General features: G+C 45.6%; 4 protein-coding genes across 5 annotated transcripts; 3 read left to right on the top strand and 1 right to left on the bottom strand.

Annotated features, from left to right (window-relative positions):
• Positions 1-33,140: 33,140 nt before the first annotated feature.
• On the top strand, positions 33,141-41,978 carry DLK2 (delta like non-canonical Notch ligand 2). The gene is made up of 6 exons (XM_074169108.1): positions 33,141-33,189; positions 35,702-35,803; positions 37,272-37,335; positions 39,729-39,859; positions 40,530-40,674; positions 41,201-41,978. The coding sequence occupies exons 2-6, from the start codon at positions 35,731-35,733 to the stop codon at positions 41,976-41,978; spliced, it is 1,191 nt and encodes a 396-aa protein (XP_074025209.1). The 5' UTR covers positions 33,141-33,189; positions 35,702-35,730.
• Positions 41,979-44,173: 2,195 nt separating this feature from the next.
• ABCC10 (ATP binding cassette subfamily C member 10) lies at positions 44,174-60,919 on the bottom strand. 2 transcript variants are annotated; one of them, XM_074169106.1, is made up of 22 exons: positions 60,825-60,919; positions 60,083-60,279; positions 57,759-59,127; positions 56,269-56,496; positions 55,902-56,058; positions 55,061-55,200; positions 54,497-54,576; positions 54,177-54,348; positions 53,151-53,249; positions 52,728-52,917; positions 52,263-52,340; positions 51,686-51,877; positions 51,145-51,280; positions 50,567-50,762; positions 49,440-49,783; positions 49,112-49,281; positions 48,664-48,824; positions 47,998-48,251; positions 47,541-47,686; positions 46,964-47,061; positions 46,652-46,764; positions 44,174-44,670 (listed from the first exon to the last, which is right to left on the bottom strand). In XM_074169106.1, exons 2-22 carry the CDS (start codon positions 60,241-60,243, stop codon positions 44,535-44,537), a joined length of 4,620 nt encoding a protein of 1,539 aa, XP_074025207.1. In that variant the 5' UTR covers positions 60,244-60,279; positions 60,825-60,919; the 3' UTR covers positions 44,174-44,534. The 2 variants fall into 2 exon arrangements, with proteins under 2 accessions (XP_074025207.1, XP_074025208.1); XM_074169107.1 differs by lacking the exon at positions 60,825-60,919 and adding an exon at positions 60,663-60,692.
• A 7,128-nt stretch (positions 60,920-68,047) lies between these two features.
• On the top strand, positions 68,048-96,994 carry ZNF318 (zinc finger protein 318). Its single transcript, XM_074164838.1, has 13 exons — positions 68,048-68,410; positions 74,341-74,486; positions 80,013-80,646; positions 81,761-83,185; positions 86,134-86,233; positions 87,005-87,291; positions 90,180-90,383; positions 90,863-90,962; positions 91,983-92,101; positions 92,537-93,750; positions 93,922-94,408; positions 94,580-95,005; positions 95,267-96,994. The coding sequence occupies exons 1-13, from the start codon at positions 68,048-68,050 to the stop codon at positions 95,954-95,956; spliced, it is 6,195 nt and encodes a 2,064-aa protein (XP_074020939.1). The 3' UTR covers positions 95,957-96,994.
• Positions 96,995-105,990: 8,996 nt separating this feature from the next.
• Positions 105,991-124,166, top strand: FAM98A (family with sequence similarity 98 member A). The gene is made up of 9 exons (XM_074168525.1): positions 105,991-106,016; positions 106,207-106,285; positions 109,191-109,339; positions 110,948-111,082; positions 113,743-113,927; positions 116,305-116,385; positions 117,742-117,858; positions 120,589-120,756; positions 122,266-124,166. The coding sequence occupies exons 2-9, from the start codon at positions 106,233-106,235 to the stop codon at positions 123,022-123,024; spliced, it is 1,647 nt and encodes a 548-aa protein (XP_074024626.1). The 5' UTR covers positions 105,991-106,016; positions 106,207-106,232; the 3' UTR covers positions 123,025-124,166.
• Positions 124,167-126,339: the final 2,173 nt, after the last annotated feature.

Genomic DNA, 126,339 nt, shown 5'->3' with positions numbered 1-126,339 from the left:
TATAAAATAGATGGCTTTACCAGCGTTCAGGCTCAGCAGTCTCCCCTCTCCAACAGAAATATGGTGATTATGTTACAGAGAAAGTTTCTTACTTCAGCTGTTGTGTCATCTTTCCAGCCTTTTCCTTTTAAAAGCAGCATTTCTTTAAGCTCTTTATTCCAAAAGATAAACTTGTATGACAGAGAAAATACATTCTGTAACAGCCACAGCCACACTTGTTTATAATGTAACACTGCAGAAACATTCATGAGCTCTCCAAAACTCCCAACCCAATGCTCACGTGTGAAAAAATTGCTGCTGCTGTCCCGTGTCACGTATCTGATATGGCACCACAGCTAATAGAGAATTTTCACTCTGTCTGGGCCAACCTATACTCCAAATGCATATCCAATAAAAGACATTGGCACATCCTGCTTTAGGAGGCAACAATATCTTTTCACTAGCATCCTAAGAGGCAAAAGCAAGAGAGACTTATCCGGCTGCCTTCCTGTGCTTATGGATAGAGGCAACCTTAGCCTCCACATATCTCAAGCCAGACTACATGAGAAGCCACTGCAGTAAGCCCGATCAAGACAACTAATCAACGACATGCAATAACTGCACCCAGAGGTCTTGTCTAGGACAGAGGAGCAAGCTGTGTGAAGTTAAAAGCAGCACTTCTAGACTGCTGGTGCCAAGTACAATGAAAAAGGACTGCAAGGTTATTTATTAAAGGATGCTTTAACATTTAATGAGAGAGATCTTTTCATTCAGAGAAGGCATCTCAATTAAAAATACATTCAGATCCATTCTGCTGCTGGGTACTTTAAGGCCCATTTTAAAATAAAAGGATGACAGCTCACAATGCAGAAACTTGCATCTCAGTTCTGCTTGTACACTAATGGTCACGATTCAGATCTGAGTAATGGCATTATAGTGACTCTTGGATTAAAATCGAGTTTCAGGAGGATTATTGCTCATTCCTGCTTTTCCATACCAATTAACCTTGACTGTTAGGCAGAAACCTCTGTTCTTTGCATGGGAACAATTCCAAGAGCTATCAAGAAAAAGGGATCAGGCTAGCTGTTGAACAACAGGCCATGTAACAAGCCCTACTTAACACCTAACGTATTTCCAAAGAAAATGAAATCCCTAGACTCTACAGTCTTACATAGTTCTTGTTGAATGTAAATACCACCGGACATATCATGTGTCTGTCATACCCACTGCAACCCGTGGAAGCCTCTTAAAAGTAATCAGAATTGCACTTTCCTTACAGTCCCGCTGCCTTCTTCCACAATGCAAAGATCCCAGTCCCTCTAATTCAGTTGTGCTCCATATCCTTAAGTATGCATTTTATTATCTACTCGCTTTGCTGTATTAAGAGTAGCTTAGCTTCCTTAACCCTTTCATAAAAGCCAGGACAGATCAGTACTGCCCTGGAAACACTAACAGTGCTAACACGTAACTGGAATAGAACGCAACAGCTGATTAACATCTGAACAGGAACAGGACAGGAAGCAAAGGACCCGAATCCAATCCCCAGAAGGAATGTTAATGGAGAATAAAAATACCCAGGGGAGATTTTGACCAGGAAATGAATGCTAGCTTTCTAAAGCATATAGAAGCATAGAACCACCTTTAATGGCTACATCTGAAATTGCACAAGAACCACCTCGGCAAAAGGTCATCTGCCAAGTTACCTTAAGCACTGACAGCTACACCAGGGACTAATGACAGCTTCTCAAGCAGAAACGCTGACACACCAGAAGCCTGTTTCGTTTGTTCAGCAATTCCCTTAGCTTCATCTCTTCAGTTTGTTCAGTGATCCTTTCAACTGTCACAAGGTGGTTTAGGTTGCAAACTTCCAGAGCCTCTTCATCTTTGTACCTTGGGTTTCATATCCTTCCCCGCTTCTTACCTGTGTTTTTTTTAAGATCTTCCATGGGAAGGCTTTTGGAGCAAGTTTCTCAGGTATTTAGAGAGATGTATACCAGGCCATTAGAAAACAACACATGAAGATTAGGAGAACTCTCAAAAGTTCCTGAAAATAACTGTCTGGGCCCTGCTAGAAAAAGCAAATCTTGATACTTTAACAACATGTATCTGGCAAAAAGCTGGTAGATAACATGAGGGAAATGTGGGAACCACAGCCTTAAACTGTCTCAAACACAAACTAGGGAATGGCTACAGCAAGGAAACATTTGAAGAGAAGAAGGAGAAGGTGAAAATTTCTGTAGAAAATCAACATATAGGATTTCTCTTCTGACCTCTGTCAGCTCCTGTGCTGTGTAGGAGGGGAAGAAAAGTGAAAAAAATAAAAATCATACATTACCTTCCCAGAGCATAAAATCAAAAGGCATTTAATTAGGACAACCTAGGAACAAATTCTTCAACCACTAAGAAGCAGACTCTCAGCCCCTGCAAGTATTCGCTAAACCTCACACAACCCCCAGCAATTAATATCAGCAGTCCTCTTGTTTCAGCTTTTGGTTTCAGAAGTTCTGGGGAAACTACAGTCTACAGGTCCTCAGTGCCAGGGGCTGAATGTGCCAGGGACCGAGCCATCCCTCCAACAGAGAATACAGCAATGCTAGAGAATGTTCCATTACTGCAACCTATATACTTGCCTCAATATGCTCTCCAAAATATCCCCTCTATGAGTCGCAGTGATGCACAGATGGCTAACACACCATGCAGTATCTACATAGCCAGACAATGGAGCAGAGCACATTATTTGCATTATTTACAGAGGACAGATGGACAAGTTGTTGCAGTGACCCAGCCCACAGAGCATCTGCAATGCTGAGGAGGTGTTAAGTCCAGCCTTGATGCTTGCAGGTGCTGGCAAAAGCAAATTTCAACAACTGAAACGGCTGTTTACAGCACCCAGCTTTATTCTGAAATGCTATCACTACAACTGCGCTTGTGGAGTAATTTATGTGCCAGTTTTGTTCCCATAGAGCCTTCACCCACAAGCAGAAAACACAAAATATATTGACTACAGTTACCTTTTTCAATAAGAAAGGGAACCTGCACTTCTTCCTTGGCTATGAGTTTTGTATGTGCAGAAGTCACCATACATACCGAGGCACATACTGGGGAGACAGCGACTGGGAAACAGCATCAAAATCGGGTGAAATTTCTCTCAAGCTCTGCCTAACTGTAGAAAAGTCCAGCTCAAACCTGCTCAGCCATCTGAATCTTTTGAAACATTAAACATTTGCAAAGGTTTTGAGATGCTGCTTTTGCTGCATACGCAGCATGTTAACCGGGTCTGCAGGCACTTTTATTGGCAGGCTGAGGAGGAAGCTCAAGATAACGTTCCAGGGGTCTCACACCTGTATTAGACAAGAAAAGGCCTGATTTATAAGGAGAACTAATCTACTTTAATTGAATACTATGGCTACGAATGACCAAGTTGTACAAAGGCTTGCAATGATCACTTTGCCCATCCCCCACCAACATGCACCACAACAGCCTCTTTCATTCCACCATCAGATGGCTACAGCCAAACATGACACACTGTTCAGCAAGTAATAAAAAGGTTCAGCTTTTTCCCCAAGGTCTTGTCTACATATACACTGTACTAAATTAAATTGACTTAGAAAATAATGTAAAGCGGTATAACCCTCCTGGGTAAGTGTTCTTAATTCAGTTTAAGAGCACTTTGCGTTGAATCAACTAAAGTTAAATAGATAGATACAAGACACAAGCTAAATTAAGGGTGCCTATACAAGAATGCTGCACTAATATAATCACAGCTGTTTCTAATCTGATTAAGTTAATTCAGTACAACTTCCCTGCAATGGCAAAATCCTTACCAATATTGAAGTTAACCCCTTTTTTGCCCTTTTCTTCTTCCAAAGGTGGTTTTGCTGGGTTTTGTGTTTGATTTTTTTCTTCCAAAAAACCCAGAGTGGTGCATCTCTTTTCAAATCAATATCAGCTAACCACACTACACAAGATATGTTAAGGTATTAAAGGTACTGACATTTATATGTCTTGAAAGTTTCAGTACTCCTATGCCAACTAAGCATCATAATAATGCTCAGACCGGCATGGCATAACATTTTTTCTACTCTCACCAGCCAAGAGGGGAAGGGTGATCACAAATATTTGCACTGTACCCTGCTTTCTATACACCCACTCAGCTTTTGCTTGCTGATGTCCAACATATCTGGAGCAGTTCAGACACCGGGAAGGCAATGTTCCCCACTCTCTCATTCCTAAGGGTATGGCTCACCAACTGCTTATCTGACCTAACCGGAGTGTGGAGTTAGAGCACGTTATCTAACTGCCCCCAGGCATGGTCTTACTACTGCCCCTCTTCCACCAAAATATGAAGTTCTCTTGCTAACTGTGGGGTAAGCACATACACAAAACAAGTCTGAGGTCAAAGACCTAATGTGATACAAATCCACACTCTAAAAATCACCTCTCATTTCTCCAGTTCCCACAGCATTTTCCCTTTGAAACATATTCATCAAAATTAAATTCCAGCAAATCCAAAATTACTGTGTTTTTTTTTCCCCATTCCTCATTCAAAACTATTTGAACTGTCCCTCCTGACTACCAAGATTTAACTTATTTTAATTCTTTTGGTACTCTCATCTCTACCTGCTTCTTCAACTGTGTCTCTTCAAGCTCATTCCAACCTTCATCACACGTACTCCAGCAATACAACCATCACCCTCTCATCACCGCCAACTTCTATTGCCATCTCTGAGCTACCAGTATACAGAACTAACTTCCTCTCCAGTGCAACAAGTTTTGCACGTTCAGTACAGAAAGACAATAGTGAGAATACTCTTAGAGCCCCTTGCAGAGAACTAAATCCCTCACTGGCCTTCAGAAACTAAGTTGTGCCACAAGTCTGAACAACGTGGTCAGCTGTCACTTCTGCTGAATACCAGGAGCAGCCCCTAGATCAACCAGAGTTGTAAGTTAATTTGATTTTTTTTTTTTTGGAAAGACCTATTTTGAAGCCCTGATCACATGGCAACATGGACTGTAAGTACACACAATAGTTCAGTTGCTAAGGGAACCACACTTACACATTTTCTATTTGACAAGATTCAAATTTCAACTCTCAAAGAGCTGCGGGCAAATTTTCGCAATAAACTGTTTCGTCTCGAGTCTCGGATTCACACTGGTAACTTCTAGCAATTAAAAGGTCATGTGGCCCAACACCAACTCTAGGATTCATGCTCACCATACATACACACAAAGATGAAGGCAGGAATGATCTCCATTCCCTATGTAAAGAAACTGAGGCACTAGGAGAAAAAAGAGCTCTGTGCACTGGTTTTGCGTGAAATTCCATGCAAAAGAAAAATAGCCTCAGCTGTTATAAGAAAGGAACTGTAGGAAAATTCAGTAAGACACAGCCTTAGGAGTGATCTGGGATAGAAGAGAGAAGGAAAATGTGCATGAGCTAAACACCTACCTGACAGCAATTGGGCTGAACAGCCTGCAATTCTTTATAAGTACAAATAAAGCAGCAACTCTTATGCAGTAGTACGAGAACAATATTTGTACTATACTCAATTATCTCTGCTGCTGGGGTTTAATCTCAGAAAGAATCGTTTTGGTTTAATTAGCTTTTCTCTAGCAGATGGTCAGATGTGAGAGGCAGAGAATGGTACAGGCTTAACTGTTGGGCGATTGTGCAGCTGCATCTGTAGCTGAACAGTTAAACATGTCCAGGAGTCCAGCTGTAGTTTGCACGACAAAGTCCCTCTCTGCCATTAGCCAAATGTCAGCTTCGTCTTTCTCCAGATTATATATCAGAGGCACTACCCAAAGGCAGGCAAACAACTAACATGCAGTCTTACCATCATCCCCTTTCTTAGACAAAACCCTCAAACCTTAATCAACTGAAAGTCCCTCTTTCTTTGGTGACAGAAGCACATTCAGAAGCATTGCCATGGAAACTTGAGCCATCCTCTGTGCTATTCATCAGAGATCTAGCACAGAAAATATTTTATGATCTCTACAGTACTGAAAACAGAGAGCAGACAGTAAAATGAAGTAAAATGACAGACTCTGGTATTGTGCAAGGATAGCAGTGGGTCATTCTTCAACCAAGCCACCTGATTCTCACTTCACCTACAACGAGCAATAGCTCCTTATAAGATGGCACAGGAATAAACCTATGTAGCCAACAGGAGAAAAAAGGAAAAAGGGGTTCACAGCCTCTTCCCAAACCTGATCACATCCTGCCACTTTTCCTTCCCAGAGGTTATAAGTGATGCTGCTACTGACTCCTTTGCAAAGCAGGATTGCTACCAGGCATAAATGCCTCCCACTTAACCCAAGACACATCCATTGCCTACTCCAGAGACCACATTGAGTATTCCACATCAACTTCCACTCAGCTTCTGCACTCAGGCATGATGTGGAGTGTTAGAGCACCCACACCTACACACTGGCAGCAGTCGTCTCAACAGGCCACAAAGGCAGAACAAGGAAAGGAGACCGCTTTCAAAAACACGCTTTGGGCCTAGCAGATTCAGAGCCTGAGCCAAGGGCAGGAACAGACACAAAACTTGTCTCAACTCTGTAAACAATAGAGCAGCATGGCTCCTGAAGCAGAATGTAACCCTGGAGCATCTTCTCTCTTTTTTGTGGTGTGTCCCTGTAGTTAATCTGCCTCAGTTTGCCTCATTTAAGGTTTTTTTGGTTGTTTTTTTTTAAGCTTTTTTTTTTTTTATGATTCTCTTAGTCTTTAGCATCACTGAACTGCTGAGAGATTTTATTCTGAGTTCAGTCATAGAAATACAATACAGTTTAATCCAGCTTAGGAAAAACAAACAGATCCACCCGCCTGTCTTTCACTGGTGACCTCTATAAAGCACGCAACTGGCTATGGCTCTTCTCTCCCCATTCACCTGGGTTCCAGTCAGTCCTTTTAACAGCAGGATCCTAACTAAAGTAGAAGGAACCCACACCTCCACCCCTGCCCTACAGGTTGTATATGAGGAAGCTGCCTGTCAGCAGCAGTCACAGGCTGCACTGCTTGTCCTTGTGCATATGCTGTATTGTACCTTCTAGGTCCACCTTCCTCCCTTGGTGGGGATAACTACAGATGCCCCACCTGAAACCAAGGAGGGCTGCTTCAGCTCTTGCCTCAGACAGAACCCCTACTCACAGCAGAATCAGAACTCTAATCAACACTCCTTCCACTTTTGTCATCATTGCTAGCACCACTGTTGTTCTTCAGCTGAAGCTAATAATGACCATAAATTGTCCCAAGGGGCAAATGCAGCAAAGGCCCAGCACTTCAGTTTTACCACAAGGTCAGCTTGTCCAGACTAGCACTGCCCGGCATTGCTCTTGTAAAACTGAAATGCCGTTATCCTTTGGGATAGCGTAAGCCCATTAATTATTCTGAGGTTAGGGAAAAACATCTCCCTTTTAGCAGTGAAGACAAGCTCTTCACCTCCACAGGACTTCTCCCTGTAGACCCCTGTATAAGCAAGCTTGTGCAGCTCTTCAGAGAGCAATCTGGGAATGATAGTGAAGCTGCAAGTGAAAACACCTATCCTCAAAGGGGCTCTATTGAGAACAGAGGATGAGCAGCCCCAGATATCCTAAAGAAAGCAAGTCATCATGATCCAGGTACCTTTTTTTTTTTTTTTGGCCAAGTGTCAGACTAAACGGGTCAAAGAGTTAGCAGCTCACTGCTCATCTAAGGGCAAAGACCATGGACAAATGCCAGTGTATTGCCAAGCAGATGTTACAAAGATAAGATGTTTGTCCAGTGCCGACAGCAAGCTGTTCGCTCACACCTTCAGCTTCATGCAGCTGCATGAGCTCTGCTCTGCAGAGTCTGTGACTCCGGACTAAGGAATGTCTCAACTGGAGAAACACCACATCTGCTGCCGCCTCAAGGTGCCCTAGGATCAGACCAATTCCCAATTTAACTGGCCACCCGTAGCACTGCTTTCTGCTCCCTGTCCCACCAGGGGGAGATCTAGCTACTTGGTGAGAGTTACTGCTCTAGCCAGAGGAGCACATCTCCCAGGTAGAGGTCTTTGAGACTGGACGCTGAAGCACAGAGATCTGGATTCCTACATAGTCCTGAAGGTCAGCAGGGAAGCCGAAACAAGGAACTAGTCACTTTATCTCCACAACATATTAAAACTCACTGAGAGGAAAGAAAATGGCCAAGAATCAGCCCTCCTTCCTCCTTAGCCAATGTCACATCTGTTTCATTCCGACTCCCTTCCTGGCAATCAGAAAGTGACAGCAGCAGCAGTATTTAATCCTAAACAAGACCTGCATTTTTGCAGCCATAGCCTATATAGCATGACAAACCTGAAACACCCAATGATTATACACACTTAAATGTTCTATCAATAACATTCCACATAACCCACTTTTAGACTTACCTATATTTTGCTACACCTCATGCTGCCACAGGGCATATTGTTCAGTTTGGCACTGCAGAAAAGAGGAAGGAAAATGAAGATTCAGGCAACACACTTTCCTGTCAACACCCAAGCCCTAAAAGTCAGGTATGGAGTCAGCGGCAACTACTTTGAAATAAAATGTACAGTTTACATGCAATTAAGAGAAGAAAGCCCGATGTGAATAGTTTCCAACCATTCCACCATTTTAAGAGTCTTTTGCAACAGGTAACATTCCCCTAATGACCTATCATGGAGATCCTACTTTGAAAAGTGATACATCCTTCTCATGAGAGGGTGGCATGGACCAGTCTGGTAACAGTAGCTCTGCAACAACCCTCCCAGAGACTGGCAAAGCAGAAACTCTGCTATAATGCCTGAGCACTTCTGAGAGCTCTTTCATGCCTGCTACTCTCTAAGGATGGCAGTAGGGAGGTCTTCTGCAGAAGACTAACTTTAATATGGAAATGACTGGCAGGTCACAGAATTTCAGGCAAGTAGAAATTGCCAGAAAGGAAGCTGCAAGTCCCAAAGATTAAAGCAAACTGGGTAATGAAGTGAACAGCCCAGGACTTACCCAGGACACAGAAGATGCTCTGCTGTTCTTTCCACAAGCCTTGCCCATGAGCTGCCCATACGGACACCGCCAAAAGGGGCCACAGTTCCCTGTGCCAGGCAAATGAAAGACTTACATAAGAGGACAAGGATGGCCTGGCATGACAGGGGCACAGAAAACTAGTGACTATTTCTCACAGACATCATGTCAAGGATCCCAAAATAATGCACCTACATCCTCATCTGCCATCCCTCACCAAACTTTCAGTCCTCATCTCTTGAGGCACCAGCCGGAGAAAGGAAGCTTTTCCAGAAGCTGGAGCAGTTCAGCAGCAGTGCATACGTGTAAGAACATTTACCAACTGACTTGGGGAAGTACTCCTGCACAGGTTAAATCCCGGAGCCATTCCATCTCCAGGCAGACATCTCATTCACAGTTTGTACTGAGCAGAGCTTGATAGCATGAGCCACTCAATCATCTACTGATTGCCAAGAGCACACAGGCTGCAGGGGAGATGAGCCAACCTTAATTGGCCTTATCAGTGTAAATTAAACCCTACAACACACCCAAGCAAACAGCCAGTTCCTTTGGAGGAGCAGGCATGAGTTATTTTGCTGCAGCTATGAAGGAAACATTGCTGCTAGGACATGCCCCTGGAGTGACTGTGCTGCTCAGCTCTCCCGCTGCATTCCTGGGGTTGTTTAGCATGGACTCAGCTCCAGCCACAAGCAAGAAGTCTGAACCCTGAATGCCATCTGCAAACACAGCCAGACTCCACCTCCTGCATGCCTGCAGGCCACCAGGTGTGGCCAGGAATGGCACAAGCTACAAGCTAAACACACCTTTGATGTGGAGCTGAAAGCATGTAGCCAGGGGGCATGAACAGCACGCCGCCCGCCGTCGTGCTGACTCCCAGTGCAGGAATGTGGCTGCAACCACAGGCCAAGGAAGGCAAACACATTGCATTCCTCACCAGGCAGGGAAGGAAAACAAGCAGCAAGCCCACACACCCACCATGCTGACACCCGCCACGCTCCCCACGCATGCCAGCCCTGCCACTGCCAGGACCCCAACAACAGCTTCAGCCTCACACTCATCTGTGGGAGAGTTCCTGAGTTCTCCAGGCAACTTCTCGAGCCATGGGGCAAGAGAAACAGAGCAAGGCCAGAGAGTTATCAACTGGGCACACAAGCCACAGGGAGGAGAAGAGTCACCACCAGGGCTGGAAAGTAACCATGTTCCAGGGCAGGAACAGAGAGGTCTGCACAGTAGCGCAGGAAGGGAATTTCCCTGTTTCTTTCCTGTAAGACAAGGGGTGAAACGTAACACTGAGCCTTGATGAGCTAAGGGGGCAGACCTGAATAGGAAGCTGACTTTGGGCATCAAGGGTGCTTAGAAGGATCCAGCTCTTTTTCCACCCTCAAGAAACCACTCTAAGTCAAGCAGCTTCTCTGAGATGCAGGTACTTCCTCATGACCCAAAAATACTTTTGTAAACGCTGTCCCCACTGCCCACAGAAACAGATTTGATCTTCATTGTATATTATTCTCTCCCTATGGCACTTACACCTGGTCATTTACATGATCAAGACAAGAGACAATGTAAAAAACCCCAAGATATCAGATAACCTCTTGTCTCAGGACCTCACTATTTTAAAGTCACAAGTAGGCCCTATGTTCTAGTCAGAAAAAACACTACTCCTCCTTCATGCGACACTGGTACAAATCCCAAAGGCTTCCAAAGAAGTCATGGTTCCCAAATACGAAGTTACTCTAAAGGGAAAAAGATGAGGATGCATCATGAGGTGAAGCTGTCAGCAGCATTTGCAAGTCCACAAAAGGAAGGCTGTATTTTGAGCCCTATGTTCTGAATATGCGCTTACTTTGTGTAATACAATTAAACATCAACCCACTCCTAAAAACCCATTGCCCAGTGCTAAGGGCCAACTGTGAGACTTAATAGCCGGTGTTCACTCAGTGCCAAGCAGGAAAGCCAACACTCTTATGAGCACTGTAGCAAGAATATATTTCACTCGAATTTACACCAATATCCCAAAGGCTGCCAAAAAGAGCTTCTATCTGCTGTGCTTCACAGGATAGGTTCTGAACTTCAGCAAAGCACAGGGACGTCAGAAAGGAGCAGGATTTCATAAAGCAATAACAACAGAAACTATTTAACACAAGTGGATATGGCAGAATACATACTCGCTTCTAATTTCCAAGAAGCAAAGGAAGGAACCCTGTGCTGTCACTCCACAAAACACTGTCAGCAAATTCAAAGAACACCAATGAAGAGCTGAAACATTGTAATCTCTGGGGAACCGGGAAGGGGAAAGGTCAATGTAGCCACAAGCTCCAGGAACATGTCCATGCATCTAGGAAGCTGCCAGAGCAGGGACAGTTTATAAGGCTGTGGCCCCATTGCTCCACACCCCACATGTGCGTTTCAAGGCCCTTACCGAGGGGAATGGTCTGGTATTAGGTAACAGGAAGAGACCAGATAAAGTCCAGTAGACTTTCCCATGTCCATTAAAATTCAGGGCCTCAAGCTACCTATTCTCTTCCAAGCCAGTAAGATAGGCTGCTGCAGTAGCTCCACTACTTGGAAGAAAGAGGCATGAAAGGCCAGATTTACCAATAGATTTATATCCAAAGATATAAATAGAATCCTGGCAGGATTTACAAAAGCATCCAACAGATTAGGTGTCTAAATCACCGCATGCAGGAGAAAGGGCTTCTCCACTTCTAACCACTCCATACCTCTCCAACCCCAGCCACCACAAGAAAACCCATTTCAGAGAGGACGGAAGCCCCTGATGCTCTGCAGGTTGCCAAGGGCCATCCCTGTGCAATCACTTCGATGGTGATGGCACCCAAGCTCCCACAAGTCTCAACAGTGCAACCTGCAATGGCTGCAGCTCTTGCAGAATGTAGGTCTGCCTGTTTCCCAGAATAGGAGCTGCCTCTTCAGCCTCTCCCCTCCCTTCCCCCACTACATCTTTATTTTTCATAGACTTAATACTGTTTCAAGGTAAAACCCTCATCCTGCCACCGGTGGGCGGGTGAGTGGGGGAAAGGGGCCCTTTATAATTGTAGTGTTGCAATCTGCCAGCCTGGCCAGGCGGCCTGTTCCCGCCTGCACTGTATTAAATACCTTATAACTGATTACACCCCCATGGGGCATGATTAGCAGTCTTCAGAGAACAAAGTCTACTTTCATAAGAATAAGAACAGACACGTACTGCTAACCTACTACACAGCTGGGCAGGTGAGGAAACAGGGGGAAAAAAGTTGGGGGGGAGGAAGAGAGTTAACTGTACTGCTAACTCTATTCTTTCCTTCCCTCCCCTATCCCAGTGTCTCCAAGTTGAGATTTCCACTGCGCTGAATTGTTCCCTTCAGACATACCTGAAAAGATTCAGGTAACATAAGCTCATAAACAAACTGCTGTTTGTGGAAGTCGGGCAAAGTCCTAACCTGGAGAGGTAAGGCCTTGAGGCAAGCAGATTGAGCTTTGCCCTGGGTGACAGCAATTCCTTCACACCAGTTCCTAGGAAAAGGGAAGGGTGAATTCCAACAGCAGCATCAAAAACAAGGAAAAGGAGGGAAAGCTAGAAATATGATCATATACATACAGAGGTTAGAGAGGGGCGTGGGTATCTGGAAAGTCTATATAAGTAAGAGCAAAGCATCTAGTTCCATCTGGAGGTTAAAAGCTCTCCAGAATCAGGTGATTTTTTTTTTCCCTTGCGGGAAAGAGGAGGCAGCAAACAGGAGGAAAACCCTCTCCATCTGAGATAGATAATAGGGATCCCCAAACATACACAGTCCATATGCATTGCCGCAACAAAGCAGCAGCCTGATGGAAACTTAGCCAATCTGACATGAAATGACCTACAACTCATTAGCAGGTGCCTTCCAAATCTCAAGTGCCCACACAAACAGCCACAAACATTATTTGGTATTATCTGGCCTCCATCTCACCAAAGCACAAAGAATCAAACAGACTGTACAGCTTTTCACCAAAAGGAGTAAGAAAAATGGATGCAACTCCTAGGCTCAAACAAGCCTAGGATGAGCCCTTCTCCCTACTCTCCACAAAACTAACAAAGAGGAGAGCAGAGCTGGAAGCTCCAGGAAAATGGTCTTATTTCAGATGGATGCCTTTGCAGCAGCTTCAGCAAAATAGTAAGAACCCTTCTAACTGTGTCATTTTGGAAACAAATCACCTGCTTTACTTAGAGCCCACTGGCTTTGCCCATGGCCCCATGGATGCTCATGGTACCCCTGTGTTCAGCACCTGTGTTCAGCTGATGCATCTAGAAGGGGGCATCTTGCTGACACATTCCACCCAGATTCTTACCCAACCCACCCAAGAAAGGATTTGCTGATGGAGATTCCAACCCAGCTAAAAATTATCTACTTGTATCTGCTTTACTCAGCAGCTGATCCTTCAGCCAGCACATAGGAGGTATTTGAACTGTATTGTCTAGTCTATTTTGTACAGCAAAATATGCATATTCTCTTTATTACAGACAGACCTGAAAGCACCGACTTTAGGCTCTGATGTACTCAGCACTGATGTGAAAGCATCAATACATTTAGCATTACATTAGCATCAATACATCAAATAGATAGCGCTTTCAGGGTTTGGACAAATGGAAGGTTTCACCATAAAAACAAGTTATTCATTAGAAGCTCCTAGAGGTAATTCAAATTATCGCAGCCAGCACAAAAATAGTTTTACTTTGGGATTTGAAGTTGTAAAGCTGTAATAAATCCAAGTGACACGGTAAAACTCTTTATAAAAGCTGAAAATTAGTTGTGAAGCCCCAGATGGTCTTGTATATAATTTGATTCTGCTTCCATGGGCTAGCAAAAGGGAAGCCACTCTTCACACTGTAAAAAAAAGACCCCAAAACTTAATAATCCTTCAGCTCCTAGGAGACAGAAGTAGTCTGCTGACATTTTGTGTGTGTATATATATGTAAAATATATAGAAATAATAAATATATAAATAAAATTTTTAAAAAGCCCACACAACTAACAATGAATTGTTCAATCCCCCACCATGCTGGGCAGCTATCAATCAGGCACCTGAGCTCAAAGTAAAGCACTGCAATCCAACGCTCTCCCCTGGCTGCTCTACCCTCACAGCTACCCTGCACCCATTCTCAGAGTAAATTGCCTTCCACTGCAGAGAAGCACTCCCGCTATTCTGATACCGGTATTCATCACCAAGGCAAGAGACCCTAATTTAGCCCCGCACGGGCCTTCTGCAAACTGCTAATCCCCAATACACAGCTGTTTTTCAAATGTATGGGCATGAGCAAACCATAAACGATTTATGGCGCGTGGCAGGAAGACTCCTGGCTCCCTGTGTAGGCGGGGTTTTGGGACAAGATCATGCTTGGACTAATGTTTATATTGCAAGTTGTCAGTCGGGTAGTAAATCATCTCTGGAGCTACATAGTAATACAGCTCTCCCCATCCAGCCAGAGCCTTCACGACACTGAATCGTTATAGCCGTTTCAGATATACTGGCGACCTATTTACGAAGGCATCATCTAATCAGGGAAAAATGGATACACTTACAAGTAGACTCTACAGAAAATCTGCAGCCCTGCAAGGGTGACTTGATTTCAGGAATAAACCCAAGCTGGTGCAAGAATCTTCCCAAAAATGACACTGTGTACTGGTACTAGAAGAAATTGTATTGAGTGCTTACACAGGCATCTACTAACAGAGTGTATTGCTAGCAAAATGGAGTTACCTGAGAAAATCCTTCTAAGCAAAGTTTTTATTTCCTAGTATTTACATAAACATAGTGCAAGCAATGCTTAGAAATTCAATTCTAAAAATTCAAGAAATATATTTCGCATACTTTAGTGCATGAGACACTTTCTGCTCAGAAAAATAAAACCACTTACAGATAGGATGTGAACTAGATGTCCATTTTCAGGAAAGGTTACTTAAAACAACTCTAATTTAAAACAAATATCCTGACATTTTCCATTATTTTCTTTTCCCCCACTTGAAAGGGCTGTGCACACAATACACCGGGTACAGATCTCCCACAGGAAAAGGAAGGGGGAAGAGTTCTCAATAAGGAAAAAAACAATAAATAAAAACACACAAGAAAAAACAGAACAGTAGAATTAACTGCAATCACTTTTCGGTTGTGTGAGATAGACCAGATTTCAAGTCATCTCCCTAGAACATTTTTAATCTTCCCATTGGGCAGCAGCGGAGTCCTCACTAATGAGCAGCAAAGGATAACATCTGATTTAGGAGACAATGAAGCAAGGCATCTTTGGGACTTGTGCAGAGCTTGTGCAGCAAGATGTACCCAGGTCTAAATGCAGTTACCCTGAGTGGCATATGCTAAAGTAATGGTCAAAAACCTTACTGCCCCAATGATTATCTAATTATTGTCTTGAGAAAATAACATATTCTTTTGAAACAAATGCTATAAAGTAAAACTTGCCTACGGCTTTTTATGAGCCCAAGTATAATTTCCCAATAGTTAGAAAAACTATCTCATCTGTCCCTTTTGATTTCAGAGCCATTCATGCACAAGTGTTACAGTAATGCAGCTGGACAACTGAGGCTTTAAACACAAGATAAGAAAATCCAGTTATGACTACTACAACATTGCCAAAGCCATTTATCACAGAGCTAAAATATAAGTATAGAAGTCAATCAAAGACACAGCAGTCACTGTGGGACTCTTAGTTTTGAATTTCCTGACCCCTACAAATCAGAAATTTAAACCAGTTCTCTCTTGCCACTAGCAGCAGGTCAGATCTGCTGTGCCTAAAAACCAGCCTAACCCTTGCCGGAAAACTTACTTTCCAGTCCTGACTCATTTCGGTTTCTCAGCATCACAAAACTTCTGTGAAAGTCAATAACCCTTTACTCACAGCCGTTACACCTGCCACAAAAGGGCTGCGTTGTGCCCTAAAGCTCATATTGTTCCCAAAACAGCACACAGGGAGGATAATCCATACAGGGATCTCAAGGTTTGCATGACCGACTCCTAGCTCTGAAAATCCCTCCACACTCTTTCCTTCAGGAGTTCCCCTTGTGTTTAGGCAGATACTACAAACACCTTTTTACACGTATCTCCATACCACTGCCACTTACCTTATTAACCTATCCATCAAACCGAATCTATGCCTACTTGACCAAGCAGCACTGCTGATTCTCTTCATCCTCAACACAGATTGGACATGAGCACAGGACACAGACCGTGTCTTCCCAGATGCTAGTACACTGAGGCTCATGCTACAACATACCGGATCTCACTTGAACAGCCTTAAAGCCCTTCCTTTCAGCCACCTTCCAGAGCAAAGTCCGCTACAAGACTGCAGTGTGGAGAGGCCAAACTCCACACATTCTTTTCCCTCTTACAAGCAAAGACAAGAAGCCCAAAGCACTTTGCCCGACCACTCGGCATGAAGAGACAATACTTCCATGTCTTCTTGAATAACAGTCATCATCTATGGGCTGTACTACCTGTCCAAGAACCCTGCTCTCCACCAGTTTAAAATCCCCAACTACCAGGCTAATCAGAGCAACTGAAGTGCTTTGCGGGCTTGTTTTTTGGTTGTTGGTGGTTTTTTTTTTCCTTATGTAGTTAGCACAAAAAAAGGAAAGACTAGTGGGCAACCTAACATAGTAAATAAGTGTGATTCAATACCTTGCCTCTAACACGAAGCCCCAGTGGACAGTTATAGAACAAACTGCCCTTTCTTCAAACCTTTACCTGTTAGAGATTGGGTTATGCCTGAAAAACAGACCTTCTAAAACAAGTTCTTTTGCTAAAGCAAGTCTGAACACTTCCACTCATAAGTGCTTGATCTTTTCTGAATCCTGCTCAGCTCTTAGCCTCAGTGCTATTATGTGGTAGTGAATTTCCACAGATTAGACATCATGTGAAAATACTTTAAAATCATTATTCAGTTTGATGCCTATCAGTTTCACTGAATTACGTTCACCTCAACTGAAGAATACATTCCAGCTCCTTCACCTCTGCACAGCAGTCTTCCTCAGACTTGGCACTCAGCGTTGTTGAAAAGCAGAGGAAAACTGAGCCCACCCAAGTGATGCTTATCCTGCATTCCAACCATTGCAATGCTATTCTCACACTCCTACAGGGCCTTCCACGCCATTTCCTTCCTAAGCACAGCTCCCAGAAGGACACTCTGGAGAGGGTGGCTCATGTCATTCCAAATATGAGACAGCCTACAAGCTGCTGCTCTTGGTCCTCTCCGTCTGAGCATATTAGCAGTAAGACCATACATGAACATCCTGACAAGGAAGAGAGAAATTTCCGAGTCTGGAACAAACAACGGGGCAAAAAAGAGAAAGGATTAATTTAAGTCAAAAAGATGCAGCCAGATAAAGCTTTACAAGCCACAGAAACAAGCAAACACCTCCTGAGAAAGGAGGAAAGGGGGGGTCTCAGAGTGCCCACTTGCCTTAAGCAAGACAGGGCCTGACTTGCACTGTGTAGCAATTTCACCACGCTACAGAATACACAGGACAGTGGATCAACACAGGGGTCCGCTTCATTTTGAAGTCATGGCTTGGAATATCCTTTTCATCTCTCCTCCACAAGCTTTACTAAAGCATTCAACACCACGGTATCCAAGCTTCTTATAGACACTTAAGGACTCTTCCTCAAATCCCCAGTAAGATGGGCATTAATCTTATTTTGCAACCAAAGAATGAAGAGCAAGAAACACTAATGATCTGAACACATTCACACAATAAATCTGTGGCAGAAATTAGGTACCCTACATTGCAGTTCAGAATTCTGACTGCAGGGTCATCCTTCCCCTCTAAACAGCTGTAAAACAAATTTTAAAACATTCTTCCTACTACATTTACAGACCCAGCTAATCTAGATCTAAGGGAAAAGCCTTCAGGTAGGGAACTGGCAGGGAAACAGGATGGACGATTTCATGCCCTAAGGCATTTAGCCCTGTTTGCACAGATTACCCACACAGTTCCTTTGCAGTCCCGTATAAAATGAATTTCAGAGAGGAACATATTTACCCAGTTACTAGTGACTTGAAATACACACAGCTAGCACAAATGCTCCAAGCACTCACTCTCTCCATAGCTCAAGGTGTCATACAAAAAGGGAATATTTTCCTAACCAAAACCTTCAAGCAAGGAGACGAACATACCCAGCTTCAGGACCTTAAATTTACTTACAAAGCATCAACCAAGTTGAACAGCCAAGAAAATCTGCGCTATTGTGGCAATTCCAGTTCCTGACAACCCCAGTCAGAAAAGCAGAGACAAGTCAAAAAGGTGCCAAGCCAGATCCTCATTTCTCAGTGGAGGAATCCTGCCCTCAAGCTCTATCACATGCAGGCTCATTCGAGACCCCTACGTGTTGTATTTCTCCCAGCAACATGAAAGACAGAGGTTTATTAGCCACTACTACATTATTCTTGTCACACTGTGCTATAAAAGCAAGGTCCTTGCTAACAAGGACACAACATGGTTAATTTGTTATGATCTAACCTCCAGAATTACTTCTCAGGACTACAACGTAGATGTGGTGACACATGGAAATCTTACAGAGTCCAGTTTTTGGTGGAACCTCCACCAAAACATAGCAGACATTTTAACAGGTTAGGGAGCTCACCTTCAGAAAAATCATCAACTCCAGGATGCACAAGCATCAGTGCTTATTTTGCTATTGCTCAGACAGCTTGGCTTTCTTCATCTTTTTAATAAAAAAGCATTTTATATGCCACACCAGCTGCCACAAATCTTTTCTCCAAGCCAGCTCTGGTACATTCACACCAACACATTGACCAAAAATCACTTGTTGTCCTATCTGCCTTTATTTATCCTGGTCTGGGAAAAAAAAGGGGGCAGACCTGCAAAGGACTATACCTCTTTCAAAGCTATAGTCTATTTCCCCTACATACTATGTCACATGCTTGTACTTAGAGTGGATGGCAGAGATAAGAATTCAGGGTTTGAAAGCTTTAATACAAGTGACTCAGCAGCAGCTAACAAACTACTTGATCCAGACTGGAAAAGAATGCAAGGTCATCTTTGGTTTAGAAAGCTGTTTTGAGGAGGCAACAGGTCTTGGCACAAAACTCATCCCTCCTGACCCAGTGCCTTGTTAATATTAAAGATGAAGATAGCCATGGGCTGTACTTTGGAACATTGCTGGCCCTGCTGAAATGCATTCCCATGATTTCAAGAGCACTGGGTGCCTGGGAAGGAATGAAAAGCCAAAAGCTTCTGACACCACAGCTAAGACCTGCGAGCTTAAATGCTGATTTAGCATCCAGAAGCTGAAACACATTGTGTGCAAAGCACTGTTGGGATACATATGCTTTCTACGTGATTCACTGAGAAGTGAAGAAAAGAGAAAGGAATTGTACTAAAAGTGATTTGAGAAGTAACTGAAAGGTATGAACAACTCAAAGGACCCAGTTGCTGGGTACCAAATAGCCGTGCCTCTAAACTGGATCTCAAGAGTGAGGTCAGGAGAGGACAGAAAGGCCAGCAGTACACCTGCACCACCCATCAGGGGATCATTTAAAATACAGGTGGAAAAAACAGTGTGGTGGAAGAAACGATCTAACGGAACAGAGGATCACTAGAATTACCTAACTTTGGCATCACAATTATTGTAGGAGCAGGATCATCAGAAAGGATTTCATTGGGATACTGACCAGGTAGACCTCTTGTGATTACACAGATAACACAGCTACTTCAGCACTGACAGAACAGACTTTAGACTGCTTCTCTGGATGGCGTGTTAAGAGCACTGGCTTACATCTTTAACTGAGCTTTTCTTCCCAGCGGCTCTTATGGAGTTTTTCAGGGTTATTCCCATTTCATCGACAACCCTGGCATCTCAATTCAGGCAACACAGGCCTACTGTGATGCAGAGACCACCACAGAGAAGGACAGTTTTTCAGGTATGTTGTTCACATAGTCTCAAAAAATTCAAGTAGCGGGATCAACAGAACACAGTCTGACTCAGCATCAGCTCATTCCTGGCTTTCTTACCTGCTGTCTGATGCTTCAACAATTCATTGTTTCCTCTTACGTAGGCCCTTTATCCCAGTTCCTTCTCTGAATCTGTAAAATAGAGATGCAAACCTCTGAAAAGCTTTCTCTGGCACAGAACTACCTACATTTGATGGATGATTCTTTTCAGTGGACAATCTCCACCTGGCATCTCTCAGATCTAGGTCATTCTCAGCCTTGCCAGACTTGCATATCATTTGCACACCCTGATGCCTACCAATGCAATCTCCTGCCCATCTAAAAATCCATTTATTAGCACTTAATCTTTTACTCTGCTCCATGCTGTGTGTCCAAGCCCACAGCCAGATGCAGTTCAGTATTTATTGTTCACCTCTTTTTCTTTCAAGCCTTCCCATGTTCCCAGGGGCTGCTCACTAATTCCATAGTAGGAAACATCCTTTGTACTAGAGAGGGTGTCCAGGCTGGTATAGACTTTCCCATTCCCTGCTGCCACGTTTGGCACCAGGGAAGTGTTGCTCCCTCCCTTCCAACTATAACTGTCAGTCATACTCATTCTTTAACACACATGCTGGCCCAGACTTGTTCCACTTTGCAGCTCCTACTCCAGCAATGCTCCTTGCACAGATGCTGCTTTCTCATCCCCCACACCATCTACCTCTCCATCACCCAGACAAGGCTACACTATGCTTCATGGACCCAGTTCAGCCTGCAGCTTTTATGCCTGCTCTGCTCCCTGCCACAGGTCTCCCCCGGGCAGGAAGAGCTCCCTAATGCCCCAATGGTGGAGGCGGTGGCACTACCACCCTCCCCCATGGGAATGGCCCCTTCCCCGGGACAGAGGCTGCGGCCCTACCACCCTCCCGCACCCAGTCCCCAACTGCCGCCCACCCCGCCCGGCTGACTTCCGCGGTGCGACCCGCCAGGACCCGCTGTCCTCGGTGGACTTCGACACCTCCCCCCGGTCCCAGGCCACACACGGGGACAGGGAGAGCCCCCCGTCCCGCAGGGCGCCGGCCCGAAGCCCGCCCGGGAGGACCGGCGAGGCCCGGGGGCACGGGGGGCCCCGCCCGGGCCCGGGCTCTGTCACCGGCCGGTCGCGTTCCCCGCTCCCCGCCCCCGGGCCCCCAGCCCGGCTCTGACCCGGTCGGGCTCGGCTCCGCCCGGGGTCCCAGTGACTTTGCAGCCGGTTCTGCCCCGGTTCGGCCCCGCCTCGGGCCCGCCCCAAACTTTGCCCCCGCTCGGCCCGGCCCCACGCTCTCGGTTCAGGCCGCCATTTTGCCGCGGGGCACGCCGGGTAATCCGGCGGAATCCCCACGCCGCAGCGCAGCTGCGTCATCGGGCAGCACGGGAGGGGGCGGGGCCAGGCGCGGCGGCGGGCGGTGCGTCTCCCCCATCACCGCGGCAACGCGAGGGGCGGGGCAGGGGAGAGGGGCGGTGGGACGAAACCAAGGGGGCGAGGCGGGGGGGGGGGGAGGGGAGGGGACAGTACGAGCGGACCCAAGTGCCAGCGCGGGGGGACGAGGATGGGGACGGCGCCCTCCACTGAGAGGGGGCGAGGCGGGCCCCTTTGCCTTCTCTGCACCCAGAGAGTTGGAGGGAGGTGATTCTGCCCCTCCACTCAGCTCTGGTGAAACCCCATCTGAAGTACTGCGTCCAGCTCTGGGGTCCCCAACATAAGAAGGACATGGAGCTGCTGGAGGAAGTGCAGAGGAGGCCACAAAGATGATCCGTGGGGTTGGAGCACTTCTCCTGTGGGGAGAGGCTGAGAGACGTTCCTCAGCCTGGAGAAGGCTCCGGAGAGACCTCACAGCAGCCTTCCACAGTACCTGAAGGGGGCCTACAGGAAAGATGGGGACAGATTTTTTAATGGGGCCTGTAGCAGTAGGACAAGGGGTAACAGTTTTAAACTGCAAGAGGGTGGATTTAGACTAGGTATAAGGAAGACATTTTTTACAATAAGGGTGGTGAGGCACTGGAACAGGTTGCCCAGAGAGGTGATAGATGCCCCATCCCTGGACACATTCAAGGCCAGGGTGGACGGGCCTCTGAGCGACTTGATCTAGTTGAAGATGTCCCTGCTTATTGCAGGGGGTTGGACTAGGTGACCTTTAAAGGTCCCTTCCAACCTGCCATGGTTTAACCCCAGCCAGCAGCTAGGACCATGCAGCCGCTCTCTCACTCCCCCCTTGTTGGGATGGGTCAGAGAATCGGAAGAGTAAAAGTGAGAAAAAACTCATGGGTTGAGATAAAGACAGTTTAATAGGTAGAGCAAAAGCCACACATGCAAACAAAGCAAAACAAGGAATTAATTCACTGCTTCCCATGGGCAGGCAGGTGTTCAGCCATCCCCAGGAAAGCAGGGCTCCATCACACGTAACAATTACTTGGGAAGACAAATGGCATAACTCCGAATGTCCCCCTCTTCCTTCTTCTTCACCCAGCTTTATATACTGAGCATGACGTCACATGGTATGGAATGTCCCTTTGGTCAGTTGGGGTTAGCTGTCCCAGCTGCGTCTCCGCCAAACTTCTTGTGCCCCCCCAGCCTGCTTGCTGGCAGGGCAATATGAGGAGCAGAAAAGGCCTTGATTGCTTAGCAACAACCTAAAACATCAGTGTTTTACCAACGCTATTTTCATTCCGAATCCAAAATATAGCATGATACCAGCTGCTAGTAAGAAAGTCAACTTCATCCCAGCCAAACCCATGACAAAACCCAAACTATTCTGTGATTCTGTGATATGTGTGTAGGGACACAGGATGGGCTGGCAGGCTGTTAGCTGCCTTTCGCTGCATGGCTCTTGGCAGAGGCCTCTCGCCCGGCTGGGGAAGGATGCGGAACCTGCCCCTGCAGGGTTTGCTTCTGGAGCGTTTGCTTCTGGAGACAGAGCAGCCAGGCTGAAGCCCTTGGTCACCTCACAGGCTACTTCCAAGGTTACACAGTTGTCCTGTATCAGAGCAGACCCTGAAAACAGGCAGCTCAACCTCTGAGCTGATGAAGATAACAGGAAAACAATAGTGTAGACTGGTTACAGCAATTAGAGCCTGTGGGTGCACTCAGGACCCCAAAGTGGGCTTACGGTAACTGCAGGTGATCTGCACTCTTCAGGTCTTTGCCACCCAGGACAGTTCACCAGGAGGCAGTGTCCAGGATCAGCTCCTTCCCCTTGTTATATTCCTCAGTTCCTGAGAAACACCCTGACACTCTGAGGCATATTACAGCCTGTCACTAGGGAAGTATTACCCCTTCTGTGAGGCCAGGTGAAGAAGAAGGAAGAGGGAGACAGCAGTGAATGGAAATATCCAATAAACCCTCCAAGGACAACTCCTCACTTCTTAAAGGAGAGGGGCTGAGGACTGTGTATACCAGTCAAAGGTGGACCAGTCAAACTTGAATACAACTTAGGTAATGCACTTTGGTCTTTAATTGCAAAATAATCCACTCTATTGTTCTAGCCTTGGGAATTAAAGAAGTTAATATATTTTAATGTTGAACCAAATCACCCCATTTATTCTGCTCTGAGCTCACACAGGCACTTTGTCCATTGGCTGTCATGCCTGGTGCATAGCCTTACTCACCTTCCACTCCCCCTCCCCTTTCCTATTACAGTTTCTTTGATAAACATCTCCTGAGTTGATATTCACATGGTAAATAATGGAGGAAATTTGCACAGTCAAGAAAAGTCCTGATAATATTTGGAAGATGTTGCCCAGTGTGCTACATTTACGAAGCCTTCAGATTTGCATTCAGGTAGTACCAGGCTCACAGCACTGCAAACTCTGCCCAAATGGTCCCTTCTCTTACACAATAAAAGACAGGTGCTCAGCAGGATCCTGCTTCCATGACCTTGGGAATATTGTGCAAAAACGTCTGCTGTGCACCCAGCAAGTGCCGTCTGCACCATGCCACGCGTCAACCAGGGATATTTCAAGAAAGCCTTCGGTACTTGTGCCCCCATAAATTCTCCAAATCCTCCCTGCGCAGGAGTCAGATAACAAGCAGAAGGACAATGGCTCCAAGAATCCAAGCTGCCCATCTGCTCTGCACTTCCAGATTCTTGCTTCCACAGCGCCAGCTGATGAAATTTTCATAGCTGATGAGGTTTCTCATTTCCACCGGGCCTTGCTGCCTTGGAGCCTTCACAGTTGTGGTCTGTTCAGGTTTCTGTGGGTGCACACTGATGCAGCAATGCCTGCTTTCTGTTGGTGATCTTTCAGAGTAAGATCTCCAAGCTTTTTGCAAGTCTAGGTGAAATAAGCCCTGCAGGAAGGAGAGAGCTTGATTTTCAGATGGTGCCAGCATTTACTGCTTCCATTAAACTTAACTCTTCTCAAAATCAGATCCCAAGGTCAGACAGCCACAGGGAGACAGGAACTGAGCTTGGGATGCCTGAACACCAGTCACCTGCTCTCAACACTGGAAAACACTCTTTCCTCAGATCCTGAGGGCCTTGATTCTCAATCCCTCTCCCTCTCTCTCCACACACATCCACCCTGCCTTTTCCTGTATCCAGTATGCTTGTGAGCTGGACTTACCACTGCCCTGAGCCCAGAGATGTGACAGGATGCGGAAGCATGACGTTAGGTTACATTATATTCATTTATATAACACCATTAATACCAAAGTGCTGCTCCCTGCTAGAGCCAGTTGCTTGCTAAAGCCTCTGAAGTTCAATTAACAAGCACCAGGTAATCTAACACTTGACTCCCAATAATCCTTTTATTTTAAGGGGCCTCTGGCGGATGTAAAGCCCTCAGCAAACAGTCCTGGAAGTACATTTGAGATTCTCTCAAATACCAGCTGAATTTATGACCCTTAGTGAAGAGCAGGGAGGAATCTCTTCAACATACTTTCCAGCTGGCAGCACTTTATATAGACCCCTGTAACTGTATAAAAGGAACCCCTGGAGGGGCAGGTGCCACCCTGCAGAGGGACAAATCCCTCTGAATCGCCTACAGTCTTGGCTGGTGAAGAAGTAGATGGCAGAAGTAATGTCTCCCCACCAGAAGAAGGCAATGCAGGCTTGGTTCTCTTAAGTTCCCTTCCAACACAGGTCAAGCTGGGAAAACAGTGGGTGCTGGACCACCCTTTGGTGGCTTTTTCATAGGCTATCACCTGCCTGAGAGTTGCATGAAGTCACATTTCCTCCTGCTTGGATGCTGCAGTCCTGAAGGGAATCTTAGAAACACTCACCACCTCTGCTACTTCTCTGACTCCAGCTGTCTGAAGGGGCTGCACAAAGGATTCCCTGCTAGACCTCTGATGGGAAGCCCTCAGAGGCAGAAGAGGTTTCATAGACAGATTGAGCTGACCAAAACAAACAAAAAAAAAAGACATATTTTGAGCTTGCACTCTGGGATATGCCAGTAGAAGAGGAGCCCAGCACACAAAACCAGCAGCATCTCGGGAACAGTAAGAACATCAAAGCACAGCCAGCCTGGGACAGCCAAACAAGAATGTGGATACAGAATTGGACAGCCAAACACATCCTGCCAGTATACTTGGAGCACACACCTATCAGAAAAATACAACCCACCAGTAAAACAGTTGCTAACAACAGCCCACAACAATGTGTATAATTCAGTCCAACTCGCTCTATAAGAGTAAGGATTTGGTCTCAATTTTAACATGAAGATACAACCCTCAAAAAACTCATGGAGTTTTTTCACAGGCAAACACTTTGCTGTCAGGATCTCAAGCAACAGCAGCTGAAGAACAGAACTGTGCTGACCCATCCCAACCCAAAGTGCTATTTGTCTTATGGGACTGTCTAAACGCACCCATCACACTTGGGATATAATTGTGCTGGGCACTGCACAGAAAGACAAGCAGACAATACTGCCCTTGAGGCTTGAATCTCTGAATCTCTTAAATGTCTTTCAAATCGTCTTTGCCAACACAAGATCGAGGATGAAGGCAGAACTGGAGAATAGTGACAGAAAATCACCATCGCAGTACTCTGGCACTCAGCACGGCTCAGTGGTTTCATGCCATCATGGAGTCTGAGCAGAGGGAGATGCGCAGCTCACACTGGTATTTCAAACATATGTAGGGGCACTTTCCCCTGACCTGTATACCCGATGAATACATTGCACATCGACACCTCCCCATTGCAATTGCTGCCTATGCATGTTTCGTATATTTATAAATGCGTATGTGTAAAAATAAAATAAATAAAATAGATATCAGTGACCCCTACTGGCCATTTCTAACTAGCCATAAAGTAGTGCAGCAACAGCTGGCTCTCACCTCTTGCCCTGTCCCTAGTGCAGTCGTTCATCGTGGGGCAGGGAGCGCAGAGCCTGGCAGCGGTGGATTTGTACTCTCTGCACTCGCCTTGCGCCAGTTATATCACTCCCAGAGGGAGGCAGCAGAAATCAGGGTCTTCTGCTCTCAAGTAGTTGGTTGTGGCATCCCCCTCATCTTTCTGCTCACCACCAGCTCCATGCCATGTTCACATGCTGAACCAGTCCTGGCTCTTGCACTGAGCCCTGCACAGGTGCCTCTAACTTTTATCCAGGGCTCTGCAAGGGACCAGGTACTGGGGTGTGACCGTATACAGGGTATTCTACCAGAAAAAGCCTGTTCCCAGCTGGGATCCATGCTATTGTTACCACTGCTCCCTGGGGTGAGCAGTGAGCTCCCTGCAGGAAGAGCTGCCCCAACGCTGCACAGTTTCTCCTCCCTCAGCCTTGCCTGAGCCCCGCCAACACTCCCTGCAAAGCCTTTGCCCCAACGGGTGCTAAATCCAGCATGGGTGCTGCTGTGTAGCAGAGACTGAAGGGCAGTCATTCTCCCACGCCAGCAATTTCACCTGGTGAAGGAGTGGAGGGAAACGGCACGTGTGGCCGAGGGGCAGGACGGCAGCAAGGCAAAACCCCACAGGAAGAAAGACTGGAGTCACGGTGTCAGCCTCAGACCAAGACTTGAGATTCGAGGGGCTCTGCCTCCCTTCCCCTTTGTCAAAACTTGTTTAGCTTGTCATGCTAATAAAGTGTTTGAAATGAACCGAGTTAAAAGTATGTGGAGAGGAAGGAGGGGGGCCGTCTCTCTCACTGAAGCACAAGGGGAGGTGGCGGAGGGGTTAGGAGTGATGATGTCTTCTCCCCAGCATGCACAAGCAGATGGGGCTTTGTCCGGGTGTGGGGCTGAGCAAGGGGAGGTGAGCACACTGGGTGTTGGGGATGGCACTTCACCAAGGTGCACAAACTGGGGGGGAGGAGCTGATCCCCCAAGCTCTCTGGGAGCAGAGCAAGGACTCACAGGCTCTTTCAGGCAGAGGCACATGGCTGTGTGTCATCTCTCGAGGAGCCCTTCTGTGTGCCTAGCGTGCGTCTCCAGATCACAGAGACCCTTTTTTTTTTTTGTGAAATCTGCAGCACTGCTCTCCCCACGCAGCTCTTGTTGTTTATAGGGACGGGTCCAGGCAGGCCAGGGAGGAATTACCTTTCCCTAGGACACACTTGGTGCTTGGCTGAGCACACTGCTTCCCTGCTTCACGGGAGCTGCTGAAGGCCAAGGAGCCAGCCAGTCTGCAATTAGTCTCCCCCCCAACACTCGTCCACATCCCCTGGGGCTGCTAATTATGGACTCCCCTCCTCTGCACCCGGGGTTCAAGCCTTTCTAAGCATGGGCCAAAGTTTCGTGAAATGACCTTGAAATTCACTGCAATGGGCTCTCCTCCCAGGTTTTGCTGCAAATGCCAAGATATGCCAACCTCTGTAAATACCCAGGAGCAAGCTCAGAGGCAAGCACCGAGGAAGCTCAAAACATTTGCTTCAAGAGACTCCTGTTAAATACTTGCATGGTCCTGGTGAGATTAAGAGGTTTCATTGCTAGAGCTGCCAGCTGGAAAGGGAACAGGAGAGGGCTGGGCTGGAGGTGGGCTTCGAGGCACCCACGGGTATGTGCCAGCAAAGGAAAAGCCTGGCAGACATCTTCCCACTCTGGTCCTTCCAGACTCCTCCTGGCAGCGGAGGAACGGGTACACCCCCTGCAGTCTGTGCCCTTGGGAGAGCCCTGACATTAGCTGTCACACACACATGCAGAGGGAAGCCAGATATCACAGGGCAAAACAAGATCTTCCACCTTCTTAATGAACTCATGGGGGCTTTTTGAAGGGGGATGACTCAGTCTTTTGAGCTGCGGGGGCTCAAGATATCACATCTTTTCTCTAGCCGCCCTCCATATATACCTCCATCTCTTTCCCTCCCTCTTCAACTCAAACTCCTTTTGCCTTTTTTCTTTTTTTTTTTTTTTTTCCTGATGGCTCTGTCCTGTCTTGGATAGAAGTATTGAGGGTGAACGCAGGGAATCTCAAAATAACATATGACTTACATAAGCTTACTTTTCCAGGTCCTCACAGCAGGTTTTAGAGGCTGCCGGGTAACAAGCTCAAGTCCATTACAACGTCACATAGGCTCTCCTAGACTCAAAGGATCTGTTTTAGTGGAGCAGCCCGGCAGACAGTCGGATACCAGCTAGTCCCAATGGAGCAGCTGCCTGGACGCCAGAGCAGCCTTCAGATCCCCCTCAGGAAGCAGCAGCCCTGATGATGAGGGACTCCCCACAGCTGGCTTGGAGCAGAGGAGAGGCGAGATGGCAGTCAGAGGCCTGGAGGGAGGCTGACACTTGGCTCTAAACACCTGGGAATCACCTCTACAGGACATCTTAGAGGCACCACCAGAGCATCCGTAAAGTCCATTCTCCCTTGGCCTTGGTGTTAGGAAACATATGCTGGGCCACACCTCTCCAGTGGGTATATATGGATGGTGCCTCCTCATGCCCAGCATCCTTCCTCTCCCAGGGCCAGGTCCACACAGCTCAGGGGAAGGTATGAGCATTGCTCAGCACAAACTTACTCAAGAACCTGCCCTTGTGGAGAGCCACTCCTTACTCCATGGACTAGAGCTCATCTTCAGTGCCCTGGAGCAAAAGGCTTTACAGCTCTTTGGAGTTCATTCCTTCTTGTCCTATCTGTAGAAATGTCTAGTCATTTTTTAAATTAATGCCTTTTCTTGCTACCCAGTGGCAATGAGTTCCCTGGATCATCAGCGTTTAGGATAAAGGCCATCATTCCTGTCATTCATTTTGACTGCACTTATTTCTGATTTTGCCTTATGTCCTGTCAGGTCACAAAGGACACAAATAAAAGAGGCTTGTGCTGAGCTTAGGCAGTGTTCTTAGGGACTCCAGTGTCACAGGGAATGTGACACTGGGCTTGGGCAACATTCTCAGAGTCTTTGGGAAAACACAAAATACATCCCAGGGTGGCTACCCTTAATGCAGTACTGAAACAGAGGAGGGTGAATCCGAGGGCAGCTCCCATACGCTGAGGCACCCCTCGCAGAGCCACCAGGCGAAGGGAATTAGATACTTCCCTCCCCTGTGCCATTTCTGGTGGCCTCAGCCACCAGACCTAGGAAGGTTTGAAGTGCTTCTGAAGGCTGAACTGCACTTCTTCCACCAGAGAGCAAAACTTAGGGCAGGACAACACAGGACGGATTCACTAAGACCACAGCTTGGCGGCTTCTCCATCGTTCCCCAGATCTGCCGCCAGCCCTGCTGTTGAGTATATGAGTTGCTGTCTGTCAACAGCCACGCTCTGCAGGGCGGCAGATCATTGAGATGGTGCAATTGGGAGGGAAGAGTCAGTAGGTTTTCCACCTTCGACCTTCACCCTCTCCCTGCTTCTCTTTCGCCCGCCCCCTCCACTTCCCTGCTGCAGGCACCAACACCTACTGCCCATGGAAGCTATTTCTAAGCAATCCCGAGCATCTGGGGAATGAGGCTCTGAACAAATATCGGAGCGTGCGTGTGCAGTGAGTGCACACACACACACACATACGCACAGCCACGGTGCTGCCACAGAGTCAAATATAGACCTTGAGAAAGGGGGAACAATGGCTGGGGTTGGATTACATGGCTGCAGGGCCAGCAAGCTGCTGATGTTTGTTGTGGGCTGGGGTGGAATGGGAAAAGCAAGGGGGGTGAGATGGGGGAGAACATTTGTTTTAACCCAGAGACCCTGGGCTGGTGCCGTGCGTAAGGCGGAGAGGGTGACCCGGAGCAAGAGCTGTGGGAGAGGATGGTCATTTGAGTTGGCAGCTCAGAAGTGTTTGCGGTCTTTCTCCAGCTGGTTTGCGCCACTCCTCTGCCTCCCTCGAGGGACTAGAGTGGGCAAGAAGAGCTGAGTTTCTCTGGGTTTCTCCACAGGGAAGAATTTCTTTCTCTCCTTGCTCCGGGGAAGGTTCCTTAGTGGACGAGAAGAGGCAACATCACCTGTTCCCTCAGCCCAGCATCTGCTCTTCACCCCTGATGTCCAGCTGCCTCCAAGGCGCAGGTTCCAGACGCCAGAAGAAAGGGAAGAAGCTCCAGCTGGTTTTGACAGGTAATTCCTCCCTCTGGCTGGGAGCAATGATGATGTGTTGGAAGGCAGGCAGGGGAGGGAGCATGCAGCTGCCGCACATTGGGGGGAGATCATGGCAACAGGTCATTCCTGTTCTGACTCCAGGTCCCTGCTTTGTGGGATTTCCTTCACCGGAGGGAAAAGCAGTGGAGGGACTCTTATGGTTAGGAAAAAATCCTTCCTAATTCTGACCCAGCAGCTGTTCCATCTGAGACGCCTCTAGGGATGGCATGGCAGGGATCAGAGCCCAGTAGAGCAGAGTCTAAGCCAAGTGCAGGAATCCCCTCCTCAACGCTTATTTCTTGGGTTTGCAAATAGAGCTGTTCTGCTTGAATCACCCTGGGCAGTCCAGGGAGTGCCAGAGAAAGCCTGGGACTAAGGACTGTGCCCAGGGATGGGACAGGAGCCCTTCAGTACTGAGGAAGGAGGCACCCAAGGTCCACGGTGCTTGGGGTTCCCTTCTGGTCCCTTCCACTTCCTCTGTACACACTTTTTTTTACTCCCACCCATTGCTGCCTGCTTCTGTCTGTGATACTCACACAGAAAACCAAACCTCAAACCCCAAACCCTATTTCCTCAAATATGCCCATTTCACCCCCTGTGAAATCCCACCCTGGTTTCTGTTCCCTGTTCCCCTGCCTCAGCGTTCAGGTCTCCCACAACCAACTTTACCTCCTCAGCCCAGACGGCCCTCACTCCACGCCACAGCTCTCACCTCCAAGAGATGCAGCACAGGGAGAGCCACGTGTCCCCCTCCACTGACTGCAACCTAATCCCATCTCCCTCTCCTGCAGCGCAGGATGATGTGGATGTGGATGTAGATACTTATGGATATCAACGTGTGCAGGGACCCCTCCGCAAGCACCCTCCTACCTGCCCGTTCAAATGCATGTACAGCATCCAGGGGGTTTTCTTTGCCTCCTTTAACCGAGTGAGGTTTAAGAGCACCCAGGCATGGTTGTGCAATGGCGTTGTAGTGCAGCACTGTCAGGACTGGGGCAGATCCCAGCAGAGGAGTGCGAGAGCAGGTGAGGATGTTACGGGAGGTGGTGTTTTATCTGAGACAGTTGGTGTAGGCAATAGGATTTCAAGGAGGAGGTGAGGGTGAGGCTGAGCAGCCTACACTCAACGTTGGAGGTGCCGCCAGTAAAAACTTGGCCTCCAACCATGACTGGCAGAGCAAAGAGTGCAAGGCAGGGTGTTGTGGGGGTCAGAGGAGAAAGGTGGATCCTCCCAGGTCCTAGAGCAGCAGTGGCTGAAGGAGAGACTGTCTGGTTTTTAACCGAGTACCAGGAGCTGTGCTTTGCCCCCAGCCTCCCTCTCTCCATTTTGCTGTAAGCACCAGGTACAGTGTGAACCAGGACTCGGAAGCAGGCAGGCAGAGCTGGGTGGGAAGGATGGGGGGATGAGAATGGATGGAGAACCACAGGAAGCATCTCAGAACAGAGCTAGTGCACACCTGTCCCATAAATACCCAAGGAGCTGATGGAGCAGCCTGAGTAGCAGGAGGTTTGGACCTCTCTGGCACTTAGGGGACCTTGAAGCAGTTAGGTGGGGTGACGGAGATAGGAGGAGGGAGGCAAGGAAAGCATCAGTGCTCCTGGCCGACAGGAGATTTGGAGAGAGACAGGAAGGAGGCAGCTTCTGCGGCGGTGGGCAGGGTGGGAGGCTCCCATGTTCTTGCTCAGTAGGGTTGTGTTGTCCAGACCTGCAAAGGATGGAGCAAGCAGGGGTCTGCAGTCAGAGCAGGAGAGAGAGCTGGGCCTTGATGGGACTGCTGGCTGTTGGGCTGTCCCAGGGTGCTGGGGCCTGCAATGCCACCCATGGCTGCTGCAGGGTGTGTGGTGTGCTGACGGGGCTGCAGACAACCGGGGGCACTGGGGTAGGTGAGAGCAGGGATGGGGTGAGCTTTGCCTGGTGAGGTGAGGAGATGGGATGAGGAAGCACCCACCTAAGTGCCAGGAGCATGTGATTCTTCTTCCTTCCTGGTGGAAAACAGCAAACCTTGTGGGGCGCAGGGGCAGAAGACGGCTGGCTGAGGTGAATTTGTAATCTAATTAAGGATTGCTAGGACCTTTGAAGGTGACAGATATGATCTTGTCAAGTAGCAGAAAGGCCATGCAAGGTGAGGAGGAGAGCAGGCAGCTGTTCCTCCTGAAAATGTGACGGCCCAGCCCCTCTCCCAGGATTGTCGCATTGTTCACTGGGGCGCTGGTGTCCACGGCTTGTGAGCGGCAGCAAGAGAAGTGCTGGGGGCTACAGCTTTGTCAGATGGCTACTTTCTTGTGCGGTGACCACTCCATGTTGCAACTCTACTTTAAGGATGGGGCTTCTTAACCCTACGGTTTGCCAGTAGAGGTGTGTTAGTGGCCCTCGAAGCTGGAAGCGAGAGGCTGCAGGAGGCGTTTTCGCTTATGTCAGATAATCTAACTGAAATTAGGGCTCGGATCATCCAGCACCGATTTCTGAGACAGGGACCAGGCTGCGAGGCGCCGGTGCCCGGCGGGAGGCTGGCAGCAGTGGGCTGCAGCCCCTAACCAAGCGTGTGTGTGCAACGGGGAGGGGGGCGAGCGCTGCAGCCCCCCCGAACTCCGGATGGGTTCTCCCTGGCAAAGCCGCGCCCCGGGGGGGGCACCCCCAGCCCGGGCCACCCCTCCATCCTCTGCGGGCCTGTCCTGGGAGACGGGACCGGTGACCCCTCGCAGACACAGCCCCCCCCGCGGCGGGCGGGCCCGCGTGGGGCCGTGCCCCGCTCCCCCCCCCCCCCCGCCCCCGGCGGCGGGAGCAGGGCAGGGGTGAGCGGGCAGGGCGGGCCGGGCCGGGGGCTGCCTGCGGTTTGGGGCGGCGGGAGGCGGGATGTCCCGGGGAGGGAGCGGGGATGTGCAGGCACACGCAGCCGCTGGCAGGCGGCCGGGGCTGCACGGCGGCGGCGGCGGCGGGCGGAGCGGGGCGGCGCGGCGCGGCACACGCGGCGGCAGCTCCCTCCGCAGCCCCGCGCCTCCCCAGCCCCGCCGCCGCCGCCGCCGCGCCGGGCATGGCCGCCCCCCGCCGCCGCGCCCCGCGATAGCCCCACGACCCGCCGCGTCGCCGAGGTGAGCAGGGGGGCGGAGGGACGGGGGGCAAAGCGCGGCGGGGACCGGCAGACACCCCCCCCCCTCCCTGGGTCCCCCACCGCCGCCGCCGCCGCCCCGGCCGCAGGGGGACCGGTGGGGCCGCCGCGGTGCGGAGTGCGGAGCTCGGCGGAGCGTCCCCTCCGGCTGGACCGGGAGTGGGGTGGCGGGGGAGGCGGCCACCCCGGTGGCTGTGCCCCTCCGGGGGGCACTGGGGGCTCGAGGTGGTCCCTAAGTCGCGGGGGGGAAGGAGGGGGAAACGGGCAGGAGGAGTGAGCCGCAGCGGCACAGCATCCTCTGGGTTCCTACCCGTGCCCCCGGACCTCCAGCCCGGAGGGGTCCCTGATAGCCCCCCTGTCTAGGGGGAAGTGCCTGCTAGCTCCCCTCCTGGGGTTGTCCATGGTAGCCCCCAAAGGTCCCTAATACCCCCGAGGGGCACGTTAATAGCTCCCGGGGGCATCCCTAATAACCCACAGCCCCTGGGGGGGCTGGTTACTCCTAACCCGGCAGGGCCGGAAGGGAGGAGTGGGACAGAGGGAGCTCCCTCCCCTGTGTGCTTGTGACCCAAAGCCGGGCCTGCCCTGGTGCTGCTCACACCACCCTTGGGCACTGGCTGCCCACCAGGATGCCCCCAGCGCCTTGCCGGCATCCAGGGCAGCCCTTGGGTGGGTGCTGGGAGCAGCATCCATGGGGTGGCTGCATAAGGAGGTCTGAGAGGCTGTGCCTCGAGTGAAGAGACTGTAGGGAGTTGTGGGGGAAACAACCTTTGCGATGACATGGTCGGAGGGTGCGCTTCTCACAGCCTTGAAGGAACAGGATACCAACCATTCAGCCCTAAATTGTTTTGTAAGTTCTGTAGGAATTGCTTTGCCCTCCCCTGAAATGCAGCAGCTGTTTGCCACTGCCCAGTGTTTTGGGGCAGGAGGTGAAGGAGGGTCCTGCGAGCATGGTGAGAGCGGACCGTGGGGAAGGAGGATGCAGTGATCCATGCTAGGATTTGGCTGGGACAGTGATGATGACATCCTGAAGCCCCTCTGAAAATGCTGCATCCCTTATAGGTGATGGTTTGTTTGCTGGAGAGATTCTTCGAGCAACATCATTGCGTTTTGTGGGCTATTTTGTCTGGTCCAGGCAGGTGAAGCCCTTAGCAGGGACCCCAAAACCTCTTCCTGCAATGCATGTATACATGTGGGTGGGTGGGAGGACTCCTCTCCCCATCTGAGAAGTCTTTCATGGAACTCTCGACCCAACACAACCTTCCTGAGCTAAAGAGTCGAGCTGAAATTGGAGTGGTCCCTGTCCATCACACCCACGCAGCTGGATGGAGTCTGCTCCATACCTTCACCACTCTCCTAGCAGAACTGTTTAACCCCTCCCATCTCATTATAGTAATACACTTATGATATCACCCTCGAATTTCCTGCCCTTAACAACCCCAGAAGGCTGGGAGGGAATGAAGCATTTTTGGAAAGTATTTAATGTTACTTCAAGAGGGCAGGAGGCAGCTGGAAAATAGATGGGTGCAGGAACCCTGGGCGGACAGGGCTCTCTGCAGGACAGTGGAGGAAAAGGACCGCACCTAGCGAGAGGTGCGTGTTTGCCTTTCCTACCTGGGGCTGCAGCCCAGGTCTAGCGCCTATCGCTTCACTCCCTCACTTGGAAAATTAAATAGGGCTGTCGATTACTGCCTGCTCGTCTGCTAGATCTACTCGCCTCCTTGCCCTCCTGAAGGGCTTGAAAAGCAGCCTGGGTGTTGTAAAAAGACTATTCATTTGAACATGCACTGCAGGGACCTTGCGTAGCATGAAGCTGAAACCCCCCAGACCTCGGGAGGAAAGACGAACGTCTCCACAGCTGGGCTGGTATTTCTGGAGGCTTCTGGTCTCTTGACAGCAGCTAGCAGGGGCAGGTGCTCCAAGGTGCAAAGTAACAGCCTGAGCTATTACATGGTCAGGATTGAGTGCGTGTGCTCAGTTCTCCCGTACATGCATTTTAAAATGCTTTTTGATTCTTGGTGCTCCAACATTGCCTTAGAGGAAGGAGCCTGGAAGGACAGAGAGGAGTGTGGTGACAAGTCTGTACAAAACTGGATGTTTCCACTCAAAACTGCCAGGTAACAGAGAGGAAGGGATGCGTGAAGTGAAGCTGTGGTATCAGCCAGGGGATTTTTCTGAGCTTGGTCTTTTTCTCTCTGTAGGTATTCATCTCGGTGGGGCCACGCTGACCATGCTCAGGAGCTTCTGTCTCCAGCTCATGTCCTTGGTTTGGATCCTCTTGGCCCATCACCAGCTTGCCCAAGGTGAGTCTCTGTAGGGACCTTCTTTCTTACATCCATCTTTCCAAACCTGTCCTTGGCAATGCTGAAGTCTCCTCAATTCTCTGTGCAAAATAGAGTTGGCCTGACCTGGAAGACCAGAAAATGCTGCTCAGTCATCCTGAGGCACCTGGGGCACATCAGGCACTTGGGGGGTGACCGGTGGCAACTGTAGAGACCCCTGCTCTGGTGCCTATGGAGCTGGCAGTGCCTGAGCAGACCAGCAGTGAGAGGTCCTGCTGCCCTGTCCATCACAGTTAGGGTGAATGGGTCCCTGAACCGATGAGCCTGTTCAGAGAGGCAGGGCGACTGGGAAAGAAGATCCCAAAACTGATTGGCTAATCCTGGATTCCATGAGACAAAATCCCTTCCCAAAAATTAGTTTGCTCTCCCCTTGTTCCAGATAAGCGATATGAATTCCCAAAGCCATCGGCTGGGAGAGATGGTTACAAACAGGAAAGGCGATGATACCCAGGCTTGGGCTGAGCAGCCCCAGGATGCTGCACCAGCTCTGTGGTGGCTTGTTTTGGGAGGCTCTTACCCTGAGCAGTGGGACCTCCTGACTCACTGCAGCAAGAATGTGTGCATGTAGATGGGGGATTTCTTCCCCTGCTTGCTTCTTAGGCAGCACATCGCATGGCTTGAGGAAAGCCTGGGTGTGCCTCTTGATGTGGGGCTTTAACCTGCTGCAATACAGGATGGAGGGGCTCAGTCAGGTGAAGGCATTCATCTCCTGGGCCTGGTCTGGAGTCACTCAGGGCTCCAGGAGAAACCCCCTGCCTCCTGTCATTCAGCCCATGCAGCCAGAGTGAGCCAGCTCCCTGTGGAGCTAAGATACAAGCAGGTGATGGGGGAGAGCGGAAGGTGGAGATGAAAGGGAACACCTGGCTGGAGAAAGCAGGCCAGCACTGAGCAGGGGATGAGAAGTGGCACAGCGAGGCCATGGCTCAGTTACAACTTCTGTGGCCTTTAAATAAATAAACAGAACTGGATACCTGCGCCCTTGTGATGCCCAGTCCTGCCTCCCCGTGACAGAGGGGGAGTGCTAGCAGCTGTGTCCCGGTGGAGGGCAGGAGCCCTGAGCAGACTGCTCCATGCCAATAGGTGTCCCAGGGGATGGGGACATCCTGGGAGACAGAGGATCCATTCTCAGGGTCAGAAGTCTAAGGGAGGCAGCAGAGAGAGGGTGGGGGGATGATTAGAGATGAGATAGTTTTGAAGTAGCGTTCCATTTCTCAATAAAGGCAGTGTTATTGATGCTTGGATGACTGCAAAATCCACATCTCTTATGTGGCATCCAGCCATCAAAAGGAAGGTCCCCCATGTTACAGTTCTGAGAAGGGACAAGCTCAGTACTTAGAAAAAAAATCTATGAGCCAGCAGGGCCACTGGCAGATTTGGAGTCATCTACAGTCTCTGCTTAATCTAACTCCCCCTGTCTTCTGCCTTGTAGGTGATGACTGCAGCGAGCGCTGTAATCTTGCCCATGGCTGCTGTGACCAGGATGGGAAGTGCAGGTACAGCTTGTCCTTGGCTCCCCACTCCTGCTGCCCCTGACCATAACTGCTCTCCCTCCCTCCCTCAATGCTGCATCCCCAGTGCCTGCACCCCTACCACAAGCTGAGGCATCTGGAATCAGCAAATCTGCTCTCTTTTTACCCAACATCCTCTGGAGTGGGAGATTTTGATCCCTCATCCCATTGCTGGTTTCCTCCAGCCTTTGCTCCAGTGCTTCCAGGGTCCCCCCCACCACACACTGACCAATGTTGTTCTGTTGAGTCTAGATGGGAGCATGGGACAGCCCGGCCATGCCTGAGTGATGAGAGGGAGCCATCAGGCTCAGATATGATGAGGGAAGTCATCAGGCAGCAGTGCAGGCTAGGGGGGAAACCAGTTTGCTTGGCCTTCTTGCTGTTTGAGATGGGGATGCTCTCCCTTGGGGCATGGAAAAGAAGAACTGCAGATGTGCATGTAGATGTCTGAGGGCTTCAGGGGTCCCCCCCTCTGAAGCCTGGGCTATGGTGGGGATCTCTGGGTGTTTTCATAAAGGGCTCTCCAGCAAGTTGGGGCCACCTCTGTCTCACAGCAGAAGTGTGTGTGTGACCCCTGGCATCCTGGCTCCAGCTGGAGGCCAGATCCTGCAGGGGCAAAGCTCAGAGCCTGACCCTGCTTTTCAGCCTGAGAAGCAGCCGCATGGCTGCCCTGGGCTGCTGCAGCCCTGGACACTGCGTCTTGTCCCACTATAGGGCCACCCAGAGCCCCCATCCCACAGGGCAGCCCCAGGAGGAGCAGGCTGCTACGGGCTGCCTGGATGCCACAAGGGGACAAATTGCCCACTCTTCTCACTGTGGCACGCTCAGCCCCCTTTTGCAGCGTGGCCCCCAGCATCACACCATGCCTAGGCCATTCCTTCTTGCCTAACAGAGCAGACATGGCGCAGTGGTGACCATAACCACATTGACTGCTGCATCAGGGAGTTCATCTCTGATTTTGCTGGGTCCCTGGTTGCAGCTGCATAGAGCTCGCTCCTCCCTGAGCCCTTTCGGTGGCTGTGGCTGGTCGGGGGAGCTTGGTGCTGCAAAGTCCCAGCCAGAGATGCTGTGTTTCTCCATGCAGCAGGCGGCCCAGCTGCAGATTTTTCTGGTGGTGGCATGCGTGAGTTGCTTCTCCAGATTTCAGGCCTTCATCGGCTTGGTGGTACCCCATTAAAATCACCTACCCCCAACTCAGGGAGACTTGGCTAATTACCCGGGCCCCTCCCTGCAACTGTTGTCCATCTCCCTTTCAGAGAGGCCTGAAGGGTACTGGGGGTAGGGGTGCACTCAGCCCTCTGTCAGCTTGCGGCTGTCCAGGTATGAATGCATTTCCCCAGACTCTATCAGGTACATGGTATTGCTTCCACTCCCATCAAAAAGCCTCTAATTAATATATATTTTGGTTTTTTTAACTATTTTCCTCATCTCTTTGGAACAACCTGCAGTGGCAATAATCAGGTCCATTGTGTGAAAGTGCGGCCTTGAACCGGCCTGGCAAAGCTGCAGTCACTGTACATCATGCTGGAATGAGCCCCAGCCATGATAATGAACCCCTTTGCTTACTCTAGAGACTGCGTTGTTTTTGTTAGGTTTAATTTTGTGCTATTTTGAGTACAGCTTTTGTTGTGGCTGGTGCCACCTCCACGCAGCTCTCATCTTGTTATCGCTTGCTCTCCCCCTCGGAGCTGGCAGGCCTGAGGGAAGCCACAGGAGCAACACGGCTTGGCTTTACTTAGCCATCAGCATTGCCCCACTCTTCTGGGGCCAGAAGGCTGGATGTGTGCTGTGGGTTTTCTCATCACACTGCCCTTGTGAGCTGGTTGATAAGTCTATTCCGTGTGCCAGCCATGGCAAGCAAAGTTTTGCAGCTGGATTATGGTGCACGTCAGACCAGAAATCACACATCTTATAATGCAAAGGGGTGCAATGAAACATGCAGGCCTCAGGGGCTTCTCGTCCCCTTCCCTCAGGGAGTTCAGGGTTAGGGATGAGGCTTTTCTCTGCCCATCAGAGTGGCTGTGCGTGGGGGAGGCGCAGGAATCGCTGAGCTAAGGCAGTGGTGGGTACAGAGCGGTTGGCTGGAGGAGAGCAGTGGGACATGGGCTGTAAAAGGGAAGCTGCTGAGCTGTTTCTGCCCCCTCACCCTTCCTGGCTGCAGAGGGTGAGTCTGCTCCCACTCTCTCTATTCACTTCCTTGGAAAGATGAGATGCCAGTACTGACCTCCTCTGGAGGAGGGAGTCAGCAGCTTTCTGGGGGGCTTTGGGAGGCTTTCCCAGTGCCGCCATATCTGCAGCAAGCCTGCACAGCAAGCAGCGAGCTTTTCTGCAGCCCCTGCTTGGTTTTTATCACACTGCCGTGCCCTGTCCTTCTGCAGGTGTGATCCAGGCTGGGAGGGCGAGTACTGCGAGGAGTGCGTGCGTATGCCAGGGTGTCTTCACGGGACATGCCACCAGCCTTGGCAATGTATCTGTCACACCGGCTGGGCTGGCAAGTTCTGTGACAAAGGTGAGTCATGGACTGGACATCCCAGCCTCTGGTGCTGAGGGCAGAAGCCCAGCACACCCTGCATGGCTGAGTGAGCTGGCATAGTCAGAAGCCACCCAGGTGGTGCTGCCTGGGCTCAGGAGATGGGATGTTGCCTGGCTGCCACCAGTGGGATCATCTCCTTCCTGCAGAAGAAGTCAGGCTGCTGGCACCCACTCCCTGGCTGCACAGCAAGAGCTGCTGTGATACTGGCTGGCCTCAGGACATGGAGCAGATGAACTCATTGCCTTTCTCACACCGTCCCTGCGCTCCAGGCAGCACCTACTGCTTCCCCTGGGAGTTCCTGCCTTCGGCAGGTGGCCAGTGGACTCCCCTCCTCTGGCCTTGGGGGGCTCCATAGAGAGGTCTGCACTGGCCAGCCAGATGGCTTGCACAGTGTCTTCATGTCATGCCAATTTGTGGGACGATTTGCTTTCCCTGCACCCCCAAGTCTGTGCATTTTGCAGACTGTAGCTGGGAGGCACCATGTAGGCACTGCATTTTTATTGCTGCAGGTGCCTGTTGGAGGAGAGGTAGGAGAAGCTTCTGCCATTTCTCCGTCCCCCCTGGGTTTGACAGGCCGTGTTGGAACTGAATTGGCCACGTGCCCCCCTCTTTTCTTGCTAATTCCCACCTTTTTCTTTCCCCTCAGACATCCACATCTGCGAACACCAGTCCCCATGCCAAAACGGGGCTCAGTGCATCTATGACCGAGACGGGGAATATTCCTGCTTGTGTTCAGAAGGCTTCCATGGGAAGGACTGTGAAATGAAGACAGGGCCATGTGAGAAGGCAGGGTGAGACATGGCAGTGGGGGCAGCAAGGCTACAGACAGCATGAGCTTCAGGTCACGCAGTGCCAAGCTGTGGCCCAGCTTGGCTCATTACCTGTGGATTTCCATGCACTAACAGAGTTAAGCCAAAAACGTCTTTGGCTTTGGTTTAGCTGCGTGCGCTGCACGGTCCCGCTGTGTTGCGATCTGAACAGATTCCTGTCCCTCACCACTGTGGGTGTGATGAGCTGACGTGCGTCATGCCTTTGGGGAGCATCAGGAGGGCATGTTTCCCCTTCAGATTGTTTGGCTGAAGACCATCCCTGGTGGGTGGTGGGCCCATGCATAGCCACAGCCTTTGGGGAGGTCCCACCACCTCTCGCTTGGGGAGGTAGAAACTCCTGCTTGGTCTTCTTGAGAGTGGCTGCCCCCAGGGAGAGCCAGCACTGGACCCACTGGCCATGTGAGCGGCTGTTTGTGTTTTCCTCCCTGGGGTGGGGGAAGCTGCTTGCTTTCCGTGGCTGTGACCCATCCTTGCTCTCTCCACACAGGTCTCCATGCAAGAATGGGGGGCAGTGTCAAGACGATAATGGCTTTGCCAGCAACTTCACCTGCCGGTGCCTCGCTGGCTTCGTGGGGGATCTCTGTGAGAATGATGTGGACGATTGCCTGATGCGTCCCTGTGCCAATGGTGCCACCTGCCATGATGGGATCAACCGCTTCTCCTGCCAGTGCCAGGTGGGCTTCGAAGGGCGTTTTTGCACCATCAACATCAACGACTGCGCCAGCCAGCCGTGCAAAAATGGGGCAAAGTGCTACGACCGAATCAACGACTATGACTGCTTGTGTCCTGACCATTTCACTGGCAAAACCTGCGAGATCTCTGTCCCTGAGCCCACCTGGCCTCCCCCCTACCGCCCTATGAACCGTGAGAATGACGGGGGTGTGAAAAGCACCACCAGCGAGATGCTGGGGGTGACACAGCCAGAACCTGTCAGGACCGTGGTCACAGGGCGGCGTGTCGCCAACCACAGCGAGAAGGAGCCAGGGGGAGGGTTGTTGAAAATCTCTGTGAAGGAAGTGGTGACCCAAAGGGACTCGGGGCTGAGTGAAGCCCAGCTGGTGACAGTGCTGGTGTTTGGGGTGCTGACGGCTGTGCTGGTCCTCGTCACCGTCCTGCTAATGCTGAGGAACTGGCAGAGGGGCCGTCAGAGGTCAAACTGGTGCCAAAGCCCTTCGCAGGCCGCAAGGAAGCTCCAAGACCAGGAGTGTCAGGTGGGCATGCTCAACACCATCCTGATCGAGCCCAGGAAGACGACAGAGCTGTGAGCTGCGAGGACTCTGAGCCGGGCCCTGGCAGGTCATCGTGCTGGCAAGCCCCTCGAACTGCACCCTGGGGAGCCGCAGCCACACAAGCCAGGCAGCGGGGAAGGCCTCCCAGGGCAGCAAATGCGTCAATGAAACCCCTGGGCGTCAAGCATTGGTGTGATGGCCCTGCCTGGGTCTGAGCTGTCTCGCAGCCGGCGCCCACAGGCACCTGAAAGCAGGGCTGTGTCGGGCCAGCCCTGCAGGGCAGTGGTGACATGCCGCTCGTGGCAGCTCACACCATGCAGTGCCGGTATCATCCAACGTGAGCTCTCAGAAACGGGACGGGTAGCGCTGAGGCACAGCCTTCTTGCAAGCCCAAATTCTGCCAGGCCCTTTGTAACTCCTCTCTGTAACTAGTGGAAGGGGCTTTGTCCTCCTTTGCACTGGTGTTGGGATGTTTCTTCTGGGGCTTTCGGGACAGTCGTGGCTGCATGGGCCTTCCTGCCCCAGTACTGGATAAGGTGGCTCCTGGCTGTTTCTGTAGGCTTGTCATTCCATATGCCATGTCCCTAGGGAGTGAGCAAACACCCTTGCTCCGTGGCCTTGTGGTTCTGTGAGCCAGTTCAAAGAGACTCTGGAGATCATTTGGGGTCTCCTTGTGCCCTTCTTCTGCCCTGAGTGATGCCCCCTCCTCTTGCTGTCAGACTTGGGGTTACAAACATGTTCTGTACTTTCCTCCTGATGATCCAGGGGTCTTCTCCCCTCACTTACCAAGCCGTCCTTTCTGGTCTGGCCACAAACGACCAAGCTCCTTCCCCTCTCCAGTGTGTACTTCAGCCTCACCGTTTGATGACAAGGAGGAGCACGGCCTCCTCCCCTCTGGGCCTGAGCTGGTCCTTCTCATATGCCCTCACAGGTGAAACTGGAGATGGACAAGGCTGGAGATCTGCTGTGGCTGGTTCAGGAGCAATACAAGATCCAGATTCTCCTTTCCTCTTCTCCCAGTCACCCCGAGGCAGGCAGCTGGCACTAACCTCAAATCAGCCATTGTAGCATTTCTTGACACAACAAAGGCTGAGCTCCCCACAGCGGAGGTGAGGGCAGGCTACCAAGCCTGGGATGACCATAGGAAGCAGATATGGTACTGCCTTCTCCGCCATTGCTAAAGCATGGCTAAGAGGCAGTAGATGGCCAGGTCACTGAGCCTTTGTACTAGGTCTGCTCCTGCCTGTGCTGGTCTGGTGTGCAGCAATCAGCATCTGTCCATCTACTGGGGCCAGGGCTTTCTATGCCTTTCCTTCCATGGAGGGCTAAGCAGTGGGGTAAAAAAACCCACAACCCAAACCCCACGACTGGCCTGTAGGGTTACAGAGCTGGGTTCAAGATGCTATGAAGAGAGCAGATGGAGGAGTGAGCACTCAGCCAGGACAAAGACCTGGAAGAGGGGACTGGGGCTTCATCAGAAAGATTATTTTTTTAATACATGGATGGATGATGTACCTTTATCAAATAAAACAAATACAAGCCCAGAAACAGTGTATCAGAGAATAATAAAATAATTTAGGTTGGAAGGGACCTCTGGACACCAACCTCCTGCTTTCAGCAGATCCAATTAGATCAGGTTGCTCACTATTTGTTCAGGATGAATATCCCCATTGCTTCCCTCAAGAATGCAAATCCAGGTTGTGGCATGTCTTGCCCCATGCTGTTCTCACCCATGCTGCAGGGGTAGAGATGGCTCCCGCAGCCTCAGGGGAAAGAAAGGGACCTGTGTCAGGACAGTGTAGCAAAGGTGTGTATCTGTTAGGTGTTGCCTCAGTGCTGGGAAGAAGGGGAAAACCCAAGGCCGAGTCTGAGGGTGCCCACGAAAAGAGCAAGCTGATCCTAAAACTGAAAGCAGCTGGGGGTTTGTGCAGCTGGGAGCATGGCAGGAGGGACAGGGAGTTTCCTTTGGAAAAGCTATCTTGAAATAAACTTGTCTTAGAGGCCTTTTATGTATTCTGGCCCTTCAGAAGAAGGCCTTCTCCAGTGTAAGCTGGAGGAAGAGCAGTAAGGTCCCTGGGTGCAACCTTCTGGGCTGTTTGGAGAGGTCAGTGTCCCCTGAGGAAAGCAGGGAGCAGGCACGGTTGTCTTTGTGCAGAGAGCACACCGCTCCTGTATCTCACAAGGAAGTCTGTGTCTGAAGGGGAAAGGGGGGACCTGAATAACAAGAGCTTCACAAGGATGTTTCCACTTTATTTTAAATTGTACACGAGAGTCTCAGACTAGGAGTCACTGATTCTTCAGTGAGCAGAAAATCCCTCTGTAATCTCAAAGGGGACCCTTAGAAGGGAGCAGCATCCCACCAGCTAGGCTTGTATGGCTGTAAACACCAGTTCCCATCTTCCCTACTAAAGGAAATGCTGCAGTGCCATTCCCCCATCCCTCAGGACATACAATTGCTGTCTGCAAGCAGGAATAACCCCTTCCCTCACCTCAGCAGCTCCTGGCCCTGCAGGGACATGGCTAGGGGCTGAGACGAGAGGAACACCAGGCACAGAGCCAGGAGGGCTGCCTGGGCTCAGCCCAGGAGGGAGGTCACTGCTGCCCACTCTGCAGGAGGCGCTGGAACAAGGAGCCATCCTTCTTACTTAGGTGGGCGGGTGAATCCAGCTCTGCCACTCTCCCGGCTTGCATCACCAGCACGCGGTCTGAATCCAAGATTGTGTTCAGCCTGTGGACAGTAAATGCCAGAACACATGTTGGTGGATCCAAGGAGATCTGCAGAGCTTCTCCCCGTGCGCTCAGGGACACACTGCAGTCCAACTCCCCAGAGAGCCTCTGCACACCACTGAAATGCACCACCTCTTAGGATAACACAGTGATGCCTTCTAGTCATGGCAGGGTACCAGAAGGCAGAGGGAAGCTCTGAAGGGAAAGCTCAGGGCATGCCTGATTCTGGAGTTGCACAAAATGTCTCCATTCCCACAAGAGAGTTATTGAGTTGCTTCTGTTCACACCCACATTTCCTCACCTGCCACCTCCTGAGGGCAGCAGAAATGGACTTGTGCATCAGCTGCCATTCCCCAGCAGTCTGGCATCTGTGCTTATGCTGCCACCACCTGTGGCTTTGTAGCTGCCAGACTGCCAACCACAGCACCCACAGCACACGTATGTGCCCAGTTCTGCCCAGATTGCTAGCAAGGCAGGAACCTCTGGCCCTGGGGAGGTAAGACAGGGCAGCAGGAATGCCTTTGCACAGTCGTGCACTGTTCAGTGCAAAACTAGAGCCCTCCAAAGCTGCAAGACACAGGGAAGGCACTGCACAGGATTTGAGCAGGTAAATAGTGTTATGGAGTTCAGGACTCTGGTTACACATTCATCCCTGAAAGACTGCCAGACTGTAGCACTGGAAGTGACCTGGAGGGGCAAGGGACAAGTACTAAGTCACTTCTGGTCCTAGATGTCATCCATCCAATTAATGGTTCACCCAGAGCTGAATGGCATGGAAGAACCGTGGGTACAAACCAACCCCATCACCACCTCTCCCTTCTTACTGCTCTTCCCCATCTCTCTTCGTCACAGTGGAAGAGGGGCTGGGGCCATCTTCAACACAGTCTTGCTGCCTTGCCTAATGCCACTCCTCTGCTGGTTCTCCTCTCTAATTACTCCTCCATCAGAGGTGGCCTGCCCCCACCCAACCCAAACACACACCTCAACCCACAGCGCCTTTACCTTTCCACTGTTTATGCATAATATCCCTAGTGTAGGAACCACATTCCCTTGAAAATCCTCCTGCCTCCCTCTTATCTGATGTATTTAACAAGACCCACTCAATTCACTTGCCAGGCCCAGCCCACCCTGCCTGTCATCCATCACTCCCACTTCTGTGCAGCAGGACACCAGCTCCTGCCACCTGCTCATTTGATTTTTATTTTTGTGGTAACCTCTGTGTTTTGAAAACACCCTTCATACAACTGCACAACCCTCTTCCAAATTACCCTCCGCTTGGCAAGTGTGGGAGCACTGCCTAATGCTAATCCATCCATTCTCAGTATCCACAGTATTCCTGTTTTGCCCGCCTCCCCCAACCTGAAACCATCTACTGCCCCTACTCTTACACTAAATCTCTCCACTGTGGGACAGGCACCGCTGCCCCGTGCTGCCTGGGCAGTGCCTGGCCTGCTGGCAGCAGATGTAGGCTGGAACCAAAACTCAGAGGTTTGGAAAACAGAACTAGCCAGCATTCTGCCTCCCCGGCCAGGAGCTGGCTTCAGCCCTTCACCACCAGCTGTCCTGCAGTGCCCTCTACTGAGCCAGAGGCAACTGCTCCTCCCTGGTCTCCGTGCTGCTCCTTCCTGTAGGATGGTTCTTCATTGCTCCTTGCCCTAATTTGGCAGAACCACAAGGCCTGATTCACTCCCCCAGTACCAGTAGGCAGTGCCCAGAAAGAGCCACCTGCCATATGATGCAGCATTTTGCTCTTTGCTGTCCTCCCAATTTCTGGGTACAACATTTTCACATCTAGTTGTTCCCAGCACCCATGGGCTAATAAAGCAGAAAAGGCAAATAGGCAAGGTCCAGCTTTTTGCACTTGAAAAGCCTCATCCTGGAGACCTCCCTGCTCAGCTCAAGGCCCAGACATGGCAGGTGCAGCCACCATTCCCTGCGAGTGACAGGATGAATTTAGGCTCAGAGTGTTGCTTCCTCCATACCTGTGAGCAATTGTCAAAACGGTTTTGTCAGCGAAGCGCTGGCGGATGGTCTGCTGCAGCAGCTGGTCTGTCTTCTGATCCACGCTGGCTGTGGCCTCATCGATGCACAGCACCTGCCAGGGACAGAGAATGAAGGGAGTTCCCAAGCACCCCAGGAGAGACCCCAATCCCTGCCTACGGACAGCCTGACAAGGTAGCACAGGACATCTGTTCCCATCACACCCCCAACTCTGGAGCGCCCTGCTCTGCTGTCCTCACACAGCCATCAGCTGCTCGCCTTCCCCCTTGCTCCGATGGAAGCAGGGCACTCACCTTGGCCTGCGTCAGGAGGGCTCTTGCCAGACACACCAGCTGCCTCTGTCCCACGGACAGACTCTTTCCCCTCTCTCCCAGCTCGCTGTCCAATCCACCTGCAGGGGTCAAGCTCAGCAGTCATCCCACCAGGCTCTGCACCAGGCCCCAGATGACTCCCCAAGTCTGGGGTTTTCCCAGTAGCACTCAAAACCCAGATCCTGCTTAGGCCCAGGCCTTGGGAACCCAAGCCTTTACGCATGGATGTAAGCAACACCTGGCACAGAGATGCCATGGTCCACTAGAACTAGGGGCTGGCTTATGTCAAGCTCTGCTCTGACATCCACTGGGGCCTGGTCTCATCAGTAAGATCCAACCACCCAATCCATCACCTGCCACTCCCTTGGCACTAAATCTCAGGAAATGCCACCGGGTCATACAGACCTGTTCCCATGCTGGTCCTGGTGTGTCCTCATCTAACCAATTTCTTACTGCATCCACCTGGCCCCTTTTCCTCAGCTCCCTGACTGAGCTGGGGCCTTCTCCCCTCTCCCAGTACCAAGGTTCACCAGCTGCTTCTTGCTGGGTTCAGACTCACCCATCTGAGTAACGGCATCCTGCAGGTGGCACTGCTCTAGCACCTCGTGGAGCTCAGCATCTGTCCATTTTCCTTGGGGGTCCAGGTTCTCTCGGATTGAGCCACTGAACAAAAACGGATCCTGGGGGATGATGGCGAGCCTAGATCTGCAAGCAAACGAGACCTGAGAACTCGTGGGGTAGGTTCGGCAGAAAAGCAAAGGCTTTTTTTTTTTTTTTCTCCTGGGGTGGAGTATCTTGGCTTGCTGTGCATCTTAGAGGCTCAGAGACATGGGTCACATATTCAGCCTGGTTTCCTTAGCACAACTGTTCAGAAACAATGGAGCAACTCGTAAGAAGCTGCCACAATCAGACAAAAGGGTGACACAACAGAAATCCTTTGCTCCTTTCTCTGCTCTTTGGCATCCAACCACTGACAGCTCCCCCAACTGCCCTGCACTCTGCTCAGCCCTCCGTACCTCAGGTCCTCCAAGCCCACCAGCTGGCTGTCAACACCATCCAGGAGAATCCGGCCTGATTTCAGCTCCAGCATGCGGAAAAGGGCCAAGAAAAGGGTGGATTTTCCAGATCCTGTCCGACCCACAATCCCCACCTTCTCTCCGGGGTAAACAGTGAAGCTCACACCATCAAGTGCATTAGGCAAGCCTGCTCGGTAGGCCAGGACCACTTGCTGGAACTCCACAAGCCCCTGGCTTGGCCAGTCAACAGCAACCTAAGAGGGATATGCAGGTGAGACAGAGTATGACTGTAACATGCTGTCATCTTCGGCCTCACGTCCCCACAGGCTAAACCCCATCCATCCCTTTGGATGTTTGCTTGGCTTCTGATCAGACGTAACGCACAGCCTGACTCCAACTCCAGCCCCCTCATAGACTTGTTTTTCTATCTTGGACCTAGCACCCATTCTGCTCTCCTACCCCTTCCCATCATTCCAGCCTTCACCAACTCCTGCCAGAGATTCATCCCCCAGGGGATATACTGGTAAAGGATGAGTGATCAGGGTGGTTTCTGTGAGTGAAGACCCTCCACCCATTCACTGGAACCCTGTGATCTTCCCAGGAGGCAAGTGCAGGGCACAGAGCCAGACGATGGGCCAGTTCCTGAGAATATATTTGAGCTTTTACCTGGACCAGTTTATCCTGGGGCTCCGTGGGGATATCTGTGGTGTATTCCTCTGTCCGCTCCACACTCACCATCATGGTCTCTGTCATAGTGAAGCTGGAAATGAGCCCTGAGAGCAGGTTTGTGACAGAGAGGGCATATGAGAGCGCCAGGCCCACAAGTCCTGAGAGGACAAAAGCATAAGCAAGAACGTTACTGGCAAGGAAGGAGCTGGGATCTTAGTGTCAGGACAAAGAAACAAGGGAGTCTAGGATCTCACTCAAGGATGGGGGGACACAGTAGGAGGAACGGGATCTGAAGCACTACACTGTGGGTCACTTGTAGAGCAAAAGAGAGCAGGAGCTCTGGATCTTACTCCAGCATAGGAAGATGTGCAGCTCTGGGCTAGGAAAGGAGGAACCCCTGGGCCACAGCCTAGGGGTAGGCATAGAACAATCCCTGGCAACCTACCTGGATTTCCCAGTTGCTTCTGGTGCTGGATGATGGCAATTCCTGCAATAGCAGTAACCACAGCGACCCCAGTCATCTGCAAGCGGATGTCCAGCCATTGCGTTGCTGTGTTGCTGACGAAGAGGCAGCGCTGGTTCTGTTCCAGGTGCAGCTGATTCTCCAACTCAAACCTGGCAGGTGCACAACAGAGTTTTGCACCACTCAACCTCCATTCCTGTTGCCTGGACCAGGGGCATTCCCACCACCCTATAACCAGCCCCACATCAGGAAGGCCCTGGTCTATAAAGCCAAAGCTCCGGCTCTTTGGGTGCTCTTTCTTTCCACTCACCTCTGTGTTGCCCGCATGGCTCTGATGCTGCTCAGTCCTGAGAGGGTCTCTGAGAAGTGAGTGTAAATGGGAGACAGGGTGACACTGTAAAGGCGTTTGAGCTCCCGGGACGTGCGCCGGTAATAGCGCTGGATGGAGAAGTAGAGGGCAGCCAGGGGGAGTAAGACCAGAGCAATCCAAGGGAGGCCATAGGTGATTATCACCAGCATGCCCAGGAGCCCGTACATGTTGGCCAGGAAGATGTTGAGGATAAATGGCAGGCTGTCATCCACGCTGTACAGGTCTGAGGAGAAGCGGTTCAAGATCCGGCCTGTTGGTGTGGTGTCAAAGAAGGTGACTGTGGCCTGGCAACAAGGGAACCAGAAAGTAAGAGTCAGTCAGCTGCAGTGAGATCCAGCCACAGAACAAGGCCCAAGAGACCAGCACCAAGGGGAGCAGATAAGGCCACAAAGGAGTGGCCACCACAGCCCTCTTTCTTTCCTTGGCTGGAGAAGAAATCTCAGACCCCAAAGCCACCATCCACTCACAGAAAAACAACTCATGCTGTTCACATAGGAAAAGGAAAAACCCCTTCTGTGGTGAATGGCAGACAGCTACCAAGATAGCAGTCACTCGGCTCCCATATTGACCCACCAGTAGCCAGTGAGACAATCCTCTAATCCTGTCTTCCAATCCTGTAATCCTAACTCTAGCCCGAGGACCCAAAGAAGCCCAAATCCTAAAGAAATTTAACTGGCATGTGCCAGCATCAGTCCTAAATCTTGCTTAATGACTCCTTTGAATCTCATCCAAATCTGAGCATCCTGCAAAAGTTACTTTGATTCAGTTGGCCATCATCCGGGCTATATAACTAAGACTAATGAGTGAATAGATGCAGGTAGCAGCCACGAAACACCCCTCCATGCAATCGAACAAGTCTTATAGGACACATTCTGAACTCTAGCTCATTGGCCCCTTGTGCTGGCTGTGGTGCAGCCCATTTTGGATCTAATCCTGTGGGGAGCTCATCAGCTAATAGAAGCAGAAACTCTAATCCACCACCCAAACCCTTACTCCCAACCATGAGAAGAATGTCAAGGCAGAGTGACCTCCAGGGGCCCCAGTCTGCCCTGGACTTTGACTATTACCTTTAAAACCCTCTGGAGCAGTCGGCTGTGAATGACAGTGGCAGCACGGATAGTGCCATAAGCAAAGAGGAAGGCCCGAAGAATGGTGAAGAGAGAGTTGGCCCCTGCAATGCTCCCATAAACTATCAGGTAGAAATTCACATCCAGTGAACTATTGGAAGGAACTGGGGTGGTGTCCAGAGCTTGAATGGGAGAGCTGGAACACAGAAGGAGGAAGATTATGAATCTGCCGAGGTCCCCATGACAGTAAACTCACAGACAGGGCATGAGTACCCAGGAGCATACTCAAAGGGAAACCAGGATACTTCAACCTGATACTCCTGTGAGAGACCACCCCTTTGGTACGATTACTATGCAGCGAGGGGTCTTCCATCAGCCCCAGGCAGAAGCCCTTTGAGCTCCCCATCAGGTCAGAGATCTTGATTCTCTTTCTTTGTCAAAGCAGTCACACAGATCCCCTGCAGTGGGGTGGTCAGTTTACCCCTGCTCTCAACAAGGATCTTCAAAGGAAATCCACTTAAGGGCAATATGAGAGCGTTCTAGTTTCCTTTGGCATCTCCTGACCAGCATCCACTTACACAAGCCCAACAACAGAGAAGAGAAGCAGCTCTGGGGAAGGTGAGGTAGCTGAGCAGTCCATCACAGAGGTATTTGCTGTCTGGGATATGCTGGAGATCCAGTGTGACAGCCACCAATCTGAGATATTTCTGGATGCTACAGAGAAAGACAGACTGCTTAAACAGAGTTTCAACCTTCAAATCAGCAAAAAAGCAGAAAAGCTGAAGGGGAAGCTGATGGACAACTTTTGTTACTGTCTCACTGCCCAGTCTAGTCTTTCCCTGCCTTCTTTCTCCACTGGGAAAAGACTTGTCACTCCTGGAGCAGCAACAGGGCACTGCTAGAGAAGCAGACATGCAGCTGCAGCAGTGAGATGCAAGATCCTGTTCCCACATGTGCCCCCTCCCAACTGTACTACTTTAGTTTGGGGAAAAGGGGTCTTCCTGCTGCAGGGAGAGCAATTAAACCCCTGGTCTCTCTTCTTCCCTGGACTCCACACAACCAGGGAAGGAGAGGAAAAGAATGTCTAAACAGACATGTGCTGCTGCTCCACTGCCTCACCTTGCATCAGGAGCAGTGAGAAGAGGATGGACAACGCCAAGCAGCTGCCCACTGCCAGCCAATATGCCTTGTACACCTGAAAAGCCACTGCCCCTTCTTTCTTCTCTTCCTCCTTGTGTATAACATGATTGTTTTGGGTTGATTCTTCTGCCTCTGTCTCTATGGCTTCTTCTTGGCTCTGTTCATCAAGGGCTGTGGGAATGGAGGCAAAAACAAAGGTCAGTGCAATGTAAGTTCCTCCTGCAGTTGCTCCTTGCTGTGAACAGGGCAAGTCTAGGCTATGAGGGATCCTCTTCTTCCCTTCTCTCTCCCCTTTCAAGACAGGTGCACCGATCCTGGCAGCCCTTCATCCAAAGACTACAAGTGGAAAAACAGATTCAAATACTGCTCCAGACCAACAATATGTGGGCTTCCTCTCCCTCTGTGCACACACTACCCCACAGATCAGCACTGCCACAGTAGAGCAAGGTGGTGGGAGTTCTGCTCTAAGGCCAGCAGCCATGAGGTACAGGTTCTGTCTGCATGCTCAGCTGAACTCTGCTGCCCCAGCCACCCTCAAAGCTCACCAGGTACAGACCTTTATCATTCTGCCTCTTGCCCATATCCTTGAACTTGGGGAAGGCCTCCATGAGTGGCAGAATATCAGCTGGTGCGCCTGAGAAGAGAAACATGCAAATACTTCAGAGGCTCTGAGGAACAGATGCCAGCTACTCACTGCCTCTTGCTATGAAATGGCCCAGTTTTGTTCTCTCATAACATTCCCTATTTTCTCTCACAGCACCTGCACCCTTGACGGCCCTGCTCCACACAACCCCCTATGGCCTTCTGCCTTATGAGCTCCCCACCTCTAGGACTGTCCTGTTTTATCTGTGCATCTGCGCATTTCCTTCCATCCCATCTTTGCTCACATGCAGTGTCCTCAAGCTCTTTATCATTGGGTTCCCCACTAGTTAGTCCTACTCGCTTATGTCTGTCTTTCCTCAAGCCATCCCAAGACTGGCACACAAGCACAAATGAATGCCTGAGAAGACAGCCAGTGGACCTGTCTTAACTATCCTGCCATTGTCTATCAACAGCAAGGCATCGGCTTTCTCCAAAAACTCCATCCTGTGGGTGCAAAGGATCCTGGTCTTGTGTTTGAGGACTCCGAGAATGCATTTCCGCATAAGATGGTTGGCTACGTCTGCATCAACAGCAGCCAGGGGATCATCAAGGAGGTAAAGCTCTTTATCCTAAGAGGGAGACAAAAGACAAGGATAGAGCTGCTGGCCCTGCCAGAGCAGGCCGTGCTGTAGAGAAAAGCGCAAGTACCTCTGTGTGGCACACCTCAAGCACCTTTAGGCCAGCACGATGTGGTTTAAGATGTGCTGCCAGATCACATTGTACAGCTGGGTGCTTCCAGCTTCTTTATAGCTGACATGGCATGGGGCACAATCTGCCACAGCATGACTGCTTTGCTATTTACCTGGTAAACAGCTCTGGCAAGGGCTATTCGAGCCTTCTGTCCCCCACTGAGTGTCACACCATTTTCACCAACTTCTGTCTGGTCACCTGCTGGTAAAATCTGAAACATGCAAGAAAAAACTTTTAGAAGGGACAGGAAACTACTGGGAATCCAAAACCAGAACACTGGGATCCCTCTTCTGCCTCTGGCAGTAATTTCTTAGGGTAACACCTTACCAAAAATGATACAATGCAATGGTCTATACTGCAGACAAGTGGCAAGTTTGGCATTTATGCAACTAAACTCTCCTACACTCCAGAATAGGGTGGCCACATCTGAACTACCTGTTGTGAGCGACTTCTGGTCTGAGATAATCTGAGATAACTCTGGAATTGCGCCTGGGAATTTTCTGGAAGACCAAGAGCTGTGCCTGCACCAAAATCACGCCAGGGCGCATCCAAATAGTTTAGCAGTAAAAACTACAGAGTTTCAGTAGCTGGAAACAGTTTCCTCTTGATTTGGTAGCATACACATAGTCTATTACTTCTCAAATAGAAATCTTGCTTTACAGAGTATTCATAGCTCCTGCCAAAGCAAACAGGAGCTCCTAATGCTTGGCACTTCAGAAAATCAGGCATCAGGTTATCAACCGGAAGGAGAAGACTAGTACATGTGTACTACTGACAGAAGGACCACAGACTCAGCCCTTCCAGATCCATGGGAAGTTTCCTCTGATCCAAAAAAGCATCAGCTGCTGATAGGTTCTGCCTGAAAAACCCAGCAGTCATCAGAACTGCAAGAACATCTCCTTTTTCCAGGATCAGGAGCTTTTGGCTCAGCAGCAGAAGAAACCAAAGTGCTAACGAGAATGACTTCACACCTTAAAGAACTGTGGGGCTGAGTAAGGTCTGGGATTGGTAAGTGTGATTGGGACATTGAAAAAGCAGTCTATAGCCTGAAAGAATGAGAACTGCTCCCAGTGAGACTCAGGGTGGATGCAAAAGCTGGCCAAGAAGGCTCAGGCAGGTTTACAGCTTAGGTACTCACGTTCAGGTCCTTGGAGAGGGCACAGGCCTCCACCACCTCCTCGTACAGCCTGGCATCATATTCCCGCCCAAAAAGAATGTTCTCACGGACAGTGGTAAACTGTATCCAAGGCTCCTGTGTGGCCAGACCAAATCCTTGCTCCAGGTCACAAACATACACTTGTCCACCTCGTCTGCAAGCACAGCAGAAGTGGGTGAAAAGGGAAACAAAGGAGAACTGTTGGTAGATCAAAATGGCCAACAAATAGGGATAGCACTAGATAGTCTCTGCCTGCTGTGACATGGAAGGACCAGACAAGGAAGAGTCTCTAGGCTACTTACTTAATGAGCTCTCCAGCGATGGCTGCAAGCAAAGAGCTTTTGCCAGCGCCGACCTTCCCAACAACCCCCAGGAGCATCCCCTGCAAAGGGAAATTAAAAGGAACAACCTGAGATGCCAATACAGGGTGTCTTGGTTCAGATTTCTTGAGCCACGTGGAGCCTGTAAGTAAGCTGACTGCTGTCTTCAACTAGGACTATCTCACAGGTTCAGAAGCAGAGCTGGGTACAGTTGTTGGGTAAACTACAATCCTGATATGGCAGGACACAAGCCTGCAAGGAGCATTAACTCCAGAACCTATCTGTGTTCCCTGCCCAGTCTTCTCCTGCAGCAGTTGTGGAAAGTAGAGGGAGCTGGTTCATCTCTTGTCTGGAAGCCATGCCTGGATCTCCTCCAGCACCCTTCAGCTCTGAGAGATGTGGTATGTGTCCCGTGCCTCTTGACCAAGAACAGATTCTGATACATGGCTCATAAGACCAGGAAAACATAAAAACATGCCACCCCTTCTCCATTATTTGGCTTCTCCAGTGCCATTCTTTTTTGTTACCTCCTGCACCCTTGCTCACCTTTCTTACTGACAGGTTCTCAATGTGCAGTTGCAGAGTGCCTGTGGATAAGGGCTGTCTGGTGCTTTCCCCCTCAACTGGAGCCCATGAGAAGGCTGCACATCGCATCTCCACGGCAGTAGCAGTACCTGAAGGGCTATCTGCAAGAGAAAAGCAGAACAGCATTGCACTACTATGAGAAGGCCAGAAAATTAAAGGCACCTGGCATAAAAAATACTATCAGCTTTGTTCCCAAATGGATGAGACCACAGACAGGGCACCACCATGATATCCTTGACCCAGCCATGGAATGAGATGCATGGCTACTGACTTGCCCTTAAACTTGTACCTCCCTTCCTCCAACCCTCCCATCTACCACATGTACATGGTTACCTTCTGGCTGTCAGAGAGATACTGTAATGACAACCTAGTTTTATTATTGTTGGAGGTAAAAGAATGGCAGGGAACTGGCAAATGGCAAGGAAGGAAAGAAGGGGAGCTGAGACAGCTCAGGAGAGGGGCACCTACTCAAGTCCGTCTTTTAGGCAAAGCCAAGATTGTTGATGGCATCAGAGGAGCTTTGGACAGAGGAGGGAGCAGCTTCTTCTAAAGGGACACTAATGGCAGGGCTCCATGGACACAAGCAATGGCCTATCGTTGGTAAAGATAAATGTTATAGCCTTGTCTCCCATTTTTCACAGAAATGAAGTGCCTTCACTTTGCTTCTGACAATCAAGCATCTTAAATCAGGGAGTGACAGCCAGCTGCCCTCCAGTACAGACCCTGGGCCTCACACCTCAGCTCTCTGTTCCAAATGCACCCTCCCTAGGGTCCCAAGCTCAGCAGCATCCTTCACCATTACCCAGGGCATAATAAGCTTCCAGGTCCTGGTCCATGAGTTCAAGGAAACACTGGATTCGATCCAGGGAAACTTTGGCTTCCAAGATCCCATTCAACACCCACGGGAAGCTGTTGAGGGGGAGAATGAGCATCCCGACAAGGGCCAATGCTGTGAACACCTACATGGATAAGGAAACAGCCATGAGTTGGAGGCAGTACCTCCCTTTCCTCTTGTATTCTCCAAACAGTTTCACCAGCGAGAGCCTGAGGAGCTGTGGGGAGACACAGGCTGGGTTTATTTCCCAGAAAAGATGCCTCAGGACTGCAGCCCCACCGTAGATTGTCCTCTGCATAAGACAAGGTTGGAGTTCTCCCTACTATCTACTCACCTTTGTGGCAGTGAGCTGGTGACCCAACAGGACATAGGTGATGAAGATGGCAATGGAGACAACAACAGGCAGCGCTGCCCACAGATACACGCATACAGCATCCAAGTACTTGATGGCTCGTAACTTTTGAAGCTCTTTAGCCCGGCAGGCATTTATCCTAGTGCTGAAGTGATTCTCCCAGGTGTAAAACTTGATCACCCGAATGCCACGTAGAAACTCTGTCATTAGCTGCAGGCAAAAAGGAAAAGCACACAGAGTAACCAGTGCCTGCCTAATGCGCCAAATGCCAGATAGGCACCTGGGCTGGCGCCAGGTTTGCAGTTGCCTCCTGCTAAGGGCCAGGCTAAAGATACTGGGATTTATTGCTAACCAAGACAAACTCAAGCAGCAGTTACTGAGAACTTTGCTCTCACTGCCTGGCTCCCTCAGCCACCTGTGTTGTGTATGGCTGAGGAAAAGGTAAAATATTACACTAATTCCCAACTGAAGCATGTGCAACACAGGTGAAGGGATGAGAGGAATCACTAGCTCTGGTGTAGATGCTATTTACCTACTTTGGCCTGACTGCACTCTGAGGTAGTAACACCTGACTCTCAGGCCTGGTGCTGCCACCACACAGCTAGTCTGTATCCAGAGCCTGACTGACCCACATCCAACAGCTCAGGTGTCCTGGCAGCATGCTGTCCTCTCATTCCTGCTCTCAGGTCAGCACATGCTGAGCAAGCTGACATGTGTCTGTTTACTTGACATTAAAGAAAACTAAAAAGTCAGAACTCACTCAGCAAACCAATCTTACAATAGTTGGAGGAGTTGTATGTACCCCATACAACTAGATGCATCTTCTGTTGGGAAAAGAAAGATTTTTAAAGCTCCCAACAGTTTTGACACGGAGCTGACTTACGTTTCATGCTTCCAAAGCACAATGGAAATGGCAAGTGAAAGTGCTGTCCCCTCAGTTTAGAAATATAAGGCTAAAAGGTGGGAATCAAATGCTTGATATGTGGTGAGAAGAGAGACGGCGCTGCAAATATGCAGAAAACAGTGGAAAAGATGACCAAGCGTGCTAAGCTGGAGCGATATAAAACCACTACATCTGTGATCATTGCCTTTGTCCAGACTGTAAGCCACCTCACCGCTGACAGTGTTACTGGAGTAATAGGATGGAAACAACTCTAGAGGAAGCAATCAGGAGTCCTACCTTAACTTGTACACACAGAAAAGAAATCTGCAAGGGAACCTGAATTAGCACAGGGGCAAGACAAGCCTTAGAGGTTCACTACCTTGTGGGTGGCGAAACTGCATCATCTTGAAACACTTTTGAACCAAGTGTGTGTTTGGGGGGGTGGTGTGCCCCCTTTAGAATTTTTCCCAGCAGTTGTGATTCAATTAATCTGCTTGGGATCATGGCAAGTGGCCAAAAAGCCAATGTTCCAGGGACAAACAGGAAGAAAACAGAGTAACAAACTCAGAGAGCACCAGCTGTCCCTCACCTTGACCCGTGTGTCCTTGTGTTTCAGCATCTCCTTGTTGTTCATCATGATACGGTTGGCTATGACCTTGTTGATGGGCACAAGCAGCAGTGCCAAGGCCAGGCCTGTCAGAAAGGCGACTCCCACTTGCTGGTAGAGGAGGTAGAGGGTAATTGCAAACTGGAATGGCAGGCTCCACACCTCGTGGAAGCTGAGGCAGAAGTTGACCAACCTACTGGTGTCCGTGCTCATGAAATTGACAATTTCCCCCACAGTGAAGCGGGTAAGGCTAGCGCTGCTGACATGCAGAGCCTTGCGATAGATGGCAGAGATGATGGCAGCCCGTACCATCAGCGTCACCTTGTTCACCTCATAGCTGAACTGGTTCCGCAAAAGTGCACCCAGGAAGGACCCAGCAAAGAGCCCAAGGGCATAGAGCACCCCATGGCTCAGGGGCTCCTGCCGTGACTCCATGAAGTTCACCAGCAGGTTCAGAAGCAGAGGACCAGAGAAACCCAGCAGGTTGCCGGCCAGCTTGAGAAGTCCGAGGGAATAGAAACGAAGCCCAAAGGCTGCATGAAGAACTGAGAGGAGTCGCATGTCCACCTGGGCATGGTGTGACTTGTCCAGGGCATCGCTACTCCCATCGCTTCCAGCAATGATTGGGCTAGTAAGAGACACAGTCTCTTCCTCTACTTGACGCAGAGCTGCCCTCTTCTGCCAGCAGGAGTAGAACCGATCACAGACCCTGGCAGCCTGTAGCTGGCAAGGAAGCACATAGACATCCTGTGGCTGGTTCAGCTTCCACTGATAGCCACGTTTCATAAGAGGGTTCATCCAAACATAAAAGAAGCGTGAGAGCCAGCTCTCACCATCTTCTGCCACTCTCTGCTGATCAGGCACTGGGATCCCTGGCTCTGTGATGAGCTGGTCTTGCTGCCAGGAGCGATTGATGGAGAGCAAGTCTTGCCTGCCAGTGGTGGGTAAGAGGTAGCCAATCACATACACAAGCAAAGAGGCCAGCTGCAGACAGAGAATGGCAAACCTGGAGGAGGCAGCAGGATGGGCAGGGGACCAAGCAGTCCCGTTTTGGTAGTACCACACCAGTGTGATGACTAAGGAAGGTAGGGGTAAGAGAGTGAGGAGAGCCAGGGCCATAGGGCCTCTGGTAGAGCCATGAATGGACCTGCAGAGCATGAGAAGTGCAAGGCTGTGGGTGAGCCATGTCAGAGCAGCAGTGCCGTTGGCCAGCACTTCCAGGTACACAGGGCCCAGCTCTTGCTGAGAAAGGGTGGCTGGGATGGTATCAGCAAGGAATAGGCCAGCAAGTACAAAGGAAGTGGCAATTCTGCATCCCCAGCCTGGCCTGCAAGGCACCCCAAAGCCAGATCTAGAGGAGGAAAGAGCAGAAAAAAAATTTACAGTTGAAATTCCATCACCTCTCAGTCAGTACTCTCCTTTCTTCTTCTCCTCTTCCCCCCTTTATTTGTCCACTTTTATTTAACGTCCTGGATTCACCTCCCTAGATGTGTAACTTTTTCAGACTGTAGGCACTGCTAAACTACAACAGTTCAATATGGTCCAGTATCTGATCAATACCAGAGATTCAGATGCTACCAAAGAATAGCATTTCTCCACAGAAATTTCTGTGCAAACTATGATATTCTGTGGTCAAATCAGACTCCAGTCCTTGAGGATTAACAAAACAAACCCCCACGATATTTAACCTCTTTAACACAAATTCTGGATGATCAAATTCTGTGTGACATCTCTGATCCTTGATTTTTCTTGTCTTTGTGATATTTTCACTAGGAACATTATTTTTATCGCTATTGTTTTCAGTGATGCTGTGTATGTAAAGTCTATAATCTATAGCCCAACAAAATATTTCATTATCACTTGATTCATTATCATCTGTGGCCTTTCAATATCAGTGAACATTGCCATCCTTACAGGTTTCAGAAGAGTGTAAACAGAAAAATAATTGTTGGTTTCTGTGAACCCCTTATTAGCTTAAATACATCTTCCATGTTGCCTTGGAATTATATCCTCTCCCAGAAGACTCCCAGTTTTCCCAGTCCTCATTCACTGAAATTCTTTTGAATTATTTTCTGTGACTTTATGCTCACTACCCTCTCTATTCTTTCTGGATTTCTTCTGCAATGGAGGGACCAAGGCTGTACTCTGAATTAGGACAAATTCCTGACAAATATAACAGCATTATAATATTGTGTCCTTCTCTAATTACACATTCAGCACATTATAGGGAGATCTAATTTCCAGCCTTTCCACCCCACCTCCAGTCCTGCATAATAATCAAGAACTAGGCAAGTAAGTTGTCATACCTTGGAGTGCCAATGAAGCAGGCACTGACCACTGCAAGGATCACATGAGGAATCACGTTTAACGTCAGCTGATTAAAGCAATGCCCAATGCTGCCATGAACCCACACAGGGAGTGGATCTTCTGGGCTGGTCCCACACAAACCAGCAAGGACGTTCTCCATCCTTTACTGGGAATTGAACGTGAGAGACAGGAGCTCCTAGGGTAGAAAAGAAAAATTCAGCATAAGGTATAAAATGAAAAAAGTACAGCCCCTGTCCGAGGCGGACTGTGATAATAAATAAGCACAGGATGAGAAGCAACTTCCTGGGTCACACAGTCCAGGCTCTGCTACTGCGTGCTTGCTATGTTATCATCTACTTTACAATATGACTGAGCACCAGCATAAAATAAATTATGTTATTTGTCTTTACCCCAGGACCTCAGTGCTCCAGGAACGTGAAGCTTTCTGCTTATTTCCAGGGTGACTTTTTTCCCATGGCCAGTTTATCCTTTGAAACTAACCTCAGGAAGCATCTGCCTGTCTATTGATTACTCTGAAAAAAATATTTTCAGCTACTTAAACAATAACCTATAAATTATATTTCCATCATCAAAACAATTCCCACAATTCCTCAAGACCGCACGTAACATTAAACATCCTCCAGAGGGCAGGGGGGATGCCGGGGTCCATCCAGAAAAGCAGGTGGTACCTCCAGCCTAGACAGGGCCGGGGAAAAAGGGCTCCCAGGACTCCCTCCTTGCCCGGGAAGGCCTCGGCCTTACAGCGATTTCTGCTCGCACCAGCCGGTCCCACCTCCAGCCTGGGGCCGGCTGAGGGCCGCAGTCTCGGCAGGCAGGAAGGGGGCACTGCGGCACCGTAGCCGGAGGACTGAGCCCTGTCATGGCAGCCCTCCCAGCCTGCGCCGGTGCAGCCCTGGCAGCTGGGAAGCCCTGGCCGAGGTCCAGCCTGGCGACTGCCGCCCCCTCCCCAGGCTCCCGCCACATGACGAACTTTGACCCCCGTCCCCCGCCGTACCTCGGCTGGCTCCGCCCCCGCGCTCACCGCAGGGGGAGGAGAGAGCGCAGGGCCGCCCCGAGCGCCCCCTGGGGGGCGGGAGGACGCGCGGCAGCCCCGGCAGCAGGCGGGTGCCCAGGCAGGAGGTACCGCAGGGCCGGGGGCAGGAAACGAGAACGGGAGTTAAACCGGGCGATCTGGACCAAGGAGGCCGCTGGGAGGCGGGAGCGCCGGGCCCCGGCGGTGGTCCAGGCCCGAGGCCCGGCCGCAGGGGCCCTACGGTTGGGAGCAGTTGTCATCCCTTCCCAAGCAGCTCCTGCTCAGCCGCCTTCAGCGTGGCACTAGCAGGTAGATAGCAAGACCAAGGGCGGTCAAAGATTTGGCAGGAGGCTGAGATGAGGAGATGCAAATGGCTTAAACACACACAGTCTCCATCATGAACAAATGTGTTTTTCCCCAAAACTCCTCTGGCTCTTTCCTGGAGATCTTATTTATCCCACACCTCCTTCTATCGTATTTGATCCGTGCTGCCTAGCACTCCGTGAGCATTTCTGACACACCAAGCACGGGTGACCACCTTGCAGCATGATGGTGGCAACCAGCACAAGAAGGTTCATGCACAGCTGTGCTTCCAGAAGGCAGCACCGGCAGGTACAGCCCAGGCAGTACTTGTGTGGGTATAAATGTGCTTTTATGCCTACAGCATTCTTTGCTCGTAGCAGATACTACTGGAAGAGCCCTTTGCCAATGATAGATCAGTACACCCACAGTGGCAGAGCTCTGCTAGTGCAGTAATAGGCACGTAAAGCCAGATCGTTATGTTAACCCAATACAATCATCTGACTAACACAAGCTAAACAAATCCACTCAGTTTTACCTATATTTTGCTCAGGGACTATGTTTATCCAAAGCATAAACACACACATGCAAGCAGCATCCCCAAAGGTGACACTCGGTCTTTTTACTACAAGAGCACATTGCACTTGGGGCAGGTGAGTAAACGCTCAAACTTTCCAGCTGGGAGAAAACAAACCTGAGAGGACATCCAGCCATCATCCCCTCCAGACTGTTCTGCAATAACATGAGTGTGCAGCGAACATCACCACACCATCTGGCAATTTTAGCTGTTGCTGGTGATTTTATGGCAGATGCTCTGGATACTTCATTTTCCCAAATCCTCCCTCAGTACTCTCTTGCCAGGGAAAATTAGTGTATCCCTGTAAATAACCCATAACAGGTAGCAAACTTTACTTCCAACATGCAGTTCATCAGAGATACAATAAAGCATTCTCTGAGCTTAGAAGGGTTATCAGTGGGGTGCTGAGGAAGGAAAATACCAGTAACATTCCTGTCTGAGAAAACAGCGATCTGGCTGTGGGAGCGTGAAAACAGCAGAGATAAGAGCAAAAGTTTAAGAGGCCACAGTATCCTCTAATCATAGTTTCCTTGAAAGGAGCAGGAGGACACTGCAGTTTTCCGAAGCCTCTATCTATATCTCATTGTTTAATTGTAATTTCTGACGATTCTGATTTCTCACAGCCCTGAAAGTAATCTTTGCCTGTGTGTCAGAGTTGCAAGGCTGCCTTTTCGCGATGAAGCTGGCTACTGATACTGCCCACTGTATGCATTTGGGCAGTCTGCTCTTTGTCTCACAGGTTGTCCAAAGGTTTCTAGAATAAACTTTCCTACAGAGGCCTTGATAATAAGTTTTATGTGCTCTCTGCTCAAGGAAGCTTCCGTTTAAAAAAAAAAAAAAAAAAAAAAGTGCTGTGAAAGCAGCAAACTCTCAAGATAGTAAATAGGGGATGTGTGAGGCTGAAGCATGAGCTGCACACAAGTGAAACTTTCAGATCTCGTGGTTCTGATATCTTATTTATTTCCAAATGAAAAAAAAACCCACAAGCCAACCAAAAAAAACCCCAAAACACCACAAAACAAAAAATCCCCAAATAACCACTTATCCTGACTTAATAAGATACCAGAGAAGTTCTCAGATACCAGGACAAAGACTATCCTCGCTCTCAAGCTAACCACTCTCAGAGTTTTTCCATTTCAGCCACATTGCGTTCTAGCGTTCTCCTTTTTCCATGTGCTGCTTTCTGCTTGCTCATCTCTCCTAACCTCTTCATGTTGGAAAACAGGAACTTTTCCACTTCAACTGAAAGACAGACAGCTTTCAGATGCCCCAAACCCCTTTTTGCTTCAGACAGCACTATCTACACTCATATGGGAAAACAAACATAAAGGATATTAAAAACAAGGAACCCTAGGAGAATACCAATCCACCCTAACTGATCTGAAATCACTGGTGCCTGTTCCACATAAGTACATTTAAATAGGAGCATGGCAAGAATCTAAATAGACATTCCTTCTGTTTATGCTTCCTTCTTGGCTATTTCCCCTCTTCCTGAATAGTGCTGCCTGTGACATTTACTGCTATGTATTTGACTGATTTAAGATGTGGGCCATGTGGAGTACAGGCTTGTGGGTATATTGCTTACAAAGTACCTTGCGCACTATAAATAATCCTACACCTGACATTTATCAAAAAATCAGAGCATTCAAAATGGAAAAAAAAACCTTCCAACATCAGGTTTAATTTAATCCACCCACACAGGCCAATGCAGGACAGATTTTATTCATTGTCTATTATCCAGAGGTTTTAAATGCTCTAGAAAGCTCTTCCTCACTCGGGAGTATATCAATCTGGCACAAGGAAACTGCCCCCCCCTCCCCCCCCCCCCCCCTTCTCTTACATGTTTATTTTATAACAGATTACTTAATACCCCTCCCAGGACGTGGAGTCAGGGAAGGAGTGTAGGCTGCATGCCCATTCCACTTCCCAGCTAAAAGTAAATATTGAGCTGAAACAGAAGCCAGCCTAGACAAACCTTCAATTCAGAAATATTAACCTTGTAATTATGGATGTAAAATCTCTAAATGCAATTGTCTGTTTGGATGCATTTTCTGTGCTCCCAGCCAGAACTCTGCCATCAGCTGAACCATCCTCAAATTCCATGACGTCATGAGCAAGGAAGGCTTGATTACTTGGCTCAGGCCAAAATTTTTCACAAACAGGCTGCTTTGCCTGGATCTGAAGACAAAACATACATGTTTTTCCCTGTTTTCCACGGGAAAAATTAATGCACAGTTCAGAAAACACAGGAATGTCTGCTATCACATCTTCTCATAAGAACATTCACTTTGTCATATAAACACATAAATTGTCTTTGTTCTTACTAGTAGCCTAGCCATTTAACATCAGAGGGAAGGCTGCATGGTTGTCTCACACCCCTGGATTTAGTCTTGACTCAGATGCAAGAAGATAAAAAAATGTAATTAAAGTCTTATGATTTTCTCTGTTACCGTACTGCATTTTAACCTAACGGTCCCACCTGAACTAACTTCAATTCTGATTTCTGTTTACTTGTTCATACTGAGCTACTGCTAACTCTTCTCATTCTGTTCTTTTCCTTCTCAACGTTGTTTGCTCCCATCACTTTCTTGTTTGATGCCTAATGAGAATTCAGAGACACCTTATTACCCCAACATTTCCCTCAGCATCCAATCAGTTAAAATCTCTCCAAGCAGCAACTAATCGCAAGTTCAAAGATGAGCTTTGGAATTCCAAAGAGGAGTTTGGGAGCTGAACTTGTAGGAAAGCAGACTGGCTGGCACCTCCTTTGCCCAGTAAGAGCCTGGAGCACCAGGAGTATTACAAAAACCTCCGCAAAGCAGGTAAGGACCTTGCCCAACATTCTCAGTCCCCGAGACAAATTGCAGCACTTCCTCTTGCAAAGATGTGAAAACTCTCAATTTGCTCTGCACCATAGGGCCAAAAGTTCAGTATTTTAGGAATAATTTCATTGAATCCTACTATCTGTGCGCAGTCCCTTTAAAAACTTAACTCGCTAAGGCATGTGATGAAACATGACACTACAATTAGCACAGAATGAGTTTATAAATTGTAATTGTAAAGCCACACTCAGTAAGATGACAGGGTGCTACAAAATGCTAATGAGCACTAGTCAGCCAAGTATTTTTCTCCAACAAATGGATTTTTTTTTCTTCTTCTTCTGAAATATTTTAACACCACAACACATATGCTGTTTGCTTTCTTTTTACCATTCCTTTCTTGAGCAGTGTACTTACCGGCACACAGATAGAAGTTTTAATTAACTTTCTGACTAGTTACTGATATCTGGATTCTTTTGCCTTCCAAACTACTTGGATGTCATCTACATGTGATCTAAATGCCACTGAAATCTAGCATGAGAAACCACTAGGACATCTGTACACTTCCTTTGGATACAAGGCAAAAATAAGTTAGAAAATATTTTCATGTTCTGGTATTTTGGAAAGCTTTTAGATATTTATGTGAAGTTATGCATGTAAACTTTGACAGGAAGAACAAAGTATTGCTGGGTTTCTTGGGTTTGTGGCTTTTTACTCTTTACTTTTGAAACCAAACTGTGGTTTAAAACCATTTTTTAAAACTGATGTAAAGAAAGCAACAGCATGGAAGAGACGTCCAAAACCAAGCAAGTTCATTTTCTCTCTCTTGCTAGGCTGTTTTTACTTATTTTAGTTGGTGAAACTGAGCACTTGACACAGACACCTGATGCTAATGCATGAAAACATGTTTTTCCTTTTAATGAAGAAACAGAACACATTTGGGATGACAGTATAATTCTTATAATGATAAACTGTTTGGATGTGATCTACAATACAAAACTAGAGAGGAAATTCCTATGTACACAACAGTTTTTTAGTTATCGTAAAGCACGACTCTGTGCTTTACAAGCACAGTCACCAAATCTGCTGCTTCGAGTAGTTAGTTGGAACAGGTTTAGTACCCATTGCCTCCGCCATCATTGCAATTTTGCTCCCACCAGGAGCAGATCCACAGTCTGCTGGGCATCTTCAAAGATGAAATTCTTACCCCAGGAAACTTATAATTGAATTAAGGTCACTGATAAACATTATCAAGCTTAGGAGAGAAGGGGGAGGAACAGACAGTGGTAATGCAAGATAAGATAGTCTTTATATATCTCGTGCTTATTTTGATGATTGGCATAATTGAGCGCATTTCCTGAGCCTGTTTAGTGGTGCATTCACTTGGAAAATGTCAAGGTGGGGCAGTTGGTTTTAATACAGAATTGTACCCAACCACTCTCAGCAGAAATACCTTATTATAGTATCAGACAGACCCCCACCCACCAGCCTGCTGTTCTCTGTTGCCACTGTTATAAGGAGTATGCTTCAAATTATGTGTTATGTTCTAGTAAATACATTAAAAAAAAACCCCACACCACCACAGGCAAAATTTCACCCAAGTCTGCAAAAATTGAATGGGTCTTCAAATACAGGCCCTCATATGGCATCTATGAGGACAGGCTGAGAGAGTTGGGGTTGTTCAGCCTGGAGAAGAAAAGGCTCCGGGGAGACCTTATAATGGCCTTCCAATACCTAAAGGGGGGATGGAAAGGGACTCTTTATCAGGGAATGTAGTGATAGGACGAGGGGTAGTAGTTGTAAACTGAAAGAGGGGAGATTTAGATTAGATATCAGGAAGAAATTCTTTACTGTGAGCCTGGTGAGACACTGGAACAGGTTGCCCAGAGAAGTTGTGGATACCCCATCCCTGGAAGTGTTCAAGGCCAGGGTGGATGGGGCTCTGAGCAACATGGTCTAGTGGGAGGTGTCCCTGCGCAAGGCAGGAGGGCTGGAACTTGATGATCTTTAAGGTCCCTTCCAACTCTAACCATTCTATGATTCTATGATCTAGCTAACAACAAATTACAAATCTAATGCATGAAACCTCACAGTTTCTAAACAAGATACAAAGGCTCAGGAGTTTGGGAAAGGAGAATTTTATCAGAACCTTCATTCATTTCTGCGTTTCTTTCTCCTGCTAGCCCATTTCAGTTAATGGAAAACACTCTTCTTCCTCCTCCTCACCAGAGACGGCCCCCCACACGAAATAAGAGAAAAGTTTTCATGCTTCACTTAGAAGAATCGAAACCGTCATACTCACTTGCCTGCACTAAGCATGGTCGGTAGCGTGTGCTCCGGTGAGGAGAGGAAGAAGGTGGGAAGCAATTCCTCCACTACCATGTCATCCCAGCTCCTGGCAGGCACAGCAAGGAAATCTGTTCAGAAGTTTTCTGAGCTGCAGGCTTAGGCTCAGCATCACCTCATCAAGCAGCCACGGAGTGCTCTTGGAACATACTCCAGCTTAAGGACAACCGACAAGCTTGGGGGCACACTATGGGGAAGAGAGAAACACCACCAAAACCCAAACCAAAGCCTTTCGGCTTCAACCTAGAGGCTGCAGTCACCATAGGCACACCAGCTGCAGCAAGGCCCAGACAAGGCCCACAGCCCACAGAATATCTCACCTCAGCCTCCGTGAGCGGAAAGCCCCCTACAACCTCCCCACCCGCCCAGGCGATGCTCCCTCCCTCTCCCTCTCTCCCCACCGCCGCCTTCGCCCCCCGACCGGGAGCGCTGAGAGGGGCGGCGCGGCGGGAAGCCCCGGAGGGGAGGCAAAGTGGACGGTGCAGCCGAGCGCATCCCCTTTGCGGCCGCCAGGGACCAGAAGCGGGGAAAAGAGGGAAGGAAGCGGCGCGGCGCGGCGCACCGCCGAGCACAACGGCAGCACACTCCTCCCGCCGGTCTGCGGCCCGCCCCGCCACACACGTGACCGGCTATCAGCGGCCGCCATTTTGTGCGGGCGTCCCCCAGCAACGCCTCCCGCCCCCCGCCCCCTCCTCGGCCCGGGCTCACCCCGCCCCTCCCCCCCTCCCCCGCCGGGCCCGGGGGTGCCTGGCTCGGGAGCGCGCGCAGGGCGGCCGGCGGCGCGCACGCGCGGGGGGCGGGGGGGGGCAGCCGGGGAAGGGGGGGGCCAGGTTAGAGGAGCTGGGGCGCCCGCGCAGGCCGCCGGGACCCCCAGGCCGTCAGCGCCATCATGTACCGCTCCAGCAGCGGCCGCTCCGGCCCCTCGTCCTCGTCTTCCTCCCACCGGCTGAAAGAGGGCAGCTCGTCGGGGTCCCGCGCCTCCCGCTCCAGCACATCGGGGCCGGGGCCAGGCCGCGGCCGGCCGCCACCGCCGCCCGCCGCCGCCTCCGCCGCTGCCGCCTCTCCGCCGCGCTCCGCTTCGCCCCGTCCCCCGCCGCGCCGCCACCGCTCCCCGTCGGGACACCGCGGCGCTTCCCGCCGATCGCCGTCGCCGCACCGCAGCAGGAGGTTGCCATCGCCGCCGGGAGGACCGGTGCCCGGGGGGACCCGGGGCCGCCGGGGGAGCGAGCACGGAGACGGCAGCAGCAGCCGGGTAACTACTGCCGTGCGCTTAGGGGGTCTTGGTGCGGGGCTTGCCCCCTCCCTCGGGGCTGTCAGGCCGCAGGGGGTCCCCGGCGATGGCGGCCCTGCCGTCCCCCGCGACTTGTCGGGGGGTGTCTCTCCCGGCACCGGCCCCCGCTCCGCGGTACCTCGGCCCCCCGGCTATGCCCTGGGGTCAGTCGGTGGAAGGGCGGGAGGGGGGGGGGGGCAGCGGGGCGAGAGCCCCGAACTTGGCGCGGCGGGGTCCTTGCACCGGCCGCGGGCTCTCCCTGTGCTCCCTGTGTGCAGGGAGAAGGGCGATTTCTCCCCTGTTCCTTAGGGAGCCAAAATTGGGGGGGGGGGGAGAGAGAGCGGGATTTAAAAAAAATCATCGATTTCCATTTAAACTAATGTTTTTCCCTAAATTTCCGTTACATTTTTATTTCTCCCTTATCAGCTAGAGCCATTTTAGATAAGGCTCAAAGATGATGCTATCTTTTGCTAAGGCAAAGGATGTAACAAGTTGCTTTCCTCCATTTAGCACTGATTTGTGTTATTGAATAAATATCGTTTAATTTATGGGAAAATAATTTTTTTAGTAGGATGTTGAATGAGTACTTTGTCTTAGTTCTGCTGTCGTGTGCATACAAAGGAGACTGTGTTACAGATTTATATCTTTGTGAGGTATTCTTTGATAGGCAGTGCTTTATAGTTGGGAGCTATGCACAAGGTGTTCCATTCTTCTTGCTCAGTCTTGACAAAAGCTGATTTGGGTACGTGAAACTCTCGTTTGGCATCTGAAGTGATATCATCTTGGATGCAGACACCTTCGTACTAAACCAAACTATAAAGCCGATTTTTTTTTTTGAGCCAGTGTCATTCACTCACTTAGGTTTTCTCCTGTTACTCTTTGGTGCAATGACCATCTTTTCTGATTAACTGTTAGTTGTGGCTTGTAATAGGTTCACTGTGCATTTGTATTGCACTGAAAGAAGAGATTTTCATACTGGGATATTTTAGGGTATGGTTCCATGGTCACTCAATCCAGCATGTGTACAATTAAAAAGAATGGTGTGCTCACTTTTTCCTCTTGCTCTGGAGTATATTCTGCCCCTTCCCTTGTGCTCACACTTATAATTGTGAAGTTACAGAGTGAGCTGATTTGAGGAAACGATGTGGCTGAAAGTCAATCCAAGAAAAATACATTGTCTCGTATGATTCATTGCATGGTGAGACCCCAAGAGAGAATGGGGATTGCCCTTTCTGATGGCAGTACAGGTTCTTATTGGATTTCTTTGGAGCTGTAGCCATAGAAGAGATCACAAGTGATTGTAGTGGAGTTAAAATTCAGCTATTGGTGCTATTTGTTATTTAAAGGTGAGCTGTCCTGAAGGTATGGGACGATAGTGTTGTATTTGACAGTTAAGCCAAGCCAGGCTGGGAAGCTTGCCTCTGGCCATTTGTTTTCAGGCTGTATTTCACCTGTTATCTGAGTCCTATAAGTTATCTGTGGGGTAGCCCTACAGATTGCATTGCTAGTAAGACCTAGGCTGAAAAGAAGAAATTTTTTTAAAGGAAGTATTTTTTAACCTGATTCATGTCAGTTTGTGTTATAGCTCCATGGACAGTTGCACGGTCACAACTGAGGGGATGACAAACTGGGATAGAGGAGCAGAACTTTCTTAAACGGACTTCACCATCACTCAGCCTGCCATTTCACTGTATCCATGATAGGCTGTGAACCTGTGCCGACTGCAACAGAACTTTTAATGATGAATGTGTTAGTGTTTCAGACTTGGAGAAATTTGACCTAGGAGTTTTTAATTGGAAGCCTCCCACTCCCCCTTTAGGGGGAAAAAAAAAAGCCACCAAACCCCCCTACTTTACACAAACATTATTCTTGACAAATGCTATTCTTCCAGTGTTATTCTGCACCCATCTGGCTCAAGTTACAGTAGCCATCTCAGCAAATTGCTGCAGATTCTTCATGTTTTTCTTGCGTATTCTAATTCCAGAGAAGAAGGATTGAAGAATTATTAATCCTAGAAATTAGGCTGTAGCAAGTTAGCTAGCGCTGAACTGCTGAGCCAAATTAATTTTTTGTTTATTTACAAGAATATTACTGCATTTAAGGAAAAACTTTCTCTAGGAAGCAGCTCTCACAGTAAGAGGGATCTTGAGACAATTTAATACAGCTCTTTAACCTGTCCCATCTCTTGCACATGCTAAAGCCTAATGTCAGTAGTTCTTAGAGTGTATATCGTGCACATTTTTTCCATGGAATTTTTTGTCAACCAAAAGGTGTTTGAGCAATACTACTTCTTCTTGTTATGTGATGTTATAAAGCATAAAGTACATACACAGGTTGATTTTACTTCTTAGAAGTACTGGTTACAAAATTAGCATTAATTAGAGAAAGATAAAAGCTGGAGTTATGCTGATGTTTTCCAAACAGTGGAACTAAGCGTGATCAGAACGAAGCAGACAGGAGATACGTTGAGTCAGAATGATTGGGTAAAGTTTTAATGAAGTTTTCAGATTTATATGACTTAAGACAACCCTCTCCAGAAGTTTGAGTATACAAAGTGTGGAAACATGGAGCTTTACGCAAATGTGTTAGTAAGTGGCATTTTAGAGCTGTCACTGAAAGGATATGAATTCAGACAGAAGACTGAGGAAGAAGAATTCAAGCTGCAACAAGGAAGGAGGACTTGGAAGTGGGAGTATATGCATAAGGGTGAAAGATGTAAGATGTGCAATAGAGACACTGATGAGGTAAGGCTATAGAGTTGAGATGCAGAAAGTTTTGAGTACAAGCTCCAAGGTATTGTCCCTACCCTTCATATGAATTGGAGTATCAAAGGAGCAGCCTTAGAGATTTCTTATTCCCTTTTCTTGATTCTGGGAGTTGTTTTGGTTTTGGTTTTGTTTTTTTTTGAGATGGAGTGCCATGCATTCCCAGGTTATCAGCATCGTTTCCCATTTTCTGTTGCATAGCTGGGATGCTAACTGCCAGTGGAGCTGTACATTGGACACTGCAAGTGCAGATAGTGTTAGTTTCTTAGTAGTTGGGGAAAACTTTGTGGGAATTGGAAGAGCATGGAGTAATAGCAAAGGTTTGGGGTGAATATTGAAAAATGTAATGGAGGAGAGGAAGGTCAGGGCTGTACAGTGAGCAATTTTGGCGGACTTTATTTGTTCTTGTAAAGCTGACACATGCTGCTTTATTTGTCCCTGCTGACCTGCATGCTTGTTCTTTTTATAGTTGCTGTCAGCTTCTTTGCTTTCTTGTAAGAAAATTGGCTGAAATTAGAGGAATAGACTATGTTGGGTCAACAGAGAAAGAAGACATGAAGAGCTGGTGTGCAGCCTATGCAATAATATGGCAATGGTAACTGGCTTAGGCACCAGAACACGAAGGGAGGAAAATGCAGTGTAGTGCATAGGTAGGAATGACTAGTAGTGGTGTTCAGTGCTCCAAATGAAAAAGCTGTTAAAACTGGAATTTCTCAAACTGAAAAAAAAAAATAATTCGGGAAGTTCAAATATGTACCACTGTAACTGCTGCCTCTGGGCAATCCATATGGCAGTCATAGGCAATCCTAATATCCCAAACTTTCTAAACGTAAACTGTTTCTTTCATTTGCCCAGAAGTTTGTTTTGAAATGTAATCATCACTCCTCTGTCTCCAGTTCCTGGAGATGGATGTGCCCAACTTGCTAACAGTCTTGATGGCAAGAAGATGCCATTCAAGATAATCACTTCTTGAGGCAGCCCTCAAAATTCAGTGTTATACTGGGCACATGTGAGCCTTCAGACTGTGTTTGTATGAGAAACATGCACCTTGTATATATATGTTGTATCTCAGCCAGGCTGTTGCAGGCTTGTATTGTGCTATACAACACAGTTAGATTTAGAAAGTAAGTAAAATGTGTTCTGATAAATGCTGGGATTCAGCTTAATAGAGCAAAACAGAAATCACTAATATATTACCTTAGGATGAGGTTATGTGCACAATGGATTCTAGTGCAGATTTGTACTGCACATTGTCCCGGTTTGAAGTAAAACAGAACCAATTTTGTGTTCAGTAATTTTACATTTTAGCTAGGCCTCTTCTAGCTTCCTTGAATTAACAGCATATTGTTGGAGAAAACTGCTTATTCTCAGAGTGATAAGACCAGTGTTTGTGCTCCATGCCAAGGGATGGTATGCAGAGAGGCCCTTGCTTATACTTATTGCTATAACAACCAAGGTCAGCCAATTTCGTTATTTGTCCCGTTAGAGGGTCGGAAATGGAAAAAGTGTAGAGGGGTCACATCAGTGGGGAGGAGTGGACAGGACAGGTGACCCAAAACTGACCAACTGGGGTAGCCCATCCCATCTGCCCCATGCTCAGTATAAAAGCTGAGGGATCAAAGGGTCAACTCTCTTCAATGGCCGACGTCCAGAGAGGACTCTGTCTGTTCATCTGCCTTTGATCCCGATCTGTGTGTTCCTGACTCCAGAGCTGGAACCTAGTTCCCGTCCGTCGCTGAGTCCAGTCTGGGACTTCCCCAGTGCCTGCCGGTGACGTGATTGTCATCTTGGGAGCTTGATACAGTTTTGTATATATTGCATCTATTTAATTATTTTCTTCTTTTTGATTTTAATATTAATTCTTCATTAAAGTAGTTTAGTTCATTCTAAGCTTGTAAATCTCCTTATCTCTTCCTCTCCTCTGTTTTGGGGGGTAGGGGGGAAGGGCCATCTGTCAGTCTGGTTTTGGTAAATTTGGCCGAAACCACAACGCATGTAAATTTTGTCAGGCAAATTTGTGAGGGAATTCTTTTGCTTTCTTGTTGGAGATTATGTACTGTTCTTCTTTTGGTCTCTTGGAGAATTGAGCTGATTCTGCTGCATCTTCTCAGGGTGGATGCAGACAACATAGTGCACCTGCTGCTTGCTACTGCAGTTTTCAGCAGTGAAAGCAATATGCAATGATTGACTGATTTGGCAGAACTGAGGCTGGTTCATTGCTTCCTGTTAGCAGAATCTAAACCATATTGGTATAAAAAAGTAAATCAAGTATCTCTGTCTTCAGGCAGTCTCCTCTGTTTCTTGCGGAACTCCCCTTACTTTGGTCATTCTTGTATTCTATTTCCATATTCTAGAATGATGTGAGGCTTAACTAGTTAAGTATAACTTACCAGTAATGACATTTTCTGTATTGGTATGTGTCCAAAGGAAGGTCTGTGCAGATACAGTTAGCTCAGGCCTTCTCTGCTGTAGTTTTTTCAAATGCAACTTTACTTAGCTCTGGTTTAGCTCTACCAATAATAAATAATGACAATGGAAATTCTATTATAGAAGGTGTTTCTATAGTCACTGATGTTTTTAGTATTCTGTTGCGCTTATCTGCTGAAAGCAGCATGAGGTGAGGAAAACTGTTGAAAATATCACTGCTAGGAAAATCTTTGTTTACACTGGTTTATACTTTGGTTCATGTTGTTACTAAAGCTGGAAAGGGCCAGAAATCCAGACACTTTTATTAAGAAATTCCTGGCACTGTTTTTTATGCACTGTTTGTTTAGCTGCTTCTCCTCTACAAAGAAAGGAGGACAGCAGCAAATCTGGGACTTTTTGGACTTCTCTGTTTTTCCACCTTTCAAAATGGTGCTTTATGAAATGTATTTTTGAGTTGAAAATTTCCCTTCTAGATAATGTAAATCTAGAACATGTTACTGGCATCTGGGATGAGAAATGAATGCAGTCAATACCTTCCCCTTTCTTTAGTAACTAAAGACAATGGAAGTATTTGGACCAATTGTTCTTCTAGTTCGAGTTTTCAATTGATCCATCTACCCCAAGTCTCATATGTTAAGCAGAGCAGAGTCACTTGCCTTTCTGTAGGCTGAGATTAAAATTCCCTGATTGATGGGCTTGCACTGTTTCTTCAATTTACAGAGACGTTCACCGAGTCTCCGCTCTGAGTCTTCACTGGAACAGAGTTTGCGGATTACTGTTGGTAATGACCGGTATTGCATTGGCACACCAGAGCGAAGGAGGCTGCCTGATAGACTGGGCTCACCAATTGATAACCTGAGTGACAGGTATGGTCCTCCACAGGTGGGGATTCAAGTCTGTAAAACAGTAAGAACGTGGGAATGGCTGTACCGGGTGAGACCAAACATCTAATTAGCCCAGTGAATGCCTAGGAAACGAGCGTAAGAGGGCAGGCATGTAGTGATGCTTCCCTGGAATACTCCCCCAGCCTCCAGCAAGCTGTGGTGCAGGACATTCCTGAACGAAAGTCACTGCCTGTGTTCATAGTAACTCTAAACTGATATTTCTTCTCTGATCTTTGTCAACTGCTTGTGTAACTCATATAAACTAAAAATGCTCAGAGCAGGGGGGAGCTGCTTCATTTGACATTTCACAGCTTCAGCCACCTTCTTCTGTTTCTTATGAACCTGCCTAGTCCTGACTGAAAGGAAGGTTGTTTATGGATAGCATAAATCTTCAACTTCCTCATTTATTGGAAGAAATTATCTACTTTCCTGATTTTTGAGAACAGTCCAGAAGAAAGCTCTAGTGCAGCTTGAAGAAAAATTATTTTGACTTTAAAAACCCTGCAGAAGAGAAGTGAACATAGTCTGACAGTCTCATACGTGATAAAGTAAGTATTAGAATCCCTTGATTGAGATTGGAGAGAAACACAGTTAATGAAGAGACGTCTTTTATGTTAAAAATACTGCTGTGAACACTGAAGTATAAGTATTAGTAGATACTGTTTGGAAATCTTTGTCTTCAGTAGGAGAACAGGTGTAATCTGGCAAAAGAAGTAAAATCAGAAGACTTTGTGCAAATAAAATCCTTTTTTCGGTCTTGAATTGCAAAGTTAAAAATGGCATAGTTTGTGCCTCAGAGCATACAGTTGCAGTTTCAAGTCAGGGATAAACACCCAGCACATAAAAAAAGCGCTACAACTTCAATTTTTGATGCAAATATCCCCAACTGTTTAAAAAAAAAAAAAGAGAGAAAAAAAGAAGTGAGCAGAATAAGTAAATTCGCTGTTTTTCTCAAGTGTAAGGTTAAGTTTTAGCAGGTGCAGAAAACCAAATGAGACTAGTTTTCAGTACTGTCACTTTTATGCCTTTACCTCAATTCTCCTGGGACCAGCGTTGGATTTATAAATCCCTTGTGCAGTCTGCAGTCATCTGAATGAAATGAGTGCATGTGGCCAGGGAGAGTACAGTGGTTGGAATGAGCAGGAAACGGCATGTAGAAGAACTGGCAGTGCTCTGGCAAATTAAGAACACGTGGGGTAGGGGTTATGTCTGTCCGTTTGCTTCCTTTTCTCCAGTGAAGTGTGGTTGTGATGCATGGTTAGAAACAACACCAGTGTCCTGTTTGAGTGACACGGGATTAATTTATTTTTCAGTAATTTTCCTTTTCAGTAAGGTCTCTTCTAATGCTTGGGAAAACTGCATTTTTAGAAGACTCTAGCGTCTGAATTTGTGAAAATATTTACTTTATAGCCAGCCATGGTATGTGGGTTTCAAGGTCTCGGTGTTTTCGAGCCTTGCCAGGTGCGGGGACAAGAAGGAGCGAGACCCGGGCACTTGACCCAAGCTGGCCAATCGAATTATTTCATACCATGAACATCACGTTCAATATAAATTAGTAAGTATGCTGAGAAAATTTTTCCTCTTCTATGATGGCTGCGATCCTGAGAACCTCTTGCCCCGGTGCCGAGCTCCTGAGCCCTTCCCTTCCTCCCGAAGCTGTAGTACTCACAGTGTCTGACGTTTGCGGTCCACTGCTAGGAGTGCACAGCTTCCTGCTGATAGAATTGGCTGAGTATAATCCTTGTATATTTTATATTGGTATCGAGATCAATACTAGTTCTTTAGTATTATTAACATTAATTATTTAGTCTTATTCTATTAAATCTGTTTATATTTCAACCCTCAGGTTTCCTTGTTTTTCCCAGTTCCCTTTCCTGGGTGGGGAGGGGTCATCGGCTGATAGAGTAATTGTCTAAATGACAATAAATTGTTAGGGGTTCATCAAACCATAACAATCAGGTACAGTGGAGTTTATTTTAACATACAAGTGAAAATGACAACTTTCACTTTATCTCTGTTACAGGACCCATAGATGTAAAAAAATGGTCAGAATAGACTCCTGAGAAGGTATAAAAGTGACAGATGAATCAGAATGAGAATAAGAGAAAGTGAGACCGTGTAGACCTCAATTTTTAAGTGACTTCCCATATATTTGTAGTGTAGGTATGCAAGGACTCCATGTGGTTACATTTACTTTTTTTTTTGTGTGCAATCTGTTTGTGCTGGCTGCACTTTTCTGAGAGGTGCCTGCTGTCCAGAAGCTTTAAGTGTGTGACAACCTAAGTCATCCCTTAGCTTTTCCGAAACATTCTTGGTACTACTTCTGACTTCCAAATTTCTTCACTGTTTAGCCATTTTGGTTGTTTTTAAAAGACACTTTATATTTGGTTAAGGACATTTTTATCATTTATTTTTTTTTCCCCTCTGAGAGGCTGCCGTGGTACTGAGACACAGACTTTATATCTGTCACTAGGCTTTAAAGTACACCTTATTGTGAATCATCGTTGGTTTTAATACTGGGCATATCATATTCTTTTTTTTTTTTTTTTTTTTACATGTGGTACATTCTGATTCTTGTTTAAATTTAAAAAAAAAAGAAAAAATAGTGTTTTCTGAAGATACCTCTTCAAATTTTGAAGTAACGGAAGCAAATAATTCTGAATTTAGTTATTCTCAGCTGTTTTTGGTAACTACTCAGAGATTTCAAGCGATCACTTTTACAAATTATTCTCTTTAATTTGCAGGGCCTTGGGACAGTAGAAGGGTTCACTAGCCTATAAAAGAAATAAAATACCAAAGGATGGAAATCGGGGATGCTTTTGGATTCTCATGCAGCAGTGGATTTTCAGGATGCCCCACGAGAATTTCTCAGGGTGTATATCCATTTGCATGTCCATCCTAAAACATCTGTAAGAACTTGCCCTGAGTTTCTCGAGCACCTGGCCTCCTGCACATGTCTAAGTAAGCATACTGAGTGTTTCTGGCCTGTGACTTCAAGGTCATCTAAGCAGCTTCAGTATTCTACTTCAACAGATTAGTATTTTTTTGTCTTCCAGAATCCCAGACTATTAAAGTGAAGAATATATCTTATCCCTCTCCCTGTCTTCCATCTCTCCCTCTGTCAGTATTTTTAAGACATTCTACTACTATCTGAGCTGGCATAAGATATACAGAGCATCCCACCAATTCTTTCATCTGAGGTTAATCCAAAAGATTAGACCATATCACTGCAGAGATTTGGTCTGTGTTAATCTGTGCTCTGAAATAGCATTTTTTTGGCATAATATCAAGAGTGACAGTTGGCTTGAGTATGAGCAGCTCATCCCACATCCTGTTCAAAGACTGCCTGTTAAGGTGGAGTCCTGTTGGTGGCTGACAGCAGAATACCATTATTTATTTATGTTTCTGTATATCTGAATAAATATGTCAAAAAGTAAACTTACCTTACGTTAGTTGCAGTTCTCTGAGGCATCATGTCTATGTAGTCTATGGTCTATTCTCCTTCCCTGAAACTGCAAACTCCAGTAATTCACGGATTCTGTGTTGGTGAAGGAATTGGGGTGGTCACAGTGGTACCACTTTATATGCTCTCTCAGGGATGCGATAGCCTGTAGTGGACATTGCTGACTAAAAGCACCCAAACCAGTTAAAAGGGACATGGCTGTTGGACTGTATTTATAGAAAACATATTTCAAAGAATCACAGTTTCTGTAAGGCAAGTAATCCTATTCCTCACACCTGTATTTAATCTTTGGGTTTTAAATCTGCATCTTAACTGTTCAGAGTGTATTTGGATCATCTTTCTAGTTGTAAGTGTCATAGGTTTACTGTTCCTTTCTTTCTGAAACATGATTAAATATTCCTTCTGCTTTGTCACTGCAGTCAGTGCATTTTAATTGTAGGTGACACCTGGCAAGCATGCATGCAAATTATTTGCACAAAAATCATCTGAAGTTGTATGGTGAAATACATCTGTTACTCTACCAGGTGCGTTCATCCCGTTTGTATAGGTTTAGCAGGCTCTTGGAAAAGGTGACACTGGAGTTGGGCATACCTTTATGGAGGCTGTGAACAGCAACATTTACACGTGAAATTTAATTCTAGTTACTTTTTAGATATTTTGATGCTTTTGGAGAGGGTGGATGTGTGTAGTTTGCTGGAAACCAGAAAGGTACCATCTAATACTGTGGGTACTGCTGTATACCGTATTTGCCTTATAAGATGTGTTGTACTGATAAAGCATCTAATAACATGAAGTACTTTGCAATGATGCAAGTTAGAGATAAAGTGAAGTTTTTTGCTGGTTTTGTTATTAAATATACATGTGTAAACTATGAAAATATGCAAGAAAAAGACCTTGTCTGTTTATGTCTGTTTTTCTTTAGTCTGGTGACTTTAAAAACCGGGCCTATAATTTACCTGCAAATTATTTTGAAGATGTCATTTGGCATGACTTGATTTGTCCCTCAGATCTATGGAGGGACTTTTCTTGGTAGGAGGAGGTGATTTTTGAGGATTCAGGCAATCATACATAGTTTATCTCAAGTTGATGTCTTGATCAGTGAGGCAAGGCATTTTACTATTCACGATTTCTGTCCTACTGATTTCACTTAAGGAGCACATTTGATTCCCGTTCTTGGAGGATCTTGCTATATTTTTGAAATTCCTGTGAGTAAAAACAGCAACTGGTTTGGTTTGTTTCTGCCTGATCTAAAGAACAATCCCAGAAAAGTTTTTAGGGGTGGGGGAAAAAGGCCTTAGTTAAAACGGTGCTCCTAATTGGAGATATATGTGTAGGAATCGGTCCAAAAGAAGAAATTCCAAGAAATGCAGCTAGTTATTCTGGTGGTGTGCATTGTGCACCCACTATGTGTAATAATGCAGAGGCTGGCACAAAGGAATGATACTATTACATTACTACCCCCGGTTCATAGATACCTTATCAAAAACGGTGCTGCTTTTTGGGTATAGTTATGCATGTGATTAGTGACAGTCCTGTCTACAGATCTATTGCAACAGAAAATGTTGCTAAAATTTGTGATCCTTATCCACAGCTGAAGACAAAAAGAGGATCTGGTTGTATTTGCCAGTGTGAGACTGAATTATACCTTGAATAATTCATATGAAATGTGACCTTGGCATCTTGCTGGGAGAGATGAGGAAAGGGATTGTGGTTTGAAATATGATAGTAATAGTTCCTTTTAAAACATGTAGTCTTTCTCCTTCACAGGAATAAATCCATCCTATCAATTTTTCAAGGCTCTCCTTCTGCAGTATGAGTTGAATTGCTCACGTCACTGTGTTTGCAGGTGACTTCCTAGGAAGGATGTATAGTACCATTAAAAATAAATCTCCCTCTCTCCAGGGAGTACATAAAATATTGTTTCTCTTTAATGATGTAGAAGTTATTCTGAAACTGATTTGGGAATTTCTTACTCTTGAGTAGCTGTAAAACTTAATTTACTCTGGCTCAAGTACGTATGTTTATTTCATGCTTCTTTTACACAGGGATGATATGGCTGATGGTCCAATATTCACTAGAGGCCTCTCATGTCCTCGAGGCCTTGAGAGATACCCATCACATGAAGATCAATCTTCAAGTCCCTTCATCATGAGACATGATGAAGACTACCGCAACCGAGATGTTTTCCTCCACCGTTCAGATTATAGTCCGCATTATGGTCGTCGAGAAGAGCTGCCTCGTGGATCTGACAGAGATGGTGACAAACTCAGGAAATCCTCATACCCATCAAGGCCAGATGAGAGGGGACGAGAAATAAAGCGTCCACGGTACGAAAAGGACGAGAAGATGCATGGTGTGAGTGGAGAGCATCAGAGTTTCTCATCAGGAACACGAAACTATCGCAGACGAAGCCGCAGCCGCAGTAGAAGCCCGAGCCCATCATACCTGAATGAAGAATTCCGAGAACTTGATCGTGCAAGGAGGAAAAGAGAAGAAGAAGAGCGTAGTAGAAACTTGAATCATGATGTTTCAGGCAGTGGTTATGTGATCCCTGGCTTGACTAACACACTACAGACTTCTGAGCCTCGGTATACATATAGGCCTGAGGAAATCCCATCCATGCCCAAAAAATCTATTTTGAAGAAACGAGTGGAGGTGGAAGTAGAGTCTCCTATTCAGGTTTGATCTCTGTCTGTCTGTCTATACGTTTCTACTTTCCAAAACAGTCACTTCATGATACAGAATGTTAGTTTGTTTTCCAAAATAGAAAAGCCAAATCTTTACCTTTTCCTGTCTTTGAGAAAATAGGTATCTTTTTGCAGGTGTATGCGAGTTAGGATTGCATTAGAAATTTTAAATGGTGAAGACATTTAATCAGGGATCATGTATATATAAAATATGAGGCAGAACACAATGTCCTTGTTGAAATTCAGGCCAGGGTGCTGAGATCTAGGCCAGCTTTTATAGAAAAGGTGAGTCTTTTTGTATCACAAGCAGCCAGAGCATTGATGACATTGATCGAAGCTCTCTGCCTGTCACAACGCCCCTTTCTTATTTCTTTATAGACTTAGAGAACTACCTAATGCATCCTCAGTACCTCTAGCTGAAAACACCTTCGAGTTTATTTTTGGTCCTTTGGACTGTAGGCTGGGATCAACCCTACTTAATTTGTACCCAGGCTATACCAATTGACTCTTTAAAATTAGAACAACGGAAAAATAAGCAGTGATAAGTTGACTTTTCTCATGTTTTAGCGTATCACTTTTGATCTGTCTGTTATACTGATCAGTGTTGGTTTGACAGGGACATGTCTATCTCAGGAGGTGCTCCAATACTGAGGATCCCGTTCTATACCTATTATTGGAAATCCTATTTAACATGGCATTAATTATGCATATCTGAAGTGACTGGGAATAACTCCAGTGCAGTTGTTTTTACCTGTGTTACAGTGTTGAAATCCTATTTGTCTCCGATTAAATTCAAAGCATAGCCAAATTTATGTTACGGGGTTTCAACTTAAAAGTTTCATTTCTTACACTTGCAAAAAATGAATGGAATATAATTGTGATTTTGTGTATTCTCTGTGATAAGCATTCATTGCTGGACATGGTGTTCCAGAACCTTTAGGCAATTTGTTTTGTAATCTTCTGTGTTCTCTTTCAACTGTATGTTGTCTTTTCTAACCCTTCTTCAGCTGTGAACTGCAGGAGAAATTAACATGTTCCTTTGTTCTGTGAGGTACATAGTCCCCTCAAAAAGTGCTGTAGTAAATAGTAACTTCTCTCTCTTTCAGCCTGAGGGCTTTTCAAGCAGTCTGGCTCCCAGCAAGGATCTTCCTCTTCTTTCTAGTCGTTCGTCTTTGCCCCAGAGCAACGACACTGCTCCTTTTGCCTCTGAAGTGGAGAACTTCCTCAAACGGTTTAACAAAGACCCTGTTGTGGAGTCTGCAAACAAGGAATTGCATGATGGTTTATATGAGTGGAGCCCACTTTCTGGGGCTCCCAAAGACACTTTCATGTTTGAAGAGAAGTTTGGAAGCTTCTTAAGTCACAAGGAAAAAGTAGAACCCAAGTCAGAGCCTGCTGATCGCCATACTGACTTCCTGCTGCCTCATGAGAGGGCCAGTCAGGATGGTAGTGGTTTTTCCCGAATTCTGGGCATGATGGCTGATTCTGTCAGTGCTCAGGAGAAGAGGAGGCGTAGTTTTCCTGACATTGAGGATGAAGAGAAGTTTCTTTATGGTGATGAGGATGAAGACACCAAAACTGAATCTTTCCCTGTTCAGAAGCCCCCAGTGAGTTGTGGCAATGAGATAATAAGCCAGAAAGTGAGTCCACCTCCTTCTCCTGCTCCGGCTGTCAAGCTGGATCCTTTAGAAGAGCCTAATGCTGAGTATGCAAAGATCCATGACTTACTCAAAACCATTGGACTTGACATTGGTGTTGCTGAAATTGGAAAACTGGCTGTTCGTACCCAGGAACGCCTTCATGGCAAAAAGTTGACATCTCGTTCTCCTGATCGTCGCTCTTCAGATCCTCGCAGACTGGACCCCTGGGATTTGCGTCGCAGCCGGAGCGACACTCGTTCTCCTGAGTCAGGCCAGCAGCGCTCAGCATCACCTCCAGTCTCTTTCCAGCAGTCTAAAGACGCATCCACCCTTCAGAAATCAGAATATATGAAGAACAAGCCAGTGGGACAGGATATACCTTCATGTGCACCAGAACAGCCTCTTCCTTCTGTCTCTCTCATTCCCTCAGTTCCACCAGCTCCTGCTAGTTTGCCGCATACACCTACTTCTGTTTCACAATACCAGATTCCCAACTATTCCCAGTTCACTGCCACTCAAATGCCCCAAAACTATCCACCTCCCACAATGGCTCCTCCAGGATACGATGCATATGGGCACTACATGGCATATGCAGCTCCTGGCTGGACCATGTACCCCCCTGCCCAGCAGCCTAATCCTACATTGCCAGAAGCTCACGGTCTTCTTTCGATGGCCATGTCAGCAAACCCAGCGCGTCCCAACCTCCGGGTGATTGAGACAGTCTCTATGGGAAAGGAAGTCCCTGATTTAAAAAGAGATGGTTCTGTGCTTGTTCATGTCCCTACAACTCCTGCTCATTCCAAAGTGCCCCTTCGTCTGTCTTCACACCCTCTCAAAAACACCACAGAAAAGATGTCGGATGAAAAAAATCGTGCAGCTCAAAAACAGAAGGTGTGTTATCTATTCTAATACATTAAAATGTTGGACTGCTTGATTGCTGGTGTAGAAGCTTTTCCTCTTCAGGTGTGCCTTTTTTTTTTTCCTGAGTGGCTCCAGTTTAAAAGCAGTCTAAATTTGCTTTTGTTAAAGATTTCTGGGCATTTGTCTGTGTTATTCTATGACAATTCTAAAAAATGTGTTGAAAATACCCCAAAGTTGTATGCCCTTAGGTTATGGCTGAACAGATGAAATCGAGCACAATGTTGAAGTTCTTGGGGCCAGCCAAAATCTTACAGAGGCCACAGCATGCCTTCATTCTGCTGAGTTTTAGATATTGAAATACCTGAAGATATCTAGATATATAAATACCTGAAGGGGTGGTATAAAGAAGATGGAGCCGGGCTTTTTTCACTGGTGTCCAGTGGCAGGACAAGAGGCAGCGGGCACAAACTGAAACACAGAAGGCTCCATCTGGACATGGTTATACCTATATTAGACGTGGTACAATAATTCCAGGGTTATACCTGTATTAGACATTCTTAAATACATACTAAAGGATGTCATCATTCACAGTTGTGTACAATTTTCCTTCTACATTTGTATTAGTTATCTCTTATAAGAATAAGAATTAAGGGAAACTGTTCTTTACTTGGTGCATCTGACACCAGTTTAGGTTATGGGTGTTAATATGTTCCTCTTCTATTTGGTTTGATTTGCATGATAATTAGAAAGTAGTGGGGAAGAACATATTTTAAAATAGGAAACTATAGTTAGTTAACTGTGTAAGGACTGGAAGATTCCTGAAAGCTGTTCGGGTGTTCAAACTAGTGTCCACTCAATCTTGGTTGTTAAAATAAGGGCATAGAACCACAGAATTATTTGGGTTGGAAGGCACCTGTGAAGGTCATCTGGTTCCAGTCTCCTGCCATGGGCAGAGACATTCTTCAGTAGATCAGGTTACTGAAAGCCCTATCCAACCTGGCCTTGAACACTGCCAAGGATGGGGTATCCACAGTTTCTCTGGGCAACCCGTGAGACTGTGGCTCACCACCCTCATTGTAAAAAGTTTCTTCCTTATGTCCAATTTAAATCTATCCTCATTTATTTTCAAATTGTTTCCCCTTGTGCTGTCACTACAGGCCTGGGTATAAAAAGTCTTTCTGCACCTTGCTTATAAACTTCCTTTATATATTGAAAGACCACATTAAGGTCTACCCAGAGCCTTCTCTTCTCCAGGCTGATCAACCCCAACTCTTTCAGCCTTTCTTCACAGGAGAGGTGCTCCAGCCCTCTAATCAATAGCATGGCCCCAGCAGGTCCATGTCTTTCTTGTACTGGGGGCCCCAGAGATGGATGCAGTGCTACAGGTGGGGTCTCACGAGAACGGAGTAGAGGTGGAGAATCACCTCCCTTGACCTGCTGGCCATGGTTTTTGTGCAGCCCAGGGTATGATTTGCTTTCTGAGCTGCAAATGCACGTTGCTGACTCATACCTAATTTTTCATCTATGTATGCATATCTGCCTTAGAGACAGTATAGCTGTGCTAATGATACATTGTCTTGGTAGATCTGCTAGTAGAAGAGCAGCACATGGGAAACACTGGAAGCTCTTTGCCTTCTTAGTTATATCATGCTCCTCAGAACAGATCAGGCCATGGAAAGATGGACCACTGAATTCAAGAGAGGCTCAAAAGAAGTTACTTTAAATTTTTGGTCTGAAATAACTTCTCTGCTTTTTGTTTGAAGTGGCTTAAAGAGGAGTACTTACACAAAGTGCTACATCAGCAGATAAGTGACTTCACTGCTTGCAGGAATAATAATATGTTCAGCTGACACGGTTGAAATTTTGTTGTTAATGAAACTTGATGCTTCTGGAAGAGCTCTGTTGGCTGAAGGTGTGTGGTTTTGTCCGCACTAAAGACTTCTTTGGCTTGGGATTAGTCCACTATTTTTTTTCTGGAATGGCTTGGAGTATAAAAACTTGCATGCTCCAGTTGATGCCCCTATGCTGAGAGAAAACCCAGAATGAGAGTATAGTGTTTTGGTGATTAAGAAACAAAAACAAAAAAAAATTGTGGCATTTAAGATGTGGCCTGTGTTGGTAGAACTCCTTCCAGGGCCTACTCCAGGATGCTGCCAACATTTACATTCCTATAGTAGTAGTGATTCTCTAGGCCTTGGGTCAGTTGTTATTTATTCAAGGGAGAAGTCAGTAGTAAGTTTTAAGAGCATTGTGGAGGTAAAAAAAAGGAATTTGTCTCGAAAAAATGAAGCTGGGAAGGAAATCGAAAGAACTTCAGATTTCATTTTAGTTTAGTTGTTTTCATTTTAGCCTGATTTCTTTCTGTGAGAATCAATGAAAACCAGTGAAAAGTGGATTTCTGAGCTCCTCATGCCAGAGTTTACCTTACTAAGCAAGAAAAGGACTTAATCCAGGTGTTAAATTTTGGACAGTTATGCCTACAAAATGTATTTGGTGGTACAGTTATGATCAGATTGAAGCAGAAGCCTAAATAATAGCTAAAATTGGCCAGAGTCAAAACAGAAGGCAAGGTGAAGGGCTGTGAAGTCTTTTGTCACTGATGAAACATGCCAACTGTGGAGATACTGCATGAGTTTTGAAGAGCCATTTAGCATGGATCTTGCTCACCCCTGTAGAAGATATTCAGCTGAGCCGAAGTGCCTTGGGAAGTCGTGCAACAAACAAAGCAGTTTTGGGGAATACACTGCCCAAAACAAAAAATTGCATTCATACAGGGTTGAAGCATGAGCACATGATATAGTTACCTGTAGATGCAGAGGAAGAGATGAATTTATTGTGTTAAAATGTTCAAGAACATTTTGAGAATGGTGAGCGGTGTTCTGTGACTGGCAAACTGAGGTCTTGCTGTCATTCTTGCAAGACTGATTAGTTTGTGTTGGGAAGGAAAAGAAAATCCAGTCCCTTTCCAATCTGTTTAGGTGACAGAAGAGAGAGAAAAGCTGAAGAATGAACGAGAAGCACGGCAGAAGAAGCTTTACTATCTCAAGACTGAACTGGACAGGCTTCGTAAACAGCAAGGTATAGTGCATTCCACTCCTGCTTTTTTTCCCCACTGGGATGTGTCGTAAGTCCCAGTACCTGCTAGAAGTGAAGACCAAAGAAATAATAGTCTGTAGTTTTAAACTAGTATTTTCATACTCCAGGCAATGCAGAACTCTTGAGAAAGCAGTGACCTAATTACTGTATTAAAATTAATTATGTCAAAATTTGGCTGTTACACTGTTGCAAACAGTTGTTCTTGCAAATTCTTTGGCAGCTTGATAACTTAAATGAATTACATTTTGTGCATATTATTGCTTCTTCAGAAGAAGTGAGAAGTAGTAACTGAAGACATCAGTGTGCCTTTCAGTTTTTCATTACTGTTATTTGGAGAAGGAAAAGTCTTGTCTAGACAGAGCTAACTTTTTTTATTTTTAAAACTTTTGTTTGGTCCAAGTAAATACTAATTTCTCTCACGTTAGGAAAATGATACTTTCAGGTTAGAATGTACAATTAACTTTTTCTTGTTTGGTCGCACAGGGAAATAGTGATTATTAAATTGATTCTCTCTCTCAAGGATTATGGTGCCTTTATTAGGGGTGTATATTAAGACAGTCTATTTATAGAGGTGGATTGTGCAGATTTAGTGATGTTGTACCTGAGAGTCAGTTCCATCTTTGCAATGTCCTAGTCAAGATATAGTGGCAATATTTTATATTAGTATTTTAATTGTTGCTGGAATAGTTGTATAGATCTTAAGACAATTTTCCTGTTGCATTTCCAACTCTTCTACTTCCCTGATTGGCTCAGGAGAGATGTTGAGGAAAAAACGTCGTGAGAAGGATGGACACAAAGACCCCTTGTTGGTGGAGGTGAACAGACTACAAGAGAATATTATGAAGGAGATTTCAGAGCTTCATAAAGAATCTGATGCCGCTGACAAGAAGCAGTCTGAGCTTGACAAAGTAGCACAAATCCTTGGGATTAACATATTTGAAAAACCTCGGAAACCAGCTGTGGAAAACAAAGATTCCTCAGAAAAGAACAGCAAGTCAGAAAATGCAAAAGGTCTGGAGAAAACATCTTCCTCCAACAAGGTAAAGTCTTCTGGTTTATATGCTAGTGATTTTCCCACTAAGAGAAGAAGGCCCTGGGGCGACAGTTGTTCCCAGACATTTACTAGAGGATCATTTGATGTCATTCGTTATCACATCTCACACGCTGGTTTTGATGGTGCATGCAGGTGAGAGTCAATGTGTTAGTGTTTATAGTTTCCCTCAGGGTTTGTGCAGTTCAATACCAGTTGCTGGTTTTGATCTTGGTTTCGCTGAAGTGGTGGTTGGATTGAACAGTATTATGAGTGTTTGTAGCTGTTCGGGTCTCGATGCCATACCAGGAGGACAGCCTTTTTTTCCCTTTGTTTCTGGCATGACCTGTCAAGGAAGAGTGTTTGTAGCAGCAAAGCTCTCTGCAAGTTTGGAGCATGTTGGTCTTCTCACTGGGTGATGATATTAACGAATCGCAAGACTTATACGATTGTCAGCTTAACATGATTATTATGTACATGCTATGTGTTCTCTCTTAAGAAATGTCAGTATGCATCAGTACGGTCTCTCTGACATGGTCTATACTACTGAGTGCTGGATATACCAAAATAGTCTTTATCACATCCCAGAAGGTAGTTTTCACTTTGGAAGTAGTGTATAATAGCATGATAGTAACATCTGAAAGGTTATGCATGTATTCAGGAGATTAACTGTCCTGCTTTTCAGATGTTTATTCAAATATGTAACTGCAATAGCTGATGGGAGATGGTAGATGCTTTTTGTGTAGGCCTTACTGTATATTTTTTGCAGAGAGGAAAGTGTTAGTAGGGTAAGAGAGATTTCCTACAAGGTCACTCAAATCTGTGTATCCTGTAAACTTTTCCTTATGCTTCATCCTGGTCTGGTTCAGAGAACTTGTTAGATGTCTTTCTTTTTAAGGGACTTGGTTTTGTGTTTTGTTTTTGTTGTTTCTCAAAATATCGCTGAAGTTTAATATCCATTTACTTTTACAAATCATTTGCCTCAGTCACCACATTGTAAAACTAAAGTAGGCAACAATGTCTGTTAAATCCTACGTTGCTTTCTTTTCTTGAGATATGGCATGTGTGAATATATTTTTCATTATTTTAACTTTGTTTGTTTTATCCAAACCCATAATGACTCGATCCTCTCTTCATAGTTCCTTATTTTAACATGGAAAATTCTGAGTTCTAGTCAGAAACATTTAATATTTTCAGATATCTGTAGGCACATAGTCTCTGAGATTCACCTTGTAATTCTGATTGTTAGCTTTTTTTAATTAAAAGAAAGACAGTGGAGGCCTTTTGACACCGAGATTGGTTGACTCTGCCAACCCAAGGGCAAAACCACATGCCTTTCTGCTTCTTTGCAAGTTGCCTTGTAGTCCCTTGCTGCTGAACCTGTGTCTGTGTATTGTAGTTACATTGTCGGTGCAAAGGTGAGGCTAGCCTTGTTGTACTAAACAGACAAATCATCCCTTCTGGGCTCTAAGTAGCAGCAAATTACAAAGGCATCTTTGAGCTGGGGTTAAGCACAAACTGGGGTTAAAAGATGGATATCACCTATGTATGTGAGAAGCATTGTCTTTTTAAAGTTCTGATCAAGATAGTATTTTTATAGGATATATTGGGTGGGTGCATGTCTGTAAATAACATAAACAATGACACTTCTCAGACATCATGAACTTCCATGCACTTCCTGTGGATCATAAGTTGATCTTCTCATTGTTTAAGAGAATGTCAGCTTTGCTATGTTCTTGCGGACAGAATATGTGCAAATATTCACTGGGTCACTTCCTACTCTGCTACCTAGAATTAGATTGTATTGGGATGTGGATATCTGGGGGGTAGTGGCCTGGGTGTCTCTTCATTGTTTGATTTACAGTGCATGTTGTGTGGGGTGTCGTTAATAGGAGAGAATCCATTCCTGTTTATCAAAAGGAATTTCAAGCAAGGCAGATGGTATTTAACAATTTTCAATCTGCTTAAGTAAATTTGTTCAATACCGATAGTGAATAACTTAGAAATCATGCAACCAACTTGGGTCTGCTAAGTTAACATGCTATTCTTTCCAGATTGCCATGCAGATTAGAAATGATAACATAATGGGCTTTCAGCCGTTGAAAATGTAACTCAAAATACATCTAGTACTATCATAATCTAAATTAGCCGGGCTCATTCATGGGATTTCAGGGTTTATTTCGTTTTCTACTCTTGTGGTGTTAGGGTAGTATTAATTTTGGCTGAAATGTCCTGAAATGTCCTCCGTATCACTGTATGGCGTCTTTCTGTACAAATCAATGTAAGTGCAGATGTCACATGCTTAAATCACAAGATGCTTCACCTTATATACTTAGGTAATTAACAAAACACCATCTTTCTACTATTGCTAAGCAACGAGTCTTCTGAAGAATTCAGGAACTCTCAAATAATCTGATAAAGCTGATTGAGTTAAATACTTTTAGTCAATTAATTCTTCCTTTTTCATTCTGCTTTTATCTAAGCTACTTTTACAGTATATTCTGAATGCTTCTAGGGGAGCCATTTTAGGTCTTCTGGGCACTGTCTGGCTAGTATGGTAAATTGGAACTATTCAGATCTTTATGTGAAATGCATAAAGTGGGACGGGTGCATGCCATAGGGAATTTGTTCATTTGGTTCCTTGATTACCTACAACCATCCAGCCATTACATCTGGGAGCCTTATTGGAAGCTCTTCACTGTGGCCACACAGCGTCCTAGTCGTCAATACCAGCTCTCTGAAACAGTGGAATTAGCCTGGGCGCTGAAAAGCAGGTGATATATATTTTTTCTTTTGGGGTGTGTGTGTGTGGCTTCTGCTGGAGGCAGGTTCTGAGTTCTACAGCATTATGTGTGTCCTGCCTTGTCTTAGAGAAGTGTTTCCTTTTGTTCAATTTAGGAATCAAAACCTACTAATGAAAAATCCAGAGGTAGAAGCCCGAAGCCAGCAGAATCCTCTTCACAGTCCTCCAAACATCCTTTCCAGTTGGCCAATATTTATGAATATTATGATGCAGGGAACCACTGGTGCAAAGACTGCAATACCATCTGCGGGACCATGTTTGACTTTTTCACACACATGCATAATAAGAAACACAGACAGGTATGTTGCAGGCTTCCTTCACTAAGTGCATTTCATATTGCTATAAATATTAGCACTAAAACATACATCACACAACTACATTTTACAAGAGAACCTGAAATAATAATGAACCCAAGAAGTTTCTTACCGAATTCTTTTTCACTAACGTTGGACTTGAGCAGTTTGTACAGCTACCAGTGTGTTCCAACTAGTCTAAATGGGGCCTGTGTTCAGTTCGCTCTGGAACGAGCATTTGATATTTGTGTTTCACATGTTTACCTGTCCTTTGCTATCATTTACATTTTACCCTTCTCACAGGTTATTTTCTAATTATAAATTGCAAAATGGGAGGGGAAAGAGAGGAGAACGTAGTTCCTGTAAATATTTGCACGTTGATTTTAATGTTCAGTGTTGTGAAAGGATGTTAAAAAGGAAAGACAAGTGTACTTGCCTTGCTAGTGTAATATATGAGCTGTATACCTCTGTCACTGTGCAAATAGACCCTGGATCCTTACAACAGACCTTGGGCTTCGAAGACTCAGAGTGAGACCAAACAAGACTCCATAAAACGCATTGATAAGATAACTGTTCCTGCCAAAGGTACGTTCATTTTTTTTAATTTGGGTATCATCTCCTTTTGCCATCCAGCAGGTTCCAGTTGTTCAGAGAAAAGAATTTCAAAACTTCACCTTGTTATAGGAGCTTATATAGATACTGTATTATTAGGTAAAAGGTAAATTATTTCATTTCCTGATTGTTCTTGTGGAAAAGGTCATGAAGCAAGAGTGTAGGAAAACATAGCATGGTTCCTTCTCTTCTTTTTTAGAGTTTAGTTTTTTGTTTTGAATACCAGGTGACTTTCTCTGGTGTAGTTCTGAAGTGATTTTTGCTAACATATTAGAATTTAGAACATAACCACAAGAGCTTGCTGTGTTTGGGCAGATCTTGTGCAGAACTCCACAGAGTCTTGCAACAGATTCTTCCATTCAGTACATTTTTAGTGGAGGTGTCCCTGAAAAATCACTGATGAGTACTTGGTAGAGTATGGGTATACAGAATGTGAGAAAGCCATGTGGAAGGGGCTGTAAGTCATTTGAAAATTAATAGAAGATTTAAAATCCAAATGTCTAAATAGGCCTGCCAGTGATCAGTCTCAGTTTATTAATCTTTTACATATTTCTAGTAACACCTGCTAAAGGAGGATCTGCAGTGTGTTAGATGACTGCAGCTGGTTCTGTAGGCACAAGGACTTCAGTGAAAAGACTCGTGTTCTTTTTATAAACCAGGTGTTTATTATTTGAGCAGACTATACCACAAACACGGAAAATAGATTAAGACTATACGAAATGTTAACCTGCTTGAATGGGGGATAGCCTTAATATGACAGAGAGCACTAAAATAATTTTTTGAATCATAGTAATCAAGCTTCTTCACTTTACACGTTTGCTCTTGATAGTGGTGTTTCCCATTCTGTAAGCATAAGGAGAGCAGCATTAATTGTTCCAAAAGGAACATTGCTGGAGGTTTTGCTGTTGTTGTTTGGTATGTTTATCTGGCTTTGTTAAGAGCTTGGCATTTATTAAGTTTTATTTCTCTGATCGTTTTCTTCGGCCTTTTCAGGCTCTGAGTTTCTGATTCCCATCACTGGATATTATTGCCAGCTCTGTCATGAATTTTTTGGAGATCAAATCTCAGCAGAGCAGCATGTGAAAAGTCATCCCCACAATGAGAAATACAAGGTTGGTAACTGGTGTACCAGGAATGAGTCATTCCGTGTGTTAGCTTCTAGTTGTTCTGTTTTCTTTTCACGAAGAATGACATTTGACTCCTCGGAGTATATGTATTTGGTTATGTTCATTCTACTGAACCAAATAAGCAGAACTTCCCACTACATAGAGACTAATCTTTCATCTGCATTTCATCTACATCTGGTGTTTAAGTCCCAGTGTTGATTCTCAAACTGTTCTGTAAAGTGACAGAACTGCTCCAAGCCACCATTCAGTTCACATTACAGAATGTGGAGTTTGTAGCATCTCGGTTTCCTGTTAGGAAGAAGTTTCTTTTAGTGCTGAAATGGCTCTTACTGAACAAGTCAAAACTGATACAGAGTTGAATTTATTTATTTACTGTTCATGGAAAAACAGTGGCTAAAATTGTGCCATTTATTTCCACAGAAATACATAGATGAAAACCCACTCTATGAAGAGAGGAGAAATCTAGACCGTCAAGCTGGATTGGCTGTAGTTCTGGAAACAGAGCGCAGGCGGCAGAGTGAGTTGAAACGGAAACTGGTGGAGAAACAGAAAGAAGAGAAGGATGAGAAGAAACCAAAAATAATAAAGAAAGAGGAAGCAAAGAGCATCCCAGAGCTTGGAGAAGGGGCTAGTGAAGTTCAAGGCAAAATAGATTCTGCTGGGCGAAAAATGGGTATCAAGCTTAAGCTGAAGAAGGAAGAGAAGGAGGAGAAAAAAGAAGAAAAGAAGGAGGAATCTAAAAAGGAATCATCAGGCCAGACTTCCTTTGGGAAATTCAGCTGGAAAAAGACTGAGAGAGAGGATAAAACCCCAGGAGGAGCTATTCCAAAGGAGGAAAGTACAGAAGGAAACAAAGAGGAGAACAAGTGTCAGTCTGGGAAACTCCATGTCAAGCCCATTGAAATCAAGCTGTCTGGGAAAACTGTTATCCCACACACTAGCCCATGGACACCAGTTGTTTCTACATCAACACCAGCAAAAATTCTACCCAATCTACCAGTCCCCACCATGATTTTTAGGAAGTCTACTACTGCAACAGTTAGCAAACCAGCACCTTTGAACACCTTTTTATCCATAAAATCCTCTGGAGCTACCACCAAACCACTGCCTGTGGTAAAAGAAACCAATGCAGATCTTCTACTGCCTCCAGATATCATCTCAAAAGCTTTTGGAGGAGAAGAAGTGATTTTAAAGGGGACAGAGGAGGATTTGAAAGCAGCAGAGAAAAGTGAGTCTTCTCAGACTTCTGATATACCACCTCCACCCCCTCCTCCACCAGCAGTCCAGCAGGCAGCTGTCATTCCTGCAGATGAAGTAGCTCCAGGTGTGTCTGAAAATGAACAGACAATGCTGGCAATGCCCGTGAGACCCCCTCCACCACCACGACCTTCAACTGCTTTCAGTGAACAGGCAAAAAAGGTAGAGAAACGAAACTCTTGCTTGGCCACAGCCAACGCAAAAGATCTCTATGATATTTTCTATAGTAGTGGTGGAAAGGGTTCAGCTGACAGCAAACTTGCAAGTTCTGTTCTTTCAAATGGAGAGAACTCTAGCCTAACAAAACCTGCAGACTTATCTCCAAACCCTAGAACAAATAATAGCTCATTCTCCTTGAAAGAGGATTCTCAGAATATGGCTACTGACGTTAGCCAAGGCCACTCAGCTGAGAGAAGCTTAGAACTGGAAAAAACTGATATTCAGGAGACTTCAATACTTCATACTGACATTGAAAATGGTATTCAGAAAGACGTAGGTCAAAAATTTCAGACTCGTCTTTCAACAGGTGTTCGGAGTAAATTGAAAGAAGATTCCTCACAGTGTAATAATCAAGTAAAGGGGAGTTGGGTTCCTGGTGAGAATCAGGCTGACATGAACAAGAAACCACTTCAGCCTCAGCTATCGGCAGTGTCAGTCACAGAATTGCCAGAAACAAAACCTGCTTCTGGTATCCAGCTGCCTGCAGAAGTTGGACTTGTGGATATAGGAGGTAAAGAGCAGGTCAGCAGTCAGGATTTCTGTGATCTACAGAAAACAGAGATCCAAGAGAAAGTTGGACAGGAAGATGGAAATAAAACTGCAGTTACTAACACAAATGTTCCTGGTACCTTGGAGAAAGATGCAGAAATGAAAGACTGGGAAGTAGAAACGGTAAACCCTGAGCTTAGCTTACACCCTAAAGCTTTGTTACCTGAAACACAGAATGAAATTAAAAATGTGGGAGATTCCCATTTGGTAGAGAGTAAGTTAAGTGATAACTGTAGAACTCACTCAGAAACTGATAGTCCAGACTTGGTCTGTGATTCCCAAAACACTTCAAAAGGAAAAGCTTTGGTAGCAGTAATGACAGAGCAGAATTCTATTGATGCCTCCTTAAAAGATGTAAAACTGAAAAGTGTAGCTTTGGAAGTATCTCAGCCAGGAGTCCTTAGCAAAGCTCCACGAATTTCAGAAACCCAAAATAAGATTTCAGAACTCACAAGAAATCCTGGTGAATGGGACACTTCCAGAAGTAGTAACGGAAAAGAACAGGTCATCACAACCTGTTCTTGTTCTGAAAGTGGTTGTGATCTATCAAATACTCCAAAAGTAGAAATAAAAACTCGTTCCAATGAAGTTGGTGCTTCAGAATTGATAGAGGTACGGCCAGACACATGTCTTGCCAACACAGAAACTAGAAGTAGCATATTAGAAGCTCAAGAAAAAGTTCGACCTGAACCTTCAGGCCGTGCAGTATTAGATAACCAAACCCAAAGGCAGGAGATTGCATGGTTAGTCAATGCCTGCTCTGCAAACATTGTTGAACTCAGATCCAGTGTAGAATTAGTAGTTGAAGTCGAAAAAAAATCATTAGGACACACCAGATCTGATGCAACATTAGATAATGTTTTTGTCAAGAGAGATGCAAAAGAAGTAGGGACTGGAGGCTTTTCTAGAGCTCACTCTGATGTTTTCCAAGAGTCAGTAGTTGCTTTATCAGCAAATTTCCCTAGGGAGCATTTTTCAGAAGAAGCTGCCCACCCCCGAGAAACAAAGCATGAGGTTGTAAGAACCTCAGCAGCCAATGATTTTCATCTGAATACCGCTCACTCAGGATTGAACACTGAGCAATCTGAAAGTCTCTCTGCAAATGTTCGTGTGGATAACAAGAAGGTTTCTTTGACATCAGAAGATGCGAAACACAATGAGACTCCCTCCCAGAAAGCAGCGCTTGAGTTCAAAAGCACTGATTTCAGTTTGGGAGATACTAAGGTAAAACATGAATGCTTCAGCATCCTTACAGCGGGACTTTTAAGTGAGAATACAGAAGAAGTCTCAAAACTAGAAACTGTTGCATCCATTAGGTGTGAGTCCAGTAAACTTAGGAAGCTGGGCGTTGAAAAAACAGTGGATGGAACAGAGACTATTGATTTTGCTACATTGACTTCTGGTAGTCAGGAAGATAAATTTTGCACACAGATTTCTCAAACAGCTAAGCCGCAGCCTGGATTGCAGTCCTCAAATGATGACACTACGGAAGTGGTCATGCCAGTTCTAGAAATGCAGGACATTTCTCCCGTGTCTGAGATCCTTCTGAAAGTGGAGGAGGGCAAAGGTGGCGCTGCTGAAATGCCATCGCTGAGTTGTGACGGAGGCAGCAGAGAAAGTCAGGCTTCTGGGTGCGTGGAAACTTTCCTTCCTGGGCTCAAAAAATCACATGGAAAGGAGGGTGGCTCAGGAGACAAGGGAGTATGCACCATCCAGGGCAAGAAGACTGAACAAACAGAAACTGCTGACAGTAGTTTGGAAGCTACAACAAATTCAGGAATCGCTGAAAGCTTAGCAGAAAGCCCAGTGGGTTGAAGTGAATCCAGCCAGTCCCAATATTTGAGGAGCCAGAGCTGGGATTATGTATATGTTTTTTGTTTGGTTTTTTTTTTTGTTCCCTTTGAGGGTTTTGGGTGTACTTTGCATCCTGTGGTAGGACTTAACTAAAGTGAACTAAAGTTACATCATCGGAAACCAGACACATACTTTATTCTGTACATAATTAATTGTGTAAAATGTTTTTTCATGTGAATTTTTTTGCCAATTTCTTTTCTACACTCTGCTATTAAAATGGAATCTCTCGTTTATAATGCGTGCGTCTTTGTTGTTTATTTTGGGGGCTTTTATTCTTTGACCATTTTTGGATGATTTCCAGCTCACCCTGTTTGTGTCAGTAGCACCGTGAGTAGCCCAGCTGCTGGGACAAGCTCAAGAAGAGCAGTTTAGAACTTGCAAAAATGGAGACTTGCAAAAGAGCTAAAACTGAAAATTTCTTTAAACTGTAATGCATGGTTTTGTTTACTTTCATGTTTGAAATGCAAGAATGTGATTAGAGTTGATTTTTTTTCTTTGTTTGTTTATCTGTCTCTGTGATTTGTAATTACTGTTGTATTACATCTGCACTTAAGCTGTTTCATTGTATTGTATAAGCACATGTATGGATGCCACATCACTAAGCAAGGGGAGAAAATCTGTCCGACCGGATTTTGGAGAAGAAGACTAACCGGTAAGGCTCTGTGGCCTGACACCTGGACCAGACATATTGAGGTCACTTACATGATTTGAAATGGGCTTTCTTTCATTGTATTGTGATTCAGTAACTATTTGTGTTAAATCATTTAGCAGCTGACCAGCTCTGAAGAAGCAGAAGATCAGAACCCTGGTGTCAGGAATTGGACTCGCTTCATGTGATACAGACACATGCATGCCTACCCTGAGTGGTCCTTGAGCTCTCAAAAGCTCTAGTGTGATGGTTCTCATTTGTATAGCTTGTTAAAGACTAAAGTATTAACTGTGTTTGCTTGGATAAATATAACATTTTTATTTGTAAATTGTTTAAAAAATAAACATACGGTGGTCAACAAGGCTTTCTTCTTGATTTTCTTTTTTTTTTTCTTTAACTCAAGGAAAGTGTTTTATTTCAGTTTATTTCAATTAATTCAACTCATGTGGTAGCTGATAAAATTGAGAAATTGTAGACGATGAAGACATTCAGCACTTAGCCTGCTCAGTAAAAAACTGATTTGTTCCCAGCTAAACTCAGTGGAAGAACTATGGTCAACATCATCAGTGGAAGTTTGTTTGAAGTCTTGAGCCATATGTAAAGCTCGAGGCGGGGGTCCAGGGGCAGTACCCAAGCAGAGTTCATATTTTCACATTTCTGTAATCCCTACCAGCACATGGACCTCCAGAAGGGGAAAAAAATCACCATTTTTCTTCCATTTCCATGACTGTGTGTGAAGAAGGTATGAAACATTTTTCAGAGTCATTATGGTATTTTTCATATTAGAAATGTAAGAACTATCTAAGCTGAATTTTGAAATTTAGTATAAATGGTCGTCACCAAGAAAAAGGTAATGAAGAAGGGAAGAGGATTTTGAGAAAGGCTCTTTGAGCTGTTTTTATGATGTTAAGCAGTTACTGCATTGAATATAAGAAGTCTTTGTTAGTATCATTGCCCTACTTTCTTCAAACAACCATTTGCTGTCAAAACCAAAGAAAGAAAGAAAGGTTTGACATGCTTTGATACTTTTAAAATGGAGTTGGGTGATGAGTGGAGATTGTTAAAATCCTGGTTTATTAAAGAAGTCCTTTGTAGTTGTTTCTCAGTTTTCTTTTGTAAATGTTTTTTTTTTTTTATTATATATATGAGTTTATTTGTTTACATTTGACAGCTAATTCCACCCCCCTCCCACCCCCCCATTTTCTCTCCAGTTTCTTCAGTGAAGTGTCTGGTCCATTCAAAATCCACTGAGAAAGAGTGGACTGATTTTCTTGCTTGCCTTGTATTGAGGGATATCAGTGCAGGGGAGATATTAAAGGGAAGGCTGAATTTTTGCACAGTTCTGTGTTTCAGATGGTGCTGGTGTGGAATACAGACATGCTTTCTGGTTAGTTTCCTTTTGCAGATCGGTTTTCATTAAGGTCTCGGTGCATGAAACCGCAATCAATCATTTGGACAATCTTCTTCAGACAACTTTATTCAATGCTATGTTACCTGTGTGGGGCATGCCCTTGTTATCTGCTCTCCTGCAGTGGCTTCCACAAGTAGTGGTGGTGGTCTGTGCAGAACCTGGGTGGCCGTGAATGGAGAGCAACCAGCCCCAAGGGAAAGCAAGAGCTTTGCAAACGAGAAACTGAGAATTGTTCCCCCATATTTGTCTTCAGCTTTCCAGAAGCTGAACCTTCCTATGGTACAAATTAGATAGCACTTCTCTTCATACCCTTTCATCAAATAATTGGTCTTCTGTTTCTGAGCAGAGTAGGGCTCTCTCTTCCACACTGGAAGAAAGATTAATTTGGTCTTTTTTGAGGTAGGAGTAAAAGGTACTCCTGGAACCACTGGAATGGGCAAGAACAAAATGGATGGTGTAGATGATGAGATCTAGGCAGACTGGCAGACAGAGGCTTTAACACTGTCTTGCAATTTCATGAAATGACATTTATTTTTATTTATGTATTCTTTTCTTTCTTTCTTCTTTTTTTTTTTTTTTTTTTTTTTTTTTTGCTGTGGTTTCCAGAGGCATGCAGTAAATGATATGTCCACTGTACTGGTCCCCTGTGCTGACAGAGCTGTAGCATAGTGCACTGACTGGAAAGCCTTAAGTTCTAGGCTGGCCTTGGACTCTTGACTCCAGATCGTCAGGAGGAGGGGTGAGTTAATGGAGGGGATTTGCTTGTGTGTTTGAATGGTGCAATACAGCATTACCTCTCCTTCCTGACCTAGTTTTCTAAAAGCTGCAATAAGGCATAAGAAGTTACCTTTCTCATGGGCTTTAGAAAGCTGCTGATAGAGAGGAAATAAGCCTAGTTTGAATGTTTCTTTCTTTACACTACTTCAAACCGGACATGAATATCTAGTAAATTCAAAGGACAATGGATTAACTCTAAGCCTTTATTTAATGCTGCAACCTTGCGTTTGCCATGATGGAGGCTGGCAGAAACTCCTTTCTCCTGGATGAAGTTTGTTGCAAAAACAAGTTTTAGTAAGAGGCAGTGGAAGAGGAGCCATGGAAAAGCTGCTGGCGTTCTGCCAGTTTATTGTAAGTCCAGGTGGTTTTTTTAATACTTCTTCCAGTTTCTTTTAACATCTGTGGCTGCATTTGGAAAAGAGAAGCAGCCTTCAAATATTTACAATTGGCAGAAAATTTTAAAGGCAAAAGTAATGTTTTAAAGAAAATACAGTACTTTTTTTTTTTTTTTTTCCCCTGGGATCATCTCTGGGCAGGTAAATCTTGCTTCTAGCTTGCTGGAATCTTGTCTTTGACTAAGTTTTAACTAAGCAGCAGATAGGCTTTTGGGGGGATTGTTTCTTTCTTTGCTTTAGACTTTTAAATGGCATGTGAGCAGAAGAAGCAGCAGAAATGTATCAACCAGTGTTCTGTTATTAATTTTTTCCAAATGCATTTGTGTTTTAGTGGTAAAAAGTACAAGTAGTAGATTAAGGTGTAAGGTCTCTGCCATTTCTTAATTCTTGCCAAAGGTGGAAATAAGTGCCTAATTCTTAGCTAAGGGAAGCTACACAAAGATCTTAAATTTTGCCCATGGAAGCAGATAGTAGGAAAGTGGGAAAACACAGATTATTTTTTAGCCTGATAATCTCCAGTTTTCAGAAAGTGATGACAGCAGAAGTCTCTTTAAAAAAACAAACCCACAACCATCCACCAAACTAGTGCATCCCAAAGCATGATAAAACTGTATTTCTTTAATGCAAAGGACAATAGAAATCACGAGACAGGTTTTTATGTGGCACTTGATGAAATACCATCGGTTTATTACTTTCTCAGAGCATTACAGAAAGGTAAAGGGAGTAAAATCATTCCCTGAGATAGAATTCAGTCCTCTCCTGCCTGCTGCACAGAGTAAGCACAAACAGCCTACGTGTCACCACTGTGGGAATATAAGCAGCCATAAAACAGATTTTACTTGACGACTCTGCCTCTATCTAGCTTGAAGGAGAGAGAGATGCATGTTATGATTGCTAGACCATCCTTTCTGTTAGCTATTTTCAGCCAACATGGATGTATTCCTGACTATAACCAACTTGAGTAAAATAACACAGCTGCAGACTGTTGTATTCTGCCTTAGAGCAGAAAACCAAGGCTCCATATTTAGTCTTAGTTTCTGGGCTTTGTTTTGCGATCCCACCCCCACTTCTTCTTGGGCTGTCTTGCTGCTTGCAGTGGGAAGGCTGCTAACCATATGATAGCAGTTCTAGGCTCCAGTAAACCAAGTCAAACTGCTGTAATAATTCCCATGAAGCTGTACAGCAACTGGGGCTGCAGAGAGCAGAGCCATTAGAATTGCTTGGGTGGGTGGTGGAGAACAGTCGAATACCTGCAGGAAATAAAACCTGTATCGAAGCTGCTTCGGGAAACAGTGTTCCCTTTTCTAGTAGGCTGACTGAAGAATCTTCAGTTTACAGACAGGAAAGCACACATACAAGGTAATGTTTTCAATTCTTGATCAAATATAATTTTTCTTCAAGATACTGCTTTTGTGGGGGAGCTTTAGCCAGAATCTAAGCAACACTGAAATTAATACCAATGACTTGGGATACCACCCTGTTTAATTTGTTTACAAGCTTTAGATGAATATAGAAACAGCACTTCAGGAGAGATGGTAGCTGTGAAGAATATGAAAAGCCTTGTAACAGCCATCTGGTAAAGAAACGGTAAAGATTATTGTCAGTACTCACATTAGGGTGTATTCATCTCCTGTCAGACATGAAAAAAACAGAACTTAAATGCCAAATAATTAGATGAGAGAAGGACTCGTGTAGCTGTGCACCTGAAAGATGGATATTTAGAAATGCTTGATTAGTAGGGAAAAAAACAAAATCCATTAGCAAAGGAGCGTCAGTCACTGTTTTTTCTCATGAGAACTGAAGGCTTACTTGATTAAACCCATTTAATATGGTGTTTTCCAGGTACTGTTTAAACTTTATTTCCTCTGCCAGTTAGTTTCTCAGATTATATTGCTTTATCAAGTGTACAAGAGAGGTTCAAAAACCAGTGTATCTTGATTATGTCTCTAGCCATATCATCCGAGATAGGATTAGAAAAGTAATTCGCGCTTCTATTTCATGCATTCAGTGCAGTGAATTCATGCAAAAGATTCAGTTTGGTCAGGGAAAAAATATTCCCTATCTGCATCTGTCACAGTACTTTATAATTCCCATTTGATCTCTCTGGCATTTGATGTAAGATACAGGCATGGACAGCTTGCTTTAGGCAAGCTGTCTATAGAAGAGAGATCATCCAAGATACTAAATGACCTGTAATTATTCCTCTGAGAGTTGAATTTGTGTTTCAGGACCCAAGAAGGGTGTACGGGTTGAAAGTTTATTTCAGGTTTGTAAGATTAAACTCTCTGCTTTATTAAACTCTTTGTAAGATTAAACTCTCTGCTTTATAGGGTTAGCATCCTAGACCAAAGCATCAAATACACAGCTTTTAGTTATCCTGTTTCTTAAAAGTCTCTTCTCCTAGTGCACTGCCTATGTTAGAGTATGTTCAACTACAGCTGTTTTAATTCTGTATTAAGCTCAGCAGATTTCTTCCAGACTACACCAAAAGCTTTTGGTATTGAAAGCTTTTGATGCATAGGGGAAAACAATTAAAAGGGACTCAGATTTGGGAATGTAACAGTCAAGCCCACCAGATGCTCAGCAGGCAAGGTTTTAGGATAAGCATCAAGTTTGCTATAACAAGCCCATTCTCTTTGCTGGCTTTTGGTTAATTTCCACAGGAGCTAAGAAAATCTTATCTGGAACTGCTGGACTTCTGGAATCCTATTCTGAGAAGGTGGGTGCAGATTTGCATGACTGGAATGGTATCTCTTTCTCTTTTCTTTGGTATGAGGGCACATTCTTTTCATTACTAATAATATGACTAATCAGTGAGGCTTCTTCTATGTTCTTAACAGTTACACTTGCTGTTCATGGGTATACCTGTAATGTAAGTTCTATTGCTGACATCCAAGAAGACTCTGTATGTGCTTCCTTTCGATTAAATGGTATTATTTTAAAAACAAACATTAAACTTTTATGAAATAACACTGGATCCTGAGTGCTGTTTGTTTAAAAATTATTCTCTAAAGAGGATTTTAAAAGTGCAGGCTATTTCAAGTAATTAATAGTGGCAAGAGGGGGCAATAGATTCTGAAGCTTCTTTATTCATAGGGCCATGAAGGCCATAAAGTAATGCAGTTTCTGTATCTCTTGGAAGAGCTGCTTAAAGTGGAGAAAGGTGGCTTAGAGAAGGCTTTTTAAAACTCCTGTCTCTATACTTAATCTGGAATCTTCCATCTATTTTTAAACTCAGCTACCATGTTAAATTATTCATGCAAACTTTTTCGTCATACATTCACAGAAGTCCCTTGTTAACTCTTTTTGCAGTTATTTCACCTGAGGGAGATGATTCTGTGTTTCACCAACAAAAATGTCCTGACAGCAGCTACCAAGCATGTAAAAGAATAAAGACAAACATCAGACAGCCTGCTTTTTTGCATAGATTTATTATACCTGTTGATTATTGTAGAAAATGTGTAAGAGTTTGCTTTACAGTATGTAGATAGGCTCATCCTGCTTTATATGTGAAGAAAAAACACAAATGAGTTTGTTGCTGCTGCTCAGGAAAGGAGAGCACTTTAGAAATACTGACAGCCGCAGAGCAAACAGGCAAGCACCTCACCTGGGGTGGGGTGGTGTAAACTGTGAAAATAATTTGGCTGTAATGAAATAATGTCCACCTTAAGACCATCTTGGTCCATGTTTCCAATGGAAGTTGGGTTTAAACCATCAGGGTGTGTATCTTCAAATTCAGTGACCCATTCCAGGCAAGTTCAACAAGGCTCCTCCACACTGGTGTCAGGTCCTTTTGGTGCAAAGCTGAAGGAGGGGCTGCAACAGTCAGCTCATGCTTTATTAGATGTGAGAGAATCAACTCTGGAGGAAGTCCTTTATCTTCAGTCAGAGCTCACATCATCCTGGACATCAAAACCAATAAATCACAAAAGGCAAATACACAGGAAACCAATTGTCTTTGTTAAGTGACAACTGGAATGAGAGCAGTGGAGCACCTCACACCTCTCAGGGTAAATATTTCTAGCCACTGCACAGCCTCGGGCCATGCAAAGGCTGCCAGCTTTCTTAACCTATATGTCACATCCTGAGAGCACCTGACCAAGACCCATCATACACATCCACATTCCTTCAGGACTAAAGGGGCTGGAAGGGGTTTACAGGGGTCCAGTGGACAGCACAGCAGCAGCCTGAGCTGGTTTGGTTCTTCATGTAGGGGAAATCAGTATTACATGGCTTTTCCAGTGCTGGCATTGCGTAGACACCCATGCATGGTTCCAGCCAGGATGCTGCAGTGAAGCTGCCTAAGGACCACATGCTCCAGAGCAGGACCACCTCCCAGAGCTACAGCTCCCTGTAAGTGAGGGTGAGGAGGAAGGAGTCGTAACAAACCCATGCAGGGAGAGAAGAAACACGAGGAGAGCTGAGCTCAATTCTGCAGCTTGACAAGTCTTCTGCAGAGCCTTTGGTAGCCCATGGAAATCAGCCACCCCAGTTAAAGCCCTGGTGCGAGCTGACAGCCTGAGCGACTGCTACTCCCAGAAGTAACCATTCTGCAAAGCCATGATCTCACTGCGCGATAGCAAACAAGATGATTAGTTTGTTCGAGAAGCAGATGCATGTGAAACAAAAACTAGCTGTACAGTGTCTAAGTGAATTTCTTCTAGAGAAGCCAGGACGTTGCACAATTGCCATTCACACCTCCCATGCCTCCAAAATTTGGGTGGTGAAAAACCCTATGTAGCTAGGGGAAAAAAAACCGCAAAACCACACAACAGCTAAGACAGAATGACAAAGCAATGCTGTCTTCCCTGTCCTAAGGGGAAATTCTAGCTGCCTGCTCCGGGCTAGCATCATACCTCCGACTGTTCTTCTCCCCAGCCACAAGATCCATATGGTTTTCAAGAAACCGCTGGTTCCCATAGCACAGAAAGGAAAATAAGGCAGTTGTAGAACTGAGTGATGCAGGCTGAAGTTTCCATCTTGTCCCTGCCCTGCAGTATTGGCACAACTGAATCAGAGAAATAAACAAAAGGCAGATGGAAAAAAAAAAAGACAAAAAAAGTTTAGAAATAAGGGCTCAACATTACGCCCAGAAGCAGCAGCAACTGAGGAGCAGGGGCAGACTATGGACATACAGCCCTGCATTGTACACTTCCAGCTGTGCAAGCAAGTTGAACTCAACCATTACATCAAAAAAAGTGTCACAAGCCTTCAGCCGCAGTGTTGAATTTGGGAGGAAAAAATCCAATCCCTTAAACCTGCAGTTTAGATTACCCACCCAGGCACAGCTCCCAGAGAGAACATCCGAGATGCTGTAAGTAAATCCAAAGTGAATGGACTGAAGTCAAAGCAGGCAATTCTTACAGCCGAGTTTAGCCCAGCAGTGATAAGGCAGCTTGCCAGGAGCCTTAATCTGTTTTTGTTTTTTAAAAACCTGAAATACAGCTACTCTTTACCAATACTATACAACTAGAAGCAAATATAGGAAATGCCCATACTATTCCTTTCACGTAAAGTTTTTAGTCTCTAGGATAATCTTCCCCTAAATTAGTAGATTGATCTGTCTTTAATAGCAGAACCAGTGGCTGAGCTGTCTGTTAGGGAAGAATGACTTCTTTCTAGCCCTTCAAGGTACGGTTTCTTTGTCCTCCTATCTTGAGGCTATAAGACCTCTCCTTATTTAACCACAGCTTTTCTTCCTTACGCCTGCCAAGGGTGATTTCATGAAGCACAGGCAGCCAGGGCTTGGAGCATCAGCTCATTGCTGCTGATGGACGGCAATTATTTTTGGCATGAGCGCATTTGGCTGTCTCTGGCATGGCCCAGCCATTACAACACACTCTGCTCCAGACTTCCTTCTTAGGACCGACGCTTCCTTTTTAGTAGTGCTGTGCTTTCCACGGGGCCGCTGCGTCCCGGGCAATATGGCAATGCCGATGAAGAAATTGCCTAGAAAGCGCAAGCAAAACCATCCCCTACAACCCTATAATTGAGTTTTCCATTATTAATTATGCATCTTTTACCCACATGCGTGGCTTTCCTTCCCAAGGATGCTGGCGACGGAGCAACCCAGAGAGGTGAACGGTGTGACACCATCCCCTGCCTCTGAAGCTTAAAGTAATTTTTAATAAGCTGTCAGCGCAGAGCCCTGAAGGAGTCCGGCAGGCTCTGGTACAGGCCAACGTTGCCCCGGCACCCCCCAAAGCCGCCCCACCACGGGCAGGGCACTCAGCCACCGCCGCAGCGGGACACAGGCCCCGCCAGCCCCGGCCCCTACGGCGGCCGCGAGGGCCCGCTCCTCTGCCGCACGGCATGCTGGGATTTGCGGTCCCGGTGGCGCCGCGGGGCCCGCCCTGCTGGCGAAGCGCTCGATTCCTGACGCGGTTTGACCCTCCTGCCGCTCCGTCCCCCTCCGCCTGTTGCCGCGACACCACTGGCCGCAGCACATTCCAGCGTGGGTTCCGCGGCGGGGAGGGAGGGCGCCTTCCTCCAGGGCTGCCTGACGCGCCGCCTGAACGGAAAGGTGGGATATTTGGCTCGTCCCGGGCTCCTTTCCCGCAAAAATCACCCCGGCGCCTATCCTCGCACCCGCGTTTCCGTTTAACAACGCCGTCTGGCGCGGCTGGTTAGGCGGGGACCGCCGCGGAAGGCGGCCGCGCCGATCAGGCATGGCGGCGGGGCGGCCGGGGAGAAGCCGGGTGAGGGGTCAAGCCGGGGACCTGCTCCTCCTTCCCTCCCCACCCTGACATGCCAACCCGGCAGTCGGCGGCGCAGCAACGTGTGAGCAGCGTACGTGGGGCCGCCGGGGGACGGGACGGGACGGGGTGGGGTGGGCGGCGGGGATTCCGCGCTCCCCCACACCGCAAGGCGGGGGGATGACTGTTGAGTTACCCCGTGAGACTGGGCTGGGCTTGAAGGAGGCGGCGGGTGGCGGGGCTGCGGGTGCTGACTGGGGGCGCTGAGTCCCGCTGTCGCGCAGGTTCCCTCTCCGTGCCCCGCCGCAGGATGGAGTTCGAGCTTCTGGAGAATGACGTGCTGGAGTCCCTGGAGGACCTGGGGTAGGTACCCGGGGCCGAGCGGGAGAAGGGAGTCGGTGCAGGCCGGCAGGAGGAGGGGAGCCCCGCTGCGGGACCCTGGCGCGGGGGGTGCCGCTGTCCGGCCCGGGCAGGCGGGGCTGGGGCCGCCCCGGAGGGCCGCGGCCCAGGGCAGCAGCTGGAGCGGTGCCTTTTCATCATGTGCCTTCCCCCGTATCGGGGCTGGTGGCGGTGGCGGTTGGGCTCGAGAAAAGCAGCAAGGCAGGCAGCTTTTCAGCTGTACGGCCTCTGCGAACGTTTTGCCTCTCCTTGCATGCTGATCTCCTTAATTCTCGTGATGCCATCTCATCGGTAACTCCTCCGTTCAACAGAGCAGTCCTAGCTGAGGGTGGGGAAAGGAGAAAGAAACCTTTTTAGAGAACTCAGGGGAGAGGAAAACTTTTAGGCTTCATATTTAGTGCAAAGTAATAACAAAAAAATTTGTAAGTGACACGTTTTTTTTTTTTTCTTGTTTTAAAAGATACTATATAGTGCAGGAAATATGTTGTTTAAACCTGTTACTCTGTCAGAGTCAGTAAAGCTTATATAAATATGAAAAGGAGAGCAAGGAGAATGTGCCCTACTGTAAGCTTGTATGTCTGGGAACTGTTGAGAGTTCAGAGAAGAGGCAGTTACAGTTTTATTGCTGCTGGTTCTATGCAAACATCTGTATTTACTCACATTGGCCACATTCCTGTAAATCATTTTGTGGTCAGAGTTGTTATGCTCCAACAAAGATTATATTTCCAGGCTAAACTGACAATAATAGTTCCAAAGCTTGACAAATCAGGCTTCTGTTTTGGGAGGTATTTATCTGACTGAAATGTGAAAAGGTCTCTGCTGTGATGCACCTACTGTGATTGGCTCCTTTCTTCTGCCATGTGTTTAAAAGGATATTACTCGTTCAAAGGAGTTGTGATATGTGCTCCTTATCTATGTAATTATAGACAGAAAGTGTTGCTGTTGATTTCTGACATTCTCAAATAAAGCGAGCAATGAAACCAGATTAAAAAATAAAGTCATATCAACCAAGACTGGCAACAGTGATTGAAAAGAAAAAGACACAGGGCTTCCACAGTATTGGTAACAGCTGGGAAAACTACTGCATGTGACTAAATGACTTCTGTTTCCTTGTGTCTGGGAAGACTAGGGTGTTTGAGGTTTTAAGCTTTGACGGTAGCTCCATCATCCTTCACAGTTTGACTTATTTCTTCTAACCAGATACTGAAGACGTTTCTAGTATATTGTTTGATCTGGTTTTGTTGGTTTTTTTCTAATAGCATTGGACATCAAAGGGTTGTTTGTTTCTCTTTAGATTTGTACTCGAGGTGCTCAAATAGTGGCCTCTTCTCTTTTAAGTCAGTTTGTTGAACTATTGAAAAAGCAAACAAACCAGATGGCATCATGCTACCAAAAGAGGAGCATAGCTCTAGGACCTATACAATTGGCAGGAATGGAAGGAAAAGACTGCTTGCAGTCAGGAGTCTGTAAGTTGAATGACTAGCCAAATAGATGTGTAGCTGAAGTCATAGTTATCAGAGGTACCATAGTCAAGATCTCATATCTGTCAAAGAAGAATTCTAGAAAAGGGGCCTCTGACGTGACCAGTGATTTAAATCCAGATTCTGCAAAAGCAAAAGGCTTGTCATCACTTCCCTTCTCCTTTGATCTATAACTGGATGTTTCTATTCTGAGTCCCATATGTTCCTATACATGTGTAGGTCTGAAATGTCTGTGGGATGGGAATTCAACTTTCTCTAATTAGCCTGTTGGAATTGTGTCTGGCCCACTGTGGTAATGTAGTAGGGATGCACTGTGTCAGATTAACAGCTTCCTGTCAGCTGTGAGTAGATTAACTCTGTGTCACTAATCGAGCTGCTCTGTGAGGTAAAAGTTATTTTTGAGTGTGGCTTCTTCATTTTGGTTAGATGAAGTAACAGGCCATTACAGTGAAGACAAAATCCTTTATATGTGATATTAAGCACAAAACAAAGCGTGAAGGAGAACACTTTACTTTGCTCCTTGAGAGACTTTTTTTTTTCTGCTGAGGTTTGCCAGGAGTTGACTGGACTCGCTGGGCTGCTCTGACATAGTGGGTGACTTTACCCGCTATGGGTGTTTCAGTTCATTCAGTTCATTTCATCACTCTCGGATGTCTGGTTTGGGTCAAAATTTGGGTCAATATGTCAAAATTGTATATTGCATTTTTTCTTAACTGCTCTGGTAAGGTCTGACTTTGTGCTTCCACCTGGATAATAAAGCAGTCTTCGCCCTACTCTTCCTCCCCCCCCGACAGGGGAAGGATGTTCTGAAAATGACAAATCCAATCTGTATACTCATGGTTTCTTACACTAGGCCTCATTTTGGCTTATTTTGTTTCCGCAAAGAACTAACTCTATTTTTCTTGTGCCCATTTAAGAAGGTAACTTTTCAGAAGAGGATATTATTTTGCAGAGCGCTTTTGTAACATTTGTATCAAAGGCTTTGTTTTGCATGGCAAACCTTTAATATGTGATAGGAAATGACAGAAAAGAAAAGATGCACTAGTTCAGCAGTAATTATTCGACATACTGTAAAGCAGTGTTCAAGAACGATACTTTGGAACTGCAGTTGCCCTAGATAGATATATTGTAAATGATATCTTCAAGGGATGTTTTCTGACAGTCTCTTCGGCAGCAAGCTAATGTGCATGGAAATGATGGGTTTACTCGAGCACTTTTAATATGCTTTTTCTTACAGCTTAGTGCAGGAATCTTATCAGTTCAGATGTTCATCATTGCAAACGTGATGAGGGTGTAGCTCCCAATATGTATGCAGCATAAAATAACTCTACCACAGGACACCAGTCACAGCAAATATTAATAAACTGTGCTTTTGTTTTACTTGTCAGTTACAAAGGTCCATTGTTAGATGACGGAGCGCTGGCTCAGGCAGTCTCTCGTGGAGCCAGTTCCCCTGAATTCACCAAACTCTGTGCTTGGTTGGTGTCTGAGTTACGGCTATTCTGTAAACTAGAGGAAAATGTGCAGGCAACTAACAGTAAGTAGCCATAATTCTCACACAAATGTGCATTTAATGTGTGTTCTTGCATGCTATAAAGATTTGGGTTGACAATTGTTAAGTGTATTGTACCAGGGAGTGTCATCTGCATGCTGTCAGATTTTGGATATTTTCCACCTCAAACTTGCCTAATGAGCAGCCAGTAGAGGTTGAAATAATAGTGAAGATCGAGCAGTCTTTCTTCTGACATTAGCTTTTTTTTCAGTTGGTCAACCATAAAGGTTTGTTGTTTTGGTTTTGTTTTTTTTTAAAGTTCTTGGGTGGATTTAAGGAAACGTTAGTGTTTTTTTTCTAATTAGATCATAAGAGTACTATTATTTTAATGCTTCTGTTTGTAATTTACATGTAAGAAATACCTTCTGTTCAAGGAAACATTCTCATGATTACAGTAACCATATTTTCTTTTTATTGTTGGTTGCCTTAACTGTGTGCTTACTATGTATTTTTTCCTCTTTATGAAACACTGTGAGTGTTTCAAAAAAATGTTTGTTTATCATTTTTGTGGAGGAAGCTAACCTTAGTTTTGCAAAAATGTTATTTTTGGTCAACTAGTCATGACATTCTACAGATTAAATTGTTCAATTGGTATAATAACCTGTTCTTCTGAATGTCTAGTGTATTAACTTATAATGCTTTTATGAGCTTAACTTTCAATCTACTCAGTGGCCAAAGATTGCTGCCTTTCACTTCAACGTCTGTTCTTTTCCTTTTTCTCTCTGTTTTTGACATCTCCATCCTTTATTCTTTGAGTGTATTTGACCTTCTTTCTCTGTAACAATACAACATCTTACCTCTTCTAGTAGTATAAAGTTCCTACTATACCTTTTGTGTAAAAATAACAATCCAGAAGTATTCTAACACCTATTTCAAATTCTCTAAACACAATGACATTTTATCTGTAGTACCACCAAGTCCTACCTTTGTTTTGTGTGACTTGAGTTTATAAATAACAGACATTTTTAAAAAGGGACTTCAACCCAAAGAAGACAAACTGTTACTTCTCATTTATCACTATTTGTTGCATAACTTGGCTTAACAAATTCAGATTAGATTCACTAATTTCTGACACAAATATCAGTCAAAGCTTTGGCTGACATGACCATTATTTTTAAGGGATATTGGAATGAGGTAAGATCAGTTGACAAATGTGAACTTACAAGGAGAAGTAGTAAAAATACGAGAGCTCAAAGACCGTATTATTCATGACTTTGTCAGAACTACCTAATACATTTGTAGTAGGAACAGTTAGTTGACATTTAAAATACCCCTGTAAAATTTGTGATGCTTTTAATTTCACTTTTCATTGTAGAAGTTGCCACTGGCTGTCTGTTGCAGCTGGTAAAAGCTGTCGGTGAAACATAATTTTACAATAATGAGGAATGTTATGGCTCCAAATATGTTTTGCTGTGTCTTTGAGAAACCCAAAGAATGCATTTGGCTTCCATTAAAAGCAGGATTTTAATGTTAAATAGCAACTAGAGCAAAGCATTATTTTTTTTTTTTAAAAGGTGCTATTTTTTTCTAATCATAGGCATATATATATATATATATAAGCTGTAAACAAACTATTATTCTTTTCCTTCTAAGGTCCAAACGAAGCAGAAGAATTTCAACTTGAAATGAGTGGGTTGCTGGCTGAAATGAACTGTCCGTATGCATCATTAACATCAGGAGATGTGACAAAACGCCTTCATAATCAAAAGAACTGTCTCTTGCTGCTTAGTAAGTTAAAAGGGTACTTGCAAGCAAATCTGGTTTTGTGCAAGAATCACTATTGTTTCTTATGCTTTCTGAGATACAGTTTTGTTTACCACAACTGTATTACAACAGTTACCTAAATGTGTCAGAATATTATACTTTTGGGTCTCATAAACTTAACCAGACACTTTGTAGCCAGTATATGATAGAAAATATTCTGAGTATTAACCTTATTCACATTCACTAGCAAAAAGCCTGTCCTGTTGCTTCTCAAAATGTACTCCAAAGAAGGAGTAATTTGAAGACTTCTACCACAGTTTATCCACTGAACTTTGTTTAGAAGGGTTGTAAAAGTGACCACTGCTATCAGATGCATCATCATTTTGGAGGCCCCACCATGACGACTTGCAAGGTGCACTAAGACTTGCATTTTCCTACACTCTGACAACAATTGGAATTGTTGTGAAAATGTTTTATCACAACTCCCAGTTGTTTTGGTCATCTCCCTTAGTAAATAGCTTTGATGTTACGTTCTGCTAAGTGAAAAGAAATTAGCAGTAGTAACAGTGATGTCTTCTCTTTGCTTTTTGACCCAGTGGGTCTCAATACCTAAATAGATTTTATTTCTGCTTAGGAAATCTTAGATAAGAAGAAATAATACTTAAATTTGGAAAAAGCGTGTAATGTTAATTCACATTTTAAAAAAAATTGACACTTATAAAATTTTAGAGTTGGAAATTATAATAGGAATTTTAATCTGATCTTAAATTCAACATGAACTCATGTTTTATTTGCTTCCTCAGTTGCTGCTGATACTTTAACTTTTCGAAACAGAAATTTAGTTCTGCTCTCAGCTGAGATGTAAGAAATAAATTGCAGAGTAGGTTCCTGTTTTTCAACAGTAGGAGAAAGACGAGTAGTAAGACTTAATCTGAATTTGTTTTGATAGTATGTTCAAAATGTCAGATGGAGTGAGGCAATTACTGTTTGAAATATTTTGTAGCTCAAACAATCTGCCCTTCAGCTTATTCTCTATAAGCCAAGCCATTCAATAAATTTGGCTTGTCTGCGACACACAGTTTATCCCAGAGGTCCTTTGGGATGTACGTTTTGGTAATATAAGGCCATGCTCAGAAGCCGATCTCTGGTATCCCATCTGGCAGGAATACTATGTTTACTGTCAAATGTGGAATTGAAATAGATCCCAAATGCCTTTTGTGTGTACCATGATAGCAATGCAAGAAACTTTTGCATAGCTTTCTTTACCTACATTTAGCTAACTTATTAGGTATCCTGTTGTATGTGAGCCATAAAACCAGATTATTTTCAGGAAAAACAGGATAACCCTCTTTAATGGAACGCCAGGGTATTTTACATTTTAACAAAATGCAGCACAGTTTATGTCAATTTGAAGATGTAGTAGTACTGCTGGGAGAGGAAAGCACCAGATAAACTCAGGTAGTTAGGATTGCCTTGGTGTACAGCATCACTAGAATACAATATTAAGTACTGGCATCTGCAAAAATAAAAAGTACAAGAGTTTCAGGTTGGTTCAGAACAGGTCTGCAAAAAAAATCACTATCTGGAGAACGTTTATGTCTTAAATGATAGACTTGAAAATGTCAGTCTTTATCAGCAGAGGTTGAAGGCAGCTTGAATGTGGTCTCTGAATTCTGCTGCTAGTTTCTTTTTTCAGAAGGTCCTAACAGGGTGTAAATAATTGAAAGCTGAATACGAGAAAAATCTGTATAAAGAACTGTTGAAAGAACTTACAAAGGATTCTTCGCTGCTTTACATATTTTAAGAATTTCATAATTAGTAAGGTGTTCTGTATTTTTAGCAGAAAGCTTTCAAGAGATCTGGAAGAAATTCTAGAGGTCATTAAAATGCTTTTTTTTTTTTTTAATCTTTTGATCTGTGCTGGTTTTATAGGTAACAAGCTGCTTTTGTATGGCAATGGTTTTACATCCCTGCTCACAATTATTTCTCTATCAATGCAGTATCTATTTTTCAATCCCTATTTTTAGAAATAATTATTTATAATTAGTTATTAGGAGTTGTAATGTGATGGTAGGCTCTTGCAGTTCTGATATTGAAGAGCACTGCAGGCATTCTAGCTTCTGTTTCATCAGATACTGCCTTTCTTTCTGGAATTATTATAAACCTGAATTCTCAATAGTGCTTTTAAAAGTGGGTTTATTTTTCCACTCTATGTTTTGCCTGGGGAAGTAGAGGAGATTCATCCAACATTTCACTTACCTCATTTCCTTGCTTTGTTTCCTAGAGCCTCAAGGAGTGCTTGCTTGTCTAGCTTAAAGTGCATGTCCTAGTCCCTCATCCTGCTTATTTCCATGTTCCTAGTCTCCTGTCTTTGCTGGGCAAAGCCTGAAGGAAGAGCTGTGCTCTGTTGAACTCTGTGATAAATACCTGTCAGAATCATAGGGATCTTTTCCAGGCTTTAATTGCTTCTACTAAACCTTTCCCCTCTTTGTTGTGTTTCTAGCATTGGGCTTAGTGATTATTAGAAATATGAGTGTTCTGTGGATACCAAAATTATAGCCCTAACTCTTTCTAAAACAGTCCATATGCACATTTGTTGGTTGTAAGCACTTGAGTTCTCACTGGTTCTAAAGTAATTTAACTCGGCTATATCTGATGATGAAATCTAATTTTTCTTACCCCAGCATACCTCATCTCAGAACTGGAAGCTGCCAGAATGCTGTGTGTGAACGCCCCTCCTAAAAAAGCACAGGAAGGAGGTGGCAGTGAAGTCTTTCAGGAGCTAAAAGGCATATGTATTGCTTTAGGCATGTCCAAGCCTCCAGCCAACATAACGATGTTCCAGTTCTTCAGTGGAATTGAAAAAAAAGTAAGATCCAAAGGAACAAAACTAGAATATTTATGATGTTACTGTTTTGATGGAAAATCGTTCTGCTACCAGGGAGAGATTTGCCTCTTGTGAAACTCCAGTGTTTGAAATGTGAAGGAAAGCTAACATGGTTTACATGCCAAGACTCAGGATTTTAAATTAATTTAAAGGCTTTTTCCATGCCAAGGTGTGAGGTCGGGGACTACTGCTATCATTGCCTTATGGGGTGAGGTATTTCTTACTCTGCTCTAGGTTTTAATGTGATCACCTGTTGCAGAAGACATGGAAAATGCTGAGCTTAGGCCTCAGGAAGAACATTAAGGAGAAGCGTATTCCAAGAAATACACCTAAACAAATTTTTACAGGAACCTACTGTTTTAAAAATGTTTAGGTTAAAGGTGGTGTAACTAAAGTCAAGTTTACACCTTTTCCCTAAGGCTTCATCAGTTCTTGTGGTTCCATTTATTTTTGTTCCTTTATATGTATGTGTTCTCTAATTGTTGTGGGTTTTTTTTTTTAAAGAAATTTACTTTTGTTCAAGTAATTTTTGTAAAGCAGTGAAATGGAGTGGACTGTCCAGCACATGGACCAAAGGTGGGGGACAAAGTTTTTAAGTTATGTTAAGTAACTTAACTTGCAGGATAGGGGAGAGTAGAGCAGCAGAAGAGAACCTCTGTGAACTTTAAAGAATGGATGTGATTACAAAGCTCCCCAAAATACTTTCAGAGAAGTTTTTTGACTAACCTTTTAGTTGCATTGTACTTAAGCAAAACCCATCAACTGAAAATAGTGCTTTGTTTCTTTGCAAGAAATCAGTTTGGATTGACCTGTTTAAGAAGAGGAGGATGGTCTTCCAGCAGAAGTCCAAGGTGTAGAAATGGAAGCAGTTTGTTTGCTGGTTTTTGCATTGTCACAGGCATTAAATAGTTAGGTACACGAGAAATCTGTGCTTCCATTTTCTGTAAAAGATGGAAAATACTCATAACAGTGAACAAGGCTAGTAAGCCTTACTGGTGAAAGAGACTATAAAAATACAGAATACAAAGTAGATCAAAATCTTAATCTGGCAATTCTGTTGTTTTACTAATTGAGTTTTCTTTTACATTGTCTTACAAGGTTAAATTAATGTTATTGCATTGATTTGTATCCATAGGTGGTTATAATAAAAAAAAAAAACCCTGAACAATCCTCAAAGTATAATAAAATACATCAGGCATTTCTAACTTACAGAGTTTTTTAGAAATCTTATATAGCTGTGGTGCTTACAGTTCGAACAGCTCAGATGTTGATAATATTTGAGAAGGAGAAAGTAAAGCTGACTAATAACTGATAAACTTATTTCACTTTGTAAATGAAAATACATCACAGTTGAGCAAAATGTTAAATAACATAGAGTGAAAAACTTACTCTTGACTCTAAGAACATAGTTAGAACAAGCGATCCCCCTAAAGTTTTCTTGTTTTTTAACAACTGAGTCTTAGAATGGCAGTATGTGAAAAATCAAGCTTCCTGTTTCTTTGCACATACATAGTACAGTTTGGAGTAGGTTCTTTGTATAATTGACTCTCTTTGTTAATGATCCATCACATTAAAAAAAGAAACTGCTGATACTTGAATGAACTGGTACCTCTGCTATTCTGGAAGCACTTCGTTTTAAAGTCTTCAAGTTAAACATACTGGGCTCAGCACCTCTGGAAAACCAGGTCACTGAATGTGTTAAATCAACTGCTGGAATGAACAGCCAAGAAAGTTGAAAAGTGCGGTTTGCAGCAGTGGAAAAGTGAAGTTCCATAACTCCAACCTGCTTTGATCCAAGTTTTTGTCACTGCTACTCCATTTCTTCCCTCTGAAGTCCTCACAAATTTTGAGATGGGAAAGATAACCTAAGTTTTGTCCAAACATTTAAAATGCAAATTAAATTTAAATTTTCATACTGAAGATTTTGTCCTTTTGATTGTAAAGAGGGATCCTTCTTTAGATTGTGTTACATTTCACATAGTCTCAATACGACCATTTTTATAGAAGCGTGGATTATTTTTTTTTTTTTAGTTAAAGAGATGACGTGTAGGGTAATTACTCTGTTTTCAAGGGGAGCTGTACCTCATGGAATCTTTCTATTTTAACTGTAGATATACTTTATAGTCCCTCTTAATTTTTAAATAATTATAGCCAAGGCTACCAGAAATATAAAAACAGTTGCTTTCCAAGAGAAGTGTGCTTGATTCTCTGTCCCAGAGAAAACAACTTGATATTGGAGGTTGCTCTGCCATGCCATCTAAGAGTCCTCCCCTGTAATTTGAATCTTGAAAAGCTGATATATATATTTTATTTTTTATTTTTTTTTAGCCAGTGCTTATATTTTTATGTCTCCTAACAGCTGAAGGAAACCCTAGCAAAGGTTCCGCCTAATCATGTTGGAAAACCTTTATTGAAGAAGCAACTGGGACCAGCTCACTGGGTAAGTAGTTGCAGGTATTAGAGCCTGTTTCCATTTTTCAGGTATATAAAGTGTTGATCTTGATTCTGTGTGTAATGCTGCAAAGTGATTTTTCTTATCTCTTTCTGAAGATAAGACAATTTCTTGCAGTATTTTATATATATGTTGGTACAATAAATGTTCAGCAACTGATAGGATCTTAGACTCATGAATCTGTATGTCTGGATGCGGGCAAAGGTTTTTCAAAATAAAGAAGATATGCAGTAGTGGTGCTGACCTGCATGCGTGTGCAGTAGCTTTATCCTTCCTCTCCTTCTCCTTCCATCACTGTCTGTGTGACCTAGCCTTGCTGAGTTGGTGTCACATCCCCTCCTGTGGCTTCTTTCCAGCTAACCTGTGAGTCTTCCCATCATTTCGTCCTCTGTCTTGTCCTGCTGGAGTAGTCTGCTTCCTTCATAGCCTCTTCTCCAAGAAGCAGTGAGTGTGCAAGTGGAAGCTGGGAGAGGCGATGCTCCCAGGTAGCAGAACTGCAATCATCTCCAGCTGGGTTTTGTCACCTGCTGTTCGAGAAGGATGGTGCCTGTGTTAGATACTGCTGCTGCACCAGTACAAAGCTATGGCTACTGCTGCAAGACTCAGAGTCTCTCTCTCCTGTCACTTGCTTAAGGTTGAACTCATCTCCCAACAGTCTGCTTCCTTCGATGCTTGTGTTGTTGAGGCTGAAAGTGGGCCCCAACACCCCCCTCCAGCCAGGCTGCAGTCAATACACAAATGATTTCCTTAATGGTGCATATCTTAACTATTGCTCTGACTAGACCACTGTCGGCTACCAGGTGTGTTTCTAGTGATGGTTTTTCCCTGTAGGGCACTTTGATGTCTTATCTGTATGCAGATTGCGCTTTAATCAAGATTCTCTTACAGTACTTTACTTACTTTTAGTCATCTATCTTTGTCCTTAAGCTTACTACTTTTTAAGAAGGCAAGGACACCCTCGTCCCTAGGACTTACCTGTGTCCTTGCATCTCATTCAGCTTCTTGCATGTAGCATTTTCCTGCTTTTGCTTCTCTGTCCTGGTGTGTGTTGAGAAATTCCTCAGCAGTGCATGCAGTTTTTATGTCCCTTCTGAAAAATAGCTGTGTCGCTAGAAATGGTAGAAGGCTGAATGTGAGGATAACAGAGCCTTTGAAGCCTTCAGGAAAACAGTGTCAGCAGGCATAGCTTGCTGTGGGCCCGTCTGACAAGATGAATAATTGTGGGCTTAAGCCTTGCTTAATCTCTCTTGTGTGTCTTACTCTCTTCCATCCACATAGTTTATTATTTTAAGTAAAGCATTTTATCTATAATCTGTAGGTTATGTTTGCAAATTTTTGTTTCAGGAAAAAATTGAAGCGATTAATCAAGCCATAGTCAACGAATACGAAGTCCGAAGAAAACTGCTAGTCAAACGTTTGGATGTTACTGTGCAGTCCTTTGGCTGGTCAGATAGAGCTAAGGTACAAACAACTTGCTGTGAAGTCCTGGTTGATGGTAACGCTTTATAATAAGTATCTCTGGAAAACTGCTTCATTGTTTCATCCTTTACCAGTAAGAAACAGCCACAGGAGTTGTCTGGTTTTGGTTTGAGTTGCTGGAGAAGTTTATGACAATGTAAGGTGACTAAAAAAATTTCACTTAAAACTGATTCGTTGGATTTTTAAAAAGTACCTAAAATGAGAAGATGGACTGTGTGTGACTATACACCAAAGCCAAAACATACAGTTAAATAGGCCACTAGACAGACATACTAAGAGGACATTACTGATCCAGCCATTTGCGGTCAGAGTGCCATAATGTGAATCATTAAGTGCTGTGTCTGTGTGATGGTAGAAAAACACCTTCCTGTTGACCATCCCTTACTTTGTGCTGTCGACAGTGATCAGATTTCCTTAACTCAAAGTGTGTCTGCAGGCACAACTCCACAGATGCACATGAGAAAAGCTGCTAAGGCACTACTTTTTCTTACCTCATAGACAGGGTAATATTTTATGTGCGTCTTTTGTCTTTGAACTGTGCAAGTAGCTGTGACATGACGTCTGTTCTCTCTGAGTATATGATACGTATTCTGCTTTTAAAAATAATTACATGGTTTCCCCGTTTACTGTATTTCATAGTGAAAAAGGAATGACAAGATTTAAAAAATAGTGCATATCATTTATTTTCTAGGGCCAAGCCAGATCTGCTAACATGCTGTTAAATATGCTGCTGGCAGTGTTTGAGACTGAGTTATTAGTGATAAACAGTGACACGTGAATCGTCAAGTGTTTTTTCTTGATAAATGATGTATTCAAAAAGCAACTGTATTTTAATAATAAACTGTGACCTCTCCCCTCTTCTGTTTCATCACCTGAGCAGGACTTCTACTGGTGTCCTGTCTCTTAAACCTTGTATTCTTCAGGTTTTTTAGTAGATGATTGAAGAACTATCTGATTATTGAATGTTTTAATAGTGAATATTGAATAGTTTTAATAGGCAAAAGCATGTGTTAGGTTAAAAACCAGGGACTTCGAATTGTGTTATAGCTTTGGCATCCAAAGCCATGTTTGGGTTTGTTTTTTTCGAGGAGAATTCTTAAATGTTTTTGAACTTGAGTAGCTACATGAAATCCTTTCACAAAACTCACAAATTGTATATGTGTATTTATGTGCATTGAAATGCAAATCTAAATTTTTAGGACCATAACAATACGAAATTGGAAAATGTGGCTATGGTGTTCAGAGATGCAATACAGTTTGTTTTAGCAGTAACTTTTAGCAATACTTTAATACGTGATGGTAATTTTTTTTTTATTTTAAAATTTGAAAAGTATCAGAATTCATTAGTATAACTAAATAGTTACTTCTCCAGATAGTAGAAACACCATTAAAGGATTTATTAGAGGGGTTTTAAGTTCAAAAATTTCAAGTTTCACCTAAAAGAATCATCATAGCACCAAAATACTGTGCTCAGAGCTCAATCAAACTTGCAAGGGAAAAACATACTACTGCTCTGTTGAATCCTGTTGCTTTTCCTGTCTTTAGTGAGTGTCAGCTAAATGATGTGCATGTTTTCCTTCACTTTGAATAAAACCTGTTCAACTTGTAATATAAAGGTAGAAGCTTTTGGTTCTAGAAACTTAGCACTGAGTCACTTGGAAATGCATACTTTCAGTTCTTCCCTAGTTCCAGTTTTTTGCCTTTAGATGGAAAATAGGATTTTAAGATTTTAAAATTTTCTCCTGAGCTCTTGCCATGTCAAGAGATTTTTTTTTTTTTGGAAAATCTGGTTTGCCTGAGCCCCTGCTGCCATCTGGGAGCTCAGAGAAAAAGCAACCCTTTTGTCTGTCTGCAGATTGCAATCCGGTTTATCCTAACTGCATTACACATTATACTCTGTTGATAACTGAAGATACATGTAACTCGTGTTAACTCATGGCTGGTATCACAGATTTCTGTTGTGTCTGTCAGTTGGAAAACTGCTGGCATTCTTTTAAGATGGTCAGAAAAGCCAGTATGGTTAATACTGGCCAAAAAGCAGTAGAGGAAGAGAGACTGCATACAAGGCAAAGTTGAAGTGTAGGATCTCATTTCTAGCTTGAGCACTACATATGCCAGACTAAGGACTGAATTAGAACAAGCACTTGAGAGCTTTACTTCTTGTCAAGTACCTCTTGTCAGTGCCTCTTGATGGCTTGCCTTTGCAAAGAAGCTGACTGGAACGTGGATGTGAAAGAGTTAACACAGCCTTTTTCTGCTGATCGAGTGCTGGAGATAAGGTGATGCTAGCCTAACTGGAATGGGTCAGGGTGCAGGCACGGGAGGAGGTCTGGAGGCTGGGCACAGATGTGGTTTGCTTTCAGTATCTTGTAGACATTAGCAGTAATTCATGTAATTACATGACACACTGCTATTCTGTGTTTGATTGAGAGTAATACAGTCTGCATATATATATTGTTAATCTTAAAATTGTCAGATCAATGTCTAGTCAGTTCAGTCAGAATAGTTTCTAATACTACTTAAATTGACAAATGCTAGCTTTGTTGCAGTGATTGTTAGTTCCAAAGGGGTTCTTGCTGTTTCTATATCAATTTTTGTTCTATTTGCAGCAGTGTCTTGTTCTTCGGTGTTGATTTCATACTTTTGGTGAGGTGCCCCATTGCTTTCCTATTACTTTAGCTGTCTGGGCTTTGTTTTCTTTCTCTCCCACAGAGTCAAACAGAAAAACTGGCTAAAGTCTACCAGCCAAAACGTGCCCTCTTATCTACTAAGTGCACTATTTCCATTGCAAATCTCTTGGCAGCTCGGCAGGATCTGTCAAAGATTATGAGAACAAGCAGTGGGTCCATCCGAGAGAAGACAGCATGTGCCATTAATAAGGTAACTTTGGTGACAAATGGCTTGTTCTGTTATGAATATTTAAGTAATTTGAATGTAGTAATAAATCCTACTTTTTTTTATAAAGGATAAGAAACTTGGTGTTTATGTACTCCAGATATGCATCAGTGCATGATGAGAATTGCAGTTTCAGCTGTTTGGGTTCAGAGTGTCCCTTCTTAGGAGCAGTAAAAACTTGCTAAAATATCTTTGATTACTTCAAAGGAGTAGGTGTGTCCTGTCTTTTCAAAATTACCGATGTCATTACACTGCTGCTACCTAATCTATGATTCTAATTCTGTCACTGTGTCTAAAATAATACTAACATAATAACTATGTTTCTGGTCTATATAAATAGAATGTATTACGATCACAAAGCAAGGAGCTCACAGGTTAAGTTAGTGTAGTTTTAGCAGTGACATAGCAGGAATACAATTTAGACTAAGCAATTTCACTTGTTTCAAAAATTACGATTTTACGGGAGTAACAGGCTCACAAAAGTAGATGAGCTGAACTCGAAGCTCAGTAGTGATGTACAGCGGTGTACTTGGCACTTTAAAATCTGTGGGTGACATGCATGCTTTTCTCCATTTTGGGTACCAGTTGTATTTCAGGTAATATTTTAATCAATTTACAATGGAATGCTGGTGTGCTCATTTGACCACCCCCCTCCAGCCCAAATAACTTTTACACCTTTTTAGTGTAGTTGGAGTGTGGAATGTAAAAGAAATTTAATGGAAGACAGGTGTGACTGTCGTGAGACTGTAGGTGTGTGTTACTAGGAATGCAATACTGCCCTGCTGCTAATCCATATCCATTTAACTTATCTCCATTTTCAATATTAAATGTTTTTCAGGACAGTATCATAAAGTTACAAGTAACCTGCTTCTATTTAAGTTTTTCTCTTACATCACTTGAAGCAATGCAAGTGTCCCATTTTAAGTCTTGCTAAATGGCACAGCACCCTTGGACAGCTAAAGACCATCTAGAGGCTTGCTCAACTCTGGTCAGCACTGTCCAATGCCTGTTTGTTGGTGTGTCAACACCAAGTTTGTCTCTGTGAGTCCTTACTGAAAAATAAAAATCTTTGCACTTGTTTTACCAAAGATAGCATCTTAGTAAATGGCTTCTACAGCAATTCAGAGCACTCACTAGCAGAGAGACTGTGTTACACTGTACTTTAGTTGTTTGAGATTAGGAGTCTGCACTTGTAAACAGTTTAGTTTACATCTGTATTGATGTATTGACACCGCCTCTACTGGTGTGCCTGCTGTTTGAACAAAAAAACCCCAGGCCTCCAGACTTCTTAGCAGTGCTTAAGAGTCCTAGCTAATCCCTGTTAAATTTTTATTAGTTGGAGGCAAAGGTCTGTCACATTTAAACACAGAAGTTTGCCTTGATGAAGTTCTCTGGATGCGATAAACCTTGAGCAGCTGCTGTTTGTATCGGTAAGTGTGGCTTTTCTGTGAGGTGTTACAACTCCTACAGCAGTTTTCCCTTTTCCTTTTGCAGGTGCTAATGGGCAGAGTGCCTGACAGAGGAGGAAGGCCCAATGAAATTGAACCGCCACCTCCTGAGATGCCACCATGGCAGAAAAGACCAGAGTCTGGTTCACAACAAGGTGGTGGCAGAGGAGGAAGAGGTGGCTACGAATCCTCATATGGAGGGCGAGGAGGTTATGACCATGGAGGTCACGACCGAGGAGGAAGAGGAGGCTATGACTCATCATATGGGGGGCGAGGAGGTCACGAGCAAGGAAGCCATGATCGAGGGGGACGAGGAGGACGTGGTGGTTATGATCATGGCGGCAGAGGCGGTGGCAGAGGAAACAAGCTTCAAGGAGGCTGGACAGATGGTGGAGGTGGTGGCTACCAGGATGGCGGCTACAGAGAGAGCAACTACAGAGATGCAGGTTTTCAAACAGGTGGCTACCACAGTGGTGGTGGCGGTGGTGGCTACCAAGGAGGAGGCTATGGTGGCTACCAGTCGTCTTCATATTCAGGAAGTGGCTACCAAGGGGGTGGTGGTGGCGGCTACCAGCAAGACAACAGATACCAAGATGGTGGGTCCCACAGTGACCGAGGGGGTGGGCGTGGAGGAGGGAGGGGTGGCCGTGGTGGTCGTGGTGGCCGTGGAGGTCAAGGAGGAGGCTGGGGGGGCAGAGGTGGCCAGAACTTTAATCAAGGGGGGCAGTTTGAGCAGCACTTCCAGCATGGAGGTTATCAGTATAATCAGTCTGGCTTTGGACAAGGAAGACACTTCACAAGCTGAGGCTGCAAAAAACTTCTGTTTCAGCAGAGCTCATGTAATAGAAACCCGGTTTCAGAGGCCTGGTTTAATCGCTGCTTGAATCAGTGCAGGTTTGTACATGTCAGGTAGAATCTCTTTGGGTAGGATGTTTTGCATTGAGCAAAGAACAACTTTCTGTAGATCTCTTCTTCTCCCCACCCCCCAACCTATCTGAATTAAATGCATTGTCACTGCACCCTGAACATCAACTAATAGCCATGCTTTTTAGATGTTGGACTGATTCCCTGTGCTCAAAACACTTTTGTTCTGAAACTACCTGCTGTGTTTGCCTACTGCTTTCATTTAGAGAAATATCAAGGCCTGTCTGGTCAAATTTGTTTGATATAATCCACAATAGAACTTCTGCAATTTTCCCCCTAATCATTGCTCAATTACATGTTCTAAAACCAGTTCTGAGTGTTGCTTTTTGGCTTGCTGGCCTCTTGTTTAGTCACAAAGATGTTACACACACGTGTGTGTGTGTGCGCACAGTGAACTTCCTCTGACAAACAGGTGTTTTGTCTATTGTATGAGCTCTGCTGTGGATGCCATGTTCGGTAGCCTTATCTCCCGCTAAACAAAGTTTTCCCACCTGCCCAACTCTGAAGACTGACTGCCGCCAAAATCTGCAAAGATCATTTAAAACTAAGCTAAATTGTGAACCGATAGCGTGTGTAGGCCTGTAGTTAGTTGTAGCAATTCAAACTGACCTGCATCCATCCAAAACAAGTTGCTCCTCCTCCAAACCTTATTTTTACTTGAAATCAACTAGAAGAAATGACAAACTGAAATTTATTTTATTGGCAAGTTAATACCACTGGCTCAGCAAATCTAGGGCAATTTGGTTTGGGGGTTGTCTTTTTAAAGAAATGCACTACGGCCTGGGAAGATTAGTTCCTGCCTGGAGGAAGCCCTTTTATTATTGCTGCAGAAAACGAAGCCTGGCTGAGTTTGATGTTCTGATGTTGTTGGTTTGGTTTTGGGTTTTTTTTTTTTCTTTACTGAAAGCCACATAATGCTTCTTGCTGGGTTTTTTGTGTACATAAACATTGTCAAGCTGTGAAAGAAAATGGCTGAAGGTGTGCTGTTGTATAAAAGGTGAGCAATAAAAGTATCTGTATGTTCCCTTTGCTTTAGTTTCTTTTCCTTCTTGATAGTAAAAACCAGTTTTTACAGTAGCTGGGAATTCATGGGGATGTCTGTCTGCATCTATTTTACATTTTAATCTATTTTAGATGTTCTAGTCTTCCCAGCCGAACTGTACATTCTGCCCCTTAGAAGCTGTCAGAACAGGAGAGGATGGGAGGAATTGATCTTCAATTGCTCTGGGTTTTCTATTGCTCCCTCTAAACTGGTGTAGCAGCACAGCCTCGCTCTTGGAGGTGGCTGTGTCAAGTTATTCTTAACCAATGTGAGCACCCATCTCCCAGGCTGTGTTCCTGCATGCCGTGTGAATGTGGTGTGCCGCTTCTGGGAACTCTCCTGATGCTCTCCACCCTTGTGGAAAATGTAGGTTCCCGCTACTGTGCTGGGATGGTTGCAGCAGAGACTGTGCTGATGGCAGAGTCTCTGCCTGCCTGAAGTGCCCTTGGGGCTGAATCCAAGTTGATGCAAGCAGGAGAAGTTCCTTGGATTACAGAAATAACATGAGCATTTGAGAGAATCTATGTAACACCGGTGTTGCTGTAATCCAAGCTAATCATGTAAATGAGCTGATAATAGAACTGGTTTCCTTCTATTTCAGTCTATGATCAACCTGAAAATCTCTAGGTGGCCACTAGATGCTGCTAGTGATTCACAGGCTGGAAGGGAAGGTCTCTGCGAAAGGCTCTTTGGAATCTGTCCTGTCTCTTTTTTGAATGCTTCAGACAAATTTAACGAGCCCGACAAGGGAAAAGTTTTCCATATTGAATCCAAGTCTTTAGGGGTTACTGATCTATCTCGGCACGATACAGTTCAAATTATGAACATTGAAAAATGAATGTTGCTGCTTCACAAAGGTATTGGTGATTTCTTACAGTGGGATGCTCCAGAGGAGATATCTCCCTTGTGTGTAATGCCTTGTTGTGAGCATTAGGTGGTGACTAACTGCAATCATGCAAAAATAAAGTGGGTTTGTGGGTGTGTGGTTTTTTTGGGTTTGTTTTTTTTTTTTCAAGAATTTAAGATTCCTACAACTGGGCCAGCCCTGGATTGGTAAAGGTAGAGAGATTGACAGAGTTAAAGAGCCTTTTGCTGGGAATGTAATATCTTCAAATTGACAGCTTCTGCTTTTCTTCACACCGTTCCTCACTGTAAAGAGTCTGGTGTTTTCTGTCAGTGCATTAGAGTGCTGCAAACTTGTTCCTAGCAAGAGGGAACCCAGGAGGCTCCTCAGAGAGCCTCTGGTTGAGTTGCATCAGCGCCTTTGAAGACTTCTTTCTGTGCTAAAGCTGCCAATTTCTCTGCAAGGCTATGACTGTTGCTGCAGTGGATAGTCTCACTTTTGCACACTGTGTAACATGGTGAAATGATGCTGGGGTGGGGTAGGAGCACAGAGCTTCCACTTCCCCCTTATTCCAGCTATCTTTTTCTCCTCAAAATATGTTTCTTTTCCTTTTCCCCTCTTCCAGGACTTAGGGTAGACTGAGTCCTACTTTATTGCTGTTTGAGGGGGAAAGGTTAAAAAAAAAAATAAAAAATCAGAAGAATGCAAAACAGGAGGCTTTACTCCTCCAACAGGAAAGAAAACACTTTGCTTCTGCCAGCTGTTGTTGTTTTTCCTTACTCTGTTGTTTCTTCCTAGTGTGCTGTGACTTCTTTGTTCTCCAGAGAAAACAAGCTTTTGTATATGTGGAGAGAGCGGCTTTGATTAACGAAAGCAAACAGCCACTGCTTTGTTATTGTCTGTATGATGCTCTGATATTTACTGTTTTCCAAACATGATTCCTGCTGCAGTGGAAGGAATCTCTTAATTTGAAGCTGGGAGAGGAGAGATGGGTTATGGAGATTATTAGGCTTGTGGGTGGATTGGATATACGTCCTTGATTTCATTGTGCATCATGATCGAAAGCAGAACTCCAGCAGATCGAGAAGGCAATTTAGTAAGCGAGCATTTATACAGGGGAACAAAGTGTTCTTCTTTTAACCACAGTTGTTCTTGCCACTCTTCTTCCACAAGCGTTAGGCATCTTGTTCTGCTTTTCTATCTGCCTTCCTTTCTCTAGTGACTTTTGTTTCCTAAAATCTTTGCTTGCATTGCCCTTCCATTCCGTCTATTAGGAACACCCTCTCTCAAGTGTTGTCACTGGGTAGTAA

The sequence above is a fragment of the Numenius arquata genome, chromosome 2 (genome assembly GCF_964106895.1).
Source record: "Numenius arquata chromosome 2, bNumArq3.hap1.1, whole genome shotgun sequence".
NCBI lineage: Eukaryota > Metazoa > Chordata > Aves > Charadriiformes > Scolopacidae > Numenius > Numenius arquata.
Note: the sequence above shows the minus strand (reverse complement) of the source record. Positions and strands in the feature narration are given on the sequence as shown.

Coding starts and splice junctions, on each gene's coding strand:
- DLK2 (XM_074169108.1), top strand. CDS start 35,731: ATGCTCAGGAGCTTCTGTCTCCAGCTCATGTCCTTGGTTTGGATCCTC. Junction 35,804..37,271: donor CCATCACCAGCTTGCCCAAG/GTGAGTCTCTGT, acceptor TCTGCCTTGTAG/GTGATGACTGCAGCGAGCGC. Junction 39,860..40,529: donor TGGCAAGTTCTGTGACAAAG/GTGAGTCATGGA, acceptor CTTTCCCCTCAG/ACATCCACATCTGCGAACAC.
- ABCC10 (XM_074169106.1), bottom strand. CDS start 60,243: ATGGAGAACGTCCTTGCTGGTTTGTGTGGGACCAGCCCAGAAGATCCA. Junction 55,201..55,901: donor GGAAGCTTATTATGCCCTGG/GTAATGGTGAAG, acceptor TTTCTCTTGCAG/ATAGCCCTTCAGGTACTGCT. Junction 53,250..54,176: donor CCCTCTCCAAGGACCTGAAC/GTGAGTACCTAA, acceptor TGCATGTTTCAG/ATTTTACCAGCAGGTGACCA.
- ZNF318 (XM_074164838.1), top strand. CDS start 68,048: ATGTACCGCTCCAGCAGCGGCCGCTCCGGCCCCTCGTCCTCGTCTTCC. Junction 87,292..90,179: donor AAACATCTTCCTCCAACAAG/GTAAAGTCTTCT, acceptor TGTTCAATTTAG/GAATCAAAACCTACTAATGA. Junction 94,409..94,579: donor AAACTGATAGTCCAGACTTG/GTCTGTGATTCC, acceptor ACCCAAAATAAG/ATTTCAGAACTCACAAGAAA.
- FAM98A (XM_074168525.1), top strand. CDS start 106,233: ATGGAGTTCGAGCTTCTGGAGAATGACGTGCTGGAGTCCCTGGAGGAC. Junction 109,340..110,947: donor AAATGTGCAGGCAACTAACA/GTAAGTAGCCAT, acceptor TTTCCTTCTAAG/GTCCAAACGAAGCAGAAGAA. Junction 113,928..116,304: donor TCAGTGGAATTGAAAAAAAA/GTAAGATCCAAA, acceptor GTCTCCTAACAG/CTGAAGGAAACCCTAGCAAA.